Source organism: Mytilus galloprovincialis, chromosome 12 (genome assembly GCF_965363235.1).
Source record: "Mytilus galloprovincialis chromosome 12, xbMytGall1.hap1.1, whole genome shotgun sequence".
NCBI classification, from domain to species: Eukaryota; Metazoa; Mollusca; class Bivalvia; order Mytilida; family Mytilidae; genus Mytilus; species Mytilus galloprovincialis.
The window spans coordinates 30856432-30993956 of NC_134849.1; the positions used below are offsets into that span (position 1 = coordinate 30856432).

At 31.8% G+C, this 137525-nt stretch overlaps 5 protein-coding genes across 10 annotated transcripts; 2 read left to right on the forward strand and 3 right to left on the reverse strand.

Moving 5' to 3' along the window:
• Positions 1-10494: 10494 nt before the first annotated feature.
• On the forward strand, positions 10495-47911 carry LOC143055453 (sodium-dependent phosphate transporter 2-like). 6 transcript variants are annotated; one of them, XM_076228598.1, is made up of 17 exons: positions 10495-10583; positions 23555-23632; positions 26369-26567; positions 28929-29174; positions 30678-30763; positions 31326-31422; positions 33498-33617; positions 34737-34832; positions 35177-35263; positions 36161-36219; positions 37519-37576; positions 38103-38168; positions 38808-38878; positions 39639-39760; positions 40607-40792; positions 41824-43609; positions 43646-47911. In XM_076228598.1, the coding sequence occupies exons 3-16, from the start codon at positions 26375-26377 to the stop codon at positions 42059-42061; spliced, it is 1725 nt and encodes a 574-aa protein (XP_076084713.1). In that variant the 5' UTR covers positions 10495-10583; positions 23555-23632; positions 26369-26374; the 3' UTR covers positions 42062-43609; positions 43646-47911. The 6 variants fall into 6 exon arrangements, with proteins under 6 accessions (XP_076084713.1, XP_076084718.1, XP_076084716.1 ...); XM_076228603.1 differs by having other exon boundaries at positions 38808-38873; positions 39637-39760; XM_076228601.1 differs by lacking the exon at positions 10495-10583 and adding an exon at positions 17144-17177.
• Positions 47912-55197: 7286 nt separating this feature from the next.
• LOC143055293 (uncharacterized) lies at positions 55198-73180 on the reverse strand. Its single transcript, XM_076228429.1, has 11 exons — positions 73067-73180; positions 70926-71039; positions 70212-70352; positions 65572-65697; positions 60897-60975; positions 59832-59965; positions 58333-58357; positions 57452-57546; positions 57013-57081; positions 56149-56372; positions 55198-55218 (listed from the first exon to the last, which is right to left on the reverse strand). Exons 1-11 carry the CDS (start codon positions 73077-73079, stop codon positions 55198-55200), a joined length of 1041 nt encoding a protein of 346 aa, XP_076084544.1. The 5' UTR covers positions 73080-73180.
• Positions 73181-77504: 4324 nt separating this feature from the next.
• On the reverse strand, positions 77505-102349 carry LOC143055457 (uncharacterized). Its single transcript, XM_076228606.1, has 4 exons — positions 102314-102349; positions 87494-87715; positions 85233-85298; positions 77505-78163 (listed from the first exon to the last, which is right to left on the reverse strand). The coding sequence occupies exons 1-4, from the start codon at positions 102345-102347 to the stop codon at positions 77982-77984; spliced, it is 504 nt and encodes a 167-aa protein (XP_076084721.1). The 5' UTR covers positions 102348-102349; the 3' UTR covers positions 77505-77981.
• On the forward strand, positions 89755-92530 carry LOC143055455 (uncharacterized). The gene is made up of 4 exons (XM_076228604.1): positions 89755-90019; positions 91031-91264; positions 91391-91663; positions 92240-92530. The coding sequence occupies exons 1-4, from the start codon at positions 90008-90010 to the stop codon at positions 92501-92503; spliced, it is 783 nt and encodes a 260-aa protein (XP_076084719.1). The 5' UTR covers positions 89755-90007; the 3' UTR covers positions 92504-92530.
• On the reverse strand, positions 92220-96114 carry LOC143055456 (uncharacterized). Its single transcript, XM_076228605.1, has 7 exons — positions 95976-96114; positions 95317-95553; positions 94672-94748; positions 94262-94369; positions 93898-94112; positions 93277-93441; positions 92220-92868 (listed from the first exon to the last, which is right to left on the reverse strand). The coding sequence occupies exons 1-7, from the start codon at positions 96016-96018 to the stop codon at positions 92550-92552; spliced, it is 1164 nt and encodes a 387-aa protein (XP_076084720.1). The 5' UTR covers positions 96019-96114; the 3' UTR covers positions 92220-92549.
• Positions 102350-137525: the final 35176 nt, after the last annotated feature.

A 137525-nucleotide genomic window follows, 5' to 3' on the forward strand; every position in this document is an offset into this window, starting at 1 on the left:
AACATTACAAACGAAAAAACTAAAGGCCTAATTAATAAGCAAAAAATGAACGAAAGACAGATGTGTAACACATAGACAAACGACAACCACTGAATTACAGGCTCCTGACTTGTCGGTCTGACGGGATTTATATGACCTTGGACTCATTGTTATGGATCGTTAAAAATGTTAAATCTGAATACTTCTAGTGTACATGTTCTTCTGGATGCTTTAAATAATGTACATCCTATAATGTTGATACAAAATTCTATCTGCGTTTTGTATGACATTACCGTGATGAAAAATATTTAGGGTATTAGAATGCAAATAAGATAACGTTTAAAATTGAGTAAGTATTATTGTAATAGGAAAACTATCCTCTTCTCAATTTAGAAAACATTCACATCAGACATCCTTGTGATAATGAAAACAAGTTAACAAAAAAACAAGAGTGTGTCCCCAGTACACGGGTTCCCACTTGCACTATCATTTTCTATGTTCAGTGGACCGTGCAATTGGGGTAAAAACTATAATTTGACATTAAAATTAGAAAGATCATATCATAGGGAACATGTGTTTCAAGTTTCAAGTTGATTGGACTTCAAATTCATCAAAAACTAACTTTAATCTGAAGCGGGACAGACGGGCGAACGAACGGACGAACGGACGCACATACCAGAAAACATAATGCCCCTCTACCATCGTAGGGTAGGCCTAATAATCGCAACATGCAATTTCATTTGGCTGTTTGGTCATGTTAGTGACACTTGAATCAAAAAGTTAAAATGCAAAATAAAGAACGAAAGTGAAGAGAGTTGAGTATCTGATCAAGCCCGTGAAACAGGTCTGCATCATAAACGTTAAGAAACATTTGTTGAAAACCGACACACAAATGTATTCTATAGTAATGACAAGTTTGTCTATAAAAAAAATTGCTGTATTTGGCACAACTTTTTGAATTTTAGGTTCTCAATGCTCTTCAACTTTGTACTTGCTTGGCTTTATAACTATTTTTATCTGAGCGTCACTGATGGGTTTTGTGTAGACGACATGTGCGTCTGACGTATTAAGCGAGAATTATAATCCCGGTACCTTTGATAACTTTTGGGCATGTTCACACTGTACGATGTCATTAATAGGGGTGTTCTTCTTAAATCAATAGGACTCAACAAAAAAGTTATGAACAACTCATAATGATACATAGAAGAATGACTGAAATCAAGACGACATAAGATTGATATGGTCATATTTATCAATTAATTCAGCATCACTGATGAATCTTTTGTAGACGAATAGCGCGTCTGGCGTATATACAAAATTTAATCCTGGTATCTATGATGAGTTTATTTACAACCACTGTGTCGATGCCACTGCTGTTTGTGTTTTAATTCCTAGTAGTCAGTACTTTTATGCCGACATGAATTTTCATTGATATGGTCATATTTATAAATTAACTGTTTATAAAACGTTTGAATTTTTGAAATACTAAGGCTTTTCTACATCAAGAATAGATTACCTTAGCAGTATTTGGAACAACTTTTTGGAGTTTGGGTCCTCAATGCTTTTCAACTATGTACTTGTGTGGCTTTATAACTTTTTTTTATTTGCGCGTCACTGATGACTCTTGTGTAGACGAAACGCGCGTCTGGTGTGTAAAATTATAATCCTGGTAGGTACCTTTGATAACTTACAGCTACTGTTACAAAGCCAATGACAACTGATTAAAAACAGCATTTATCAAAGACTAATTAAAGTATAAATCAGTACACAACCAAAATACCATTGATTAATTGTAAATATGATATTAGCAGTCCGAGAAATAGATATATTTTAATAACAAACTGTCCAAATTACTGCATGTGCTATAAACAAAGCTAATTATCCAAACAAACTTTACAAGACAACATTGCAATATGTGTAGTACTAAATTTATCCAAAATTCAGGTCACATAAGAATTTTAAATGTTTACGTCTTTTGTGATCTTTAAAATTTTCTTTAAATGACCTTCGTGAACTTTTACAGATCTGTTTAAATGTACAGTTTGAATAGATGAGAGATGAACGACTTGATATTCAAAAGCACATGTATGAATATCTTATTACTATTCGTTTGTTTGTTATAATCGTACGATTATAGTATTTCAACAAACAAACCTTGAATTCAGGGTAAAAGTTAATCTCAAATTTACAGAAAAATGTAATCTGATTAATATTTCTTTTATAAAGTCTCCCAAACAAAGTTTGGAGACTTATTGTTTTTGCTCAGTTCTTATTATTTTTATTATTCTTCTTCTTCCGCCACTTTAAAAATGAACTTGTCCGCAGCGTTTCTCCAAAACCGCTTGTCAGATTGACTTAGAATTTCATAAAATGGTAGACTAATATGTCTAGGTGAGCCATCAATCTTTCGTTTGTGCATTGGGGTCTATTAAGGGGTATTTTGCGGGGTAGAAAGGAGGGAGGGGTTTACTATAGAACCCTATGGGATTTTATTTTCTAAAATTTTCAAATGAATATAACTTGAAAACTGTAGGTGATAGATACATGTAGTCTTAAGAATTGATTATAGGACAATAAAACAAATCACATGAAAAATGAGTCCCTGGGAGTTCATCCCCACCCCCTTCAATTTGAGAATATGCTTATATCTTGTAAACGGTCCAGATCCCCACCCCTAAACCATATATATTCTTACATGGGACGATAAAACAAATCAAATGAAATTAAAGGTAGGTCCCCGGGGGTCATCCCCAACCCGTTCAATTCGAGAATGTGCTATTATCTTGTAAACGGTCCAGATCCCCACCCCTAAACCATATATATTCTTTTAAGTGACAATAAAACATGAAATTAAATTAAAGGGAAGTCCCTAGGGGGTCACCCCACCCCCTCTTGTTTCAAAACTTGTAAACGGTCAACATCCCCACCCCTAAACCATATATATTCTTGTAGGGGACAATAAAAGAAATGAAATGAAATAAGAGGGAAGTCCCAAGGGGGTCACCCCACCCCCTCTTGTTTGAAAACTTGTAAACGGTCAACATCTCCACCCCTAAACCATACATATTCTTGTATGGGACAATAAAGCTAATCAAATAAAATTAAAGGGAAGTTCCTGGGGGTCGCCCCACCCCGTTCAATTTGAGAATGTGCTATTATCTTGTAAACGGTCCAGATCCCCACCCTTAAACCATATACATTCTTGTAGGGGACAATAAAAAAATCCAATGAATTTAGGTAAATTTCCTGGGGGTCACCACAACCCCCTCCTGTTGGAATACTTGTAAATGGTGGAGATCCCTACTTGTAAGCAATATATATTCTTGTATGGGACAAAAAATCAAATCAAATGAACATGGGACCATATGAATGGCGAGTTATGGGAGCTTTGTTTGGGAGACGTCGTAACAGCATCCTGTTACAATTACTTCTTGTTTAACAAAGTTATTATCCTACTTTTTAAAACTATACTGACACGGCAAACAGAATATAAATCCAATCAAAAACAATCAAGTGAAAAAAGTTCAACGAAAGGATAACTAAAACAAAAAAGGCGCCGAGGTTTTAGAAGTATTATACTAGTATTAAAGGAAATTACCAACTTATTGAATTAAACATTTGTGACTGGCAAAACTGTTTGCAGTCGATAATCTGTGTAAACCAAATTATTTTTAATTTCTCCATACCATGTATAATTATTTTAATCGAGGAGCAATGTATGTCACTACCTGTTTTAATTGACTGAATTGTTTGTTTGAAAAAAAATTTGCTTGCTTGTGTGTGTTTTTGCTTTAATTTTTGCTTTGATTATTTCCCGCCCCAAGTAGACAAGCTGTTTGTTGTGTGTGCGTTATATAGAAACTCTTGACTCGCTAATTACTTTAAATATTATAAATCACCTGAAAACGATTTATATTAAACCTTTTGCGATGATTTTTTTTCAAATTTATAAATTATCAGTATGTGCGTTTTCTTTTTTGCTGTACCAGATGCGCATTTTGGCAAGTACAAGGAAAGTGTCTTCAGTGATGCTCGAAGCCAAAAAACATTGAAATTCTAAAAAAATTAATTCAAACTTTAATTGATTGACTATAGGTTGCTTAACGTCCAACAGCAAATAGTGCATGCATGTTCAGGACGAGAACACATTAACAATAAATACAAAAGATTGACTATAGGTTGATTAACGTCCAGCAGAAAATAGTTCATGCATGTTCAGGACGAGAACACATTAACAATAAATACAAAAGACAGGTAATAGAGGCCGCCAGAATTAAGGTCGGGATATTTGGACTGTCACTCGAATGAGGGTAAATTAGAGTGGGACAGACATTGTGCAGGTTATCTGTTTCTCTCTACACGAGGCACAGCCACTTGTCGCAGAAAAAAATCAGACATACCTTAATAACATAACTCATTTGTCTCAGAATATTTATTTTCTAAGGTATATAGGAAATTTTTTCTGAGACAACTGCCTTTTGATACGAGACATCGGATTTACAATCATTCTTGACAAACTAACGCCCCACTTTTACAAGTGAATTACTGCCAGTCGACCAAACCAAATGAAAATGAAGCAAAATTCGGACACATAATCAGAGCTACATGTATATACATAAAAAAAAAACTAATGTTGATGGAGTTAGAGTTGCCCAACCCCTGCTTTTCTGCATAGTATTTTAGTCATGGTTCTGATTTTTTTATGTTATTTATAACTTTGCAATGCACTCTACTTATATTTTTTCGTCTTAAAACGAATTGTCACACATAATACGTTAGTCAGAAGAAAAAAAACCGTGTAATACTGATTTTAGTTGAATCGACATGTGTTTTGAAAATATCTTTCATCTGATAAGTCCATGAATAAATTTTTTATATAATCGAAAAGTAAAGGAAAAAAATAGCATGTAAAAACAATAGTTAAAAAACACACAAAAATACGAAGACCAACAGACGAACGATGCCTAAAGTATATGATGATTAGTTCAATATTGTGTAAATAAATCCAATTTTATGTTATGAAACACAACTGTACTGTAAACCTTATTGATCAAACGGAAACTTTACTTTACTTCAACTCATCCACGATTTTGACACAACTGAGTTCGACACAACGAAGTTCGACAAAACACGAAGACCAAACGATTAACGATGCCTAAAGTATGTGATGATAAGTTCAATATGATGTAAATATATCAAATTTGCGTTATAAACACAACTATATTGTAAACCTTTTTAATGTTATATTTAACATTGCCATAAAAGCGGGAGGTTTGGCATGCCACAAAACCAGGTTCAACCCACCATTTGTCCTGTACTAAGTCCTGGAAAATGGCCATTGTTATATTATAGTTCGTTTCTTTGTGTGTTACATTTCAATGTTGTGTTTCTGTTGTGTCGTAATTCTCCTCTTATTTTGATCCGTTTCCTTCAGTTTTAGTTTGTAACCCGGATTTGTTTTTTTTTTCTCAATCGATTTATGGATTTCGAACAGCGGTATACTACTTTTGCCTTTATTTTTCGATATTCGGAGTTTCTGACACTGGACCCATTTTAATATTTAACCTATAAACGACACATACATAGCAATCGTTTAAACTGTTATGTCGATCATTATTCTTGTAACGTCATTTTACCTGGTTTGTAATAACATGAGCAACACGACGGGTGCCACATGTGGAGCAGGATATGCTTACCCTTCCGGAGTCACTGATATCACCTCATGTTTGTCTTTTTCTTTTTAAGCCATGGCGTTGTGAGTTTATTTTCGATCTATGAGTTTGACTCTCCCTCTGGTATCTTTAGCCCCTCTTTTAATGAGGACATCGGGCTAAGGCAGAAGAATAGTCACAAGGTGTATTCTGCATCGGTATAAAAGATATCTTTAACGTAATTTAACAAAATGGTATATTGTTTTCAGTTTATTCATGTTCACAGTCATACATATATAATTTCGATGGTTATCTAACATTAATTTTGTTTAATGCATACCGGCCTTGCAATTGTCACGTGATTATCATTGATGCAATTTGATCTTTGCAAACGGCAACATCAAGTTATCACCTGACGTTTGTGACGTAGCAAATAAATATGTTTTCTTTTAAAGATTCTGTTCCCTTTTCTTGCTCATTTTAATTCGGTACTGATGCACGGTAAGATGGTTTTCTATTACTGTAATAACCCATCTCTTTTTTAATGTGTTTTGTAAGGATAAAGATGGTTGTTTAAATCTTATACCAGTCAAGTGTCTCAAACTGGGGCAGTAGGTTTTTCTTCAAATATCATATATTTGTTATTTCAATTGTTTTCGTTCATTTGATTATTTTCATATTTTAAAAAAACTCATCTTTTTAACAATTCTTTATTCGAGCGTCACTGATGAGTCTTATGTAGACGAAACGCGCGTCTGGCGTAAATATAAAATTCCAATCCTGGTATCTACAATGAGTTTATTTCATACTTTTTGCTTTGTATCTGTGATTATATCTTTATTTCTGCTCAGGAAAACATGGAAGTTTTAAATTAAAACAGGAGAAAAGGATGTCATATTTTGCAAATGTATATACTGCAGCCTTTTGACAAACATTTATTGCAGATTTTGTTTTCAAGGATTGGGAATTAAAAAACTTTAAATCGTTGCATGACAACAGAACACCTTAAAAGTGTGTTGCTTTAATTTTGAAACGCTTTTTTAGGATTCACATCTATACCGACGATTAATTCCAATCCTGTCTGTTTTATTATTTTCGGGTGGAATCGAGTGGTTTAATGTCAAATTTATGGTCCTGTGAATGGTTGTCAATATATGTTTCTGTCTTTCAATGCTTTGATGAACACTATCCAATTTTCAGCTCTATAGCTGGTTTTTTAATCCTTCGCTCCTCTCATAATTCACTGTTTACATAATCTTGTAATTGGAAAAATCTGTATTCAAGATTTTAGGGAACTTAACTTATTCGTCGTGTAAACGTTTCGGATTATTCAACAAATGTTTGTTTAGATGCAAGATTGTTTCATCTTCTGGATTCGAAAACGAAAATTTTTGAACGTTCAAATCTTAAGCTAACTGATCAGGATATTTCAAATGTTTATATTAAATCATTTACAATAGGCAACGTTAAGTACCACGAATTTAAAAACCCGTATAGTTTACGTTCTCTATTTTAACATTACTCAAAAGTAACCATTTGGTAGAAATCGATTGCAGACCCGGCATTCGGAATATATATTTATTAGTTGATATGATATGTAGCAGCAAAACATAGCTTCTTTTTCCTATCGTGATTTTCTTGATAGTGGGTTACTGCTATTATATTAAGAGTTCCAAATGGTAAAGTTGCAATCATATGTTCGTATACTTCACGGACGCCTTCACGAGTTTATTGTTATGGAATATCTGTTTCACAGATGACGACGGTCATCTTCTAATTGTCGTTACTACAAACTCATCTCCTTGTCCACATATCATTACCTACCAAATTACACTTATCCCTGGGTCCTGTTTACAAAAGTTTGAATTTTTCGAAAAACTAAGGATTTTCTTATCCCTAGCATAGATTACCTTAGCCGTATTTGGCACAACTTTTTGGAATTTTGGATCCTCAATGCTCTTCAACTTTGTACTTGTTTGGCTTTATAAATATTTTGATATGAGCGTCACTGATGAGTCTTATGTAGACGAAACGCGCGTCTGGCGTACTAAATTATAACCCTGGTACCTTTGATAACTATTTGTACTTACATAAGCAACACGCAGAGTGCCACATGTGGCAATGGATCTAAAATCCCTTCCGGAGCACCTTAGATCACCCCCAGTTTGCTATGTAGTGTTTTCTGTACTGCTGTTTGTCTGTTTGTCTATTTTTTAGCCATGGCGTTGTCTGCTTATTTTCGATTTATGAATTGTTCTTTACTATCCTTCGCCTCTCTATTCAAATGAATTGTTTCCTCTCATTGGTGCTCTTAACGTCAACTATTGAAAATCCTTCAAAACATTGTTGAAAAGAGTTGAACACAAACAACATAACACCATAACGTGCATCTAGGTAGTTGTTTAAGAATTGAACAAAATTACTTTACTCAACTGAAACAGAAGTATATTTTCTGGAGGACACTTTTAGAATTCAAAACATTTGTGAGCAATTTATATGTTTTCTAATTTTTACATTTAAGCACTACAGTACACGTCTCGTATGAGTAATGTTACAAGCATTATGAAACAAGAAGAATTTTCTTAAATGTACGTGGGTTTTCAGTGCTCTTCAACATTATATTTGTTTGACGTTTTACTATATATATCTGAGCGTCAATGATGAGTTTTATGTAGACGAAATGCGCTTCTGGTGTATCAAATTATAAGCCTGGTACCTTTGATAACTAATTAGACACTAACTCAGTTTTACTTCAAACTCCAAAGCAAAAACTTGTACAAGTTGTATTAATAACGCTATGTTATATCAAAATACGTTAAGCATTTGCTTGATAAATATCACGTCATTTAAAATTATATGCATGCATTGCGTGTGCATCCAAAGCTATAACGTGATTTATTGGAAAATCGTTAACAGTGTTAGTTTTATTTAATTTGTTGTTTTGTTGGGGTTTTTTTTATATTTTGCCTGCTATCTAAATCCTCTCATTAATTAGTTTCAAAAAAGATTATCCTGCATTTAAAACGTTGAAGATCATGGTTTAAAAAAGTATAAATGTCGAGTGTTCTACTTAGAACATATATATGTACGTTTTAGAACACCATCCACCTTTCTGCATAGTGCGTACTTAGAGGTACAAGTAGTTTACCAATGTTAACATATAATAAAATCATTTAAAAGCCATGATAAACTTCAGGTGTATACAATAAATTAAGGGTATTGTAAAAAAAAACATGACCAGTTCAAGGCTATTCCTATATTTTGTGTCATTAGAAAACTTCAAAACTCAAGTTTCGACTTTTTTTCTATAATCATGAGTCATATACTCTTAATAAGCAGCACAGCCAATTTGACTAAAGATGCACATACTACTTCCCTTGCTGAGCACCTGATATCACCTCTGTTTTGGTCAAAGAGTTCATACCTTTTTATGTTTCAATATATAAAATGTTTCTCTCATAATAAGTTGAATAAAACTTGATAAGCGTGGTATCTTAGATGAGTTTTTTTATTTATCCTCTGTACATATATGTGTGTCGGTTTTAATACTTTGTTTATTCGGACATGTATTAGAATTAGACTTTGTATTGAATTAACGATTGAAAATTTGGTAGTTCGTAATGGTACCCCCCCCCCCCCCTCCCCCAGTCCCTCTCGCTCTTAACTTAATTGTTTGGGAAAAATTGATTGACCAATATGGATATATGTAAAATCGATTTCAGATAAACAAAACTTGCAGCGAGATCTTTCTCAATTTGACTGGGTTCGTGTTGATCATTCCTTACTTTTTCAAGTACCAGTAGTGTTTGTCAATTGTTCCTTATCGCTTTGTCCTTTTTTGCTATTGCATTTTCTGTTAGTCTTCGACTTATTCTCTGATTGTAACCTTTTGAATTGTATCACCCTATTTATGTGCAACCCAACTATTACCAAAAACATATTAGAATGGACAATTGATTAACTCTATATTTGTTAAGTGAATGGCATTTGTGAAAGCGTCTACCATCGTTAAAAAATATCCAATATATAGCAATACAAGTCAAGCTCGCGATAGAATGACCAAATTGGATATGTTCGTCAAATTACAATATCTACATCAGAAAACACTCTTACCAGGAATATGACAGCTGTCAAATCTATTCGTTTGAGCTTTTAATTTTATTTGATTAGGGACTCTCCGTTTGATTTTTCCTCGAGGTTCCGTGTTTTAGTTATTTTACTTTTCACCAACTTAAAAGATTTTTCAAAATGTGTCCATAGTTTCATGTCATATGAACATTGACTTAAAAACACCTAGTACATGTTTAAAAAGTACATTGTTGGTACATCAAGTACAACTCTATTGCGAGTTGATTTACAATATGTTGATATCTAACTATTTGTAGAATTACATTTGATTACAGAAACCGGGTTTAAAGTCCAGTGTTGCATAGATAAGGCAAAAAATCTTAATGTCAAAAGCTATTTATTTTACTTATATTTATATCTGTTTTGTATTTGCATTGCACGTGAACAATAGGCTTCGATCATAAAATATTTACCACTATAACTTATAATTTAAGATAGACGCCAAAACTCAGTAAAAAATAGTTCAAAGTGGTAGTTCAACTATCATAGATTATAAGGAGTACTGGAACAATACACCAAGTTAAGGGTATCATAAATAAGCTAAATCTAAAATAATGAAATATAAATTTGATCAGTTCTAGGTATATGTAAACCTTAATACAACGCCTTCAAATTAAACAATTATCAATGTTGGGTATATGTTTATTTATGGCATACATACTACTTTTTGTATCTTTATTTCAATAAGCTATAAATCTATCGTTTGGTATATTTGTTTTTGAACATAAAATTGCAGTTAGATGCACAATTTGAAACCATATGCTGACCGATAAACAACTGAGAAGCAGAACACAAACGTATACTGGCAGATGATCAGCTCTGAAGGTACGATAATTTCTTCTATTTTCAATACGCATCCACATCATATCACTTGTATAAGGCATTCGTCTCAACTCGGCCGATTCTGTACCCTCATCTGGATAGAAAGAGAGTAGCGGATTCTACCGAGGATTGCCGAATGTTGTATAAGGATAACATTTTTCATTCTGGGGCCGGTAACAAGAAGCATTCCTATGTCTTACGAACGTCTAAGGGCGTCTTAAGGTTTAAGAATGTGACAATACCCAACCTCAGACCTTTCTTAGAATGATTGGCAGCCCTTAATGTTTTGAAAAAGTGCATGATTTAAGAACGATTCTTACGTCTACCTTAAAGCATTCTTTCTAATTCCGGTAACACAAAATCATTCTTAAATTTTTGTCAGTTATTAAGTGTTCTTGAAACAAACTTAGCAACTTAGGGGTGTACCAAGAACAATTCGCTTGATATTTTTTGTAAGAGTGGTCCCGACTACTCTTAGCTGTACATTTACTTGTTAATAATAGAACAAGTTGCTTAAAAAAGTTAATACGTGAATCTTAGGACTTTTTTGTTTTTTATCTAATTATCAATTCATCTGAATTGGAAATTATATATCAATGTTTTCTTGGCCATGTATATGGAGGATGGTAGTTTCTCTTTATTGTAAATCATTACAATTTTGGCTTGTTGAGAGAAGTGTTAAATATAAAGCAAGGAGAAATTTGTGACCTTTTTCAATTTTAAACCAAGTGTTCCAAATGGTGAAGTTTAAATCATCACTTCTTAAATTTTATGGAAGCCATCATGAGTTGGTTAACCAATATGGAATATCCGTTATACAGATGATACTGGATATGTTCATTATGTCGTAACTATAGTCCTGTTCCTTTTTCACGAATGTGACCTAACTACTTAGATTATTTATCGGCTTCGTAATATAATGAGCAACACGATGAAGCTGGATTTGCTTACCCTTCCGGATCATCTAAAATCATCCCCAGTTTTAAGTGGGTTTCGTGTTGTTGTTGTTTACCATTTTTTTTTTACATTTTTGCCTTTTGTGTCTTTTTTGTTCACGCATCGTTATTAATATAATTGCATTTGTTAAGACTGTCATACAAGTGAGAGGTGCAGCACTTTAACCAGGTTCAATCCATCCTTTTTTTACACTTTGAAAATGCCTGTAACAAGTCAGGAATATGACAAGTTTCGTCAATTCGTTTGGTGTGTTTAATCATTTGATTTTGCCATTTGCAATTGGTTAAGGACTTTCCGTTTTGAATTTTCCTCGAAGTTCAGTATTTTTGTGATTTTATGTTTTGTAAGAAGGCTTTTAAAATGTGAAAAAAAAACATATTGTTTAAAGTGGAAAAATATAGGAAGATGGGGTATGAGTACTAATGAGACAACTCTCCATTCAAATTACAATTCATAAAAGTAAACCATTCTAGTAGTGATTTGACCGAATTGAAAGAAGGATAGAAACATAAGCCTAGTACGTCATTAATACACGATTCAAATCCTACCATTGGCCTGGAGAATAATAGGGCCCTCAAAAAAAAAGCACTGATGGATTGTCCCGAGACAAGCATATTTATTTTAGAATAATAATGTTCTATAAGCAGTTAAAATAAGATAATGTTTGAAGCGGTGCAAATTTTTTAATTCAATTTGACTTTTATCAAAAAAGGGCCGGAAAATAATGGTGGTCTGAGGCCAGAATTGTTTTCCTTAGATTAAATAGGTAGTTGATTGTTATGCGTATTTTATCGTTCATTATAACGTTTTTATGATTCATTGGAGGTAATTCTAATTTCTATGCGAGGAACCAAAAATGGAGACGCCGGAAAGTTATCAAGAACTCGTAACTTGATAACTATTACGTGTACGATGCAACTTAAAGGGGGAAAAAGACCGATCTTCGAACAACCTGAGGGAGCTTTGATTCACACTCTTTGAGTGATCTTCGAATTATCGTATCTTCCCCTTAATTCAATACTTACGACCTCTCTTAATAAAATTCCTTGTTACCGGTCCCAGGTCCTTATTCTGCCTTGAAACATATTCTCAGTTAAAGAGAGCTTTTTCTATATGAACTACCTCATTAAATAGTTGGTACGCAATAAATATACCGATATCTGCGCACATAACAAGTGTATCCTGTAAAAAAGCCCTGACAAACTATATGGCGTAAGGTGTAGTGAGTACTATTAAAATGCAACAAAGACTCATTACCACCAACTTAGTTTTTCAACTTTTCATTTAATACGATAATAATCGCTGCTTCGTTTTTTCGACAAACCTGACGACTTCAAACACTCTTCCATTTTAACATTATAAATATTAATGACTAAACGTGTATATTCTATATATAAGGCATATATTAAAAGTCCATGTTTCTTTATATCCGTCGATTATAGTACCCCTCAAATACACTAAAAACAACACAAACACTAAAAACACGGAAAGAAAAATTTCTAAACGGTCGTATTTGTAAAGAATGTGAATTCTGTTTTGGTTGTGGCCTGTTTTCTATTTCTTGCATAATCCCCCCCCCCCCCGGTCATAAATAGATATTTCTCTTATCACACTACACAGAGTGTGATACGAAAAAAAGCTGTTACGGAGATCTGTGTTAATTTGATTGGCCTATACAGCATCATAAGACTATATTACAGCATTTCATTGCATATTCCTTACGTCATCGATGACTTTCATAGATAACGACGAATTACAATTCGTCCTTGGCAACGGAAATATGTGATTTCACCATAAACATACAAAACACTCACACTATTCGCCTGACAATCGTCTTTTTTTTGGTCAAATTTTCAAACATTCTGAAAGTCTTAATTTTTCTGTTAAAGTTTGCCACATGAAAAAAAAATATGAAGTCATACTGGAATGAGCAGAAGACCAGATCAACGATTCGTGATTCGTGGATTTTTTTATCCAACACAATGATAGTGTTGACCATAACAGAAATATGTTTAGCAACTTGTGAGAATGGAATATCGCTTGATATCAACTCTCGTTATTTAGTTTGAATAATAGCAATAAACTAGCGTTAATATCAAGAGATATCCCATTCTCAAATCGTTATGAAACCTATAATTATCATCCATGTTTATCGAAATTTATATAGTAAGTGACGAATCCGCTGCCACTTTTCAGAAATTTCAGACTATTTTTCCGACGTTTAATTGAAATACAATGATGTGTTGATTTTTCAGCATCCTTGTATTTATAGTTGCATCGAAATTTCGAAAATAATTTTAGCTGCATTCCCGCATTTGTATTGCAAGCTTAGAAAGTGGCCATTGTTACATTATAGTTCGTTTCGGTGTGTGTTACGTTTCAGTATTGTGTATCTGTAGTGTCGTAGTTCTATTATATTTGATACGTTGCCCTCAGTTTTAGTTTGTAACCCGGATTTGTATTTTCTCTATCGATTTATGAATTTTGAACAGCGGTATACTACTGTTGCCTTTATTTAGGATTCTCTCCCCTGGTCAACTATTAACCGAAGTACAAATCATTTATTTATACCACAGCCCATTCGATAACAAGTAGTCAATATTTTGTCCAGTGTAAACACAATTAAAGTACAATACTTTCGAGGGAAATGTATTTCCACAAATCCTTTATGTCACGATTTATTCTATAATCTATGAACCTTGACCATGTTGAGACACAAATTCAAGATACAAACAGGCAAATAAATTTCAACATTCTCAAATCTTACAAGTCATGATTTTACAAGGTCGTTGTGCCAAATGGGTGTGCTGTGTTTATAAACAGTGTTACGATAGTTACTGGATAATTCTGTCTTTTATCAGCACTTAATAATTCGTTTATCATAATTTATCAAATAGTTAACCATACATTTAAGGATCTCTGTGTTTTATACAATAATAACTTCATATAAAAACCGTAAGATGGTATTTAGAGCAATTCCTCTTGTGCTTAGTAGGAAAGGCATTTTCTTTTACAAGTTCATTGCCAAGTTAATAATGTAGGTGACCGATTTCTTATCGATGTTAATATTGTAAATATTAAACAAGTGTGCCATTTCCAGTCCTACACATTATTATGTATGAACGACGGTTCCATTCATTACCGCTGTTTAGTATTTTTCAGGAAGGCCTAGTTGAAAATGATAAGTCTTAAAAACTCTTGAAAATTTAAAAAAAACAAATCAGGAATTAAAGATACTAGTTATCAGAATACAGGAACACTAGACTACAAAAACAAACAAACTATCAATAGTCCACGAATCACGTCATACAAAACTATAGATAAGGCAACACAAAATCAGTCCATGGAACATCGTTAACTTCGAAACTCCGTATGCGGTACCACAGGTACAATGTCTCTATCAAAATCCAGAATATCGTCATGTATTTACACTTATCTGTGCAGATTGCGCAGGAATAATAATAATATCTAAACTATTAATAGTTTTATATATATATATATATACGTGTAACAGTGACTTGATTTTGTTCGATATATTTTGTAGTTATTTATCAGCAACACTCGATGTATCAGAGAAACATGATTAAGATATTTCCACAAAGAAAAGCAACTCATGCAAAGATTTACGTGTTGTTCTTCCTATATACACACTCGTTGGACACATTCAAGACTTCTATCGAATTAAAGAAAAACGTAATGTCATTCAATAGCTCTGTCTTTGGAATGAACAAACATGCGTAATGTAATGCTGCCTAATCGGGTTATTTTCGCGGGGGTGTAAATTCTCAGTCATTTTCGTGGATAGAACAAAATCGCTAAAATAAATTCCGCCAATTTAAAAGTGTTCATGCAAATATATTGATATCCGCCAAAATAATTACCGCCAAAATATTTCGTTTTGCTTAGTCTATAAAAATCGCGATAGTTTGCACCTGCGACAATAACCCGCTATACGGTATCCAGTATAACTACTGTAATGCAACCAGTGATGGCATTGGTTTTTGTTTAAAGTTATGTTTTCCAACTGGTAGAATACGTTTTTATAGTTTATAACAAGATGATTCTGTTAAAGGAAATTAAATTTCCGTTTCTCGGTTTGTGTTTCTACCTCTGAACATTTAGAGAATTTTTGGAAAATGATAACTTCAGAATTTTTAATCGATCATGTTCTCGTTTGTTTATTGAAACTTTCACACTCCACCTCTCAGGGAAAGCCTGGGATATATTAATTGTAGCATTTGTGAGACCTTTTGACCTTGTTTCCGGGATGTCTCCTCGGCCACTGTTTTGATTTAAGTTTAACTTTCCATGACCCTCAAGTTTCTAATGTCATTGTTGGGCTTTATGTGTTATCCAAAACATTTTCGAAGTAGTCCCTAGTCTTCAACAGGAAATAGGCATTTGGTCCACAGATATTTCAAACCTGTTAACTTGATTACAAAGACGCTCTCACCAAATCGGTCTTATATGTATATTCTACATTTTAACTTTTTTTATTCGAACTTCATTTTCGAGTTCTTTATAAGTGCAAAGCTAGTCTTGCGTACACAATTACCAGCCTGATATCTTAAATGATGTGTCGCGTTTTTAGTCTTCTGTACCTTAGGGCATGGTGAACCTTTTAATCATGTATAAGGAATTCGAATTTCAGACCTGTATCAAATCATGCGACGTTTGATGTGTTAAGTTTGCTAAGGGATTGTCTTTTTTGAATTTTCCTTTTAAGTTCTATATTTTTGTTATTTTATTTTTTCCCGTACCGATTGTCGGTGATAGGTTGCAATAAGTTGTGAATACACATTGAATTAATAATGTTCGATGCTCATAAATGAAATATGATTTTTGTAAAAAATAATGTATATGTTACCAGTTCTCATAAAATTGTGAAAAATAAACTCATCATAGACAACAGGATTTTTTGTATTTAGCCAGACGCGCGTTTCGTCTACAAAAGACTTTATCAGTGACGCGCGAATAAAAAAAATTAAAAAGGTCAAATAAAGTACTAAGTCAGTGGCGGATCCAGGGGGGGGGGGTGTCCGGGGGTGCGCACCCCCCCTTTATTTTTGCCGATCAATGCATTTGTATCGGGACATATGTTTTGCACCCCCCTTTGCCCTGGGTGCCCTGGGTTAGCACCCCCCTTTTCGAAAATTCCTGCATCCGCCCCTGTAAGTTGAAGAGCATTGAGGACCAAAGTTCCTAAAAGTTTTGCCAAATACAGCCAAGGTAATCTATTCCTGAGGTAAAAAAAAGCCTTAGTATTATAAAAATTAAAAAATTTTGTAAACAGTTAATTTGTAAATATGACCATATCAATGATAACTTATGTCAGTACAAAATTAAGTGCTGACCACTGGGCTGGGGAAAAAACTTAATACTTACATTTTATAGGAAATCTTTTGACCTAATTTATTGAACCTTTTAAAAGCAAACATCAAGCTATTTTCATCAATAGACGTACCCAAAGTTTGTTTAATCAAATTCAGAAGACAACCACCACATGCATACATTTTATTTTCATTGGTACGTTATATTTCTACACTCATGTTCACTACTACCTACATATGTTGCATAAACAAATGTCATTCATAATCTGGTTTTATGTAATGAACTTCAAAGGTAGATCATAAACCTCAGGTAAGATATTTATATTATATCATCATTACCTAAAGTATATATGATCATGGAGCAACGTAGAGCGAAGGGAGGAGAGAAAAATATGTAACTTTTACTATCTTTTTAAATTTTGATCTGATAATTTTTCTTTTTCTTATTGATTATGATAAATAAAACCATCTATGGCGGGACATTCATGAATAGTTTATAGCAAAGAGAAAAGCGGGTTTTTCCTATTTATATTATATACTCATTACTTTCTGGAGCTTTACCATACAGCTATGTATAGCGAAGGGAGAATGGAGAAACATAAAAAAAATCTATTTAAAAAAAAAAAAAGATCAGAGATTTTCTGGATTTTTTTTTTATTGATTGTGATAAATCAAACATTAATGAAGGGACATTCATAAATAGTTTATACATGTACTGTCGAAATGCGCATCTGGTGCAAGAAATTGGTACCAATAATTTTATTATAGCAAAGAGAAAAGCGGGTTTTTCCATTATATTATATCCTCATTACTTGCAAGAGCTTTACCATACAGCTATGTATAGCGAAGGGAGAAGGGAAAAACATAAAAAAAAAATCTATTTAAAAAAAAAAGATCAGATATTTTTTGAATTTTTTTTATTGATTGTGATAATTCAAACATTAATGAAGGGACATTTAATAAATATTTTCATGGAATTAGAAACGCAAATTTTGTAAAAGTTAAATTATAATAGGAACGAAAAAAATAATTTAGATTTTCACACAGCACAAATTTATCAAGTTCGCAAGAAACACAGAAGATTTCCTAATTTCCGTGGCACGAAGTGTATCGGGAATTAATTGTCTTCTCACGTAGTAGTTCGAAGGCGTATGAATTTTTTGGGCGGGAAAAATTATTGTGTTAAATGATAGGTGTATATATGGTCATTTCTAGTTCTGCCTTACTTGAGTGAACATCAAAATTTTTTAACATGTACGTTAAGAAACGTTTTTTAAATATTAAGTATATAAGTATGTTCAAATTAGCATTAAAGTTAAAACTCTTTTTTTTTCTATATACACAAGCAGCAAGCTAGTCGACAATTATACGTTTGTGTTTTAGTTGTTTATTGGTAGAAGTGTTGCTATGTTAGGAACATAAAGTATAAAGAAGACATAAAGTAGTAATGTATCGTCTGCATACCAGTTGTGGTCTTATATCATATCTACTGGAGTGTGTTCAAATCATTTTTTTTTTCGGTTTGTTATGCCTATTTGCAGCTAAAGTTACATTCTTTATTATTAGCCGATAAATCATGAAATAGTTCAAAAAAGGATCACTGAAAAAGAAACATGACAAATTGTTTCTATCGTATATTCTTATGAATGGAAAAACAACTATCGTATTGCTAAATTTTTACAGGAATTTTCCCCAAAAAAGTATTAATTATACCTGATTCCAATCATGAAAGGGGTAGCATAATTGCCTGTCACGGTTTGAATAAAACCGATCAATTTAATTAATTGTCTTTATTTTGCGCTAAAAAAATACTATTTTCGATTACAATGGAGGACGTTTGCCATTTACACCCTCACCTGAATTAAACAATGGAATTGTATATTTTTCTAGTTTGTTGTGTTATGCTTTTAAGGGTATAGTGAGAAAAAAAAAACACATTTAATATACATTTTGTCCTTTACTTTCAAACATGTAAAACCAACCTGAAAAGGTGAATCTTCGTATCTCAGATTGACAGCAAGCGAATGCGTATAACACACATTACCGTGTCTTCCGTAAAACTAGCATAAATTTGTACATACTTAACATTTTTTTGGTTTAAATATTTTAGATGATATTAAGATAGTTTAGTTAAGATTAATTTTCATAAATTTGAGGTTATTTTTTCCGATAGCATTTAACATATGCTTATGATGCTAATGTTGAAGTACTGATGTTCCCAGAGTGAAAATGACAAATTTTAATCGAGTTAGGACATTCCAATGATAAAAGTTCAAATGTCACCATTTAAACATACTTTTTTAACATTTTCAAATGATTTTCATATGACCTGTTTGTATCTAACCTCATGAATCGGCATCGATACCTTGCAATAAAAGTCCAAATTCTTCATTTCCCGCAAAATATTTCCGAGAATAGATTTATATCCGGTTAACAAAGAAATATGGCTATTTATTGACTCTTTGTTTTTCGTTCACTTTTCTTGAAAGATTTGATTGTGGTCTAAGAAAAAAAAAAAAAAAAAAAAAAAAAAAAAAGAGATCCGTGGTGTAGTGGTTAGTGCATCGACTGCTATCACAAACGGCTTCCTGGTTCGATTCCCGTTCGGGATGAAAATTTCAGGCTCTCCTTTGACACCATTTGCAAGTATGGTCTTGAGGAAACGATGATAGTCCGTCGGAAGGGGACAATAAATGGCTGACCCCTGTTAAGAGAGAGCCATATCTCTTGCACGTTAAAGACATCCTAATAAAGGCTTGTAGATTTCGAAAAAGAGCAGGTTATAATGCCGCTACAAGGCAGCACTCGCACCCGCAAAGTGGAAAGGGATTTATATAACTTGCAAAACTTGTTTCTCAATCCACTATACATAATTGTGTTAAACTAACTAACTGAGATATAAAAAAAAACAAACAAAAAAAACCAGCTGTATGTGTTTATGTTTAACCTCCTACACCAAACCCAAGAGGACGGAAAACAATAAAAACAAAAATTTATATATAAATCTGACGAAGCCTCTCATTGGAATTCACTGATGCACATCGTTGCTTTCTCCGAGTTTTTAACTTAATTATATGCAAAGCGGAACGCCCGTCGATAGAATACTTGTTTCCTAGACATTTTAAAGGATTTTCATGTTTTGAAACTTTCCTTATTTTTTATCTAAATTTATTAATCAATATAAAAGTTGATGTTGTTATTTATTTATCAGTTCAAGTATGTTTTATTCACCTCTAGGTATTACATGTTATGCACTTATAAACTGAGTGTTTTGTGCCCTTGAGATAGTGAGATACTGCGTTGAATGTTTGAAAGGATGCATGGAAAATTTGAGTGCTTTTGTTTATCTTGAATAATTATGTAGGCTGTACATAGTAAGCTCTTAAGATATTTCTTATACGTAAAATCTGTCATATTTTATTAACCTGGAAATTCCGAAAAATGAAAGAAGACGATTTATTTGATACATGTGCACAATTAAGAGCACAGTGTGATATATGATAGTATATACTTAAACATTGACATTTCCGAGAATAGATCTATATCGTTTTCAATGACACATATATGTATATTTATTGACAAAGATATGTGTGGGTTTTTTTTGTCGTCTACTTTCTCTGACAAGATTTGACTGTGGTCTTAGATATTTAAAAAAAAACAAAAAAAAACCAGAAAAAAAACAAAACAAACCACAAAATCAACACTATAATTTTTATATTTATGAAATACCGTCCACATGTTGTCAATAAATATCACGAGAACCATAAGAATAACGGTATCACATTGTTACTTTATCACATGATATAAAGCAGTATCGATACAGTTATATTGTACTCCTTCGACAAACTCAGTTCGGTCCCTAATTTCCCTTCATATATGAGTATATATAGTGTTGATTGATTGATTGTTGGTTGCTTAACGTCCAGTGGCAAATATTTCATGCATATTCAGGACGACGTATATATAGTGTGGAGGGCAAGTTTCAGAGGCGGATTTAGGGGGGGGGGGCAGGGAGCCCGGGCCCCCCTTTTTGGGAAAAAAATTTGTTGCTTATATAGGGAATCACTGAAGCGTGACTGGAGCGGGCCCCCTCTTAGGTCAGTCAGTGGGCCCCCACTTATGAAAATTTCTGGATCCGCCACTGAGTTTCTCAGTCTCGATCGTAGTTCGAGACTGAGAGACGAGCAAAGACTAAACCGCACAAAAGTCTTATAGTTAAGAAGTAGTTAGTCATCATTATCTAGATGTTTCAGCATTTCCAATATGTTTTGGTCGAAAAGTGTGGGGACAGTTTACCCCCCCCCCCCCCTTTTTCAAGTTTCCTCCCACAAACTAAGTATATATGCAGCTTTTAAACTTTTTTGTATTAGGTTTTCAATTTGTGTCTGTCAATGTACAATATATATCAGATTAGACCTCAGGATAAGACAAGATAAGATATTATAAGAATAGATGAGATGAGATACGATAAGATATTTGATTGGTTTAAAATCCTCAATTTATAGACAATAGACATTGGCTATATGTACATGCAATTATAAAACATATAAGTGAAACATACATCTGATCACATTTATCAACATTGAATAAAAGTTTATATACTTGTATATCCCACCATTATCAACAGGAAATATATATGAAGTCTAGTTTGCATGCACATATACCGTGCAATGGAGATAAAATTAACTTCTTATAAATGCGCCGTCGAAAGTATTTTTTTTAAGCTTAACCCACGCATGCGCTGTGTCGGAAATTAAATCATGGCTTTTAGATGACAACTAATTAGTTCTGGTAAGCATGTTTTGTTTTCTTTCAATAATAATTGCATGACATAAACATTTTGTTTTAAAGCACAATGTGGAGCGTTTTCTCCTTTGTTCCGTAAACCCGATATTCTCCTAATCCCCGAAAACTCTTTTATAAAAAGAAGAAAGATTCACACGTGGAATCAAACATTTATTATGTAACAGTAGCGGAAAAATAGATTACAGAATATTTTTGATAACACATAATTTAATTGAATATAGGAATCCCTTTTAAGGATTGATATCTGTCATAAGAATTGATCATTAAGTCGAAAAATAGTAATGTATCATTATTTGTCATATAAACTTATCGATTTCATTTGGTAAATTTTAATATAATTCTGTGTATTGACTTGTTTTTAGGCGAAGCCGATTAATTTTAATCGAATTTAAATCATTGTTTGTTAATATTTATTATCGCGAAGTAGATGATTGACAGAATTGATGGACAGCTTACAAGGTCAAATAAGTAAATATCAACACACGTGTGGATCACAAGTGAAGATTTACTCGGGGTTCTCGGGATTTATCGAGCTATTTGAATGAAAATCCTGCAACTGCTGGTTCTTCCCTAAATAATGCAAATATGTTCGGTACCAGTTACATAAACACGACACGAACTTCCCCGCTAAAAAATAGCGGTACTTTCAACTGACCAGGAAAGGGACAAAGGTCGCAGTAATTTTACGTATGTACGTAAACAAAAACAATGAAAGCGTGAATTTAAGATGCAGTCATGTAACTGGGTAGTGCATAAAAGCCATCTTTTAAGATTTTTTAGCGAATTTGAAAGAAAATCCGTTGGAAAATTAAAGTCTAAAGAAAAGAAAAAACAGATTAAAACGGAAACTATAATTTTCTTGGTTAAAATATATTGGACACAACGCATAATATAATCTTTTAGGAGAAACTGCTACTGAAATAACAGAATGAGATACAACTTCAAGTTTGAATGGAAAATGTTTAAATGAAATCATAAAAAGAGGGGGATAGGAGGGTGGGTCATCCTGATTATAACAAAAAAAATATTTTTTTCCTGGATCCCAAAAAATTAGTTCTTGAGTCCAAGTAAGTATAAACTTATCAGAATTCCCTTATAAATAAGGACAATATTAAATTGAACATGTTGAACTTGAAATGTAACGTAACAGTACCTAGATTGCACCCAGTACCCAAATTGCACCTATTTAGCAAAAATAGCAGCGGGAATCTTACAAGATTTTCTAGAGACTAAACAATTTTTATATTTATGATTTGATACTATGCACGTCTTTCAACATAGGTAAAAAATATTTAGATTTTAAAGCAAAATGTACCATAACGTCGCCATGCGATGTCATCAAAACGTCATCTTTTTAAAATTAGCAAATACATTATGTTTCAAGTATTAATTTCAATAATGAAGAGTAAGCATGGACAAACATCCAATTGTTCAAAATATTTGAAAAAAAATAAACAAAAGCTTTGATACTCGACTTTTGACGATGCAAATTTAAGCATGGATGCAATTTGGGTACTCCTCATTTCAGAATCATTGATGGTTTGGAGGTTTGTTCAGACCAATTTTTCTATAATTCCATATGGATTGAAAATCTAATTGGTGTACCTATATAATAAAGAAGGATAGGGCTACAAAATAAAAACTAAATGGAAATTGTTGTCTTGATCATGAAAAAAACGTAGTTAAAAAAACTGTCAAAATAGGTGCAATTTGGGTACTGTCACGTTAAAAAGGTTATTTTTAGTTAAAACAAGTAACAATTTCATTCGGACAATTAAGTTTTGGTATGTATTTGTCCTACTGGACAGGTTGAAAAAAAAGTTATTGTAGAGGCCTGACATAGTTGTCATACAAATTGAACATTGTGAATATCTTTTACAGGAATTTTCCCAGACACAGCTGATATTTGTGAATCAGAGAAGAAGGAATAACAACTGGATAGATCGAAAACATAGATAGGTAAATATAATGTTTAATAAATGGTAATGACCAACTGTGTATTCAGAATTTCTGTCCGTAGTTATTTCAATATTGTTGCTCTAAAATGTTATGATATATATAAAATTAAAATCCAGAATGTAAACATTTTTCACCTCATTGAGTCGAATGAGTTCTGATTCTGACTCCTCCTTTTGGAATTACCTCAGAATTTGGTGTTTTTGAACCATAATGTTTTTACATGTACATGTAGTTGTATGTATAGTACTACCTGTGACATACTCTGATAAATGTTGGCCATAAAAATTATGTCCACCATGATGACCCTACATGTCCATCATAATACCTAATGTTGCTTTATAATACACAAGGTATTAATCAAAACCTAGTACATGTATATAAAATTTTGAAATAAAAAAGGTCTCCAAATATGATAAACATGCTGTTATAATTAGCAGGGTGTGAAATTAGGAGGGCCCACTTACCAATGGCTTCTAAAAAGATAGTGGTGGGTTCCAACAGTTTCAACTTTTCTTGTATAGAACTATATACATGATATATATTGGCTACAATATTTAAGCTGTGGGCTGCCATTGCCAAAATCTTACTTCAATCCCTGTTTATAATAATTTTACCAAAAATATTGTTTTCATACACTGAGCATACATATTAAAACATAATGTAAAAACAACTATTCTAATAAAAGATATTTGTGTATTAAATATCTAATGGAAAAAAATATAAAAAAGTTGTAAACCAAGTTTCCAATCACTGTAACATGTCTTTGATTATAATATCCATTTCTTAAATTACATGTTCAATCTAAGTTAATCTATTGATGTTATTTATAATTAAATTCCAGTTGGCACTAAAAAAAATACACTTCTAATCTTTATGTAGAAATAAATCTACTACTGAAATTTTGGGGATTTATGATAATATCAAACTGCAACTGCAGGTTACAAAAAGTATTAAGTAACTTTGAAATTGTAATTTTATTGATTGCACATGGGTAAAAAGATAGACTTGTAGCAATTTATTTATTCATGGATTGATTAAATTATATATCAATGTAATTAAAGTACTTAATGGGAACAGATGTAAAAAATAGCAAACATTGATTAAACAATCATCAACTTTTCAGATGAATAGTTCAAGGAAAATATATTTTGATAGTATACATACAGCTTTGTTTCTGAAACACTAATAATTGCATATTGTAAAGTGATTATATAATCTACATTATTCTGTACGGAGGAACCTGTTTAACCTTGACTTTTTACTGGCACTTCCATGAAATGTACCTTATTTTGTTTATAAATCTTATGTATTGATTGTATGGGTGTATAGATAAAAATGATGATTTGGCTTGATTGCCAATGACGCAACTATTATCCAAGAATGAGGTAAACTAAAAATCTAAAGATTAGAGTTCATCATAACGACTGAATTGTGGAAGACAATCAATTTTAGTCAAAACATTTTTTGTGTAACTCATTCCAGAGTTCACAAAACAACTATTTGCTTGGACAAATGACATGGATGTAAGCAACTTTACATGTAGGTCACTGTCCACTATCAATAATAGTTATCAAAGGTATCAGGATTATAATTTAGTATGCCAGACGTGCATTTCGTCTACATAAGACTCATCAGTGATGCTCATATCAAAATATTTATAAAGCCAAACAAGTACAAAGTTGAGCATTGAGGATCCAAAATTCCAAAAAGTTGTGCCAAATACGGCTAAGGTAATAATCTATGCCTGGGATACAAACCATACCATACATGTACAGTCAAACCAGCTGCTTGATAGACCACCTATATTATTCATTAACCTGTGAAATAAGATCATTAATTTTTGGTCCCTCTGTAGTGCATTTCATAAAGATTGAACCTGTATTAAAAAATCACCTGTCTTATGAGACCACTTTTGACCCTCCTTTTGGGTTGTCTCTTTAAACAGGTGTCATTGTATTTTCATCTTTAAACATGTTCTTAAAAGGCATGACAAAAAGTGAAATTATTTAAACCTTATAGATTAATGGTATAACATAGGAAACAAGAATGTGTCCCCAGTACACGGATGCCCCACTGGCACTATCATTTTCTATGTTCAGTGGACCGTGAAATTGAGGTCAGAACTCTAATTTGACATTAAAATTAGAAAGATCATATAATAAGGAACATATATACTAAGTTTCAAGTTGATTGGACTTCAACTTCATCAAAAACTACCTCGACCAAAAACTTTAACCTGAAGCGGGACGGATGGACGAACGAACGAACGAACGGAGCCACAGACCAGAAAACATAATGCCCCTCTACTATCGTAGGTGGGGCATAAAAAACAATCACTTAAAGAAATGGTAAGGTTATGCATATCAGTCTTCACGGTAAACTTTTGAATCCCAAAGCTTGAATTCAATTTTACAAAAATGTTGGCTTGAAGAGAAGAATTTGACCAGCCTGGGTCATAGGACTTGTAGTTAGGCATGAAGACTGCATGATATATATATATATATATATATATATATATATATATATATATATATATATATATATATATATATATATATATATATATATATATATATATATATATATACACACATGTGTTTGTGTTTAGACTGGCCAAGATGGTCAGTATCGCAGAAAGTATATTATATGTTTATATTTATTTTTTTGACAGGAAATTATAAAGATGGTCAGTATTCAGTCTGATGTTTTATATGTGTTTATATTTACTCTTAACAGGACAAGATGGTCAGTATTCCCGAAGATGTATTATGGATGGTCATCGTAGGCTTTATTATAGCCTTTATCCTCAGTTTTGCTATTGGTGCTAACGATGTAGCAAACTCATTTGGTACTTCCGTAGGAGCCAAAGTTCTTACCTTACGACAGGCCTGTATTCTTGGTACAATATTTGAGATATTGGGTGCTATTTTAATAGGTTGGTATTATTTCTTACAGCATTTCCTGGTTTTGTAAAAATTAGACCCTGCATTGTAATAATTATGTAACAATGTGTAAAATTATTATTTATTTTATAAATTTTTCATGTTTTAGGGCTTTTCCATAAACATATATGTAAAATAGCAAATTATGCATTAATTTTGAATATTTCAAATAGACAAGAAGAACATTTTTCTACTTATACATATTTTTTTTGCTGATTATACATGCAAGTTAGAGTTCTAATTCATTGACTGAGTTTCCATTTAGTCCTTGACATTTTAAAGTTTATTTTTTACATAGTAGTTTATAGAAAGGCATATTGACATGCTATTTATGTTTAACAAAGTAACAAAGGTGTATTTTTATTTTATTAAATTGAAACTATCAAGGTTATGTAGTATTTAAGCCATATATAGATTATATGAGAACTCTTGCGGTCAGTTACAATGCATATACATTTAGTTTGTAGTTATCTAAAACCAATTAAATTACTATACATTGTTTTTAAATAACTATGATAAATATAAGAAGATGTGGTATGATTCATACCTGCCAACTTTCACGATTTAGGCGTGTACTACACGATTTTGACCCTTTGTCACGATTGCACGATCGTGTTCGTGAAAAACCCTCTAAAACACGATTTTGTGAAAATCTACACGAAAATATGATTGTTCCCGATTTTGAACTGTGTCCAAGAGTAGAAAATCGTGTTCAGCCAATCAAATTCTATGTTTCTCATGATCAAATTAATCAGCCAATCAAAAACGTTTTCTCTCAAGAATATTCTAACATGCTAGATTTTGAACTTGTGTGTTGTATTCCAATGTTTGAGAATTGTAAAATCGTGAACATGGCAAATGATTTTTCACCTGCAAGGAGGTTCTTACACAATATAAGAATAAAAGCATGGCTGATTGACAAACTTTAATGATTCAGTACTACCATAAAGATAATAAATAGTAGTTTATTCACTAATTTATAGACATTACACTTGCTGTAACATACGTTATTTATGTTTTCAATTAAATTACCAACATCATTTTAAGTACAATGTACTATTCTTTTTTTTCAAGTGGACAAAACAAAAACCCCTACATGAGGAATCTCTTAAATGAGGGACTGCCCTTAGTCAAGGGATTATTTTACTCTTGTAAAAAAATAAAATAGAAATATGTAGATTTTTTTAACTTAAAATGGGAAATTCAGACATTATATTTAGAACAATTTTTCTAAATGTAGCCAGGGTCCAATTATTTTGAATAAAAAAGAAGATATAAGTCCTAAAACATCAAAATTCTTGGACATGTGTTGATCATATAATACCAGATAGATCATAAGATGTACATGTACAGTTCGTTGGGAAAAGTTCCTCAAATAATATGAATATGTGCTCATTTGTACTTAAAAAGTTGTTTTTATTGTCCTTACATTGAGGAGTTACCCCTAGATTTGTTCCCAACCTGATAAAGGTCCTTCTTTGTGCATAATTTTAAATTGGAAAAGTCAACAATTATTTAATATCCTTACACATGAAAATAATTACTGGTCTTACAGCTACATGATTATCTTTTCTACTGATATAATAACTAGAATCATGCAAATAAACTTAAGAAAAAAGCTTGTAAGCTCATATAAAAAATATGACACTTTTTTAAGGCCACAAAACAGCACGCGCAAAAAAGTTGTCGCAAAGATTTGTAACCTTTGAATTGTTGTCGCGCACTAAAACCCCCATGGGCAATTTCAAAAGTTGGCAGGTATGATGATTGCCAATGAGACAACTCTCCATCCAAGTCATAATTTATAAAAATAAAACCTTATAGGTCAAAGTAAGATCTTCAACACAGAGCCTTGGCTCGCACTGAACAGAACAACTTGTAAGCTATAAAGGGCCACAAAAATTACTAGCTATAGTGTAAAACCATTCAAATGGGAAACTCAGTGAGTTTAAACATATTAATTGTACCAAACCTTCACACTTATCTGAAACAATAGTGTTATGTTAAGATGTTACTTCCAGTAAACTTGTGCAGGGGTTCAAATTAGTGTGGGTGTAAGGACTGGGACCTGTTTTCTTGGAGAGGACTTTTCATTCTTAAATTACAAAAGCCAAGGAACGACCATTTACACTAATACTTGATACACGACCTTGATTTCATATGGATGACCCTTCTTTTCAAATTTTAAATGATCTTTTTTAAATAGAAAAAAACATGATTTCAAAGATTCAAATAAAGGACAACTTAGTATTGTCCTTCAACTATGAGCAAATCCAATACTAATAGTCATGATAGTCAGCTATATAAGGCAGCAGCCTGACAAAATATTTTTAATTTATTATCTACATTTACAGGTTATCGGGTGTCTGATACAATAAGAAAGGGCATTATAGACGTGACATTGTACAAAAACGGAAGTGAGGATGTTCTTATGGCTGGAAACGTGGCTGCACTGACAGGCTCCTGTGTTTGGCTTGTTGTGGCAACAGTCCTGTCACTTCCTGTTTCTACGACACACAGCATTGTGGGTGCTACTGTTGGATTTTCTCTAGTTGTACATGGCACCAAGGGAGTCAACTGGATCAAGATGGCATCTATATGTATGTATGAGACAGAATATGTCATTTCTGTCATCCTTGTCATTCTTATTGAAACAGCTTTTGAATTATCTTACAAAACATTTCACCATAAAACACAACAACAGTGAAGACAGTCTTCACCAAAAACTTTTTCAACTACTAGTCCGAAGACCAATATTCTGACATTTTTCTTATTGGTCCAAACAAAGTTTTGCAATAACTTGCTAGTCCGAATGAAATTTTACTAGTCTCGGGCATCGTGCAGACTGTGAAGACTGAAATGTTTCCACCGCATTGCAATAGCTTTATTGGTTGACATGTTTCTCCAGTGAAATTAATGTTACAATTGTGGTTGTTATCTCATAAAAAAACTAATACTTTAAAAACAAAACAACTAAATCATGAACATTTCTACAACTTAAGAAGGGATATAGTTACGATACTGTTGTCAGGTCATTAAAGATTGCATATTTTGGCTTTAATATTGACTCACTTAATATGAGGTCTTTGCATCGGGACTATACACATTTATTTTGAAAAAACAGTTGTTGGCATGACACTGGTTATGTTCTCATATATTTTATGATAGTATCATACTAAACTCCTAACGGGAGGGATTGTGCCTGATATTCATATGATGAAGACATAATCATTCAATCAGTTTAATTGCATGAGGTCTGGAGCTGGCTTGTCAGTTAACTGCTAGTTGTCTGTTGTTATTTATGTATTATTGTCATTTTATTTATTTTCTTTTGTTACATTTTCTGACATCAGACTTGACTTCTCTTGAACTGAATTTTTTTGTGTGTATTGTTATGCGTTTACTTTTCTACATTGGCTAGAGGTATAGGGGAGAGTCAAGATCTCATAAATATGTTTAACCCCGCCACAATTTTGCGCCTGTCCCAAGTCAGGAGCCTTTGGCCTTTGTTTGTCTTGTTTGATGTTTAATTTTAGTTTCTTGTGTATTTAGTTTAGTATGACATCCATTATCACTGTATTAGTATACATATTTTTTAAGGGGCCAGCTGAAGGACGCCTACGGATGCAGGAGTTTCTCGCTATATTGAAGACACATTGGTGGCCTTCAGCTGTTGTCTGCCACATTCCCCATTTCCTTTCTCAATTTTATTTAAGTCAATTATTATTTGTTGTGGAAAGAGCCCTTGCATTTTTTTTCTGTAGGGGAAATATCAGAGATATTAAATGACTAACAAATCAATCTAAATTCAGTAATGTTGACATTAATTTCACTTTTTAATTATGCTGTTTATAGCTAGATATAAGAAGATGTGGTATGAGTGCCAATGAGACAACTCTCCCTGCAAGTCACAATTTATTATTTTAAAGTAAACCATTATAGGTCATAGTATGGTCTTTAACATGGAGCCTTGGCTCACACCAAACAGCAAGCTATAAAGGGCCCTTTTATGTCTTATAAATTTTGTCCTGTGTAAATAAGCATCTTTTATGTATATCACATCTTCTTATATCTATATTTGAACATTTTGATTTTGTTTTCAGTTGGATCATGGTTTATCTCCCCTTTATTATCTGGAATCGTGTCAGCGCTGACATTTCTTTTAGTTCATCACTTGGTCTTGAAAAAGGTAAGCAACATTCACAAACTATTATAATTAAGGCTAGGGTGCAAACTAGACACACTCTTTAATTTGCTCTTTACAAATTAATTTCAATTTTATGGAAGTCTGGTGAAGATTTTAAATTGTTTTTTACATGTCAAATCTCAAATCATGATGCACGTCAAGTTGTTGATTGACACAAAGAGGGTATAGGGACCAATAATTAATGTTATCTTAGAACAATAATATACTTTAGGGGGCCTTGGTGGCCAAGTGGCATATGTAGTTCTACTACTGTAATCAGTAACCAGTCAAAACTTTGGTTGTGAAATCGAACCCCACTCCTGTCGGTGCACTCAACCCCAATCTTAATTGACTACGATTGTCAGTTTTCCTATTGAAAGTTGATATTTTTCTACAGGCAATCTAGCTTTCTCTGCCTATAAATTCTGAGCGCCTAGAAATAGCTCACAAGTGATATAAGTGGCGTTTAAATACCAAAAATCGATCAATCTAATTTTCTGTAGACCAAACTTAAAATTTGTTTTTCAGTTCATATATTCATTGGTATTTTGTTTATATTTTTCAGCCCAAGCCATTAGAACCAGGCCTAAAATTACTGCCGATATTCTATGCCTTTACAGCTGCCATCAACTTATTTTCTGTGTTTTATAAAGGTTCTCATTGTAAGTTTTTTTTATTTTGCTTACTGTTAATATTCTTGTAAAAAATCCTTTTTTAAAAATCAGCTTGCAGATGTTTTTAACCTTAATAATGTTATTGTAATCATTTCTTAAAACATGAAACAAGCAGAAAAAGCAATTCCATATAAACATAACTCGTACCTTGTTAGACACGAAACAACTGACTTGTGGCCTACAGATATATGTTCATTGAAGGAGTATGGGGAATATATCAAAGAGACAGCAACAAAAAGTCAAAAACAACCAAAATACATACAACAATTTTTGCTTTACACTTTCTTGCAAGAGTAAATAATGGCCCTGTTAATGCATAAGTATAGTGGCATATAGACTTGAGAAACTTTGATTCACTGTTTTAGAATCTAATGAATTCTGGGTAATATTTCCGAAAGTGTACACCAAAATTGGTTTCCAATGTGATAAACAATTGAAATTCAACCAATGATGTAACATTATTTCCATTTTGGTGTATGAACAATGAGATTACCCATAGTCCATCAGATTCTGAAAAGGTGAATTGTCATGTCAATTCTGGTGCTCCTGATCTTGTTCCTCCAGACATAACGAAGAAAATTGTTACAAACACCTGTTACAAATACAACTGTGCAAGTGCAATATATGAAAAAACCACAATGCACTGCAATCACTGGTTCCTTGTTTATCTGCTTCCAAACCAGAAAATTTAACCAGTCAGGGGACTTACTGAAATACATGATTTTTAAATCACTTATTTGACTATCAAATTCGAAGTTTTGTCACAAATTGTGATTTTGTAGTTTTACCAAAATTTTAAACACATAGGTTTAAAAAATATCTTTTCATTAGTAAAATTGAAAAAAAAAATGAATTTTTTGCTTCTTTTAAGTATCAAGGTTTATGCCTTTGATGCTATCATTTAGCTGCAAATTCTATTTTAGTTGAAAAAATGCTACAATAATGGCTTTACATAATGAACTGATACTTTCTTAACAGATTTTTCCCAGCAGTGGGAGTATTTTTCTCGTAAAGTTCAAGGTTTCATCTTTCAGATTATGTAATAAAATTCTACTGTTCGCGATAAAAATTTCACTGTTCGGGGTGTTGAAATTAGTGGGGGTTATTAAAATAATGATACTTAAAGAAGTGATATTTGGGAAGAAAATTGAGGTATGATACTTAAACAAGTGATTTTCATGTCATTATCCTAGATTCAGTACAAGGTCATCACCTGAAATGACCTGGTCATCCTAGACAACACAGATGTTGGTTCTGATAAGTTTAGAAACATAATTTGTCCCTGGATCATTAGTATTCTATATTTAAAGCTACAGTAAAATCAAATCACTTCTTCTAGTGATTATTTTGTACTACTTTAATAGGTGAATATTAAAGAAAGACAACTCTTACTTTCAACCTTTATGGAAATAATGTTACTTGAATCAGTGATTTAGAAAATCACTCATTTAAGTAAGTCCCCTGACTGTTAACAGCAACAAGAAGCCTATAGCATTTTGGTAAATTCAAATGAAGAACTTCTTACTAGTATATGAAACAAGTTATTTGTTCATGTCTTTTGGTTGACTTTTGTCTTTCTTTCCTTGTGTCAACAAAGTATTATCACATATTATAAGCAAGTTTAAACGTGGGTGTTCATTTCCTTATACACTTCATACTCTTATTTGAGAACTTGTAAATGGTCGAGATCCCCACCACTGAACCTTATATATTCTTGTATGGGACCAAAAAAAAAAACGAATTCAAATGGAATAAAGGGCGATTTCTTTGGGATCACCCCCCTTTTTGAGAAGTTGTAAAGGGTCGAATTCCCCAGCCTTTTATATCACTGTTTGTCATTTTAAAAAAGTATGAATGACATACAGGGTAATCCCTAGGCATCACTCGTGCATTTCACTTTACTAGACCAAACCAATTAGTATTGAACTTTGCCCAATGTCAGGCAATCTTGGTAATGACAAATTATGGGTGCTTTGTTTGGGAGATTTCTTGGTTCATTTGATTGTGTTATTGCCATTTAAAGTAAAGAATTACATGAACTTACAGTGATTATTTTATTTCAGTGTTGCATTTTGACAAGATACCTTTATATGGAGTACTCATTTTAACATTCGGATCAGCATTATTAGTAGCTCTGCTAGTCAAATTTGTTTTTACGCCTTGGTACAGAAAAAGAATTCTAGGTAAGTTTAGAGATTTTACTGTAAATTCAGAAATTTATTATTGTGATTTTGTCATTGTAGACCAAATTGCAATTTTAATTTTTGCGATATATTGAGAATAATTCTGTTGAACTCATATAAAGATTTTCAAAATGTGTGTTTAAATTATTGCGATTATAACCCTGTCTCATTTTCACAATAATTAAAGCATCATAATAATTTCTGAATTAACAGTATTTATTTTTGATTTTTCTCTGACAGGCATTAGCATAATTGTGAAAAGATCATTTGCGCTCCAACAAAAACATAAGTTACGTAGCTATTTGACATAATTGTTGCTTCATTCTTAAGCACATGATTTGTTTTTGTTTAATTACAGCAAAATTATAGCAAATATATATGTGATAGTATTGACCTTTAATCTTGAAAAAAGCATCTCAATCTTGAAAGAATTATTCCTGTGGCAGGACTTCAACAAATTTATGTCACACACTTTTTGATTCGAGCGTCACTGATGAGTCTTATGTAGAAGAAACACAAATAAAAAATTTCAATCCTGGTTTCTATGATGAGTTTATTTCTTTCTATTCTGTTGACCATGTTGACCAACAAAAATGATATATTACATTTTCATGATTTTGGTCCCATATGTATTTACTTTTGCTCCTCATGTTATTCATATTTATTATATACGTAGTAGTAAATACAGATACATTGTATGTGTAATACAATCATTGGCAAACTTGCTGTATCAGCCACCCGTGATGATATCGATATCAGCACGGTTGCAAATGCTTTATCACACCTTTAATCTGTATGACGTCACGTCATCGATTGCAGTCACTGTTGCAAAGGCTATTCTATATGACGTCATGTCAAACCTATAATCTGTATGACGTCATTTCAAACCTTCTTTTCTATATGACGTAATGTCACATAAAAAATATCTACTTGATTTATATGTATATAATAAAGTGTATATGATATGGCTTTTTCAAAATCACACACCGTATCAACCCTCAACCAATATTATCCCTCGAGCAGAGCTCTTTGGATTATATTGGTGTCTCGGGTTGATACGGATGCGATATTGAAAAAGCCATATGATATTCTCTATATATTTATACTTTTGTCTTTCAGCTGAAGTTGCAAAAGTTAAAGACAAAGAATCATTAAGTTCTATATCTGTAGACAATGAATTTGGGAAAAGTCGTGACGTTCTTGTACAAAGCTCTGGTAAGTTTTTAGATATTTTGATGAATAAAACTAAAATTGTATGTACAATTCACAATGTCATCTTAAGTTGGACATAAGATATAAACACTCGAAATACTGGAAAACACAACACACTACTGTAACATCAACACTGACATCCAGCCACGCCCCTCTTTTAAACATTTGGGAAAAAAATAGCAACTTGATAAATCTACATCATTTGGTTTATTTTAAAAGGCCTTTAAGCACCAACCATCAATAAATCATTGCATACTCTTGAATAAAAAAATGGTAAAAGCGAACACCATTTACTTCAGTTGTCAAATCTGACTACAAATTTTACAGAAATGACTTTTTTTCTTCAGTTCATATGGCACATAGTAGTGTTAAAGAATATGATGTGGATCAAAGTGGAACCAAATATCCACTGAAAGATGATAAAGAAACTGATGGTAGGTAAAATTAAAAAGATAAAATCATCAAGTCTTCATTTTATGTTAAATTTATTTTAATTTGTGAAAGGCAACCCTGATGAGAATGTTAAAAGGCACTTTTTCCATATCAAACATTTACTTAATGTTAAAGGTTTTTTTCATTAAGTAAGAAATTGTTTGTTTCTTAGATTAGATGATGAAATAAAAAAAAAAATCATAAATAAAAAAAAAAAAAACATACAATGGAAATAATTTGAATAGACATTAATGACTTTCTTCAATTTTAAAAATTCCAAGTTCAAATTATTATTTGATTTTACTAAATGATTAATTTCAGATATTTGTATGACAAGTAAAAAGGGCTACAATACTTGTGAGGACTTGGATATATTTTCTGCAGCTATACAAATCAAAATTTAAATAAAGCTTTTCTTTAAGTTCCAACTGCAAATAATTGCATTTTCTAAAACCCTGTACATGGTATAGTAAAGTTACTACCTAAATGCACCATATCACAAATCAAAAAATAAGCCTAAACCTCTACAACCTCACGTTCACCTATCCCACTTATTTATTATATTTGTATATTTGTCATTTCGCTTTCTGTTTCAACAAAATAATTTGGCTTACTTTGATAATTTCTTATGTTTTATGACACAAAAAATGTTTTAGACTACCAATAACCTACCTCAAGATAAACATAAAGGACTTCATTAAGGTCATTGTAACACTTCGACAAAAAAGAATTATTTTTTTCCCCGTTATTTCCATTGTGTTTTCACCAACTTTATATTTAAACAAACTTTGAAGTTGAAGTCCAATTTAAAATATTTAAAAACATATTCATATATTTATTCATCATTTAGTAATCTGCTTTTAAAAAGAGATTAAAACATAAAACTTGTTTATTTTCAGTTTTATATACTGAAGTTGAGGAGACAGGTACTCCATTTAATGCAAGCACACCATTGAAGGTAAGGCCACACTTCAAAATATTTTGGTTTGCCCAAAGCCTACCCAATGGCAGAGACAGAGGATAGGGTTCTTTTCCTTTTTTTCGGCAAAGAGAAATTGAAGTATCAGATGTTTTTTAGTCTTAATACCTATCTGATTGAGGAAAAAAATCACATCAGGACATTAAAAGATTTTGAGTAGGCAGATATATTTTGGGTAGGTCAAGTTCGGCAAACAAATATTCTTTTTTTTTATGGTCTAAATTGAAAATATTCATTAAGTTTAGGGTTAATATTCATTTTGGTTTGAACAGATATTATTTTTTAAATGCTTTGTAACTTTTATGTTAAACAAAAAAAATATTCCAGGCTTTCAATTGTAAATTAAGCAATTTTTGTTACTTCATTGCTTCAAAGAGAAATGAGGGTATGATTTGTGGAACCTATATAAAAAAAGATGTGGTATGATTGTCAATGAGAAAACTATCAGCCAAAGCCCAAATGGTGTGGATGTAAGTAAGTATAGACAACCATACAGCCTTTATCAATGAGGCCCAATAAAAATATATGTGTGGTTTCAGTAACCCGACCGACCCTAGAATTTTTTTTTCATTTCTGAAAAATAAATTTCGAACGATCTAATTTTGAGGATTGTGAATTAAAATAATATAAAATTCATAGATTTCTGTCATTTGAATCTCCATAAGAAGTATCTGTTATTGGTAAAATGCAAGAATTCATCACAATTTGTTGTCAAAATGCAACAAAATTAATGAAAAACGTAAATGACTGTCTTTATTTTGCAACCAAACACTTTTAAAATGTCCGACTTCCGGTATTGACATGTGTAATACTGGAAACAATTTCGGTAAACACACGATTTTTTTTCCGGATTTTGGCAATCCTAAATAAAATTTAGAAAAAAAATTAATAAAATTTGCCGACCTACCGACCCTATTTTTCAAAAGTATGTAACTGGAACCACATATATATTTTTATTTGGCCTGAGAAAAACACATACCATATATATGGCTATAAAAGGCGCTGACATGAAAAATAGGAAACGATTAAATTGACAAAACTAAAACAATAATTTATAAAAAAAAACAATTAATGAAGCACGTAGGACATATATGAACACAACACAATATCATGAATATATATAGCAACAGATAGTGTAGTACCATGAAAGTGCATGTTATATAACAATAATATTTGTTTTCTTAATATTAAGATTTGATCTAGATTCAACATTTAATCGGTAATTTTTTAAAGCCTCTTTTTTCAATCATTTCTTAATTGAGAATATATTTTTTACAGAGTTCTGCAAATGGTATTGAAGACAAAACTCCAGAAAAAAATACATTAACTACCTCATGTAAGTACAATACATAAAAAGGCTTCTACTATTATTATCTATTGAAGGTGGTACCCAACACCTTCACTATAATTAATTTGGCTTGTTTAATTTTCATAAAATTTTTACAAAGTATTTACTTTTGACAAAAATATAAAAATTTCAAAAAATTTGAACCAACCGTTTTATCAGAAGAATTACACTGGTTATATAGCAGTTTGACAAATCCTAATTTTGATCATTCAGATACTTAATATTCCCATAACAACGCAACGTAATTAAAACGTTTAGCTGTTTTTACAGAGTTATCTCCCTGTAGTGTTAGGTACCACCTTAATTTTTCCATAGTTTTCTGATAAATGTGATAGACTTTATTTCTTTTTTGTAATTGTTGGCTGTTTATATTTACATGTAGTCTAGATCTGCGTTTATAGTCCGCATAATCTTTTTTATGAACTCTGTAGACAGAGGAAATAGTTAGCTAGACACAGGATGCTGTTGAGACATTACAATTTTGTTAATTAAATATTTGTCTTTTTGTTTTCAGTTTCAACTCCCTTAGCCAATGATAATTCAGATTTACCTCTATTGGACAAATATGATGAAAGCAAAGGTAGGTGTCAAACAATGCTTACATGTGTAATAGAATATCTATGGGGGGGGGGGGGGGGGTACACCCACTCTAGGTGAATGGCTATAAAACAAGTACTTTGTCATCTGTGTGCTGATACTTTTCTATTTGTAAAATGTACAAAAAAATAATTTCATCACACATTAACCTATTACTACTGAACATATTTATTCTTTCACGGTTACTTTGCATGTACAGCTTGACTGTAGTTAAATAACAAAATACCAAACTCCAATGAAAATTGAGGATGGAAAGTCGCACGTCTAATGGCAAAATTAAAGGCTTGACACATTTAACAAATGGAAACAACTGTCATATTCCTGACTTGGTACAGACATTACCTGACGAGATAACAATGTGTGAACAAAACAAACCAGAAATGACTTGTTTATATGCAAGCACTATCTCTATTCACGTCTGTCATACATCTACATTCTTTTACATATAATTTTGAGTTGTGAGCTGAGATATATGAATACGCCGTCAACTGCCACTTCTTTATTTGTTACTGTCCCTCTTAATATATACACAAACCTATAAGTCTAATAAGTCAAACATGTATCTTTAATTTATCAGTATTTATTTTTATATTGGATTTAACTGTAATCTTTTTTTTGACAGTTTTTACCAAAAATAATGACAGTAAAAACACTTCATCATCATCAGCATCCTCATCAACAGAAGATGAAGAGGTAATTTTATATCATTGATATATGAGCCATTCTTATTATTTCCAAATTAGGGGCATTATGTTTTTTGATATGTGCATACATTAGTTATCAGCCTGTGCTGCTTCAGGATAAAATTTTGGTCAAGGTAGTTTTTGATGAAGTTAAAGTCCAATTCACTTAAAACATTTAATCTTAGATTACATGTTCCCCATGATATTGTCTTTCTAATTTTAAAGCCAAAATAGAGTTTGACCCCAATTTTACAGTCCACTTGTATTGTTTACGTCCCTCTTCATGCCAATCCTACAGAACAGAAGGATGTTATATTTGATCAGCAGCTTGATAGTGATAAGTTGTAAAGTATGTGCTTTTAGGATCTTTCAGACACTTAATTCCTGTGTCTAAATTTTTATAATTGAGAGGGAGGTATGCTTAGTGCAAAAATGCATTTATTCTTGGTTATGCATCAAATGACACAAACGCAATGTCTAATAATCAATATCAAATTTGCAGAATATAGGTTCAAATCTTTTAATTTTTCTTGTACTTTCTTTTGACTTTTGAACATCCATAATTTATTTTAAGCTGAAAGGCCTGCAATTTCAAGTACACAGCTGTAGTTGTTTTGTGTTTTCTTAATACATTTTATTTTATAATATCTCATAATTTAATTTTTTCTTTAATGCAATGTCTTAACTCTAATGAAAAGTAGACATTTTCTACTCTACCAAAATGATGAATATTTTATATTGATAGTAAACAAAATATTTATAATTTCCAGACAAAACGTATGATTGCAAGAGAAAATGTAAAAGATAAGCCAGAATGTGTGGCCTTGTTCAGTTTTCTACAGATTCTCACTGCCACGTTTGGATCATTTGCTCATGGTGGAAATGATGTCAGGTAAGTCTTCAGTTTTCTACAGATTTTCACTGCCACGTTTGGATCATTTGCTCACGGTGGTAATGATGTTGGGTAAGTCTTCAGTTTTCTACAGATTCTCACTGCCACGTTTGGATCATTTGCTCATGGTGGTAATGATGTCAGGTAAGTCTTTGGTTTTCTACAGATTCTCACTGCCACGTTTGGATCATTTGCTCAGGGTGGTAATGATGTCGGGTAAGTCTTCAGTTTTCTACAGATTCTCACTGCCACGTTTGGATCATTTACTCATGGTGGTAATGATGTCGGGTAAGTCTTCTGTTTTCTACAGATTCTCACTGCCACGTTTGGATCATTTGCTCAGGGTCGAAATGATGTCAGGTAAGTCTTCATGATTTAGCAGTGTCAGATAAATATTCATGGAACCTCCAGAATAGACCCTTCAAAGTCACAATTGTGTAATTTGAAAAATGTTTAATGGAGAATAAATGAAATGGTTTGGATATAAGGCTAAATATATAAAAATAATTTGAAGTAGATGTGGTATTGATTGCCAATCAGACATGTATCTCCACCAGAGACCAAATGACATAGAATGTTAGCAACTATATGCCAACATAGTAACTGCCTTCAATAATGATCAGCAAAACCCATATTAGATGCATATGGCAGGCTATAGATGGCCCCAAAACAACAAATGTAAAACAATTAAAACAAGAAAACAAACAGCCCAATTTATATTCTAAACAATAAACAAAAAACTATGATATTCAGTAACAAACGACAACCACTGAAATACAGAAGTCATTATACATCATCATCAACTATGATTTGTAAAATTTCATTGACCTTGTAAACCATTTACAGTAACTCCATTGGTCCTCTGGTTGCTGTCTGGCTGATAGGAACAGAAGGAAGTGCACTACAGAAGGCCCAAACTCCAATCTGGATCCTTTTTTATGGAGGATTTGGTATAGCCATTGGTTTGTGGATATATGGCAGAAGAGTTATCAAGACAATGGGAACAGATCTTGCCAAAATTACACCATCATCGTGAGTTTCTTCTTAACTGCTATTTTTTTTCTCCATACTTTTAGTAACACTTCTGTTTTCGCTTAGCACAACACCCTGCTCTCTTTATTACCAAAATCTTGTGTTAGATGTAAAGATATATAACCTTATAATCAAAACGAACCTGTGAGGGCTTGAGAAAAAAATCATGAATGATTTTCTCAGGAACTACATAACAAGGATTTCTGAAATTTGGTTTCAGGGTTTATATAAATCTGCTTTATCGTGTGGTGCAAGTGCAGAATCATCATTCAGCAACTTCCTGTTTAAAAAAACAGTTACATCATATTACACATGACATCCAAGTTGAACATTTTTGTCACCTTTTTCTCAGGAACTTTTTTACAAGGATTTCTGAAATTTGGTTTCATGCTTCATATCAGTTAGCTATATCATGTGATGCATTTTCAGATTCATCACTCAACAACTTCCTGTTCCCCGTCCAATATTTGGGCGGGGATATCATCAGTGAGCATGTTTTGTATGCCAGACAAATGATTTGTCTTCAAAAGACTCACTAGTTACATTTGAAATAAAAAAGATAATGAAAAGATACAATAAAGTATACAGTGTTTATAACAGTATAAGTTTTATTGCAAGAGCTCTAAAATCAACTAGAACATGAAACATATTATATATATTTAGATAGCAAATTTGAATGTAAAATAAAATTTTACCACTTTATAATAATTACTGTAAATTCAGAAACTATTGCCATGTTTTTATAATTGTGAAAAATGCAATAGGGTTGCATTCCAATATTTTTTTCCTGCATTTTGAAACTTTTTATATGAATTAAAGAAATTTTTCTCAATGACATCAAAATTAAAACCGCATTTTAGTCTAAAATAACAAAATCACAATTAAAAATTCACACAATAATTTCTGAATTTACAGTACAACAGTTCAGCATGTTCAGGTTCTTTGCATTGGTGCACAGGGGAGGTAATTATTAACAAAATTTATGAATTTTTTACTTCATGTATTTTATATATCAATTTCTTCCATTTCAGTGGATTTTGTATTGAGATTGGTTCAGCTCTAACAGTACTTATTGCTTCTAACATTGGCATTCCTATCAGTTCAACTCATTGTAAAGTTGGATCTGTGGTAGCCGTTGGCAGAGTTCGGTCCAGAGAAAATGTGGACTGGAAATTATTCCGAAACATAGCATTGGCATGGATTGTGACTGTTCCTGTATCTGGCGGTATAAGTGCATTGACAATGTTTATTTTCTCTTTAGTCATGTAAGATCTGTGATGACTGTACGATAGAGAAGCAAAAATGTTGATAAAGTATGCATCAAAAACCACATTGCTTGATATCATTGGTAGAAAACTTGATTTTATATGTTCTAATCATTTTCCGTCAAAGATGTCTTTCATCTAAAATTCTGTTAGCATAATATTTGCTGTGAGTGCATGGAGTAAATGTGAAATTGTAGTGTGTTGTGAAGAATGGAAGCTAAACTTATGTCCATGGGTGAAAATTAAGGTGCATGAATGTTTAGATAGTGCTGCTTACCTTATTTGATGGATGAAAATATTAGTGCATACAAGTGAAGATAGTGCTGCTAACTTGTTTTTGATTATTGAAGATTTCATTGCGTGCATATTAAAATAGTGCTTTTAAGTTGAACTTAAAAAGTTTTATGAATAAGAAGGCTTATACAGTTGTTATTCTGTAACTTTCTTGAATAATTTCACATTAAGAACCGAATTATGTTTCAAAATGAATACACACCTATTTTTCTATTGGGTCTTATGCATTGTCCTTGCAATAATAATGATATGGACAATTTTCATTTATATTTTGTTTTATAAAATTTCATTGAGATTAAGTGAATCCAGGTCTCTTGATAGTACATATGTAGTTTGAACAGTTAAGGATTTTTCAGAATTTGATTTTAGTGTGTAAGGGGGATATGTATTCAATATTTCTAAATGAAATTTAATTTTCATTTATTTTTTGATTTAGAAAATTTCATTGAGATTATTTGAATCCAGGTCTTCCTGGAAAGTACTTATATAGTTTGAACGGTTAAGGATTTTAAGAATTTAGTGTGTGGGGGTTGGGTTGGATTCAATATTTTTAAATGAAATTTTGAAGATCTCTAAAATAAAGTATATTGTTGGGTAAACTGAACATAATATGTTGAAATAAAATAACTTGACAAAGGAGACGTCAGTGAAATATTCAGGCTAATCATGCAATTTGATAGTCGATTAAAACAGGGAATATGAAATTATATACCTTGTTGGCCAAAACAAAAAATCAGAAAGATTATTAACTGATTAACTGTAATGATAGAATTCTAGCTTCACTGGATATAGACTCATTGCCACTATAAAAGAAACCAAAAACATAGACTTTTCATTTGAAGTCAAATGTATATTTTATTTTTGTATGTATTAATATATCATTTATTAACAATTCTAATATATGTAAAGTTATATTTTGTATTAACTACATGTAACTTATATTAATGATCTGTAATTTTGAACTGTGATTTCTATATAAATCCAACTTATCTTATGTAAGTCAGCACTGCAGTTACTTCCCTTAGGACAATCCTAGAAACATGTATTTGAGGTTTGGACATCACATCATATTTTTCTGTGGGTTATAGGGATGTGAGCATTATGCATATATAGTTTTGTTACAAATAAAAATAATAAAAAAATGTGGGTTTTAAATAAAAGTGTTGTCGTCCAACCCCCTACATTTTTCCTGGATTAATCCTTAGTAGTAAGAAAGCAAAAAAGTTATGCTGTACACATTGTTGAAAGTATGGTAGAGGTTCCAGTAAATATGAATGTTGAAAGTATGGTAGAGGTTCCAGTAAATATGAATGAAAAGGAAATATTCTCCCTTTTGAATAAAGATTTATGATTCTGGTCATAGAAAAAAGTTTTTACTTTGTTGAGATACTTTTTCAAAATTTAATTAACTAAATGTCAAATGAAATCAAGGAGTACCAACTCTCAATAGTTCCAGTATGAAAGTAGTGCTGATTAATGCAAGGAATGAGTGCTGTTCTTAATTTAATAAAATATTTTTGTATTTTAAGCTTTGTTTTTCGGGTAATTGTTTTAAAAGTGCTCTTTTACAGCATTTTAGTTGTTGACGGTATCTATTGTTCATGATGTAAACTGTTAGATTGATAAGTAAGCATTATAATACTATTTACAGGATACGTACAAACTTGTGAGTGTTGAACTAGTTCAACATCTTTGTGAATCACAATATTTCAAAATTATCGAGATGTATAAAAAAAAAATCACTGAATTCATTTTTCGTGTTCACAATGAGAAATTTTAAACTTGTATCATAAAAGGATAATATTCAAATGTTTTATCGAGCAGATTTATTTTTATAATCAGTTCCAAAAATCAGGCAATGAATATGAAAAAGCTAACATTTTTTTTCAAGTAAAACCATTAAAATAATGGGACTTGGGGAAAATATAAAAAAATAAAATAAAAAAAGACCAAAAAAAAAAAACCAATAAAAAAACATTAAAAAAAAAATTAAAAAATTAAAATAAAAGAAAGAAATACAAAATGAATGAAATAAATGTTCTTTTTCATATAAATTACATATTTTATTGCTGCACTGATATCCATTGTAAAATCTTAGATTATTCGGTGTTATAGAAAAGGGTTAAAAAGAGTAGATAAAGACCTACTGACAATAACATTTTTTTTATTGATCAAAAATAGATTTTCAATAATCATAATTGTATTATCAGTACAATATTTGGCCATTATTTATTTTCCATGAAGACCCCAAAAAATATATGTGTTGAGTTTTCTTGGCCAAAGAGGTGTATTCTTGGAGGGTTTTTTGTAGTTTATCTTGTATGAAATAAATAAATAAGCCAGTTAGTTGGCTGCAATTGTAACTTAAAATGCAATAATTTCAAGTGTAAATGTATAGATTGATTTGATAATATTCAGTTTATCAGATTTGGCAGGTTTCATTGCAAACATTACAAGTCAACAACTGTACATAGTACATAAATGGCTTTGTAAGGTTTAATTTGAAAGAAAACATCACATTTAATACTATATACAGAGAAAAGCTTTGAATATAAATGAAATGCAGTTGACTTGTGATATTATCCAGGAGTTGTAGTTTTCTTTTTAGGAAATGACGACCAATTTTTTCTTATAAAAGCTATCTGTACTTTATTCTTGATAATGACAATTTTATCATTTCTGTAAGATAGGAGCAACAATCTTCACCTAAAATTGCTATAAAATGTCTTTTGCAAAGATTTTGATGTAAGTAAAAATTCTGCTATATCTTCCTTTTCATTTAGTGTTGCTTTTTTTTCGAGGGGGGGGGGGTAATTTCATGGGTCAAATATTGGTTTTTATCATACTTTCTCTATTGATGAAAAGAAAAAATCATGAAAAAATATCCCCTATGAAAATTATTCAAATGAATAAAACCAGAGGATTATGAAAAATCTGACAATAATCCCAAACATGACAAGGGAACATCCTTGACCATCAGGAAGTATAAAAGACCTGGACCACTCCTAGGTAATATTCCTATCATTACTTTACTTTGACATGGCTTGTTGGAGAGATGAAAACTTGCAGATCTGTCAGAGATTTCTATGTCTTGTACTTTTTTGTGCTATATTCTTCATTTTCTGCCAACCACAGTACATAATAATTCAAGAATCTCAAATAATTTCTCATTTCCATTGTATATATTACATGTTAAATTATCACCTCATAACCTCTCATCTCAGGTCCACTTCATTTGCCTTTTCAGAATTTATTGCATTCTGGGTAATATTTTCTAAAATGTACCCCAAAACGTTGTGATTGGTTCAAAATGTTCTAAACAATGGACATAACCTTTTTTTTTCATTTTGGTGTACAAACAATGAAATTACCCATAGTCCTTTAGATTCTGAAAAGGCGAATATCCAGCCATTGTCAAATTTGAATATATTGCTGGGCAACTTTTTTTATTCTTTTTACTAAATAATCACCAAAGATAGTAAAAAGAATAAACAAAAGAAAATTGTGCTTTGAAAAAAAATATTGAACATATAATGTTATATTTTGTACAGGGGAAAATTTACAATAATATCAAACATGCAGTAACTTATAAGTTAAAAGCTGAATGTATTGAAATAAAATGTTTTAAAAACACAATAAAACGGTATTAAGATTCTGTTGTCATTGTCATTAGTGCTTTTCTATCCTTTCATGTAAATGTGGATTTGAAGTTTATTTAGTTTGTGAAGCTAGTCAGTTGCTTGAACAAAGAATATTGAGATAGTGACACCATTTCAGTTGATGGTAATTTTTTTCACATTGAAATGACTTTCTTAGTGTACATTACATGCAGGTTTGTCTAATCCAGAAAAATCTTGGCTGTTGCATCTTGATTTATGCTAGTAAAACATGAAAGTCGACGGTAACATTATAAAAAAAAGAAAGGTTTTTGAATATTCATTATTTACAGCAAAAGGTATTAAGTGTGTAGGTCAAGTTAATATCAAACTGGCCTTTGGAGTAGTCTAGTCCTACAGACCGATAGATCAGTTATCTGTTTGACTAGTCTACTCTTCAAGGAGGGAAGTATACCTATGCTAATAATAACTTCATGGTTCAGCTAGCAAGCAAGCTTGTCAAAGATATTTACTCTACCCACACACTGGATGAATTTTGCTTTAAAGAAAATTCTTTCATAAGAATTTTTTTATTACAACCTAATATTCATTATTTAAAAATTAAAAATTATTCTTTCATAAGTATTGTTTTATTACAATCTTATACCAGATGGCTTTCAAAAAGTATTTGTATATATTTGTTATATATTGATTTTTGTATGATTGAATGAATGAATGCCATGTAAATATGTATTTTAACATATACTTGTGTGTAGTGATTTTAAATATATATGTCAAAACTGATCAACGAAAACTGCCAATATTTTTTTTAAGTCGATTGTGTATTACATAAACAGGAACTGTCTTCTATACAAAGTAATAAGTGACTTTTTTATTTTCTAACAGCAGTATTGAATATTTGCAGTCATTTAAGTTTTTCTTCTAAAATAGTAAAAAAACATATAATTGTATGAATACTTATGGAATTCCCAAGTTTAAATGATAATAAAATAAATCTACTATAAGGCATTTAAACAGCTAGTCTTTTGAAGAACCTAGGGGTTAAAGCATTAACTGATCATCAGGAATTATAAGGATTGAAAAGAAAATTTAGTATTATTTTTTCATTTAAAAAAATATTTAATCAAATCTGCAAAGACCACTAAAAATGTTTAGTTTTGTTTTACGGGACGTGCTTGTAGTAAGGGTCTTTTTCAGGAGCTTTTTTAAGAATGTTTTAAGAATTTCTGTTTCATCAAAGCTCGAAAAAGGAATTTCGTTTTCTCCATTTGCTGTGTGCTGGCATACAAATTTTAAATTCTGGCATCTATGATGGGTTTATTTTCAAACGACAGGATTCTGTATAGAGATTGTTTGAACCATGAAGTTATATTTCTTTACTAAAATTCAATTCAGTTATTGAATAAGGGCCGTTAATTTAATCAACAAAAGTAAACATTTAAAGTAAAAAAAACTATCCTCCTATTACAAAATCTGCTGTCCAACTTAAAAATATGTCGGGAGTTCATAAAGTGATGATTTTTTTTATTAGAATTGCTTAAATAAAAGTAAAAACAAGTTAATTACGGAAACTTCAAGAGAGTTGACGTACTCGCATTATACTATGCTCCTGAGGAGAATTGGAACTATATAAATCTTTAACTGTAATGAAAGATATTGATTAATACATGTTATTTTTTTTATAAAAATATACTCGGAACATCTGTAAATTGTAACATTAAGATATGAACTATTGATTTTAAGATTAAATTGAAATTTTAGAAAAATCAGACATTGTTAATTTGTTTTGTTTTGATTTGTTGTTTTTTGTTATTTTTTTGCATATCAGTGTAATTCCAACCATGCTAGTTTTAATCCATTTTGTTAAATGAACATTGTGTTTATAGTAACTATTGCCAACAACAATAAATTATACTATTTCTAATAAAACTAATAGACCGGTTGTATTTATGTTTGTTTTACTTTAGTATTTGATAAAAGCAACACAAAGTGCGCTGCATGTTCAGAAATATCTTCTTACTTTCTATAGCACCTTTAATTATCCAAATTCTTTGGTGGGTTTGTGTAGCTCTGTTTTTATGCCCCACCTACGATAGTAGAGGGGCATTATGTTTTCTGGTCTGTGGGTCTGTTCGTTCGTCGGTCTGATGGTCCGTCCGTTCGTCCCGCTTCAGGTTAAAGTTTTTGGTCTAGGTAGTTTTTGATGAAGTTGAAGTCCAATCAACTTGAAACTTAGTACGCATGTTCCTTATGATATGATCTTTCTAATTTTAATGCCAAATTAAAGTTTTTACTCCAATTTCACGGTCCACTGAACATAGAAAATGATAGTGTGATTGGGGCATCCGTTTACTTGGGACACTTTCTTGTTTGTTATCTGTGTTGTGTTTTTTTGTCTGTTGATCTTGTTCTTTTTTGCCATGGTGTTATCAGTTTATTTTCGAGGTATAGGTTTGATTATCACTTTTGTATCTTTCGCCTCTCTTTTATATGATACAAGTATCTACTTTCCAGCATTATGGATTTTATTTCATCGAGTAATGAAAGTATGCCTGTGCACTTCTGACACAACCTATTCTACATGTTTCATCTTTTGTTCTTGAAACCTTGTAAGATGACATATTTCTTGTTCATGTTTGGCCTGTCAAAACCTTGCTACATGCGTTATTGGTATAGATTATTTCAGGAAATAGGAAAACCTGAGCCTAGATTAGGGGGAGGTGTGGGAACCACCATGCATGTTAGATTTCAGCACATTCCGTATGTGCCGATTCTGAGTCAGGAGGATGTTATTCAGCAGTTGACGTTTTGTGAATTGGAAATTTTCCAAAGAAATGTGTCATTAAAATCGTAAATACCGAACAAGTTTCTATATATAGAAATAAGATGTGGTTTGAATACAATGAGACAACTCTCCACCTTATATCTCATCGTTAGAAGTAAGCAACATTTGGTCACTAGACGACCTTCAACAATGAGCTTCCTACCATGTAGCAAGATAAACAGGGCATCGATTTGACAAATGTACAACCAGGCGATGATCTAAACAATGGAAATCCATCCAAAGACGTAACGTTATTTTGGTGTTCGAACAATGAGATTATCCATAGTCTGTAAAAGGCGAATTGGTTGACTGAAACGCCTCAACACACTAACCACATTAGCGGTCGTTAATCTTTGAATAACAATTGAATTCTCTTGGCATGGTATGACGCACAAGATCTCCACACCTTTTGTTTGTTGCCCTGATATTTGCTCTTCAAAACTGATTTATGAGAGTTGAACATGGTAAACTTCTGTAGCCTAAATTTGACTATAATTGCGAAATGGTATTCGCTTATAAAACTTAAGTCCTAAGAAAATATGGTGAAAACTACATGTAGGATATAGGTACATATTTATATGAAGATAGGAATAAAATTCCTTTCAAGAAAATCTATCTGATGAGAAGCATGTAATTAAAGATAAAGTAACAACAAATATCATATGAAAATATGTAAAATTTAATAAGCTAATTCAGTTTGAAACATTAAAAAGAATAAAAACAACCTATAAAAATTGAATTACAAATCATAATGCTCGTATAATCCTGATTATATATAATATATGTAACTCAACTCCAAACACCTAGAGTTAAAGATATAATCCCAAAATACCGAACTTAAAGAAATTCAGAATGGAAAGTTCTATAAAATAGCAAATACAAAAGCTCAAATACATCAAAGTGATTAAAATAATTCGTATACTTGACTTAGTACAAACATTTCCGACTGTAGGAAACTGGTTACTATTGTAATATAATCTTAATTACACAAATAACTATTTCAACAAAGAAAAACTTTAAACTATTGCGTCCGAAACTCTGAATTCATAAAAAAGAAAAGAAATGCAAACTATTGAGTCAAAAACTCTGAACTTATAAAAAAAATATTAAAAGAATGTAAAAACATAAAAACCTTAGATGTATTTTTTAAATCTATATCTATTGTTATATTGATTTTCTAAAGAAAAAGCGACAGTTGTTGACTGTCTAGTAGTTGACAAACGTAATGAAAATACCTTACTGACAAAAACTGAAGTAATGGGATTAACGATTAAATATTCATAATCAATTATGTGTATTACTAGTATGCATTTCCATGAAAGTTTGCACGTTTTAACTGTTGAAAAACCGGATGACGTCTTTTGTAGCAAGAATCTTAAAATCTGGTTTGATCATTACCCGGTTGTAATACTGCATTCTAGTTCATCCGGGGAGAAAAAATAGGCCAAAACGTTGAAAAATAACTCAGTTCAAAGGAGGTATAAAATATTGATGACAACACGACGTTTAATAACTACATGCGTCCGAAGCGTTTTCTGGATTTACCTTCATTAGGAACGCTCAAAGCCAACCATTTGAAATCCGATGTATGTATAAGTACCGAAATTATTATTGAGTATGAGTTTTATAGAATTATGATGAGAAGATTTTAAGTTAGAAGTGAGAAAACGACAATATGGCGGACGGATAGTCGCACGACCAAGGGTAACACTTAATGCCCATTTACGCACGACTGGTCAAAACACAACTTCAAAAATATAGTTTTTCCCAAAATAAAAATGAAATAAAATGTTTAACAACATGCAGCAATGTCATGGTTAAAAATGTGTATGTCTCTAATTTATGTCGAATCTTATGTACTTGTCATTAAAGCTCTTTATAGGGCCCTTTAATTGGAAATAAAAATTCTATTCTATTCTATTCTATGTAGTGAAAGTGCTTAAAAGATTTCATTTAATTTTATTCATTGGTATAAAAATAAGTTATCTATCGCTTAATAAGAAATAAATTCGTTATCTTGCTGCAATCAGGGGTGTACTGAATTTTATACCAGTATAAAATTATGTACACCTTTGATTACACCAACATAACTAATATCGTTCATCTTTAAGTACAATCGTACTGTATATCATACTGAATAGCAATATGTTACCATATACGTGGAATTACAAACAACCAAGGTTTACCGTCGTAAACGCAACATTGCTGAAACAATGATAAGAATTATATATTACGTAGGTATCTGATAATATAAGGCATTTGTTTTGTCTATCTAAAACTGATTTTAAATCTTTGTGATTTGTAATGTTACAATCATGTCAGTTTTAAATTGACATATTCAGAAATAAATTTGCCCGTGTCAATATTATTTGCTCCGCTTACATTTTAGTACTATGGCTTTCATTGACGTCTTTTTATAATTTGTCCTTCTGCGATCTTGTTCGTTATTTCATCTAAGCATTTTCTCTAACTAAGCAAAATGCATATTGATCTGTTTGGATAATATTGATTGGACGGAAGAGTCCAACTTCATACACCAATAGTTGTATGAGGAGATGCTGTTCGGTTGGTATGTTTTTTCAATGGTTCATACTTCCATTATGGTACGGCATAGACAATGAGGTTTCTCCGTTCGGTAAAAATCTCCCTGAGTCGTCATTTACCGGATTTTCTGTGAGAAGTTTAGGTAAATCTGCAACTGTAAATTAAAAGTGAAAAAGACATACAAATATTGTTACAATATTTGGTATTGTTTTATTAATATATATTCAAATATAAAATCATTTTGAAATTGAACTGTTCACTGCAGTGAATGAGTCATTACTATGTTACTAAGAGTAAAGCATAATCATAAGTGGATTGAATAAACTCGCCTGTTTTTATTTATAGCCATTAGTGTTAGTCAGCTGTGGATTCCTATAATTTGAATTGTCTTCTTTTTAAATCAATATAATTCTACAATAATATTAAAATTCTTATTTCTTCAAGAGTTAACGCTAAAATTCTTCGGTCCCCTTTAAAGAGCTACAAGCTATTCTTATATAACCATGACGATTATATAATAATTTGATTCGTATATACGAATTTCGTTTTTACGTCAACGAAAGAAAAGCAATACTGATACCAACTCAAACTTTACTGTAAATACAATGATTAACATTAACGGTATCAATTTTTCTGCACCAGATGCGCATTTCGACAATACATGTCTCTTCAGTGATGCTCGTGGCCAAAATATGTAAAATCCAAAGCTTATATAAAAGATGAAGAGCTATAATCCAAAAGTTTAAAAAAGTATAGCGAAATCCGTGAAAATAAACGACAAATTGCGGAGTGCTTCACATCTAAGTATTATGAATGAAAATGACAGTTGAAACTCAAACTAGGATCGATGGCAAAAGGGAGGGTTTATGTTTTCAAAGTAATAGCTTCCCATTTCTCATAAATGACTGATCATTTGTCCTATTTCTGGTGAATACCTATTTGTTTTGAAACGCCAAGTAAGTGCAGGTTACAATTATACGGACTCAATTTACTGAATGGGCTACTAAAAACATCTCCTGGAGACTTATGATAAAGAACGAATGAAATCTGGTTCTACATTCTCCATTAAGAGTTTAACAGTTATGCGTTTCTTTGTCTCAACACATCAGAGACATGTTTTTATGGTTATGATCAATTTGGTAAATTTGCGTAAACTGTCTATTCTCTACTGGGACATTGTTTAAAATCAAGATTGGCATGATGAGTGATAGATGGATTTAAGGAGACGTGAACCTGTCATTGTACCAGTTTGCATTTCTTTGATTTGTAAACTTTGCAGTTTTGAATTCCATAAACCACTGCTACATATTCTTTGATAAATGACTCTCTTAATATGTTCGTACATGTCTTATCACTAAATGGTACGATTTAAAATCAACAAATATGTTTGCAGAACAGAAAAGATAAACAGATGTTGCAACGTTCGTACAAATTAATACCTCAGATGTTACCTAAATAGTAAACAGTTATTGTCGCAATAGTGGAACTTATAGCATTTGCCCTCCTTCGCTAATGTTTACTTACCATGAACTTGAGCTTCTACCCTGGCAGTTGGTCTTTGTTCAATGAGGGTCATGTCAGGTTGTTCATCTGAAATACGAATCACTTATGATAACCGATAGTTGTATTTTTAGCTCACCTGGCCAAAGGGCCAAGTGAGCTTTTCTCATCACTTGGCGTCCGTCGTCCGTCGTCGTCCGTCGTCGTCCGTCGTCCGTCGTCTGTAAATTTTTAACCAAATTTAATCAAACATGGCCAAAATCATTATTAGGGTATCTAGTTTAGAAATTGTGTCCGGTGACCCGGCCAACCAACCAAGATGGCCACCATGGCTAAAAATAGCACATATGGGTAAAATGCAGTTTTTAGCTTATAACTCAAAAACCAAAGCATTTAGAGCAAAACTGACATGGGGGTAAAATTGTTTATCAGGTCAAGATCTATCTGCACTGAAATTTTCAGATGAATCGGACAACCCGTTTTCAGGTTGCTGCCCCTGAATTGGTAATTTTAAGGAAATTTTGTTGTTTTTGGTTATTATCATGAATATTATTATAGATAGATATAAACTGTAAACAGCAAAAATGTTCAACAAAGTAAGATTTACAAATAAGTCCACCTGACCGAAATGGTCAGTTGACCCCTCTAGGAGTTATTGCCCTTTATAGTAAATTTTTAACCATTTTCCGTAAATCTTAGTTATCTTTTACAAAAATCTTCTCCTCTGAAACTACTGGGCCAAATTGAACCAAACTTGGCCACAATCATCATTGTGGTATTTCGTTTAAAAATTGTGTCCGCTGACCCGGCCAACCAACCAAGATGGCCACCATGGCAAAAAATAGAACATAGGGGTAAAATCAGTTTTTGGCTTATAACTCAAAAACCAAAGCATTTATGGCAAATCTGACATGTGCTTAAATTGTTTATCATTGTTGGGTTGCTGTCCCTGAATTGGTAATATTAAGGAAATTTCGCTGTTTTTGTTTATTATCTTGAATATTATTATAGATAGAGATAAACTATAAACAGTAATAATGTACAGCAAAGTAAAACCTAAATAAGTCATCATGACCAAAAAGGTCAGATGACCCCTTAAGGAGATCTTGCCCTTTATAGTCAATTTTTAACAATTTAAAATTTGTAAATTTTCACTAACATTATCTACTGTAACTACTGGGTCAAGTTCATTATAGAGATAATTGCAAGCAACAAGAATGTTCAGTAAAGTAAGATCTACAAACATATCACCATCACAAAAACACAATTTTATTATGAATCCATCTGTGTCCTTTGTTAAGTATTCACATAGACCAAGGTGAGCGACAGGCTCTTTAGAGCCTCTAGTTAATGTTTGCTACTGTATTTGATTGCAGATTTTTTGTGCAAATGCACTATGTAGGACATATTTTTATTTCTTCCATATACAACATGGTGTTATGTTTTTGCACACATTCTTTATGTCCTAGCTAAACGTGTTGTGTGTTGTTACTTACCATGAAATTGAGCTTCTACACTGGCAGTTGATCTTTGTTCAATGAGGGTCATGTCAGGTTGTTCATCTGAAATAGGAATCACTTATGATAACCGATAGTTGTAATTGTAGCTCACCTGGCCCACAGGGCCAAGTGAGCTTTTCTCATCACTTGGCGTCCGTCGTCCGTCGTCGTCCGGCGTCCGTCGTCTGTAAACTTTTAACCAAATTTAACCAAACATGGCCAAAATCATTATTGGGGTATCTAGTTTAGAAATTGTGTCCGGTGACCCGAGCAACCAACCAAGATGGCCACCATGGCTAAAAATAGAACATAGGGGTAAAATGCAGTTTTTAGCTTATAACTCAAAAACCAAAGCATTAAGAGCAAAACTGACATAGGGGTAAAAATGTTTATCAGGTCAAGATCTATCTGCCCTGAAATTTTCAGATGAATCGGACAACCCGTTTTTAGGTTGCTGCTCCTGAATTGGTAATTTTAAGGAAATTTTGTTGTTTTTGGTTATTATCATGAATATTATTATAGATAGCGATAAACTGTAAACAGCAAAAATGTTCAACAAAGTAAGATTTACAAATAAGTCCACCTGACCGAAATGGTCAGTTGATCCCTCTAGGAGTTATTGCCCTTTATAGTAAATTTTTAACCATTTCCGTAAATCTTAGTTATCTTTTACAAAAATCTTCTCCTCTGAAACTACTGGGCCAAATTGAACCAAACTTGGCCACAATCATCATTGTGGTATCTCGTTTAAAAATTGTGTCCGCTGACCCGGCCAACCAACCAAGATGGCCACCATGCATGGCTAAAAATAGTACATAGGGGTAAAATCAGTTTTTGGCTAATAACTCAAAAACCAAAGCATTTATGGCAAATCTGACATGTGCTTAAATGGTTTATCATTGTTGGGTTGCTGTCCCTGAATTGGTAATATTAAGGAAATTTCGCTGTTTTTGTTTATTATCTTGAATATTATTATAGATAGAGATAAACTATAAACAGTAATAATGTACAGCAAAGTAAAACCTAAATAAGTCATCATGACCAAAAAAGGTGAGATGACCCCTTAAGGAGTTCTTGCTCTTTATAGTCAATTTTTAACAATTTAAAATTTGTAAATTTTCACTTACATTATCTACTGTAACTACTGGGTCAAGTTCATTATAGAGATAATTGCAAGCAACAAGAATGTTCAGTAAAGTAAGATCTACAAACATATCACCATCACAAAAACACAATTTTGTTATGAATCCTTCTGTGTCCTTTGTAATGTATTCACATAGACCAAGGTGAGCGACAGGTTCTTTAGAGCCTCTAGTTAATGTTTGCTACTGCATTTGATTGCAGATTATTTGTGCAAATGCACTATGTAGGACATATTTTTATTTCTTACATATACAACATGGTGTTATATTTTTGCACACATTCTTTATGTGCTAGCTAAACGTGTTGTGTGTTGTTACAATCTTTTGAGTATTATGTTTGATTTAGAACAATTTTTTGAATTAAATTAAATATTTTTTTGAACCTGTAAGTAAGGTCTCTTTTCCTTTAGCGTTGATATTGAATCTATAGCCGAGTTTGCTTTAGACAACTTCCTGTAGAAAGATAAGTCCTAAAATAAATATTGTTCAGTTAATCTGAATTTGAACATTATAAATTAAGTTACACATTACACACTGATATAATAACTTGGAATGCTGCAAAGAAAAAGAGTGTGTTTGATTGTGTAATATCAAGTAAAATGTATTCAGTGCATAAAACAGGAGATGCAGTATACATAAGTAATCGTGTGAATCGACATTAAATTCCTAACAATATCAACAATCGACTCGCCTTGAGGTTTTTGCGCAGACAATATGTTGAATCCAGTTTCTGGTGACCCTCCTGCAGCTATTGACAAGAGATTGTCATCATTACTGTCATCTAGTTCCTTCACAAATGTTTCATCGTCGTCAACAGGGTCAGCCATTGCTTTTTGATCACGTTCAGTATTGCCACCATCAAAATGAGTAGTTGCGATTTCGATGGTTCCTGAAACTTAAAAAGCATCTAAATGAATAAAACTGTTTTAAGTTGGATAGACAGAGTATACTATTATTCATAATGATATATATTTTTTCTATGTACTATCTTTTTAAAAGTCTGGGTGAGTGTATCCATTTTTTTACTAGTTATGTTTAGATTTGTACAGTAAAAACTGTTTTACTTTTATAGCGTCCAAAACCAAGTAGTAGGGAAACTCTATTGATCAGTCACTTTCAGAATCAAATTTAAACTTGAGGGATGAACATATTCTGGTTATCATATATAAAATTTATTTAATTCGTAGTGATGTTCTAATTAAAAAAAAAGGACCCTGTATTGAAATCTTTTATTTAAACTTATTTCTTGTAGAGAATGCACAATTTCTTTGAAAATAATAAAGTTGTTTACGACATATTTTGAATATATATAGGAAAATATTAAAATGTTTTCTAAATTCAATATTAAAAAAATAATCATATATTCTGATAAATGTCTGTAAAAAGATATAAAGCGACCTACGATAGAATAAACAATTCACAAATCCATGATGGCTGTCCCAAAAGAATTTCTTTCGATGTGATTCATAGTTAAGAAGTATGGTTACCTTCACTTTAACAGTTAGGTCCAATTTCCAACGATTCCTTATACTTACGCGATTCATCTTTTGTATCGTTCTTATTCAATGGCGTAGATTCTACTCTTTCCGTTTCGTCAATGTTTTCTGAGGGAAAATGAATAAAATGATTTAAATTTTCCGGACGTATGTTTTATTAATTAAATGCATATATTATAGAACGCAATGCATCGATAGAAGAGTTTGGTTTAACTTTCCGTGTTATTGCTGAAGTTTGATATATCGAATACATGATTTCAATTTTCGTGTTGAGTTTTATGCTTTTAATTAGTTAAGAGGGAGAATACCATTATGTCATTTTATCTTGGTAAGAGACATGAAAGATTAGTAGTAGGAATCACCTTGTTCAAGTTTTTTAATGAACTATGCATCATAATGACAAAGACATTACACAACAAGAATCGATAATAATTGTATTCTAAATAACGACCCTAGAACTTGATCTGGGATGCCATACCTGATTGTTGTGTTCTCTGTATGTTCTTGTAACAGAAGATCATGTAGATTACAACACTGACAATTATCACCGGCAGAATACAACCAATCGTAATACTGAAATTATACATTTATGCATATAATGCAGTGAATCACGTTTTGACTTTTTTTTTTTTTCATTTTTTCAGTACAATTGTCGAGATAATATTTTTACAGTTGTATATATGATTCATTTCTAAATTTGTAAGAAATTAAATCCACTATCTGCAATCTACTATTAAGGATCAACCTATATCATCGGGTGTGTCTATAGCCATTTGACTTTTAATTTTAAGTTGTATGAAGTCTCAACTAATGAAGAAGGTGTAAAATTCTCTCATTTATTCCGTGTATATGCTAACGAGACAACCATTCACTAAATCATAACACATTAGTTCCTTCCTTTCTTTCTGAAATAAATAAGGGATGTGTCAAGAGGAAACAGATGTTGCCCTCGCTTGCATATAATATATTAAAGAGACATAGCTCAAAACTGTACAAGTGACGCTACCAACATGTGTACTTGATCTGAGTTTTGTGGTAATTAGAGTTTTATGATATTTTGTTGAGGCAAACAGGAGTTAGAGAACGGAAATTAAAAACTCACAAATTTTTCCATTTGTAAAGGGCATAACCCTAGAACGGCCAGAGTTTCTCCATCAAAATTCAAACGTGAGCTGCCCCAACAATTTTTCATTCTCTTAGAATGCAGTCATTTGAGTAAACAAAACACCTGTCTAATTATGGAAATATGTTCATTTGTTACTAGATTATTTTAGATCAATGACCTGATTTTAAAATATATTTGATTGACTGATAATTATACTAGTGATCAGAGGCAGAGTAGTATAATAAAGTACATACCCAATAATATCTGAAATATCAAGCCCTGTAATGTAATAACAGACAGAATATTTATGAATTATTAAATATTATTTTCAATAACATATATAGTTCCCCTATCTATCATCGAATACTTTTTAAAGAATATATTTCAAATTTTATGTAGCCATTAAGGTCATATGCATTTCTTGTTATATATACAATTTCCGTACATGTTTGTTGAACATATAAGATTCATTTGTACGAATTCGGAACAAGACTATGTGAGAGTATTGCATTTCTCTTGCATATTAGAATTCACGTTTAAACTTGTTTCGTTTGTTTGTGATAGTGTGAGTTTTTTGTTAAGACGACTGATAACAATGATATGAATACCGAACCAATTAAATATGGTAATTTAAATTATTCGGAGTCTGTGCAAACCTAAATTGTATTTCACTCCTGAATGTTCCCTGCGAAGAAGCTTAGCAGAAATATAAAATGTTTAACCTTTAGTTTGAACTTAGTTCGATCGGGTGCGACTTTTAATAAAACTGTTTTCTATGAGACCACCGATCCTCGCTTCTTTTAGATTAATACATAAACTTCTTATCTAAAGGAAAAGTCGGTCTTCACAGTACATAGAACTGAAAATTTATTATAAAATTATGTAAGACAAATGAGTTTTTCGATCTTGATGTATGAAAATTTTTATGTTTTGCACATAACAGGCTTCATGTGCCTGTCCCAAGTCAGGAGCCTGTATTTCAGTGGTTTTCGTTTGTTTATGTGTTACATATTTGTTTTTCGTTCATTGTTTTAAAATAAATAAGGCCGTTAGTTTTCTCGTTTGAATTGTTTTACATTGTTATTTCGGGACCTTTTATAGCTGACTATACGGTTTGGGCTTTGCCCATTATTGAAGGCCGCACGGTGACCATAAGTTTTTAATTTCTGTGTCATTTTGGTTTCTTGTGGAGAGTTGACTTATTGGTAATCATACGACATCTTCTTTTTTATATTCATACCAGATAAGAGGTTTTACATAGACTCGTGAATTCAATGTTTACCGGAAAGATCATTACAGCCTTGATACTAGTCTGGTTCTCCATCAAGTTAGTTCGAAGAAATTTTCTTTGGTATGCACATATTATATTTATTTGTAGGTTTAGAAATTATTCAGCAGACACAAATTCCCTTAGCCAGACTCGTTTCGACATGTATTTCAGACTCTTTTATAAGGTATAATCGTTGCTGGACATATGATGTTTGCTGATTGAAAAGTACATATGTAATCAAATTACTTTGCTGAAAAATGTAGAACTATTATTGCTTTTAGTAATAGCTTTTACATGTTGGCCTAAATTGAACAATCATTATTGGTTCACTTAAGATTCATGATGTTTAAGAACAAAATAAATGTACCACGCAATTTACCAAGTTACCTTAAAAAACTAAATATAACAAACATAAATGATATAAGTCAGATATAGTTTGATCAGTAGTAGATACTACAAATACTTTGTTTAAAAATATCTTACCATTGCTACTACCAGGATTTCTAGATGTGGTAATAGAGTATCCAGTTGTTTCCCGCTGTATAACTGTTGTTACTTCAATACAAGTCCGATCCGACTTAGTGTTGCCGTTATCGACATTTTGCCCGGAATTGCAACTATTAGAATAAGTTATATAACGTCAGTCACAATGCTTAATACACTTATGTTAAAATTAATCTTTTAAATATAATATAGAATGAAGCCGATAGTCAAACATGTACCACATACAACAACAACAAAATATACAGGTTGCCAAGTGGTCTAGTTCTGTTTTTTTTTTAATATCTAAACAAGATAAATCCATTTTTAAAATAATTATTTTGTATATAAAAACTATATTTTAGGTGTATTGTCTTCTTTTCTGTTTTTGCTTTTTTTAAGATATAAATTGTAAGATTTACTTGTGCTTTACATTAGAAAAAGATATCACATGATATCGGAAGGGGTTGTATACGATTAAAGAGTGGACTACGTTATATATCTCTGGTTATATATAATGTTTTTTTTTGTGTAATGATAACTTAACTGTGGTGGGACAAACGTATACATTGTACCTGCTAATGGGTATTCCAAAAACATGTGTTCAGTGCAGGAATATCATTTACTGCTGCTAGTCAACTACCAGAGAACATAGATACTACTTTTGCGTCATATTGACAAAATTTAAATAATAAAGATTTATATTTGATTACTAGTTCGTAGGATTTTTCTTATGTTCATTTACAATGCTATTCATTCCGATACTTTACTTTAGTCTACTATTTCAGACGCCTTGACTACACAGTAGGGAATTGTACGTTCGATAACATATTTTGGTCTTTCGACCAATATGCAAAAGATGGGCAAAAGATACCAACAGGATATTCAAACGCATAGATCATTAAAAGTAAGTTCGGTATATTTTTCTTTGTTTTCTTTACAAACTTTATTCATGCCCCTGTGTAACTGATGATAGTTTTATTTTTTTCAAAAACATGTTGCGTGCGCACGTTATCTATATTATTCGTTGATTTTACCTGTTTGTCAACTTTTGAAAACTGTACTCACGTGATATTTGTTTTTTGCTTGCATAGATCTTTGCTATATTCATCTTTATAATAGTTTTCTTTGCAGTGTTCACAGAATCCTTAAAAAACAAATGATTACAATGCATCATACATATTTCAAACAAATGTATATCCAACACGCCATCTAGATTCAACTTAAGGAATGACAGTACTGTAGTTGAAGAGTTGCCACCGTCAACTGGCGATTTGACGGTCGCAAATGCAGATTTGCTGGCGAGGCATAGCGGAGACAGTAAAACGGAAATTTGCGACCGTCAAATAAAAAAAAAAAAACGGTGGCAACTCCTCAACTGCAATACTGTTGTTCCCATTCTAATGTATTACAAAAAGAAATAATACGTTAAAGATTGAAAAAATGTATAAATTTGAAAGAAAATAAAATTCTGCGAAAGTTAATACTGATATTTGCGCAAAGACGTCATGGCTAAACGTGACATCATACAAATGAAAACTTACATTACTTTTTTTATTTAAAATTGGATAAAATCACATCAAAACGGCGTTGTTAGGTAGGTGTTGTTTAAATTTCGATTCTATTGTAGCAATCGAACATTTGTTGATTCATAAATTCAAAAAGACGGCTCCATCCTTAGTTACGACTGGTCAACTGTGGATTTAACGGTAAATTTTAGCCAATGAAAAAAAAAAATGTTACATAAACTTTGCATTTGAATTAAATTTTGATTGAAAACTGCTACAAATGATCGCTCTACGTTTACTAAAATTTGCTAACTTTATACGCAGAAAATAATTCCGAAAAATTGATATAATTGTATATTTAAAAGGGAAAAAATCAGGTAATGATTTCATGTAGACAACTACCATTGATATGTTAACTTAACTGATTACAAAATTTGAATTTTAGGAATTCTAAGACTTTCCTACCTCAGGAATAGATTACAATAGCTGTATTTGGCAAAACCATAGGAATGATTGGTCCTAAACGCTCTTCAACTTGGTATTGTATTTGGCGTGGTTTTTTTTTTTATAGATTCGAGCGTCACTGATGAGTCCTTTGTAGACGAAACAAGCGTCTGGCGCAAATACTAAATTTTCATCTTGGTAGCTATGATGAGTTTATTTGTGATACTTTACACATGATAAATAATTTTTTGAAGGCACATAATGAGAGCTATCTTCCACTGTTTTTTTTTAAAGTTTAATTTTATCGTTCAAATCGATAATCTGCAGTTACTTCCATTCAAAATGTTTATTTTCTGTATATTTTCCCTTAATTTAAAAAAAATACCTAATAAAACAGTTGAGATCCTAATTCAGTTGTTTGATAGTTGAAACCCCATAGAACAATCTATAAAAAATAAAGCCTATAACCTTAGTAAACGTCATAAATTTTGATAATTGAAATCACCTTATCTAATCCAGATAAAAAATATGTTTAGTGTTGTGCAGAAGACACAAAATGCATTTAATAATAGACACGTTACGAAAATGTATATACTCGACGCTGAGGTTGACAAATTAGACTCTAGGCGCGGGTATTTTATCAAAACACAAAAGTGATTTAAAGATTTAAATTACCTGTGTATCTATTAATTCTGGTATTTAAACTATAAAGTAATGGTTTCTTATAACAAACGTCCCTTCGAAATCTTTATAGACAATTTCATTATAACTTTTCCTTGGTTAACAAATATTTCATAACATTTCGTCCGTGAAGAATACCAAATAACTAATAATGACATTCTTCCTTTTTTATTTTAAAACACTCATAGGAAGCGAGGGTATAGCAGAAAAGATATAAAACCCATAAGAAAAGCTGAGAGAAAAAGAGAAATGAGAGAAAAAAAGCTCTCGCCAACCCTAAAATTAAAAAAAAAATTCAAATTCAATAGTGACGGATATTTAATCATAGTTTCCCTACGCTTAAAAAAGTTGGCTATACTGTTTCACCTCTGTCAATCCGTCCGTCAGTCCATCCACCCGCCAGTCCGTCAGTCATTCCGTCCGGCGTCCGTCCCATGAATATGTTTCGTTGCATCAGTTTCTCATGCAGAAACTACATTACAAGGATTTCTGATATTTGGTTTCAGGGTTTTTATGAGTCGTTTAGAGCATTTTACCGGGATGCGTGTTCAGATTCATCACTCAATAATTTCATGTTCAAGTATTTTGATGGGGTATCATTAGTGAGCAGTACCTCGAAGTTTCACATGTTTAAGGTGTGTTTATCCGTGGTCAGAAATTTAGGACGTGTTGTACTCAATGCAGAATCGAGTTATCATACAATATTATGAAATTCAGTTTGCGGGCTGGTAGACGTTTAGGCAAGAAGGAGAAGTGGTTCCCATTTTGAGTAATACATGCCCGAAACGTAAGCAGTAACTGACAGCAATATTCTTGTCATTTTCAGACAAGAAAAAGAGCCTCAGACACAATTTTACCGCAAGTACAGGCATCACATACCTACGCAGGTTTTTGTGGACAATTGGAATCATATCAGGTGCACCCACAGTTGTCTCCCAGGACCACAGGATAATGAACTACAGTTAAATTGAGAAAAAAATGCATTAAAATTTACCAGGCGTGACATTACTCATTAGATTTCCTCGGGATTTTGTCATTTTAGGTTAAATAAAAATAACGCATGTCGCTCTCTGTACGTTTCCTCTAATGGCGCCATTACTTAAAGCTACGTGTAGAACAATATTGAGGCTACTTTAACACATTATAGTAGTCTCAAAACAAGATCAGAAAGAATATAATGTACAAAACTTGCAATTATCGTTCGGATATCAGATATAAGTAAGTAAATTATTTATTATAGTGACATGTGTAAATTATGTACAGATTATAAACATATAATATACATGATAAATATAGAATAACCATACATTGTCTCGAAATATCAATGTTATTTGTACAAGGCTTAGAAACAGGTAGAAAGCGAGGCTGTGCCGAGCATTTCTACCTGTTTCGAACCGAGTACAAATAACCAATTGATATTTCGAGACAATGTATGGTTATTCTTTATATACTGCAACTCTTATAAGTGTTCTAAATGAAGTATTTAGGGTAAAAACCATCATTTTTTAATTTGAAGGGGACGACGTAAAATTTCCGCGAACCTGTATGTTTTATTGACGTCATAAATAAAACTCTACGGAAACGCATTGTCAACGTCACAAACAAGGTGATATACGGTCAGTGACTGTATATCACATATGAATATACAGTCAATGCAATTTGACTGCTCAAATAGGACAGCTGCAGTATATATAGTAATACACCCGGCCCAATTGACCTATAAGTCACCGCAAATAAAGTAAAACAATTATTAAACAATTATATCACGTTCTAATCTTTTGTTGACGTAAGTAAATTTCAAAAATATATAGACATAAAAATATTATTAAACAAAAATTTAAGCTTTAAATATGTAAAAAAATTAAGTGTTGTATAACAACTGACGTCTTATATGAAATGCACGAACTATATATTTTGCTAATTTTCTTATGTGGAAAGACATTAAAAAGTTCAATTTGTCAGCATGAATCAAATCTGTGAAATTTTTCTCAATTAAAAGTTTACAAAAAAAGTTAACTCGACATTCAATATACAATGGACAATCAAACATAAAATGGAATATGGATATATGTGAAATAAACTCATCATAAATACAAGGATTGAAATTTTATATTTACGCCAGATACGCGTTTCGTCTACAAAAGACTCATCAGTGACGCTCGAATCAAACAATGTTAAAAAGGCCGAATCGATCAAGTACGAAGTTGAAGAGCATTCAGGACCAAAAATTCCTAAAAGTTAGAAAACATGCTGTAAGCGCTTAAAAACTTTCTAAGCGGAAACATATGGAGACATCCAAAAATACAAGATATGTCCATAGTTCAAGGTAGCTTCACTAACACTGTTTGTTGACCGTGAAATAGGGTTGAAAACTAATAAAGCATTAACATTAAAAAGATTTCATCAAAAGGAACAAGGTTGATCGGACTTCATCAAAAACAACCTTGACCAAAACCTTAAACCTGAATGGGGACAGAATGACGAACGGACACATAAACCAAAAACATAATGCCCCTCTACTATCGTAGTTGTAGGCATAACAAACAACCAGGCTGATGAACATTTGTGGGTTTTGCAAAGATTGACTGAATGTTGTATGTGTTTTGTCCAGTGACAAATATTTCATACATTCATTTGTACATTGTCAGGACGGGGTTCAGTAGTGGAGTGACAGATTTATATCGTAATTAATTCAGTAAAAAATCAAACTGGCTAATTTATTCATTTTGTTCAAATCATGAAGTTAAACAAACCAAACAAACATCGTCCACATCTCCCACAAACATGAATACCTTTCCAATCCTATAACCACAAGCAACGATATCAGAAAACGGTTACTCTAAAAAATTTTAACTATTAATGAACCAAGAATTGTGTTGGATACCCGCTTTACATCAATCAAATTGAATTTAACCTGTTTTAATCGATAATTAGTGTTTTGACACAGTCCCCACATTTAAAGTCTAATTCGTCAACCTCAGCAGCGAGTACATTCCTTTTTGTAACATGTCTATTGCAAAATCTATACCAACTGCAAACCTTTTTGTTTCATTGAACTCAACAGTGTTGAAAAATAAAAACAACACTTTATGAATGTCATGCTAAGTTACCTTGTTCGCTGAGTTCGATACCAGGTTTATCACACTCTGTATCAGTTGGTTCACAATAATCTAATTTTCTTATGTATCCTTCCGCTCGGTTACAGACACATTTACCAGACTCATCCCGTACCTCTTCTACAATGAATCAAATATTTATTATAATTTGCCGCGGACAAAGAAAATTTCCTAATCAATTTTTCTATGAACGCTTGTTCAAGCGAAAGAACTATTTTCATTCTCTTTCAAGATAATTATATTAAATAAAAAATGAATGGACATTTTATAATGTTTGTATACCCTTCTGGTCGGAAAAAACACATATTAGTGGGAGATATTATGGACATAATTGTGCAAATCGTGATACAAGCATGAAATTTGGTATAAAGGTTGAATAAATGATATTTATAAAAAATCCGCTGCTGGCCAGAAAAAAAAATCAATTTGTCAAGATGTCCACCACACATTTTGGAAATGGCGTCATTAAAAAATTGGCAATAATTCGTTAATACTTTGAAAGGTGTGTTATATATCAAAATCCAATGTAAGAATTGATAAAAAGTAAATGACAGTTCCTAAATTACGACTAGACAATACATCAATGAAGCTAAAGGTGACTTCCGGTTTCAAAATGCCGGTAAAAAAGTAAAAAAATTCAAATTTTATACTTTCAAGCAACTTCACAAGGAATGTAAATCCTTGATAGATGTGTTATAGGTATAATCCAATGTAAGTTATGATAAAACGTTAAAAACAGTTCCTAAGTACGACAAAACAACTTATAAATAAAGAAAAATAGTGATTTCCGGTTCCAAAATTGAGGCAAATACGTAAAAAATATTTTTAAAAATTCCATCAAGTTAACAAGTGATAACACTCTTTCCTAAGTTTAAATGCCAAGTTTGGTTTGACAGACAGGTTGCTCATCTTATAATTATCTGACAGTTGCCTAAACAACCCGTACAAGGAAGGCCAGAACGGTAGCATTTACAGTTACCAACACAGCAGAATTTTGCCTCCACATTTCAAAAGTTCCTGACACGAGGATGCAACGCCAGTCACAGAAGTCCATTTCGGTTTCCAACTGTCGTTGATTCTTCATTTCATCAAACCCCAGTGTTCATGACTTGGTACATGAACCTGTAGAATACATGAATCAGGCTGAGCCCAAACAACTCCTCCTTGATTTACTTCTCTTTTAATGTGCTCTTGAAAAGAACCTTTTGCAGACGGAATTGCATCACAATGCCTCTGTTTACTGGCAAACAATTCACATCGTGCCTCGTTCATACTTAATGCAGCAAAAACGTCCTTTACATCTGAACACACCTTCCATTGTTAGCCAATCTGACCTCTTCCCTTCCCTACGACAATTCTACAAAGTGTCACATCCACTGAATGCATGGACGAAAGGAAGAGCAGCTACACAAGGACCAAACGCATTTGATATGTCCCGTACAGGAAGCCACTAAAAGTCTTTATTCCTTCCATAACCTATCCACAATGTGTCCTACCTAGTTTTGCGATTGCAGTTATTCTTGATACTATTACATCTGTCTCAGTACTAACTAAAATTACATTTTACAACACTTTTCATACTCATGCCGAACATGGACAAACATTCGTGTATCTGCTTTTTGATGATTACAAGGGGTAGATAGGAAGTATCCTTATTGAAATTGCAACGAATATTTTCACCATGAGAAACATACACATTTTAATAATCTCTTAAGAAGCAATTTTGTCAGCAAGAAACTTGAACAATTTCGTTTCCTTGTCATCTTCACAGAGAAAACTACTTCCAAACCCTTGGCGTTCTACCAGAACCAAAACGTTTCCATCTGACACAAAAACTTTGCCTTTGTCTTGTCACACCCTTTAAATTATTCATTAAGTCATGTTAGTAATCATCGAATACAATGTTTACTCTAGAATACTTATCAATGCACGATTTTATGTAAGGCAGTATGACATCATTTGCATAGTCATCAAATATTTTTGCCCAACTTTGTGACCTAGAATTAACCATTGCTGCCCAACCAACGATAAATGCGTCCGAATTTGGATCAGAAAATCGCAGAATGTTTCAAGCAAACCCATTTGCAGCAATTTAATACCACTATTTCAAGAAACATTCTGAGATAAAGACGGAGGAGAAATTTGTTTTTAATGGATAAAGAAATATTTCAAGTAAAACTGTCTACTGTGACAAGAAATGAAAAGTCTAGAAAAGATATTGCAATCACTTTTAAGGTTCTCTAGCTTTGTCTTTGACAAAGACGTTTCAAGTTTCATTTCGCGGCCAAAATAAGAAGTTGTTATTTTAAATTTGGTTATAAAAACAGGTTCTCTTTCATTTGCATTTGTTTTAAAAGATCTTCGTATTGTTTAGACCAAAATTTTTCCTATTTATTTACACATCTTACATGTTCAACAATTTCCTAAATGGAGTATTTTTTTAAAAATCTGACGACTCTTCTAGAAATGAATTTGCAAACTAGTTCATCACTTTACAAAGTCTTTAAAGCTGTTTAAAGAGATCGTTTTGTGTTTTCGCAGAGTCTTCATTAGGTCGTCCATCTGTAATCGAATGACTCAAACCACAAGATCTTTCAAATTCATCTTCTAGTATACTGACCCCTGGTCCAGCTACCATCCATTTGTCTAAATTGGATCTCCGGTTAATCCTATGGCACCAACATCGCCCTTCACAATAATTGCATTATTCTGTTTTTGTGCCTGATCAATTGTTTTATTAGAAAGAAATTTGCTGGTCGTACATACAGTGAAATTATCATTTTCAAATTCCATTGCTACCTGTGGGTGATGTTCGGGAAGTGAAGTCATATCTTGGTGATGGTCGGTAACGATCGAGCATAATTTACACGGTCAAGACTTAAAACAATATGCTATCATGTTTTATATGGACTGTTTGTAAAGTACGAACACTCACTCATTAAATGAGCATAATAAAAAATCAGAAGACTCAGTTCTTAATTGATAATTGAACGTCAGGAATGAAACTGTGGTCGAGATGACTCTATGCACCAGTCTTTTAAATCATTGAACATCACAGAGTCATGACATAATTATACATTTTCAGTTTAGCTATCATAATCCGAAATAAGCAGTTCAAACAAAATACATGCAGTTGTCTGATGCGCCTGTCTAATCCTAGGTACATTTGAACATACATACAAAGAATCTGCCGTTCTTGTAATGCAATATTGGCTTCATTAAGACAACATTTCCATCCCCTATCACGCAAAATATCACATAGAGTTTTATAACAAGTCATTTCAAGGTGCAATCTACCAAACATGACGATAAACTTATTGTTTCTGTAAAAATCAGGCCATTCCCATTGAATTTGCTTTGGCAATTCCAAAAGTGGCTGATCTGCAGTTACAATTGATGTTACTTCGGGATTCACCAAATTTTCGCCTTATCCATCGAATACCTGATATATGCTTGGTTGGGCATACAAATCGGACTTAATGTCTATGAATAGTTTGCACATGCGCAAAAGTGTTAAACACATGTGTATCATAACCTTGAAAAATGTTATTAAACCAATTCATAATATTATTAGAAATCCAAAAACATTAAATATATGGTAATTAGTTCAAATTTTTTTGAAAGAATCTTGTAACATTTTCGCGCATGCGCAAATACTTGATATGTCAAATATTCATTTTTAATAAATTTTTGATGTAAGGAAGGTAGCCGCCAAACCTGATAATTGTTTTTTTTACTAAAAGAAGTTCAAAAAAAGTTTTCCAGAAAGATCTTTTTTTTTTCAAACTGAAGAAAACAGCCATTTTAAAAAATGGCCGTGGCCATCTTGAAAAAAATATTTTTTTAATGGCCAGCAGTTATGATGCTTTGTGGTAATTTTCATGCTTGTATCATCATTTGCATAATTCCCTCGATTTTGCTTGCTAATATCTTCCACTATATTAAGCGTTTCTCATTTGGGTCAAATTTATATGAAAGCATGCGGACTTAGAGAAGTGAAACAATGAAAATAACCATTTGAATTTATTGGTCTTCTAATGGTCTATATCGCTCTGCTCACCTCTAAAATAAAATTGCATATCACGACCTTGTGTCGTCAAATGCGTACACCCGGCCTTAACAACTTTGACCGGGACATATCAGCGACGTCATTACGATTGAACCGACGTTGATAATTTTGACCCAAACTGATAAAATCTTCTTCTGGGATACTATTAATACAAAGAATATACATCCAGATTGTTATAAACAAATAATTTCTTAATAGGCGATTATGATACCCTTTTTCGAGATACAGAAATTAGATTTTTTTAACGATACATCGCTCGAATTAGAAAAAAAAATTTGGACCGTATTTTTTTATCCAAAAATATAAGTTCCTGTGGCTTTTCTTACCATAATTTGGACTTATCACCCATGCCTATCCCATTTGCATTTAAAAACACGCGTCTCATCCAAGTGTTGAAAATACATCTAGGTTCCGTAGAGCTAATTTATATTGCCTTTGGTAAAGTGCAGAATGCACGGAGTCTCTAATAATGAAAAAAAACGGGCGCACAATAGCAAATAACAGTGTAAAAGGTAGATTGGGGAGATTTCGTGATATAGTTGTGATAACTTTATAATCTACGTACCTTGCAGGCAACTTGGAATTTCAACACATGGAGAACTTTCAAAGCCGCTGGTTGAATATACACCACGAACATATTCGCCATTTGTGCATTGTTCACAAACATCAGTTCCATTGGGGGTTTGACATGGCACAAAACCTTCGTCTAAAATAGGTTACTTATATTAAACTAAGAATGCCACTATATCGTTTTTGTGTTTTTTTAAAGATAGGTAATTTGTGTTGTTCATTTTCATCCATTTTTAATTGAAAAGCTAAAGTGTAATATTCGTTTTTTTTAATACGGATTATTTATAATGTGGAATAAAACACACTTATTAATCTAGCTATAAACACTTAAGACATCATTATAAAGTTTTTGGTGGGGTTCGTGTTGATTATTCTATGTTGTTTCGTGTGCAGGGTTGATTTTAAGTGTACCGATGGTATTTTCCGTTTGATCTGTATGAGCTTTTGGTTTTGCCATTTGATCAGAACATTCCGTCTTTAGTTTTCTCGGAGAACGATATTCTTAATTTTAATTTTTCCTTGAAACCTTGTTTTGGCTGGGTTGAAAAAAAGAAAGACATATCGTTCTCACAGAAAAATGAATCCATACACATATACTAGTATCATATATTAACAATACCCAATCGCAATGTGGTCATGCTAAAAGTATGGTTCACGTGCATAACATATAAATATATGTGACTAGGGTGTTGCAACTAAGATAAGCTACCTTCGCACAGTACAGTCCAGCAACAAAATCCTTTTCGTAGTTTTTGGCCTGATAAACAAGGCGACACTACCTGAGTAAGTAAACGTGTAGTGACAAAAAATAAAAGACCAATATCTGCAAGAAAGAATAATTACATCTAATGTCTAAAGAACAAAACGTATGTTTTTTTTTAATATTTTATATATATAGTCAAGAATACGTATGCTAAACTTTTCCTTCTTTTGAGCAGATTTAAGGGAACCTACACTTATATCAGATAAAGGTACGCTTCCTATATAGTCTTAATTATAGCTTTTCTAGAGAAGGATCGATTGGAACAATGTAAATCACTGTTAATTATATCCACGTGTTGTGTGAGATTATAAATCGTAATCAAAAGCATGCACGGAAGTATTTTCATTCCAGAATTTAGGCAGATCTTTTTTAATTCCTACTTATATCAAGAAGTGATTGGATAATAAATACAGTATATACTGATCATACTTTCTCAAACTGAGGGATGACGAAGGTGTAGAAAAGTTTGAAATAATTTTACATACAGGTGAAAATAAACTTTGGAGAATGCTTTTGAATTTTGTATTTACTGCCCGATAAAATACCATAAGAACTAGTAGCCTTAGTTTTATAGAGATAAAATAAAAGTAAGTGGTCACCGTATATATTAAATAGTTATCAAAGGTACCAGGATTATAATTTAGTACGCAAGACGCGCGTTTCGTCTACATAAGACTCATCAGTGACGCTCATATCAAAATAGTTATAAAGCCAAACAGGTACAAAGTTGAAGAGCATTGAGGATCCAAAATTCCAAAAAGTTGTGCCAAATACGGCTAAAGTAATCTATTCCTGGGATAAGAAAATACTTAGTTTAAAAACTTTTCAAACATGATAATAAAAGGATTACAATCATCTGTATGTAGAATTTGGACAGTGTTAGAAAGTGGCGAAATTTCTAAAAATGCTACCGGCCAGCAAATACTACCGATACACCTTAAAGCTGTAACAGAACAATGAGATATAAGCAATGAAATGCATATATATATCACAAATGCACAATGGAGAAATTTAAACACGAAGAATATCAGATATTAGAGTGTTCCCTGCACTTAAACATTTTGAAAATGGTATGACTAAATGATTCAACCTAAATTTTACAGTAGATTCATTGAATCGCTCGTTGAATCGCAAACTTACAATTTTGCTTGATAGAATTACATAACCAGTATTTGTTAATAATATTAGATCTGTAGATATGCGAGACAAACATTTTGTTTTGTCCTTGCAGGGAGTCGACTCATGCTACTGGGATATCGTGACACAAATCGCCTTGCACTTTGCCCGGGTGCTAAACTAGTCGACCACCTAGGCACGAGAACAAACAGGCTATAGGATGCCGGATGTTATTAGTTACCGTTCCTTTCCAGTTTTTCTCGATCATTGTAAGAAGTACATGTTACAATGTATGTAAGGCACGAAATTATAGATTAGCTGAATTATCTATCGTAGAGGATCTTACAAATTAATGTATGATGGCAAACACGGAAATTATTATATTAGAAGTACGTCTGAATCAGTAACAAATCTACGACAGATTTTATCAAGTGGCGGTGATACAAGGCTGAAAATACATATATATTAACTTATATAGCAATTCAAAATTTGTTTATAAATATTGATAAGCTCCCTCTCACGCGTTAGTAGATGATTGGTATTTTTTATTATATAGTTCTCTAAACATTGTAAACTTAGTCGCTCTGCATAAGACCTTTTGTAATAAAATATTCGAATTTGTATTCTTAATATAAACACGACGTCATTTTTATTAGTACGCGAAACAAAATCCACTCCCACGCAAACATCAAGAGGTAAAAATAGTACTGAATCATCATCCAATAGGAAATCAAGATAAAAACCCTTCAAATTATTTATCCTTATTAATTGTGAACACGTCTTGTGACCAGTACACATTTTATTAAAATATTTGTAAAGACAACACACATGTGTGAAAACAGAGCAAGTGTTTACCATGTTTACATATAACTATAACATGTATAAGCATTAGTCATGTTAGTTATATATATATAATTTATAAAATTGTGTAATTGACCCTCTAGTATATGTAAAATATTTATCAAACTTACCCTTTCCAAGCATTATTTAAAGAATGGTGTTTCTCAATTTGTTCTCTGTCTCCATCTTTTATTTCATAGATCTATATTTAATCGCTCACTCAGTCTGATAAAAAATCGAATTTAAAAATAGTTTCAGTTTTTCCAGCTTTTTAGTCTATTTTTATTCAATTTTTATCATATGAAATTTATGTCAATCAACCTGCATGTATGTTTGGAAATCTAATAAAGGAAATGCTATGAAATATTTCTGTTTTCAAATATATGACAGTAATTCTACAAAATTGGTTAGAATCCCAACAGACAAAGCTTGATTTTCAAAATAGACTCCTTTGATAAAAATAAACAATGGAAAATACTATCATTGAAAATTTGTTTTCTATTTATAGATAATCAATATAATATTAATGTTACTTTTTCCACTCTTTATTGTGACTTAACTGTAACATGTGTAAGTGTTGCTCTCCACCTCTTTCAGTTTATTCAAAACTCTTACCAAATTGAAATTTCTTTTGTCATGTTTGTCATGTGTGTCATACCAATCTCTTTAATTTCAACCAACTTGTGTATGATATAAAACATACTTTAAATATAATATGAGACTGTAATACTACTTTATTGCTATTTAGAAAAGAGGGCCCTCATGGGGTTTTTGATTATGTGATTACTTGGCCGTTTTTTTAATGATTATTTGATTATTAAGCCAAATATTTCATGATTATTTGATTACCTAGGACTGTATTTTTAGTATTAGATTATTTGATTACTAAAGATAAGCAAATATTTAATGATTATGTGATTATATTGGCAAAAAAATGGTGATTATGTGATTACTAGGACCCCCCCATGAGGGGCCTCAGAAAACGTAGCTACAAATATTTATGCATGTCATTATTGTAAAGAGTGGGATATAGTAATTTTTTAATGGCTTTAATCATGATAAAAATATCAAAATATAAAGGTTTTTTTAAATAATATTTCTTCTTCAATGATTTTTCTATACATGCCACAGTGTTTTCCATAAATGGATACTTAACATCTTGGTGAATTATACTCAACACTTAAATTTGTTCTCTTGAGGTTTTAACGGGAGGTAATATCATAATTTAAAAATGCAGTATTTAAGATTATCACCTATGTAAACTTATAATCAACATATCAAAATTACAGGAATATTTTATTGAATATTCTATGCTTTAATTCAAACTATTATCTTATTATTTTGAACTTATCAGACATTTTTTAAAGAAAATTAGTATAAGATATAAAAATAAGGAAATGCAGTTTGATTGGCAATGCTACAACTATCCACTAAAGTACAAATTAAGAAGATGTAAGCATTTATAGGCAACTGTACAGCCTTTAATAAAGAGAAAAAAATTATACCGTAGTTTGATTTTAGACATTTTATTGCATTTCAAAAATTACTTCATCTCGCATTTCTATACCTCTATACAATAGCAAAATATAAAAACATTTTAACCACAATATCCTAAACAGAAATGAACCGGATTTATGTGATATAATTCACTTGTGTGGTTTATTTTTTTTTCAACTTTCAAGTTACAACTTTGAATGCTCTCCAACTCCGTACTCTATTTGGCCTTTTGAATATTTTTTTATTCGAGCGTCACTGATGAGTCTTTAGTAGACGAAACGCGCGTCTAGCGTAAATATAAAATGTTAATCCTGGTACCTATGATGAGTTTATTACAATTTCAAACCCGCTAAACATTTTGGTTTGATTAAAAATTGAAACATTTCATTGTATTTTGTTTTAGTACAAACATTCAACAAATGTTAGGGCATATGACATTAGTTTACTGTACATATGAGTTCCAATGTCGCTTTTGTATCTTTCGTCTTATTTGTTTTCAGATAGAATTTCAAGTGCATTCAGTGTTAGTTTTTTTTTTAGTCAGGAAGTGGTATACGCATGACAAACTCAAAACGTGATGTGACAATAAAGGTCTTGTCTTTGTACAGATTTTAACATTCTTTAATAGTTATCCCACGAGGACGCGGTGTGTCAGTGTCAGATTACCCTGATAGCCAGAGGCCAGATGGTGATCTAACACTGACACACCAAAGTTCGAATTGAATAACTATTTTACATCCCAGCTGTTTTAAATTAGACGAAAAAACATTTACAATTCATAAAATGTCGTTTAGAACGCCCCACAACCATTATAATAAATTATACTTTATATATTACTATATAATGTATACCTTGAATGAGCCGCGAACCGATGAGTAGATATTAAAAAATGTCAACTTGTCCCACTGGCCAATCGGCTCACACTAGATCGTCACTTTATAAAAAAAAACGGGCCCACTCTTGTTTACCGACACGCTCTATTTAACAAAAAAAAAAGTGTAAAATCAAATTGAACAATCAGTCTGACAACTTACTTACTAAAGAAAAGGGTTTAAACCTCATCGAATAAAGGTCTACAAACTCGCCCCACTTATAAAAATATCTCGCTTCCTTTAAGTATTTTTAATTACTGATAGTTGTTATCCAGTAGTCCTGGTGTGTGGTATGTGTCGTGGGTTGATATGCTAAAGGTCTTGAGTTCGAATCCCAGTATAGACTCTGGCTTTTTTCTACGTAAATTTTGATAGATAGTCTTTCCCTTATTAATTATAAGTTTTATAGTGGATTTGACATTCCCACCAAAATGTTACAGAACAAAGGAAGACATGCTAAACAAAGAAACTCAAACTGGGATGATCTGGTAGGGGGCATCCGGCTAAGAACACCCCTGTTATAACAAAGGAGCTGGGATGTAATTACTTGATGATTGCAACACTTAAAACGGTATTCGCGAACTTTTCCTGAATACCTGTGACGACCTTATAAGTGTTTTGAGGTTCGAGCTGCTTGTGTTTGGACTTTTGCTTGTTTTATAGCCGTTTTCCGACTAGTCAGACTAGTTTTCGTAAATTTCCCTCCTATAGGGCTATTATAGCTGTTTATACGGTTCAGGCTTTTCTCATTGTAGAAGGGAGCATGTTGGCACTTTCCTGCAGTCCGTACGCTTGTCAGTATGTTCGTCCAACATCGGTTTGTTTCTCTAACGTTAGTTTAACCAAACCAATTACTAGTATTAAACATCTGTCAGTGTGTATAACCTCAAAAAACAGATAAAGTGCGAAATCTAGCTGAAAAACTGATAACACCAGATTTGTTTCTTCTGAAATGTACCTGTTACTTTATTCAACGGCATTTTGTCAAAGGTTAAAGTTATTCTTGTGATACTGTTCTAAACAGTTTATTTTTAATATAATATTTCTATTGTGTAATTGATAAGAATTATTCGTTCAGTGTTTATCTACTTGTTGAGTTTATATGAGTTTTTGGCCCAGTTGAGCAAACCAATTTGTATTATATAGGGTGTCTTTTTATGTTGTAATTTTTCACTCTTGTTTCAGGTTAAAGTGAAGGTTGCCGCCTGTTAAAACGATTGTATCCGCAGTCAATCATTGTCGTTTGTTGGTGTGATTCATAAATGTTTCCCGTTTCTCGTTTTTTTCTATAGATCAGGCGTTTGGTTTTCCTTTTGAATTGTTCATGTTGTTTTACACTAGTCAATTTTTGACCTTTTGTAGCTTGCCGTTCAGTGTGAGTCAAAGCTCTGTGTTGAAGGTCGAATTGTTTACTTTTACACATTGGGACTTGAACGGAAAGTTGTATCAATGGCACTCATATCATATATACTTATTTACAAACACACAGAGTGCTTTAATCTATCTAAAGGTATCGGCTGTAGAGTTCTAGATCAAGGATTGGCATATTTTAATTAAATTTGTATGTTTGATTTTATTATTTAGTATTAAATCTATACTGTAGATTTTAGTTTAAATCTTTGACCAAATATATCACTTATACGGTAGTAGCATGATTGAAATTGATAGATATGTTTTCAATGAATATTAGTTTTAGAGAGGTTTTTGCGCTATAAAACCAGGTTTAATCCACCATTTTCTACATTTGAAAATGCTTGTACCAAGTCACGAATATGCCAGTTCTTGTCCATTCGTTTATGATGTGTTTTGTCATTTGAATTTGCCATGTGATTAGGGACTTTCCGACTTTCCGATTTGATTTTCCGATTTTGATTTGAGTTCAGTAATGTTGTGATTTCACTTTTTAAAAGTATATATACCAAGTTTAAAGTTCCAACAGTGGCACACTGAGCATAGGCTATTTTGACTTATATTGGTAATTTGGTTATACACTTGTTTACACTTGGGAAGACTGGGTGAAAGGTGTTCAAATAAAATCGACCTCATGGAAACTGATTTAGGAAGCACAATGAATTTAACTTGGATGGGTGAAGTTTAATGCAATAATAAGTAATCAAAAGGTTTTCATGTTCAACTGAGAAGTTTAATAAGTTAACAGATTTTTTAAAACATAAAAAAAACCAAGAGTATGAAATAGTTGTTAAAATTCAAAATGTTTAAAGTATATAAACGTAAAAACAAATTGATTTGATTTTCATTAATAATATTGTATAATCCTGATTATAAAGTAAATTATTCAAGCAATTAACCTGCAAACTCTAATATACAACTGGTGTTTTAAAATTTGAGCATCATGGCATGAACTGCTTATATGTAAAATGTCGATTTTTACAGAATGAATAAAAAAACAAAAACAAAAACCAAATCAACAAAAAGAGAAAATGAAAAACATGTAATAAAAACAAATACACTCTTTGACTAAAATGACAATTTAAAATGAAAAAAATTCTTAAATCAACAGCTAAAACATAAAATATACGAAGCGTCCAGTAAAATATAACACTTTTATGATTTAGAGTTCTTAGTTGAATTCAATTTGCCATGATTTGCACATTAAGCATTTGTTTGTCCTTTTGTCTAACACTTCTTCCTAGGACAAAAATCTGTTTAAATTTTTTTAATCTGATGAGAAAGTCTCACTCTTTTTAACAACCGTTTTATCAACCATCGGATTATTCGCATCAGCATTTCCTTTTTGATATTGCATAGGCATCGAGTTTCCTCCGTTCGGTAAAAACCTTCCTGAATCATCATTTGCTGGATTTTCTGATAGCATTGGCGGCATAGCTGATATGTTAACTACAAAAAACAGCGGCTTGAAAACACAAATAGTCATGAAGCAATCACTGGTCATATAGTCAACCACATGTCATTACTAATAAGGCCTTTTTATACAAATTTTGATTAAAGATTTTTAAATAACAAACAATTCTTAAAGTTGAATGAATATAATGAAACACGATTTGGTGCAAAATCTACAAGGTTTAGATTAATACGAAAGGCTCATCTACAATTCAGAATTCAGCATTCAGAATTCGGCATTCAGAATTCAGAATTCGAAATTCAGAATTGGGAAATCATTTTTATCAAATGTTATAACATACATATTGTAATAATTGATATATGTTTTAGTTGTTATATGAAAATTGTAGGCCTGTCTTTAAGTTAACTACTTTACCTTATATAAATCGTTTATATCTATTTTGTTGTCCATAATATAATCTATAGTTGGGGTTGCTTTTCGTCATATCTTTGTGCTTTTGCAGTTTTGGAATCTACCCCTGTTAGTCTCTGGTTAAAAATGTTCCCCTCATCACCGTCCTAACATACAACCCTACGTTGTTTTTCAATCCTAGTTTCATAGTCTATTAACTCCCTCAAAATATGTCCATTACACGATAATACAAATACTACCTATCCCCACCCCCGAATGTATCATGTTCGAAAAAAAGAAGAAGCAAACAACCGTTTAACGCCATATTAATCAGTTCTTCTTCACTATACGTGCGAACCCAGGTGGATATCTTCACTGTAAAACGAAAAAGATGCGAATCAGATAAAGATATTTTTTACAGTACTGATCTTAGATCAAGCATCACTTTATCTGACTCGTATCTAAAACTATCCATCTGTATTTTGTTACAGATTTCATACTCCCCAAGTAATTAACCCTTTTCAAAAGTCAACACATTGATGTTGACTCGAGTTCATCCGACAAAATTTCCAGCAATTGTTTCTAAGACTAAGGTAGCTCTTAAGTCATAATCAAAGGTAATAAAAAGTATTTGTAAAGATGACAAGAGGTGTTAATTACAATTGGATCTACTGAACATATGAAAAGAAGAGATGACAAAACAAAACATGAGGCTTTTGTGTCGCTCACCTTGGTCTATGTGCTGCAGTACATATTAAACAAAGGACACTCAAGAACTATATAGGCAAGAATATAAAGAATAAAACTGCCAAATGTCTTAAAATTAGATCTGGATGATTAAGTATCAGAGATATAAGCGTAACTGTTTTTTACCCCCTTTTCTATTGTTAGCCATGGCGGCCATCTGGGTTGATGGGCGAGGTTTTCAGATACATTTTGCTAAACAACATTCCCTGAGGATGGTTCAGACTAAGTTTGGTTTAATTTGGCCCTGAAGTTTCTGAGGATAAGAAGTTTGTAAAAGATTACAAAAGTGTACAAAAAATTGCAAAAAAATGACTTTAAATGGCAATAATCCTTATGGGGTCAATTACTAAGACTGTATATCTCCAAGGAACTGAGACAAATATCCAGCAAATATCCAACATGAGGCGAATAATGGGAATAAAAACGGACAAATACAAATAATATGGAGAATGGAGTTAGTCATTTTAGAGAAACTTAACCCATAAAGTTATGGCAGATGCATTTTCGGTAAAATGAGCTGTCGGAATAATGAGCTGCCGGAGTAATGGGTTGTCGGAAAAATTAGATGTCGGAATAATAGTTGTAGGACTAACGCGACGTCACCTTGCCGGCTCCTATCAGGCAAAATATAATGCAAGGTTGCACGGATGTTTAAAGTTAAAAAATCGTTTTTAAGTTATATTGTCCGAAGTGTGGACGACGGACGGATGGACAACGGTTAAATAACAATACCGTATTAGGTTTTTTTTTAAACGCACATATACAAATATTTGATCCTTTAAAATCTAATTTCTTCAATTTCTTCAGCTATTTCAATTTCAACTATTGAAATCTATCATCGTTTTTGTGGAATCTAAATTTTACATTTTGGAAGATATTTTTAAGAAATTCTGATACATGTATAAAATACCTATTTGGTATTGATACTCATATGGTCCAGCTGGTAAATGTCCTATCGTTCGTGTATGACCCAGCTTTAATTAATATACAGACCGACTATGACAACATACAACTGTGTAAAGTCGGAAGTAAATAAAACAATTTGAATGCATTCTCAAGAGGCATTGCGACATGTGAAGTAATAAAATTTCCCCCAAAGGCTGCAGACCTTAATTTCACAATAACAACTGTGTAAAGTGTTAAGCCAATTATAAGAGGCATTTTCAAAATACAGCGCGACATGTGCGAAATATATTCCCCTTTTAAATATTTTTATTAAAAGAAGTCCGAACCTCTTGTAAATAAATACCTAAATAAAAATGTCATAAAAAATTGACCACACCTTAAGACTATATATAATAACAAAGAATTGTGTAAAGTTTAAAGCCAATCAGATATGGCATTTTAAAGATATGTGAAAAATACCTTCCCTTTTTTTAACTATTAAAAAAAATCCCATAGTTCTTGAACGAACAATCATAATTTTACCAAAACGTATACAAATCGTTTGACCATGCCCTGATCACTGTACTGGATAACGGATGAGTAAAGGATAGCATCTCAATTTGTTACTTTAAACAATTTGTTTGTGTCCGTTCATATCCGTTAAACTCCGTTACTCATCTGGTGTACCCCTTAAGTATATGTTGAAGGCCGGTGGAGTCCGTCCTGTCAGGTGGACAATTTGGTGCATGTTCAAAGCAAAATGATTTATTACTAAACTTTTTCTATATGTCTCTTTTTTTTATTCAGTTAAATACAGTCAAGTCAAAATTCAAGATACGTGATGTGGAAAATGAAAATTATCATCGCATGTGTTACTGTATGTCAATCAACTGTTACAAATAAACATTTCCCGCGCGTACCTCCCTACACACTCTTCATTAACTGCAGTATCACAAATTAAAGTACTAGAACAAATAATAATGGTTATATTTAAAAAAAGATATTAACTATTTATTATCAATTATGAGTTCCAAAAAAAAAAAGACTTCTCTATATACAAGTCTGAGCAATAAATTAAATGTATAATTTGTTTTTATTTTTCCTTTTCTACAGACAATGATTGATATATATAGCATGATATGTTCAAATACTGTAATATCTATAATATGTGTTCTGTATTTTTTTTTGTGAGGGTCTCAAGGTAGATTAATGAATGCTAATTGAGTCACATTCTTTAAATACTGTAATTATTATTATTATAAGAGCTAACTTTCAACTACGACCGACTTCAAATTAAATACATGATAAAGATAAAGATAAGGAATACATAGGTTATTTACTCTTCAGATTATAGTGAACCTTGAGAATTTGCTTTAAGATAAACATACATAATGAATTTAATAGTTCTATAATTGATAGTCTATGATGATCGGTCATTGCTTTCCGTTTGTGTAGTGAGTGTCAATTAAAACGCAACAACAAATGGAACATTATTTTGTCTAGAGATTGAAACAATTTATCTCCCATAAAATATATCGGTAGCTATGTAAATAACAGGACTTTATAACATATATGTGTTCAGGGAAGAATATATTATACCATGGAAGAAATATTTAAACATCCATGATTATACTAAACAAACTAGATGGTCTCGTTGTTAGCATGTTTGTCTTAGTACAGAATGTCGTAAGTTCGAACCTTTGTCCGCTAGATCAATCAAAAGACTTTGAAATTGGTATCCGGCACAACATATCGGACAAACACAAAGCAGAGTTTATTCATCATTTATTCACATGTTCACATCAGGTATATGCATATAGTTTATTTGCTTCTGTACGTTAAGCAGAATTCATTCAATCACTCGTTAAACTATTATGATCGATCCAAATGAATTAAGAAACATGTGCAATACCCCAGGTTATTATTTGTTTTGTTGCTTTTATAATAGTAGATAATGGAGTAACTGTAATAACAGTTTCAAACTTGTTGTGTTGCGTTTTTGTATGTACTCAGTATTGTGTAAATTTGCTTTCACCACATAAAAAATCGCGGGGAATTGAAATCGCCTTTCTCAGCAAGATATGTTAACGTTCTTATCGCGTCAGTAGAAAGGGGATTGCAAATAAATATAGGATATAATATATCTCTGAACTTTTTTCACAATCAAACATCTTTCCGAGAAAAGGTTTCACGGAACTAGTAAATTCCCTTCAGAAACATGCGTTTATACAAGGGCAAATTACAAAAAAGAGATTGTAGTTAGACTCCTAACTATGTAACATAGTGTTGAGAAAGAGCAAGCTCAAAGCTAGAAAAGTGCTAGAATCTGCGTCACCTGTTTGTCGCCTTGCTTTTTCTCCTTAAATAATCCCTTCCAAATTATAGATATAAACTATATGGAGGTCCGTATCTACATGTCAAAATACGGATAATTGAGAATACTTTTTTTTTTAAAGTTTTGCCAGAGATATTATCTTTCGATCATGAAAAAGCTTTTACTACCTAAGTTTTATGTAATTCTATATTTAATTTTAACGCTAATCGGATTTTCGCTTTTTGTTTGAAATAAGATATTTTCGGGGTTTGATGAACATGCATGTTTTTAGATATAGATTATGCCATGGACAAATAAATAGAATTTCTTTATATAAGAAGGGGTAGATGATATAAAGACAGGTATTAAATTTTCATATCACAATGAAAACAAATAGTAATTATTACAATAATAACTAAGTTTATAACATTATAAAACAAATATTTCCGAATTATGAATTCTGAATTATAGGTGAGCCTTCTCGGCTTTCGTAGATTAAAGATTATTGCAAGGCAAATAATCAAGTCATATTTTGCTCTCAACAAAGTCATAAATATATGTAAAACTATCCTGCGTTTTTGGTCAATTAGAAAATAAGAAATATAAAGATAACTTCTTTTTTTTCTATTTGGACTAGTGAGCTTATACCCTTGGTGGGGTCTTATTTTCTTTTCTAAAATAATTCTACTTGAAAAATGCATTAATGAATTTAATATGCTGCTATTAATTTGAAAATTATTTTAGTGATTGTTAGTGTTTCTTTTCAAAAGCACTACATAATTTAACAAATTGATACATCAAATTATTGTTCTCTACGGTCCGTCTAAAATATAAACAGCTGTCAATTGTTTTTTCTGAAGTATTTTCTCTAAATGAAAGAGTGTATACTCCATTTTAGCGTATATAATTTGTTTACATACTTTCTGAAACTTTCCTAGAAAAAAATGTTTAAATTTACAATTTCTGTCAATGAATCAATGAACTTGAATTAGTCTGTGGATATTTTTTGCAAATGTAAGAGTTAATTTTATAACAGCATAACCATACTTAAAACGTTTGCTAGAGTATCATTAGTAATAATACACATATGATATCATGAGTATTGTTTTTCTATGGTAGATACGGTCATAATACAATAATTAAAGCATAATAACCTTCAAGTACCTTTTATAGCTTGGTGTTTAGTGTGAGTCAAGGTTCCGTGATGGCTTTATAAATATTTTGATATGAGCGTCACTGATGAGTCTTATGTAGACGAAACGAGCGTATGGCGTACTAAATTATAATCCTGGTACCTTTGATAACTATTGTTACATGATAAATTTTGTGTTTATATCTATCGTAAAATATAAAAACAAAGGATACCCATGAGTAATGAGAGCATTTCGTGACAACACGATGTGTCTTTTAATTTTTTGTTTTAAAAATGTATTAAATAATTTTGAAAACCTATCAATAAATTCAATATACCACTCTGCATATACATTTAGTATTTTTAAAAAGAGCAATAACAATTTCACCAGATAAAGATCCTAATGAATATTGATTATTCAAAGAAATCCAATTATAAAAATAGTTAGTGCCGTAACATTTACATTTAATAGGGTAAACAATATGATAACGTATCTTTATTTTGTGACCCCAAGAATCATGAAAGTTTCGATGGTTTTTTTTTCAATTATTATTGTTGCAACAAAGTTGGACGACAAAGGGTATATAATGAACATGTACCAACACTGTAATTTGAAAGAACAAAATATTTAAAAGACTGTTACTTCATATTATCACTTTCATTAAATGAAAAGCTGATGTTTACACACAATTTAGACAGGCAATTATAAAAACTTAAAAAGATATCAGCTGTCGAATTCAATATCACATATTTCACTCAAATTCTCATACACATTTATAAATATAGAGGCTATAATGAATCTGTATATTTCCTATGCGTATGTGTGTATCTTCAACAGTAAACACTTTCTCAAATTGTAGAATAAAATTCAATTAATAGCATTAATCTTTTTTTTGATGATCTTATATCGTTTGTAATTTCTTGTTTATATTTTTTTCCACCTTCTATAGTTTTATGCCCCAAAACACAGAAAAAGGGCAAAAGTCATCATTTTGAGACAATTATCTTTATACGAAGACAGATATTGATAGCATCTGTAATGTCTTTTCTGACATATTTACAATGCTTACTTATCTTGCTTGTTTTCGAAGTGTATATCATTCTATAATAATTTTCCAGATAATCTGCAAAATTGAAAGATGATATGGTTAAAACGAGCAATAACAACTTTATAATAAGTCGTTTGACAGTTTTTATATAAATAGACCGTAGGACCTACATAATAATATCTGAAACTTCTGCACCTGTCATAAATTCTTAATCTTTGATTATTGATATAATAGCAGTTCTCAAGATTATAGACAGAACTTGAATTTTACCCCTTATGTTTTATCTTAAGCCATTTCAGCCATGTTGATTGCAAAGTCAGGTCACCAGGCACATTTCTAATCTAAATACAAAATTGGTGGTCGGGATAAACTTTGATTTATTTTGGATCAATCGTTTCAGGGAGTTAGAGATTTGTAAAAGATACGACGACATTTAAAACATATAAACAGGAAAGTTGTATCACTTCATAAAGAGCTTGTTTTACAAGTCTTTCTCCAATTGGTCAGAAATCACATGCAAATAGTCTACTAAGTTTTTTTTAAATATATCGCATCAAAGTAAGTATCATGCAAACAAAAACACTTACCATGAACATCAGCGTCTATCCATAATGTTTGGTTATCGTCGTTGGATCTGGTGTCTGTGTTTTTCTCTAAAAATGCAAAGTAAATCATTGTTACCTAGCGATAGTTTCATTACGACATGTTACCACCGCTTAAGATCACAGGGTATTTTTCTCATATGCAATACTCTAAGTGGGACATGCTTTTTTGTAGGAATGCATCCGCTTTGAGACTTTGAATTTTTGTTGTTGCTATAATCTTGGTTTTCTTAATTTATGTCAGTTGTTCAGTTGTTTTAATAAAAAAAATGTTATCATATGAGGATAATAACCATAATGCTTGAATGTTAAGTTGTTCTTTGCGTCAATGTTGACCAAATAGTGTAACTGTCTTCGACTTCCACCCGTAGGAACAACATAGCGATTTCCAAGGAAAATTCAAAACGGAAAGTACCTTATCAAACGATAAGATCAGAAGAATAGGAAACAAATGGCATTTTTAGGTCTTTCCACTTTTCCGTGGAAAGACCTATTGGTTTTCTTCTGATTATTTTTTTTTCTTTTTCTTCTGCTTAATGATTTTCCCTCGCTGTTTTTTTTTTTTGTTTTTTTTTTTGTTTCGCAAGATGTCTCTAGAAATTTGCAATATGATATCGAACAGCTTATATAATAACCGTTTCACAAATGATATCGGATATGTTCCTTACGTCGTAACTACAATCCCCTTCCCTTTCATAAATGTGACCTACCGAATTAGACTATTTACCGGATTTGTAATCACATAAGCAACACGACGGTTGCCACATGTGGAGCAGGATCTGCTTACCCTTCCGGAGCACCTGAGATCACCCCTAGTTTTTGGTGGGGTTCGTGTTGTTTATTCTTTAGTTTTCTATGTTGTGTCATGTGTACTATTGTTTTTCTGTTTGTCTTTTTCATTTTTAGCCATGGCGTTGTCAGTTTGTTTTAAATTTATGAGTTTGACTGTCCCTTTGGTATCTTTCGTCCCTCTTTTATACGCTTTTAAAACTGACCCTGCTTAACCGAATCCTTTCCCATAAAAGAGTTATCTCCCCGAACACTGTTTTTCTTGTGATCTCTAAGGCTTTGCAACCGTATAAGAAACCAACAAATTTATTTTGTCCAAATTGTTTGTTATATCCTCAGGATGTTTTGATTTATTTTGACCGAAGCCGTGTACAGATTCCATACGAGAGTGATCCCCCCCCATTTTATGTTTGATATACGTAATATGCATTTCTAACTGGTAAACCATAAGTGATAGAGACCTAGGGATTTTGGCTTATTTTCACTTATTTTCAAAAACAATTGCACGTATCGACAAATTATTTGTACTAAATTGTTAGTTGCGACATGTTGTAAATTGTTAATTTGAGTTGAAAGGGTGCCTATACAATAAATGGGAGTTTTCGCCCCTATTATATCTAGTATCATGCCTTAAGTGATATAATTTATCAACCATACATTTTAGAGACCTAGGGTCTTTTGATTTGAAGTACTTGGTCAGTTACCTAGAAATTGAGGTGAAGGTCATAGGTTTATTGGACGTTGTAGATTTTGACCTTTGCTTCAAAATTCTATACACGATTAAGCCATATTACTCTGTGCCTTAGGTTACAAACCAAATGACTTTAAAAAAAGCAAACCGGAAGTGACCTTTGTCAACAGCTCTTTTTGAACTAATTCCATTAGAAAGTATACAGAAATCATACATTTTTGGAATCAACTAAAATTACCTTTCATTTGACACTGGAAACTACATTTTAAACCGAATTCTAATATTTTCATATCAAAATAAATCGTTAGAAGTGGAAAGAACTTCAATTATTCTCAAGACAATTAGTTATTAATTTTATATATATTTATAAGGTGAAGTTTGCTATTCCCTAGTTCAAAAAGGTGGACATCCTTCCGGAAGCTAGACTATTTTTTTTACATCTGTGATCTATTAAGACAGTTGGTATTGGCAGTTGCACTGATCGATATTGTTTGTATATAATGTTGTTTGTAATTAATGAATGCAATATTGATTGTACATGTTGCTGATGTGGCTGTCAATACTTTTGACAAATCATAAAAAAATTAAGAAATTATAAACTGACATGATGCATGATTAATTGAGTCGTATTTTCTTAATGCCCAGTAAAATGAGTTTTATCTGTATTATCAAAAAAGATTAATTGTGCATTGCTTATTTTTAGAATATTCACACAATTACACAAAATACAACAGTCAATATACAATATTCTAAAAAGTTATTATACCTTGAGTTTGTTGTGCAACCAAAAGGATTTTTTTTTCAGTTGCAGCACCACCTGTTGGCAGGTCATTGTCATCATTATCATTATCTATATTCTTTACAAATGTTTCATCATCATCAACAGGCATTGGCATGGCAGCAGGGTAGCCACTACAATCTGAACTCGTATAAAGCTCTGTACCATCTCGAGATCGTAAAGTAATTATATTGACATTTTCATCATCACCTTTATGAAGATAAGAAGATGTAGTATGAGACAACTCTCCAACAGATTGGAAAGGACATATAGTTTCATAATTTTAGGTCAACAATTAACAATATAATTACGCATAATGAGCTATAAATGTAAATGAAGAAAATAATGTAAAACAATTCAAACGTGCATACTTTTTTTGTACAAAACAATGAAGAAAAACAAATATGATTAAATGAAAACGTAGTTATTGCATAGTTAATGAAATGAAAAAAAGGTATGTTTTTACGCATATTATATAAATAAGTATACCTTTAATAAGATTAAATATTTCTCTTTTACTCCTGAATTTGAAGATCGTTTATATTGGATCTTTTATAATAAAATCCTTCTATGCGTAGACAAGTTTCTTGTTCTACGATAAATACTTGACATTGTATTTAAAACATTAAAACTATTTAGTATTGAAGGTTGTCCTCCTTAAAAGTAGATTGTACTATCGAAAATTGAGTTAACACAGCGACAGGAAGCGGAGTTAGGTAAACGGTTATTTTCAACAGCAAATAAAAGTCTTTTATTAGGTCATGTCATAATCAAAAATTTCGTGTCCTGTACAAATTACCCCAAAAGAAGCTTTCAACATTGTTGTTTAGGTTTTTGCTGAACTTCAGTGATTCTTTTGTTTCGTTGTTTTCCTCTTATAGTTGATGTGTTTCCCTCATTTTTAGTTTGTAACCCGGATTTGTTTTCTCTCAATCGATTTATGACTTTCGAACAGCAGTATACTACTGTTGCCTTTTATTTTTGTTTAAAGGCGGCTGACAACGATATATTAAGTAGACTAAGGGAGAAAGCATGGGGTATATTAAAACAAACAGTAGATTAACTCATCATATACACATGGAAAAAAGTATTGCAACACCTTGATCTTTTAAAACTTGAAAAATCAGCCTCTGTTTTTGGATGAAATATAATAAAATATGTGTATAATATTATTGAAACATAGTTTATGATAACATTGGCATTGAAACGAACAAAAAATGTTTGATAAAAAATGATTTATATAACCACAATTTTAATAACAAAATGAAGTGTTATTTGTACAAAAAAATGCATTTTACAACTTTTACTGTAGTCGAACTTTGCAATGTCAGACATTTCAAAATTAATCTTCAGATGACTGTTCACATCATGGTTGATCGTTATACGCCAAAGAATTAGTACTTTATGCGCAGCCTCCATTCAAACGGATAACCGCATCTAAACGTCTTCTGATTGATTCCATAAATCGACTAATTTGTTGCTAATATAGCAACAACAATTTCTGATGAAGGGCATTGTTTATTTCATGATGTGTTTGAACTGGGGTGTCCTTTCGCGCACTTTCCGCCAAATAGTGTCCCAAATATGCTCGATATGGTTCAAATCCGGCCAAGGAAGATGAACCGAATTCCATTTGAACATTGGATCTTCCTCCACGATGCTAATTTCCAACTTTGGCGAGCTCTGCACTACATTGGATACGGAAAACTGTGTGTCTGTTCGTTAGCAAAGGTCTCCGAAATGGTCTTATCGCACGATAACCAGTAGCGATGAGTCGATCTCGAACAGTTCTTGTTAAAAGCTTCCTGGATGGCCACCACTCTCTTTTAAGGCTTGTCTTGTATGCAATGGGTTTCCTTCTGACCAACCTTCATTATGCTTGATTTTCCCTAGCAAATGGTATAGGGGGTCTTCATTATCTCGGAAGGTCTTTAACAGCGTTTATTGCCTGATTTTTATTCTCAAAACGACTTATAGTGGAATGGTGATGACCAACAATACGTTCAGTTGTTACAACGACATCCCTGCTTCTGTTATGCTGATAATATGCCATCTTGCTGCAGTTAAAAGTTGTCAAGGACCCATTACAAGGTGTCAATCACATAACTTAAAAAACTTGGTTATTTAAAGTGTTAAAAACAATGAGGATAAAAACAGCTGTTTTGCTGTTTACGGGTACAGTAGCTGCATGTGCAGATAAAAACTTATCGAGTCGATATTTATTGATTAAACTCAGGTGATACTTAAAGCAATATAAGCCGTCAAAATCGCGATTTTTTAAAATGCTATGAAAGAGATGAAATTAGAAATGATTAATGAATTAAAAGGTTTACATAAAATTTCACGTCCTAAAAACCCGTAATGTAACTGTTAAAGTTGAAAATATATTCCTCATCATTCCGTTTGACCAGTGCAAATGGCAGCTTATTAATTTCCGACACTAATTCCGAAGATTGCCGATGCTGATAAGAATGCGTGTGCTGCTGACCTGGGTCAACAAAAATGGACGAAGAGGTAAGATGTTGCATGTTAATCTTCGTAGTTATTCATTAGTGTTGCATTGCAGACGATTGTGTTTATATTTTTGAGTAAAGATAACATTGATGTATTCTTATATTTCAATTTTAACTAATTTCTGGTCTCACTTGCAAAGAAAATCACCGAAAATTGATAGAATATCCATTTGGGGGTCCAATTGGGGAATCGCCGAAAGTGTGCGTGTTTTGTTTACAAAATTATTCAAGTAAAGTTTTTTGGTACACCATTAAACTATAATATACAGGCATTTGTTTCACAAACAAACGAGGTTTTTCGGTGAATGAATAAGAAATAGAACCGACAATATTTGCTGGGATATTAAAAGTTGGTATATATCTTCGCATGAATACATCGGAAGAGTACGTAACGATGTATTTGATGCAAAGGAAGAAATAAACAAATATACGTTTTTCAATAAAACAAGGACACATATATTTTCTTTCAGTACGTATTCACAACTTTTGTGCATTATATATTTGGCCTTTAGACAACATCAATGTCCTCTATCAAAAGATCGACGTGGGAAAAAAACATCGTAGGGGTAATGGGAACCTCAAGATTTATTTTCAATCATTGATTTCTCTGTTGTAAAAAAGAACTCAGCTTTTCAATTCTAGATGCACGATATTTTTTATTAGTTATTGACTTTGAGCTAATTATAATTCTGTATATCATAAAACATTTTCTTCATGATTTTGTACATAAATCAGGCAGTTAGACTTTTGTTGCATTTGTCATTACAAGGTTTTTATAGCCAACTATGTGGTATAGATTTTACACATTGTTGAAGGCCATACGGTGACCTACATGTATGGTTGGAAATTTCTGCATGTGTTCACAAGTCTCTTGTGGAGACATGTCTCGCAAGGTTTTTACACTTTATATAGTGCTGTAGTTTATTGATAGTCTTGTGATAACAAAATATGTGTCAATCATAGAAAATTATATTTTTGAGAAATTTCTTACCGACTACTTTTCTTTCCTCAGATTTCAGATACTAGAAGCAGGTCTACCACACCTGAAGTTCATTCTTCGGATGGAGAAAGGCCCATTCGTGGGAGGGGTAATAGGAGACGGACAGCGCGGGGAAGAAATAGGGCGAGAGGTGGCAGAGGCAGAGGCAGAAGAGGCCATAATAGAGCCTTACAAGGACAGCCAGAACCACTCAACAGGGCTGAAGTCGCCGCACAGGCCAGAGCTGAAAGAGATCGTCGGATGCAGGTAAACTATCCAACATTTACATATCAAAAAACTTTAACTGTTTCATTTTTTTCTTCATTCAATAAAACATTTTACTGAAAGTGCTGTGTGATTTGCCTTGAAATGTAAAAGTACTTTATTTTTCAGGAACGAATTGATGGCCTATCTGAAGATCAAATGAAATTTGCAATAATGGCCACGTACAGGGAACAACCTAGTTTTCTGTTCAGAGTACTGGAAGCAGTAAACCAAGAGTTTACCGCAAGTGAAACTACACCAGAGCCAGATCCAGAACCTACACCAACACCTTCAGTAGGTATTCCAACTTGGTGTCGGTGCAGCAATTGCAGAGAAATGCCTAGTGAGGTTGAAAAAAGATGTTGCAACCAGATACCTCAAAACTGCCACTCTACACTACATGTAAGTACTATTCTCTGTTAACTCATCTTATATTATTCTTTATATTTTGACGTTTAACAAGAAACTTACTTGGATTCTCATTCTATTCAGTTGATTATTTATATGCCAGCGTCCTCCAATATTAAAAAGATGTGGTTTAATTGCAAATGAGACAACTATCCACAAAAGAACAAAATGACACAGACATTAACAACTTAAGGTCATCGTACGGCCTTCCACAATGAGCAAAGCCCTTACCGCATAGTATCATGTTTTCGTAATCTAGTGATTTTTCTAAACAATGAGAACAGTAAACAAATGTACATAAAAAGTTAAAAAGATTTGGTTACTTTAATTCATTTTGCCCAAAACAAAGGAAATCACCTTCGATACATAAACAAATGATCATGGTTGTTACATTGAATGCTATGGTTCAATGCTAACTTCAAACTATAATTTCAGACATTGCAAGTTTTAAAATCTTAAACCTAAAAAGTATACACAACATTGACAACTCTCCGCACCAAAGAGCTGTATTGAAAAAAAAACATGGTCTGTATACAATTTCAACTTATTCATTTATTATTTCAATTTCAGGATTTTCACAATGTTGTATTGGACCCCTTGGTTCTTGAGGTTGCAATGAGGTATAGAAATGATATGATTGCGCAGCCTCCAGACCAGGATTACAATAGATCACATAGACACACAGCATACCGCCAATATGTTCTGTGGATCCATGGATATCTTGGAGCTGGAAACAGACAAGTAATTCCGAGTTGCTGTGTTTGGGCTATCAGGAACAGATTTCCAGACCCATCTGGCCAGTATGTTGGATTTATTGGAGGACGTTTCGGTTGAGAGAGAATAAATTTTATTTCAGTTTTATTTGTATTTTTATTATTAGTTAGTTAGTTGGCCACTCATAGTCTATTGTCTGGTCAAAATCGTAGTCTATGGTCCTGTCCAGATCTTCCCTGTTAAATCTTGAAATTTTGGCAGCCATCAAATCTTGAGTAGGGGGAGGTGGAACAGGGGCAATGGTTGCTGACAATCTTCTTGGGTCAAATGGATCTAAAATCACTCTCCTGCTCATCCCGATAGCATCAGACAACCTCTTCATTATAATATGCTTCATTAATTCTGGAATGTAAATATATTGTTTTGGTGTCTTCACTTCAGTAGCAGTCCATCTACCCCCTTTCTTACTGTAGTACCTCTGAAGTCTGAAATTGAAAAAAGATATCATGTCATAAAAAACCATCAGATATAGGGTAATTGTCCAATAGACAACAACATATCAACTTAAACACAAACACTTTTAACATTGTCTTCATTTTTAAATAATTATATCAGAATATTTATAAATTAGATGTGGTATGATGGTCAATTAGATAACTTCAAACCAAAATGTTGTTAATGTAAGAAATGTTACAGTTCCGCCTTCAATGCTATATAAGCGCACACTACTAAGTAAGCCATAAATGCAGGTCTTTAGACACACATAATGGCTAGTGTCAAATACTTAAACAAACAAAACAATTGCACAACTCATATACAAAACAATGAATCACAATTATATCCACTTAATTACTTCATCCTTACTTGAAACATGTCAGCAGCTATATACTAACCTTTTAGTCCCATCCTTGTTTGTAACAACTTTTCTTTCACAGTGAGCATTGTGGTCAATAGCTGCTAGCTGATTCCTGGCATTATATGTTGATGGACCATAAGAATGGCGTTTAGAAGCATATTTCAGAATCACATTTTGAAAATTTTCTAACTCAGCTGTACTCCTATCATAACAAAAATAGTAACTATTAGATCATTGAAGGAAGTGCACCAATCTTAGCCATAATATTCAAAATCATTTTTAGCGCAATAACTGATGGAGATTTTAAATACTTTTAAATTAAATGTATATATATTTTCAAAATCAAATTAAAAATATGAACATAAATAAGGCCATGATTTTTCACAATTGAACTGATTCTTACAGATCAATAATCATGTCAGGGTCTTTCATAACGGACTATAATGTACAAGTATTTCTTGTTGTTAAAGGCTATATGGTTGCCTTTAGGTGCTTACATTCACTTCATTTAAGCTTTGGTGGATAGGTGTCTCATTGGTGATCATATCAAATCTCCTTACTTCTATATACAAGGCAAAACATTTAATAAATGACCAATAAAGGCAGAGTAGCCTAGTTTCTCTAATCACAAATCATTATTGTTCTATTATTAAAATACCTGCAATTTAGATAGTATGGTATTTTTCTTAGAAAGCGTTTGTCCATCACTATCTTTATCAACGCATCATGAGGAGGAGTTGCACCTGTCAACCATCCCTTTTCACGTTCAGATGACAGCGGTCCATGTTTACATTCATTTCCTGCTGTGTCACTATATGCTATCATCCATTGATGCTTATTTACAGTATGGTGCATGATCCCAAACCATGATCCCTTTAAGAAAAACAAGAAAAAAATAATAATATATTATATTATTATATTATACAATGTGATATTTTTTGTATTGGCATAAGATTAAGTATCAACAATGAATTTGACTGAGCTTTAAAAAAGGTTCTGAATGGCTTTTATAAAAAACTTACAATAAATTCTTGTTCAGTAGTAGATATATCTGCACAATGCCAAAAGTGGTTCACTATGTCACGAGACCATTCCAGTAGAGGTTTGTTTGCCTTCTGTTCTTGAGCTACCTGTAATTGAAAAAAAAATCTTCTGTAAAAGTAGGTGTTTATGCCAAGGCCATTTAAAAATCTGACGGCACTTTTCAATGTACACTTTAGAGGGATAAAATTGAGAATGGATGCTTATTTAGCGTTTTAATTTTTTCCCCAGAATGTGCATGAAATATCTGCCACCGGACATAAACAACATAACTCAAGCATTTTTTTCTATTTATCCTTCAAGTGTCATAAGAATAAATTTTACTTTTTTTCAAAACTTTCACACTACAAAAATAAATGAGTAGAGATTGTCTTTGGTAAATCAACCTTACCTTCACTACTTTCTTCCCAAGGTTCTTCGCCCCGTGCCAAATATCAAATGAGTGCTTGATATTACTAAATTCTTTTTCTGAAATAGATATAAACAATAATGGTAATCTCCAATGAGAAACTTAGCATACAAATAAATAAGAAACAGTGTTCCAATATCTTCCAAATTAACCTCACCACATTATGTATGTACTTGTTCCAAGTCAAGAGTCTGTAATTCAGTGGTTGTCATATGTTAATGTGTGACATATTTGTTTTTCATTTATTTTTTTATATAAATAAGGCAGTTAGTTTTTTCGTTTGAAATGTTTTACATTGTCATTTCAGGGCCTTTTAAAGCTTACTATACTGTATGAACTTTGCTCATTGTTGAAAACCTGTGGTTACCTTTAGTTGTTAATTTCTGTGTAATTTTTGGTATCTTGTGGAGAGTTGTCTCATTGGCAATCATACCACATCTTCTTTTTTATAATTATTTCTTTGTTCAAAGACAATTCTTGAAAAAGAATTTTACTTATATTTTTGCTGAATGTATCAAATGGTAAAGGTTACATAAATAAAATACTTAGTCTAATGTGTCCTACAAAATTCTATATGAAATAATCATACAGTATCTATTTTGTGGCAACATAAACATAAATACTTACTCATTAGAGATTCCACCTGTATATGGGCATCAGTGACAACCTCTACCACTTTCATATTTTTGTCCAGTAGTTGTCTTAAGCCTTTCAGAAAGCAGGCTTTCTCAAGATTTGTACTCTTCTTCTCTGTCATCCTTTTATCCATGGTAACTATAGTTAAGATCTTTTTTGTATTGTATTCCATGAATGTATATGAACAGAACTGTGCACAGTGACCAGGACTGTCCATTCTTCCATCACCTACATGTAACCAAACAAAACATTTTATTCTGGACACTTAATGTTGGTACATGGAAAAGCTTTCTTTTATTGGTACATTGTAGTTTTTATAACAATTGTAATATTATGAATGTGCAAGTGAGCTATTACATGTATATGTATCATAAAAAGTACCCTTAAACGGAGCATAGCATTGAAAAATTTTACCTAAAGTAAATAGTTGAGTTGCCCTTCACTATTATAAATTTGGTCTTTGGTCGAGAGTTGCATCACTAGCTATCATTCCACATTTTCTTTTTACATATATTTTTTTTTTATAAATATTCCATTTCAAACACAAATTAAATCTTTTAGACTTAGCTAGTTATTCCCTGATAGGCGCTCTCTTGATCTATTTTACACTGAAAATGTGTTTGAAAAAAATACTAAAGCAAACAACTCACCTAATATAACTATTTCTTTATCACGGAACTCTTGCAACACCATATCCTGGGATTGTACCCAAAAGCTATCAATTGATGGTACGAGGTACGTCCTTTGTATTTTTAAGAATGTTGAGTTGCATAGAATTGGTAATCTAATAAACTTAGGACATATAGTTTCATAATTTTAGGTCAACAATTAACAATATAATTACGCATAATGAGCTATAAATGTAAATGAAGAAAATAATGTAAAACAATTCAAACGTGCAAACTTTTTTTGTACAAAACAATGAAGAAAAACAAATATGATTAAATGAAAACGTAGTTATTGCATAGTTAATGAAATGAAAAAAAGGTATGTTTTTACGCATTTTATATAAATAAGTATACCTTTAATAAGATTAAATATTTCTCTTTTACTCCTGAATTTGAAGATCGTTTATATTGGATCTTTTATAATAAAATCCTTCTATGCGTAGACAAGTTTCTTGTTCTACGATAAATACTTGACATTGTATTTAAAACATTAAAACTATTTAGTATTGAAGGTTGTCCTCCTTAAAAGTAGATTGTACTATCGAAAATTGAGTTAACACAGCGACAGGAAGCGGAGTTAGGTAAACGGTTATTTTCAACAGCAAATAAAAGTCTTTTATTAGGTCATGTCATAATCAAAAATTTCGTGTCCTGTACAAATTACCCCAAAAGAAGCTTTCAACATTGTTGTTTAGGTTTTTGCTGAACTTCAGTGATTCTTTTGTTTCGTTGTTTTCCTCTTATAGTTGATGTGTTTCCCTCATTTTTAGTTTGTAACCCGGATTTGTTTTCTCTCAATCGATTTATGACTTTCGAACAGCAGTATACTACTGTTGCCTTTTATTTTTGTTTAAAGGCGGCTGACAACGATATATTAAGTAGACTAAGGGAGAAAGCATGGGGTATATTAAAACAAACAGTAGATTAACTCATCATATACACATGGAAAAAAGTATTGCAACACCTTGATCTTTTAAAACTTGAAAAATCAGCCTCTGTTTTTGGATGAAATATAATAAAATATGTGTATAATATTATTGAAACATAGTTTATGATAACATTGGCATTGAAACGAACAAAAAATGTTTGATAAAAAATGATTTATATAACCACAATTTTAATAACAAAATGAAGTGTTATTTGTACAAAAAAATGCATTTTACAACTTTTACTGTAGTCGAACTTTGCAATGTCAGACATTTCAAAATTAATCTTCAGATGACTGTTCACATCATGGTTGATCGTTATACGCCAAAGAATTAGTACTTTATGCGCAGCCTCCATTCAAACGGATAACCGCATCTAAACGTCTTCTGATTGATTCCATAAATCGACTAATTTGTTGCTAATATAGCAACAACAATTTCTGATGAAGGGCATTGTTTATTTCATGATGTGTTTGAACTGGGGTGTCCTTTCGCGCACTTTCCGCCAAATAGTGTCCCAAATATGCTCGATATGGTTCAAATCCGGCCAAGGAAGATGAACCGAATTCCATTTGAACATTGGATCTTCCTCCACGATGCTAATTTCCAACTTTGGCGAGCTCTGCACTACATTGGATACGGAAAACTGTGTGTCTGTTCGTTAGCAAAGGTCTCCGAAATGGTCTTATCGCACGATAACCAGTAGCGATGAGTCGATCTCGAACAGTTCTTGTTAAAAGCTTCCTGGATGGCCACCACTCTCTTTTAAGGCTTGTCTTGTATGCAATGGGTTTCCTTCTGACCAACCTTCATTATGCTTGATTTTCCCTAGCAAATGGTATAGGGGGTCTTCATTATCTCGGAAGGTCTTTAACAGCGTTTATTGCCTGATTTTTATTCTCAAAACGACTTATAGTGGAATGGTGATGACCAACAATACGTTCAGTTGTTACAACGACATCCCTGCTTCTGTTATGCTGATAATATGCCATCTTGCTGCAGTTAAAAGTTGTCAAGGACCCATTACAAGGTGTCAATCACATAACTTAAAAAACTTGGTTATTTAAAGTGTTAAAAACAATGAGGATAAAAACAGCTGTTTTGCTGTTTACGGGTACAGTAGCTGCATGTGCAGATAAAAACTTATCGAGTCGATATTTATTGATTAAACTCAGGTGATACTTAAATAATGTTTAATTACTTCTATTTTACCAAATTATATCACAAAAAAATAAAGAGTGTTTTTTTAATTTCAATTTCAATTAGGTGTTGCAATACTTTTTTCCATGTGTATAGATATCAGGATTGAAATTACTCTTTACAATTTGAAAAATTAAAGAAAGGCAGACATATTTTTCCAATTCTACATCAAATGTTGCATATACTTTTCTGATTATGTGTTGTATACCTATATGGAGTTATTTTCTTTCAGAACGACAGGTCATTCTTTCGAAGAATCAACCCGGACAATACCATGTTTCAATTAATTATGCTCCAAGGCATAAAGTAATGACCTGTGTGAGGTCATTATTTTCCTTGATAAATAATTTACTTTTTAAAGTTCAATCTATGATAGGTATAAAGAAATAATCGTCATTGCCCGCATTTTACTTTTAGTAACAACGTGAAGGTTTGTTTATTTATCACTACAATGCAGGGACATTATTATATATGTGAGTTGAATTTCAATGTAAAACTTTCATAGCACATTAAGATAAAGACAAATTTAACATATTCGTGTGTAAGATTTTACATCATAAATCATATGGAAAATCCAGATAACCTCCCTTTTCAGTATAGTATTTTTTAGCATTGTTGTTTGGGTTTTTGCTGAACTTCAGTGATTCTTTTGTTTCGTTGTTTTCCTCTTATAGTTGATGTGTTTCCCTCATTTTTAGTTTGAAAATCTTATTGATTCACACTGAATAGGATGACTGATTGTTGGTTTGCATAACGTCCTGTAGCAAATATTTCATGCATGTTAGGGACGATACACACTGAATAGCCAATCATATTAAGATATACATGTATTGATATTCGTGTTCGTGTTACATGTACATGTATCACGATTTCGTGCTCCCTTCGTGTCAGTTCTTAACTTTTTAAAAATTTAATATGTAAATCATTAATCTATCAAATGATCAACTAATAAAATATTCTCATATTCTATTGAATAACATTTACGTACCTCACAATAGGATCAAGTGTGAGGAGGGTATATAATTATAGAACATACTCACCACTTCTCGACCAATGAAAAGTCAGTTTTTCCTACTCTAATTTTCATAGTACATGGTCTTCCATGCACTTGGAAATGCTATACGTGAATGACTTTTCATTGTCAGTTAATTATGAAAGTAAACTCTTAATAACTGCACTATCGAAGTGTACAATTCCCTGAGACATTTCCCATGGGAAAAAAAAGTCTACTGATTAAAGGTGAAAGAGAAAAGATAAAAACAAAACATTATGCATTATTCAAAATTTCAAACATTTTCTAATGGTACACATATAAAGAATAAGCAAAAAACAATTGGGGTAAGGATATAGGTAAAATAGCATTTATTTAATGTAATACTTCACATTTGAGGGACTTTTTTTTCTTTCAACATGTTCAAGAAAACAATACCAGACTGCTGATATATAAAGCAAAGGATTTGTTTTTACAGAAAAACACAATATGTGTAAATTTATTTATACAGATAGTTCTATATTAATTTTATAAAAAAAAAATCAAAATTTCAAACAGGGAATTAATATAATATTGTGTTGCTTTTTAAAATAAAAAAATCTCAAGATAAATAAGTATTAAATTTTACCTGAAGCAGAAGAAACACAATTTAGCCATTTGGTTCTGACAAACTATGCTAAAGCTATTTCACTCCATCCATTACCTATGTTTTGCATTTAGTTCATAAGAAAAAGTGAACTCTTATTTAGGTTTAAATATTACTATGGGAAAGGATAATTTTGTATGGTCACTCGAAAGTGTGAATATGTTCTAAATTGGTCAGACAATACTTGGTCATGTTTTATGAAGTTTTAAGCTCTCGGCTTTGCCTTGGGCTTAACATTCAAAAAACATTACCAAGTATAGTCTAACCTATAAATATCCTGAGTATCTGTTAAAAATTATGTATTGCTATTCAAAAGAAAATCTTTCTGAATAATTCATTCGATTCAATTAAAATTGTTGAAAAAATAAATAACCACTTTTCTGCGATTACAAAAGAAAGAAAAAAACAATAACATAGCACCCAATTTTCCATAAACTAAGTTGGCACAATAAATTACTTACAAAGTGTCTTGTAATTAGTGAGTTTTATTTCACATGCTTAATGAGCCGGAGGGCATATTAAAACGTGAACGCATTAGAAAGGAACATCTATGTCAAGTTTATGCGAATACAAAAATGAATTTAGGGAAAAAAAAGGAGTAATTACTGCAGAGTGTTTGTCAAGAACATTTTTAGAAATTTATAAGTAATTAAAGCTCATATTTAGTAAAGTGAAAATCCAAAGTAAAATAACATATAGATGGAAAAAAAAATTAAATGCAAAACATATATGCTTAAATGATTAATTGCACACTTGATGAAACTGAAATGTTGAACACATTATGAAACTGAAATGATGTGCAAAAACGTATATAATAGCAATTATTGTTTATCAGAAAAATTAAATTTAATGAGGCTACATGCGTATGTTGGTTTTGGATTATGTGTTTGTGTTATAAATCAAAAGTGTCCGCTTACACTGTCTTACATTTTGGAACGCCTCTTTCTGTTAAGAATGATTACTACCACGTGCATTTTGTTCTTAAGAGTGTAAAGCACGTTATAACTTCTCACATAGCATCTGTTTAGCTTCATACAAACATTCTGTTATAACGACAAATCCCAGCAACGCCTCCCAGTAAATCTATTTTATCAATATTTTAATTACAACTTATCTGTTATATCTTATTGTAGTGAATGCATTTATTTCAACGATACTGCTGTGCCAGTTTGTTGTATTTTTCAGCTCCACGCTGTGTAACAGATGTTGGTGTCTCGATGGACTTTGTTTACTGAGAAGATATGGAGAAAAGTGTAGATTAATTGACAAAAAGACATTTTTATTCCTTTGAATTCTAATAAGACATTAGCAATGTATGATTGACTTTTAATTTGTCTGCGTTGATTAGACATTATCAGTTTATAATTGACTTTTTACTTTAGCGTAGTTCAAATAAGACTTAATTTTTGTTTATAAATTTAACTTTAAATTTAAAGATAATATTTTGGTTGTACAAAATCTGGGATGTCGCAGATCCTTTAGGGAGCTGTTCAGGGAGACAATAAACGGACTTGGAACTGTCCCCCTCTGTCACATATCTCTACCCTACCGGCTCTTTAGTGGAGGGTATCAAATAATTTCCTAGGGTTCACTCTTGTCATCAAGAGGAATCCCCTCCACTTCTGGTATCAGAAGGAAGGTGTCATCTCCGCAGTACATTTATTGATTATGTTATAAGGAAATAATCTACATAAACATGATGAAAAGATTATCAGAGTGTTTAACTAAACCATGTTAACTACTAAGTTAAATTCCTTTTGTCTTCAATATAACTTACATCTTTCATAAAAAAAAACCTAATATACATACTTCTTAAGTTAATGTTGTTGTTTGGTTTGATCTGATTACAATATTTGTACAAGAATTTTTATTGTAAGACATTGACACGCAATCAACACGGAACTTAAGGGAGTTCGCTTCTCACTTTTCAAAGTAATTAACTTTCCAAAACACTAGTTTATATAGATAGGGGATTAATAAAGGAATCCAATGAGCAAAAAACAAAATATAGGTCACTGTGCTTGTTTTTGAAATATTAGCCATTGCAATTTTGGCCGGAAAATATTCTCTCTTGACTTTTCATAGCTTTATCATTGACAAGTTGAAGTTATCAAAAAAAACTGTTAAGAAGTAATTAAAATATTATAAGACTTTTACAGATGGCTTATCATTATACATGTAAAAAATTAACAAAAAGAAAAACCGGGCAATTTTTTTCAAGGCAAGCAAATGGATAAAACCACAGGATTTCGAAAATCTGACAAAAATCTAAAACATGACAAGCCAGCTTCCTTATCTAACACAATTTAATACGTCTATCAAAAAGATTCAGCTATGTCATAGGAAAGCAATGCAGATTAATTTAAAATTATTTGTCCTATATACCTGGAATTGCATTGACGTGTTACAAGCTTTAGGTATCTTTATACCATAGTTACAAAACACATCCTAATTTTATTTATAATATTGAAACTTATTAATTTGTAGCAAATGAATAATGAACTGATAAAGATTGGTAAAAAATAAATCAGAATTGCAAGAATACGTGTATACATACTGATTGATCTTTTAGTAGAACTGTCTGTCTCCATTTTGTTACATTGATTTGTTTTACCGCGAAATGACACGTATACGGTATCTTTAATTTTAGATTTATTTTTTGCTTATACAGTATGTACAGGTTAATTTATAATTTATTTATATTTTTGCGATTTTCACTTTATTTTATTGTATCATGCATTGTAATGCATAAATTTTCAAATGCAAGTAGATCTCTGATCAGAAGTTTTGTTTTAAATTATGATCATTGACAAAGAAATTGAAAAACATGAATAACAAAAATAAAATCGCTATAAATAATTATTTGGAAATATTATTTCTATTTATAAATATCAACAATGTTCAACAGTACACTAGAACATATGTAGCTGTGCCTTCAACTTTAAAACTTGCATACACATTTAAAAGTTTTCTTGTTTTGTTTTTCTTTAGAGATTCAAATTTTGACTTATTGTTTCTTTAGTACAAACAACAAAAAGCTTATTTATATGCTGATGTTATTAACATCAATTCTCTGTAATAATAGACCAAATATGAAAAATTTTGGCCAGATTATTTTTTTTCGATTACTTTTTTTTAAGTTGAAATGGTCCAAACTAACAGTCAAATTAAAAAAAAATTAAAAAAAAATCTGTATAGTCTGGTTGCCATGGAAACAACATGACATCATATGTATATATTAGTATAGCAAGGAGAAATGGCTAACATTGTATTTTATGTCAAAAATGAGATAAAGCATAACATTTTTTGTTACTTTCATGGGTATAAGAGAAGAATTCAATCATTTAAACTGACAAATTTTTTGATTAAAAACAGTTTTTTGGTTCAAAAGGGGGTCCACCTAACACAAAAATCGGCATGATTTTTCCCGATTTTTGTCATTTTTTACATCTGATTTTACCAAAAACGCAGAAATCCTCACACAAAGGACTATAAAATATAAAATAATGGATGTTTTGTCAACAAAATGCTGCAAAAAAATTCTTGGGTAAATGTTGCAGAAAGTTGCCAAAGAGGAATACTAGTAATTGTAATTTACCCTGAAATTTCCCTTTTTTACGTTCTATTTGTGAATGAATATTTTGCATATGAATATTTTCATGATAAATAGTCCTTTCTTAAGAAAAAAACTATTTTTAGATGTATTGAGAGTAAATATATCATATAACATATTCCAGCAATTGAAAATTTCATGCTAAAACTAATTTGGATTTAATTTCGAAAAATGAGTTATTTCCCCTTTTTGAAAATCTTTGTCCGTCGTCGTTAACTTTTACAAAAATATTCTCCTCTGAAACTACTTGGCCAAACTGAACCAAACTTGGCAACAGTCATTATTGGGGTATCTAAAAAGTGTGTCCGGTAACCCGGCCAACCAACCAAGATGGCCGCCATGGCGAAAAATAGAACATAGGGGTAAAATGCAGTTTTTGGCTCATAACACAAAAACCAAAGCATTTAGAGCAAATCTCACAGGGTTAAAATTGTTTATCAGGTCAAGATCTATCTGCCCTGAAATTTTCAGATGAATCGGACAACACGTTATTGGGTTGATGCCCCTGAATTGGTAATTTTAAGGAAATTTGGCTGTTTTTGGATATTATCTTGAATATTATTATAGATAGAGATAAACTGTAAACAGCAATAATGTTCAGCAAAGTAAGATTTACAAATAAGTCAACATGACCGAAATGGTCAGTTGACCCCTTTAGGAGTTATTACCCTTTATAGTAAATTTTTAACATATTTTCGTAAATCTTAGTAATCTTTTACAAAAATCTTCTCCTCTGAAACAACTTGCCAAAATTAATCTAAACTTGGCCACAATCATCTTTGGGGTATTTAGTTTTAAAAATGTGTCCGGTGACACGGCCATCTAACTAAGATGACCGCCACGGCTAAAAATTGAACATAAAATGCAGATTTTGGCTTATAACTCAAAAACCAAAGCATTTAGAATAAATCTGACATGTGATACAATTGTTTATCAGGTCAATATTATTATAGATAGAGATAAACTGTAAACAGCAATAATGTACAGCAAAGTAAGACCTAAAACAAGTCAAAATGACCAAATGGTCAATTGACCTCCTAATGAGTTATTGTCCTTTATAGTCAATTTTTAACAATTTTCATAAAATTTGTAAATTTTTACTAACATTTTCCACTGAAACTACATGAACAGTTTACACCCCTAATATGACCCAATTTGAATTATCCGCCATTGATTTAAAATATGTTTACCCAGAGATATTTTTTCATTAATGATTAGCTAAATACTTAATCTTTAAGTGTAGTGAGTCATGTTTTGGCTATATTTCTGCAAAAAAATTATTTTAGGGACCAAATTTGGTCGAATTTGACTCTTTTTGCTTAAGATCCACAGTACCCAAAGTATTTCACCGTATATGATTTACTTTAATTAATATATCTTTATAAAGCATATTCTGTTGTTCATTTAATGGTAAACTATTAAAAGCTATCTGACATAATAAATGAGCTGTTCATAATTGACATTTGGTCATTTTGAGGTAAATTTTTCCTTGGTTGCTAAGGAAAATTATGTTCCTTAGCAACCGACAATAAGGACTGGGGTGATTAAGATTTTAATGTAATTTTTATGAATAATGCAACTAACTTTGATGTTAGAGGTAGTTTTTCTATCACATTATTTTTTTATGTGGCCAGCTGTTGGTTGATGCATACAGAGAATTGATGTTAAACGTTAAACATAGAAAAAATTACTAAAAGACTGCTTAAAAAAACTTACCTTTGATAAATCAATTATAAACGGTAACAATTGCCTTTTCCTAGATAAAGTCATTTCAAATCTATAAGAGAAACTCGACAACACAGCTAATGAGAAACGGGATAAATTTAGTAAATTCTTGGGAAAGTTTGGTTTGGAAATTTTGTTGTACCGGTAGATAACTTAATTTAAACGAAATGTGCATTTGCTGAGACCGGATATTCAATATAAATATTAATTATGTTCTTAGTATATTAAAACAAAATTGATTGTCACCGTTATATGCATGTGCAAATTCACGATTTTACAACCTATCGGTAACTGTATGTTAGAATTGCACAAAGTCGCGTTTTCTCTGATTGTAAATGACGTCTAAACGCTTAATCCTTTTGAGCTTTGATGTATACTGATTAATATTTTAATTTTAGATACACTATTGATGTACAAGTTAATTTTGGCTACTATTACTCTCAGATCTGTTAGTTTATGTTTATAGATATAGGGAGATGTGGTGTGAGTGCCTCGGTAAGTGCCATTGAGACAACTCTCCATCCAAATAAAAATTTAAATAAAAGTAAACCATTATAGGTCAATGTACGGCCTTCAACACGGAGCCTTGGCTCATACCTAACAATAAGCTATGAAGGGCCCCAAAATTACTAGTGTAAAACCATTCAAACGGGAAAACCAACGGTCTAATCTATATAAAATTTAAAAAAAAAAACGAGAAAAGAGAAACACGTGTAAATTACATACGACAACTACTGTACATCAGATTCCTGACTTAGGACAGGTGCAAACATTTGCAGCAGGATTAAACGTTTTAATGGACCTAAACCTTCTAACTAAATTTTATAGTTTGGTCCTGCGTTTTACTATTACACCACCATCCTAGTTCAGGGGTTGGTGCGAGCAAACTAGTTTGACTGTATATATCATGTATATAGAAACTGATTTCAAACAAAAAAGCTCAAAATGGTGCGAAAATTTTGATACAGTCCGGGTACACTTATCAATCCTTTGAATTAACTTATTTGTAATGTTACTTTTCCGTTGTGTAAAAAAATCTTTGAGTATTATTTATATTGCTTACAGTATTGAATTTGTTTTCAGTTAAATAAAATTATACAAAACATAACACATATGTAGCTTCATGGTACTTCAATCTATCATGACCTATATTTTTGCATTGCATAATCACATGAAAATGTTATGTATTTCTCTGACTGTATGTTTATTATCGCACCGCGGGTTAATTATCACGTTGTGATTGGTTCAACGCCATCACGTGTTGACCATCTATGAGACCGTGGGGGGTAAGTATATTTCATAAGGGGTTCATGATGACGCATTTTATTAATGTTGTTGTGTTTCATTGTTTATTTTTCAACAAAACGCAGCATACAAAGTCCAACGTGCGACATTGTTATACAGTTAACTACTGACCCCCTACGAACCTTAGAGGGTGAACCCTCTATGGATTTGTAGTGTGTCAGTAGCGAACAAAATTAATTATAATGTGGACTGATTGATATGTTAGTTTCAATTTTTGTTAGTTGTGATTTGGCTGTTAACTAGATGTCAGTAACTGTAAGTACTCTAAGATGTGTATTGTGTGTGTTTTTGTGGTTTTGGATGAAATACTATTATTTATGTCCAGCATACTTATTTATTATCTACAAACATTTGAATAAACAAAATAGATAATCGGTTGTCAGCCAATATACAGGTGTGTCAGTTAGGATGTAACAAAATCCCATAAAAAAATAACAGTACTGTATTTGAAGCTTTGCGAACCTCCAATGGTACATGTAAATAAACTGTCGCAAATCATGTTTATCGGTCGACACATACCTGATCATTTCGCTATGTGTATCCCTCATAATATGATTAAAAATAATAAAATATAAAATTACATTGTCAAATATAAAACAACAACATTGGGGACTGACACTGAGTCGTTTGTTGAATAAATCATCTAACTATTCATATGCCTGTTCAGAGTCAAGATGCTCGTAAATAATGATCTATATTTTGCCCTTTAAGGATGGATGTTTTATTAACGCATATCCCGATCTCTAAAATGCATTTATCGAAACACATTGTAAAATATAGTCTCTACAAATATTAATATTGACTTGTGGCTTCATCGGTAAGCCATTACTGTGTTTTGAAAGCCTACCAGTATATTTTTTCTATATAAAGATGTTTTTCTCATGACAAATCATAAACGACTACCGAAATCGCATCAGAAATACTTTTGTCATTCTAGATAAAAATTGTAATAAGTCATTATAAATAAAAACAGTTCGCAACGGTTAACTATAGAATGATTGCTATCCAATGAACAGCAATTACGATCATACCGTATTATGTTAAACAATTATGTTCATATCAGGTAATATAAAGCAATAAAAGCTCATATTGATTAAGTGTAAAGACGTCATTAACCGTAGAAAGCGAAAACACGACCTTGTGCAAACCTTATATACAGTTACCGACGGATTGTAAGATCGTGAATGTGCACATGTATATAACAATGCTATTGAGTTTGGTTTTAATTTACTAGGAACATAGTTGATATCTATATTGAATTTCCGATTTCAGAAAAACGAATATTTTAGAAAACAAATCAGTTTTCTACAGGTACAACAAAATTCCCAAACTGAACCTTGTCTAGAATTTAATAAATTCGTCCCGATTTGTCGTTAGCTGTGTTGTCGAGTTTCCCGTGTAAAACACTGCATTTTACGTCCATATCATATAATATAAAACCTCTGATAAATATTTAGAAAAAGTGAGATATTCCCCTATTTATAGATAGCAGATGTAATACCTAAACTGTAACATATTAGAAGATGAAAAACTAATTTTTTGTTGTAAATTAATTTGGGAACGGAGACAAAATTGTTTTGATAATTTGAAATTAAACTGAAGAGCATTGAGGACCAAACACTCCTAGAGGTTTTGCCAAATGCCTCTAATTGAAAATAGGATAACGTTTTATTAAAGAGACATATATGTAAAAAGAGAATTCATGATTCATCGGTCATTAACCATGTTAACTGAGAAACCACTCCCCAACGGTCATTAACATGTTACATTCCGTTAACGACCGGTTGATTGGTCCATTTTTTGTTTGTTTGTTAAAGAGCGATGACATTTATTACCGAAGAATAAAAAAAGTCATGTGGAGGACGCTTTTTATCAAATAAGAGAAGGTAATTCTTAACGGATGTGAAATACCATGTTTAAGATATCGGTTTCACAAGTTTAAACGCTACTCGATAAATACTGAACAAAAGCATTTTATATTTGCATTTATCTTTCTTAACACACAGTTTATTAAATTATCTCTTTAAAAAGTACGATTGTTGTTCAAATATCAGTATCGCCGGTTCGTGTATACTTTTGCGCCCATTTGTTTTTCGTTTTGGGTTATTAACCATAATAAACGAAAAACTAAAGTGTTTTATTTCTTTGTTTTTGATTCTCAAAAACCAAAATGAAAATCAAAAGACTTTTTTGTGTATTATATTTTATTATTTATCGTGTTATATTAAGAGATCTTGTGTTTTGTGATCGGTCATGCCGTGTATAATACAATAGCGTTCATACCGTGTGTATTCAGACGCTAAATAATCATGTTTTATCTTCTTAAAGCTCAATCACTTCTGAAGACCTTTGATATTATCGATATTAAGAAAAAGTAAATTAGATTATTGTGATCAAAATAAAATGTGATGAATTCTGTTTTATAAAGTGTAATGAATAGACAAAAAATATATTCAAGTCATGGTTTTTGTGATGATTGTTTATGCTATTGGAAGTTTTTAGAATTTTTTTTTTATTAACATTGCTACACTAAATACCTTTGTTACCGGGAACGGAAAACAACAATGTGTAATACAAATTTAAACTGTCATACTATATATTTTAAGTTGATTTTAATTTAAGGACAAAAATAAAGTTTTAAAAAATACATAACAAGTGTGTCAAATAAATACAAAAATATAGTGAAATTGTACGATCATGATAAAATGAGTTCTAATTCCTTATTACATGTATGAAGTATCAATAATTAGAACCTTATCCCTAATACAAATAAGCATTGTCTACAAAGAAATTGTCTAATGGATGTGTACGGATTGATAGTTTAGTCTTAGATGCCTGATTTTTTATTAGTTATTAGTGGCTTTGAACTAGCTGTCAGATAACTGCGAGTACTCACAGATCTGTTTATTGCGTCTTTTTGTGTCGGGATGTATAAGTACCCGGCCACGTTCACTTGTATTTTTGTCCATCTGATTAGTTTAGCCTTTTTCAACAGATTTTTATAGTTTGTTCTTATGTTGTACTGTTATACCACTGTCCCAGGTTAGGGGGAGGGTTGGGATCCCGCTAACATGTTTAACCCCGCCACATTATTTATGCATATGCCTGTCCCAAGTGAGAAGCCTGTAATTCTGTGGTTGTCGTTTGTTTATGTGTTACATATTTTATTTTTCGTTCATTTTTTTTTATATATATAAGGTCTTTAGTTTTCTCGTTTAACTTGTTTTACATTGTCTTATCGGGGCCTTTTATAGGTGACTATGCGGTATGGGTTTTGTTCATTGTTGAAGGTCGTACGGTGACCTACAGTTGTTAATTCTGTGTCATTTTTGTCTTTTGTGGAAAGTTTTCTCATTGGCAACCATACCACATCTTCTTTTTTATATTTCAATAATTATGTCCGCATTGAAAGAAGGTCTTCGTTAATACTTATGATTTATAATATAGTTATGTTTACAAAACTACGAAACGTATTTCAAGGAGTTCAGCTTTATTTAGACGTGACAGAGAACGGAAGACCAAAATAAAACATTGTTAAAGTGTTTGTTTTCATTTAATACATTGTATTTGAAGAATGATAAAATATATCAGTTATATAGCTTTTGATAGGGACAATAAAACGTACATAACTTAGTGCTAAAGATATTATGTTTATCCTTCTTGATATAATTTTATTCAATGAAGTTTATAAAGTATAACTTAAGTACCGGTCTTTGTAAGAATCATGCAGGTTCCTGTTGATAGGCGATTCATGACCCATCTTCAAATGTCTTTATATTTTGTTTATGAGGAGGGTATGGTATGAAAATAAGTTTCATGTATTAATTTTTTTTCTTTCTAACCTTGGTTGCCATGGAAACCATCCTTACAAAATGTGGCCTAAATACGTTCATAAGTAGCCTTTGAAAATTGAAATATAAGGGGTTTTAAAGTCCCATAGAAATAAAGTTAATCAATACAAAAAATATGTATATTTACAGTATTGACAAACAAAACCCCTAACTATACAAAAACGTTAAAATTTTGAATTTACTAAATAGTTTGTTTCCATAGCAACCATTTAAAAATGTGTTAAAATTCGAAAATGAAAAATTTCAAAAAATCTTTAATTTTAAATCTGTTTATCTCCCAAGACCAACAATACCATGAAATGTCATTGACAAATTTTGAAAGACCACATTCTATATATTGATAAAATAAAAAGAAAGTCGTGTGTTTTTTTTTTCTTTAAAAAAATAATTTTAGTCAAAAATTGTCAATTTTCACCAAAATTCATATTACCAAACAGATGAATACTGAAACATTTTGAACTGAAAAAGCTAAAACATTCCATTTATACGTGCATTTCTGACACAAATTTGGTAATTATAAATGAGAATATATGATTGATAGAGATATTTTGGTAGAGAAGGAATTTTTTTCTCTCTGTGCATGGTGCCACCCCCCCTTTTTTCAAAATTCAAAAAAATATTAAAAATTTAAAAGATGGAATTCAATTGTGAACATTTTGAGCATTAAAACATGAAATTTCTTAAAAGGGTGAGCGCAATAATAGAAACCCCCTACACCATTTTTTTACGACCCCAGAAAAATTTTGGGATCGTATAATGGTATGATGTCGTCGTCTGCGTCGTCTACGTCGTCTGCGTCGTCGTCGCCCGAAGACACATTGGTTTTCGGATAATAACTTTAGTTTAAGTGAATAGATCTTCATGAAACTTTTTCAGAAGGTTCAATACCACAAAAGGAAGGTTGGGATTGATTTTGGGGATGATGGTCCCAACCGATTAGGAATAAGAGACCCAAAGTGGCCCAAAACAAGCATTTTTTTAGTTTCAGGATAATAACTTGTGTAGAAGTATTTCAATTGCTCTGAAATCATATCGCAATGTTTAAAACCACAAATAGAAGGTTTGGATTCATTTTAGGGGTAATGGGGCCAAAGTTTAGGAATTAAGGGCCAAAAAGGGGTCAATACAAGCATTTTTCTAGTTTCAAGACAATAACTTATGTGTAATTGTATGGATCTCTCTGAAATTGTACTACAATGTTCAATACTGCAATGGAAAACATGGGATTGAGTTTAAGGGTTATTGCTCCAAGGGGGTTTAAAAAATTGGGGGGGGGGGGGGATTTTTTGTTTACGATTTTTGAAGGGCTTCCTTTTTTTCAAAATTTTTCAAATTTCGAATTTTGAAAAGTTTCAAGAAGAAATCTTCAAATTTGCCCTAACTGTTCAGGGTTCAACCACTGGGGTCGTATAAAGCTGCGCCCTGCGGAGCACCTGGTTATATATTAAGATCTTTTTTTAGATATGGGGAATGTGTCAAAGAGACAACAACCAAAGCAATCAACAGAAAATAGCCGAAAGGCTGAAAACTGAATGAAGGATAGCCGCGTCCCTAATTACACTTGTTTTGTGCAAATTGAAATTTAAAATCTTTAAGTGCTATTTCATGCTCTTTAAAATTGACTCTGTCCTAGTTTCATAAATTTTTCATCAATGATTATTTGTGTCTTTCAATATATATCAATGAGTGGCTTAAAAATTCCATTTAAATGTTCTTTGTATCTGTCGTTTTTTCTTCAAAAGCAAAAAAATGCATTTTACCCCTATGTTCCATTTTAGCCATAGTGGCTAAGTTTCTTGAAGTACAAGGAAATAAAATACAAAGTTTATACAAGATACTCCCAAGTTGGGCCAAAATCGATTTAGCATATTCAGAAGAAGACTTTTTTTAAAGTAAGCAAACTAGATGAACAAATTGTGAAAAAATTCTTTAAAGGGCTATAACTCCACAGGATTCAATTGACAATTTTGGTCATATAAACTTATTTGTAGATCTTACTTTGCTGAAAGTTGTGCTGTTTACAGTTTATTTTTGTCATTAATAATATTCAAGATAATAACCAAAAACTGCAAAATTTCCGTACAATTAACAATTTAGTGGCCGCAACCCAACAATGGGTTGTTAGATTTATCTGAAAATTTGCTCTCAAGGCTTTAGTGTTTGAGATATAAGCTACACACTGCATGTTACCCCTATGTTCTATTTTTACCCATGGTTGGCAATGTTTTTTTACAAAATTGAAAATAAAACACAAACTTTATTCTAGATATCCTAAGGATCATTCAGTTTAAGTTTTACTGGAATTGGTTCAGTAGTTTCAGTGGAAATGTTTCAAATATTTAACACCGAACAGACGACGACGGACGCCAAGTGCTGGCAAATTTCACAGTTCCTTTGAAACGGTGAGCTAAAAAAAAAAACTACGTCCGTCCTATTAGAAATAAACTGAAAATAAAAAATTAAAAACTTGTACCATCGAGAGCGCTAACGAGGCCACTTTCCATAAATTTTAATATTTTTAAGGGTCATAACTCTTTAAAAAAAGTCCATTGTCCATCATTATAGAACTTAATTTCGAATTTTTTATTTAAAAAAATACTATTTTTGATATAATACAAATAAAAAAATATTTTTTTTTTTTTTGTCTTAAAACAGTGGTTTGATAAGAAAATAACACTCTGTAAAGATTAGACCAATGGACAGTTTTAAGCTTGGTACAGTGTATCCAATTTCATTATCTATGGAAAATACATTGCCTTGTATCGTTTCTATTGTGGACTAGTATACTATTGCGCAGAGTCAGATTATGTACACATAATGGCTGTTACTATTTACCTCCAATGTAAATCGACATGTACATCAAAACCTTTATGCAAACACTTATTTGTCACTATGTCAATTTAACTGGGTTAAAATTGAAATTGAAGAAGAACTACAGAACCTTTCTTTCTATTCTAATATATAATAAATTAATCTAACTTATGTAAAAGATTTGAAATACATGCGGAATGTGTCCATTGGACACAGATGATGCTCCCGCTTGCATATCATAAAAGTTATAAACGGACATAACTGAAGAACAGTAAAAGTGACACTTACCAATTGTGTACTAACTTTTATTGTGATAAGTATTGTGTAAAAGTTTCATAACATTTTGTTGAGGCAAACTAAAGAAAGAAATACAAAACAAAAAATTCAGCAACTTTTTTCCTCTATAAAGAGGCATTGCATAGAACAGTGAAAGTGACACCACCAAAATTCAAAGTTGATCTGTATATGGTGGTTTTAAGCATTGTGTATAATTTTAATAACATCTGGTAAAGACAAACTAAAGTTAGAGAACATAAACGGAAAATTCAGCAATTTTTCTATCTGTAAAGGGGCATAACTCTTGGACGGTTTAAGTGACACCACCAAAATTCAAACTAAGTCTGTGTTTTATGGTAATAAGCAATGTGATTAAGTTTCATAACATTTGGTTGAGGCAAACTAAAGATAGAGAACAGAAACCAACTTTGGGACGTACTGGAGGACGGACAAGGGTAAACCTTAATGCCCCCTCCGCCACTGCGGGGGCATAAAAATGTGTAAATATAACAATTGATTAAATTAGGCAAAATTCAATGAATGGTCACTGCACATGGTTGTCATAAAGGTTTGAGAATCAAAACAGTATATAATAGTTAGGACCAGCAAATTGTCCTCAAGGCCACAAGGAAAATATGTTTTAAGAACCATAAAAAAAAATCGATTATTCTGCCGTATACAAATAATAATCAGTTAGGTTTTTAAAAATAATAATAATAGACAAGCTGTCCTTTTCCACCATATACAATAGAAACATTGACAAATTCTTGCACAATTTAATGTAGATCGTTGGTATATTTTTCCTCAGATAGAACATGTAGAATTTGTGTGCCCCCACCGTAGCAAAGGGGGCATTAAGTTGTACCCTTGTCCGTAAGTACGTCCGTTCCAGAGTTATACCATTATATAAATGGAAAAAAGTGCTGACTTTTTTGTTTCCGTTCTCTAACTTAAGTTCATGAAGTTTGCCACAACCAAATGTTTTGAAACTTATACACAATGCTTATTTCCATAAAATTCAGAACAGTTAGAATGTTATTGGTTTAACATGTACTGTCAATAAGTTATGCCCCTTATAAATTGGAAAAAATGCTGAATTTTCCGTTTCCGTTCTCTCTTTTTCGTCTGTCTGACATAGTTCATCTTACACTGACCTCATTTTCTTAGAACATTGATAATGTTAAGTTAATATGATACTTGTATTAAAATCTTTACATAACACTTACAGAGTTTCAAAAGTAATTCAATGATAAATAAAACCAACCAGACATTTCAGGGTGAACCTTCTTGCTTAACAGATCTTAGTCTAGGTTTAAAGTTTTTAAAGCATTAATCTGTTTCAAAAACCAACAATGAGTTACATTAAATTGTTTTTTTATAGCCATTTTGAAAGACAAAGTATCCTGAGCTATTTTTTTTAAAATGTTCATTAAGATTTGTTTTTCTAGATAATCATGGTATGCTCATTGTTGAAGGATATACGGTGACCTGTGGTTGTTTATTTCTATGTCTTTGCTCTCTGGTGGAGAGTTAATTGTCTCATTGACAATTACAACACATCGTCTTATTTTTATACATAGACTTACTAGTAATTAAGTTTTGGATTCAACATTATTCTTTTTCACTGACAGCATCAGTCTTAGATACTACAACGAGTTATGCGTATTACCAATTTTTTTTTAAACTTCTGAGAAATCTTACATATAAGTTTGAAGGGAGGGGGTACATATGATGCCCTCAACTTTAGAAGTTGTGTTATGCTTAAATTCTTAAAATACTTAGTTCACAAGTAAACTAAATGAGATACCACGTTTTTTTTCAACAAATTTTATAATTTTGAAAAAAAAAAAAATCGAAAAAAGGGGGGTGGACCATACCCAGAGTGATGATTTTTCATTTTGTACAAGTCTATCTTCATTTACTATATATTTTTGTTTAAAATTAACAAATGCGTTTCAGAATTGCACATATAAATGGAATATTTTAGCTTTTTAAGTTACTAAATGTTTGATTATTCATCTGATTGTTAATCTGAATTTTGGTGAAAATTGACAATTTTTGACTAAATGTTTTTTTTTTAAAGAAAAAAAAAAAACGCACGACTTTCTTTTTATTTTATGAATATATAGAATGTGGTCTTTCAAAATTTGTCAATGACATTTCATGGTATTGTTGGTCTTGGGAGATAAACAGATTTAAAATTTAGGAGTTTTTGAAATTTTTCATTTTCGAATTTTAACACATTTTTAAATGGTTGCTATGGAAACAAACTATTTAGTAAATTCACAATTTTAATGTTGTTGTATAGTTTGGGGTTTTGTTTGTCAATACTGTAAATATACATATTGTTTGTATTGATTAACAATATTTCTATGGGACTTTAAATTCCGTTATTTTATATTTTCAAAAAGGGTCTTTTTTCACATATTCAAGCAAAATGTTGATTTGATGGTTACCATGGCAACGGGCATAATACAGGGAAAATAAAGACAGAATTTTACTCATCTACCAAAGTTCTTATGATATAGGGCCAAAAAAAAATACTTCTGTGACATGTCATGAATCACCTTCTGCATGATTTTTACAAAGACAGGTACTTAAAGAAAACAACAAAACAAGATTTGTAAAGTAATAGGACTGTACAGACATCACTTACTATTTTGCATTTGCATGATACGTAATGAAGGAATAATCAAAATGAACATATAAGTGTATATTATGAAGGACCTTATCAATGTAGGTCTGTTTGATTAGAAGTTGTAAAACAAGTTGTTGAAAAAAAATTATTGCTGGAAGAGTTTACTCAAAGGTTCTTGTGGTGTTGTTTTATGCTCGTAAAAATATGTTCAATCTATTTCTTAATTGTTTCAAATGCAAAATTGTGTATTTGAGTTTTGATCTTGATTGAAAGGCGATATCAAGCTTTATTACCAGTATTGAAAACAAACACCAATATGCAGTTCGAATTTATCATACAGATTATCTTCACATGTGGTATTTTGACGGCCTATCGTGGTGATCAATTCTTCAATACTTAGTATCAAGATCCTGCATCAATTTGTCTATACAGAAACCAAATGCCAACAATAACAACTTTTTTAGCTTTAAATTGTTTTATGAATTTATTTCAATCGTTCATTTCTTGTTTCCAATTTTTCTTCTGTTAAATCATTTCAGCTTTCTTTGTTTGTGTTGTTTTGAAAGGGAAGTGACTCCGTTATGCCAACATTAACAACTTGTTAGCTTTAATTTTGTTTAATGAACTTATCAATTTTTCATCATCAATTTCTTCGTCTGTTGAATCCTTTTTTCTTCAACACCGCGTTGTTTTTATAAAGGGTTGTGGCATCTTTTTCTGTTTAAAGTTCAAGGTAGTTGAAAACTTCAATCATCATTGTAATCTCATATACATGTGTATTGATTATGATGTAAATGATCGATTTTAGAGATAAAGGTATTGTAATCAACGCCTTGTATACGTCCAGAGGAAGTTTAACTGTCGCAATTGTCTTAACCGTCTTGTCTTGAACATTCCACCATGTGTATCCCTCATAATATGATTAAAATTGTATTTAACATATTATACAATTATATTGCCAAACCAAAAAGATACAATGAGGACCGACTGAGTAGTTTATGTAATAAATTTTCAACCTATTTGTATGCCTGTTCAAGGTCAATACGATCGTTAATTATGATCTTTATTTCCCCCTGACTGATGGATGAATGTTTTATTAACTCATATCCAAATCTCATTAAATGCATTTATTGAAACACATTTCAAGACATACTCACTATATATAAAAAGAGGTGGTATGAGTACATCCAAGTCACAATTTATAAAAGTAAATTATATTATATCAAAGTACTGTACATATCTACATGTATTTGCACTGACTTGTGACTTCATAGGTAAGTCATTGTTGTGTTTTAAAAATCAAACAGTACATTTATTATATATAAAGATACATTTATCATGACAAACCAAATACGACTACAGAGATCGCATTAGAAATACTGTAATCATTCTAAATTATACTAAATCATTATAATTAAGAACAATCTACTTTGAATAATCATACAATGATTGCCATCATATGAACAACAATTACGATCATACCGTGTTGTGTATAACAATTATTGTTCATACAGTTTATTTTCTCTTTCGTTTCATTCCTCCGAAAATAAAACTTTTCTAAACTAGGTTTTAGTAAAAAAAACCAAACACAGTATAAGGTTGTGCGTTCGCTACACAATTGCCTTTAACATAGAAAAAAGAATATGTGGTATGCTTGTCAATGAGACAACTCTCAACAAGAGACCAAAAACGACACAAGAATTAACAACTATAGGTCACCGTACGGTCTTCACCAATGAGCATAGTCAGGTATAAAAAGCTCCGAAATGACTATGTAAAACAATTCATACGAGAAAATTGACGATGTCATCTATGTACAAAAAATTTACGAAAAACATATATGTGACACATCAACAAACGACAATTACTTAATTACAGGCTCCTGAATTTGGGACAGGCACATAAATACAGAATATGGCGGGGTAAAACATGCAGAACATGTTTAACATATTATACAAATGTATATGTTCAATCAGCCATTCATAAATGTGGCGTGTTTGTAACGAACGTCTTATTGGTCAGACACGCCTTAAATTTTCTATATATTCAGACAGCCGAAATCGTCCGTTCAGAGTGGAAATAAATGGGTATTCATTTACCCTATTTCACTTAAATATTGAAAAGATATAAGAAGATGTGGTATGAATGCAAATGAGACAACTCTCCATCTAAGTAACAATTTAAAGTAAACTATTATAGGTCACGGTACGGCCTTCATCACGGAACCTTGGTTCACACCGAACATCAAGCTATAAAGGGTCCCAAACGACTAGTTTAAAATCATTCGCAAGGGAAACCCAACGGTCTAATCAATATCAAAAGTCTGTTATGTAAAACATATAGGACCACAAAGAATTTTGAGTAATCCACCGCAAATTACGTTCATGTTATATATAACTGTGTTAATAAGTGACCATAATTTGAATTTAGAAAAAGAAAGCACTACTCTATTCCTTTTCCTAGAGAGCAGATATAATGCCAAAATGTAACATATTTGAAGAAAAAAAATATTGTATTATGGTTTTGAATTAATCCGAGAACTGAGAAACAATTGTTTTTACATTTTGAAATAAAAATTTTGTGTAAAAGATTTGTCTGGTTAAGATAGATGATTTTTTGATGGTTTGTGAGTCGTTAAAAGTTCATTGACTAAGTAAATATTACCATTATTATTAAAACTTCACACAAAAAGGGCTTTCAAATCTTTTAATTCCAATATCAAATTATCATTTAACTTTTACTTTTACTAAATACATGAAGTACAAACTTCAAACTGGTTTTTTTTCTGGCTGTTAACATCTCTGGAACATTCAAAATAACCCTGTATGTGTGCCTTTGGTCAGTTCATGGGTAACAAATAAAAAAGAATCAATCGATAGATATGCAGATAAAACTTTAAGTAACTATTTTTTAAACGGACTTTACTCCGACTTTAACTAAAATTGTAAAAGTAATGGATTTTTTTCTCTGGTTATCTATTAAACGAATAAGTTAATGTATAACAAACATATGTATCTCTAAATTTTAAACCTGTCAAGAATTCGAAAAAAACATTAATTATATACTGAAAGATTTATACATTTTGCCAATAAGACAACTATCCACAAGAGTTTAAAAATGACACACAAATTAACAACTATAGGTCAACGTACGGCCTTCAACTATGAGCAGAGTCCATAACGCATAGTCAGTTATTAATAGCCCCAAAATTACAAGGTAAAGCAATTCAAACGAGGAAACTAATGGCCTTATTTAGTTTAATTTGATTTCGGGACACTATCTCATGGATATCATAGGTTGAGTAAGTATTTTTTTCTAATCAAGCTGACAGTAAACGTCGTTTTTAATAATTGCATCAAGAAAGTATTAAAATATTTGAATTGTTTTACATTGTCATGTCGGGGCCTCTTATAGCTGACTATGCGGTATGGGCTTTGCTTATTGTTGAAATCCGTACGGTGACCTATAGTTGTTATTTTCTGTGTCATTTTGGTCTCTTGTTGACAATTGTCTCATTGGCAATCATACCACATCTTGTTTTATATATAGAAGCCTTGGGTTGTCTAAATTAAATCCTTTGATTCTCTTATCATTTCCCTTCAGGTTATCTAAAGATGATAAAATTAAATCAAGAAATGATTAATATTTGCCTTTATAATAAAACAATATTTTAAGATTATTAAGCAGACTTTCCTCAATCTGCTAGTGTTCTAACATTTTTGATTTTTCAACCCTGTATACCATTATTCCCTATTTGAAATTAAAAAGAAATAATCTACAATGATTTTCAATATCAAAATGGTAGCATATGCTAATATAGATTCGTAACTTTTGAATATCACACGACATATTTTGTAAATAGTGAATAATAAGTAAAACATGCTACACAGAGGAACAAGTGAACAGTATGCTGAAATTTCTAATTGAAAAAATATTGTTGAATTTAAAACGCTGATTTAGGATCATGTTGTACTTAACTCTAGAATTTGTTTCTCAACTTATGATTTGATCCAACTAGCATTATATTTTGTGTACAGTAGGATATGATATCGCTCAATATCCTAAATAAAAAAGCCGGAATTTTTAGAACAGGCGGGTATTGAATAACCACCATATGAACCTCCTCTTAGTGATGAGACATGTCTGTTCATTTGTTTTAAATGTTGTTATTAAGGGCAATGACTTATTCAATCCCGTCAGTTTTACGTTGTCTAAATATAAAGATAAGATGATTTGGTATTTTTGACAATGAGACAACTCTCCATACATGATACAAGAACACAGAAATTAACAACTTTAGGTCATCATCCGGGCATCAATAATGTGTAAACCAATACCAAATAATCTGAATAGTTCGATTTAACGAGTGAACTAGTGATTGTTGTCGAGGTCATGCTCTTGCCTTTAATAGGAAAAGACTGTTTTCCCCGTTTGAAAGGTTTTACACTATTCATTTTTTTTATCCCTTTATAACTTGCTGTTCTGTGTGAGCCAACGCCTCGTATTGAAGACCGTACTTTGACTTGTACTGGTTTACTTTTATAAACTGTGACTTGGATAGAGAGTTGTCTCATTGTCACTTTTACCTCATCTTATTATATCTATATAAGCAGTTGGTTGAGTTTGACCGCCCGATATAAATGGTAGGAGATCTGTAAACAATTATTGCTTTTTCAGTAGATTCTAATTATTAAACAATAAAGAATTGCCAATGGACGAACGCAAGCAAAACTAAAATAAATTTCAAATAAGGAAAAAGATTGGGATGCTTTATAGAATAGATAGAATTTATCACAAATCAGGTCAGTGTTCGTAGACAAGGATACACAATCTTTATAAGTATACAATTACTATTACTACATTGTGGTGTCACTTCATATCTAACATATCAGATGCATACACTACTTGTTTCGTTCACACATCGCGTAATCCAAGTCAATTATATCTGTATCGTTTACACATAATGTTATTCCAGTCAATTATATCTATATCGTTCACACATCGGGTAATCGGAACAATTGTATCTGTATCGTTCACACATCGTGTAGTCGAAGTCAATTATAGCTATATCGTTCACATATAGTGTAATCAAAGTCAGTTATGTCTATATCGTGCACACATAGTGTAATTCAAACCAGTTATATCTATATCGTTCACAAAATGTGTAATCTGAACAATTATATCTGTATCGTTTACTCATCGTATAATCGAAGTCAATTATATATATATATTGTTTACACATCGGGCAATCGGAACAATTATATCTGTATTGTTTACACATCGTGTAATCGAAGTCAATTATATATACATTGTTTACACATCGGGTAATCGGAACAAGTGTATCTGTATCGTTCTCACATCATTTAATCAAAATCAATTATTTTGTTATTGTTCACACATAGTGTTATCAAAGTCAATGATATCTATATCGTTCACACATAGTGTTATTCAAGTCAATTATATCTATATCATTCACACATCGGGTAATCGGAAAAAATATATTTATTTTGTTTACACATAGTGTTAATATCGAAGTCAGTTATATCTATATCGTTCGCACATTGTGTTATTCCAGTCAATTATATATGTATCGTTCACACATTGTGTTATCGAAGTCAGTTATATCTATATCGTTCACACATTGCGTAATCGGAACAATTATATCTGTATCATTCACACATAGTGTTATCGAACTCAATTATATATATATTGTTTACACATTGGGTAATCGGAACTATAATATCTGTATCATTCACACATAGTGTAATCGAAGTCAGTTATATCTGTATCGTCCACACATAGTGTAATCGAAGTCAGTTATATCTATATCGTGCACACATAGTGTTATTTAAGTCAATTATATCTGTATCGTTCACACATAGTGTTATTTAAGTCAATTATATCTGTATCGTGCACACATAGTGTTATTCATGTCAATTATATCTGTATCGTTCACACAGTGTAATTCAAATCAATTATATATGTATCGTTCACACATAGTGTTATTCAAGTCAATTATATTTGTATCGTTTACTCAGTGTAATTCAAGTCAATTATATCTATATCGTTAACACATCGGGTAATCGGAACAATTGAATCTGTATCGTTCACATATCGTGTAATCGAAATCAATTATATCTAAATCATTCACACATCGATTCATCGGAATAATTATATCTGTGTCATTCTCACATCGTGTAATCGAAGTCAATTATATCTATATCGTTCACACATCGGGTAATCGGAACAGTTATATCTGTATCATTCATACATCGTGTAACTGAAATCAATTATATCTGTATCGCGTTCACATTGAGTGGTTGAACAGAATTACTGTTCCGGCAGATCATCTTTCTTATTTGTTTCCGGAAATCTTCTAGACAAAAGATGTATATAATAGGGTCGAGGAGCGGGTTTAGCATAACCATCATATTACATACTCTAAGCCAGAACATGTTAGTTTTGGTAAATCCCACAGTTAGCAAAGCAAAGACCATTAAAGAACGAGGCATATTTGCTAACAGAGACACCGAAATGACGACTGTTAGTGTTAACAAAATTTTGTGCTTCTTTTTGGTGACATAACTGTTTGACAATTCTGCCTGGAATTGATTCTTCTTCAGAATTCTAGCTAAAATAATTGCATAAACAATGACAATACCAATACACATAATTGCAATTAGTCCACTGGCAAGTGTTAAGCTAACAATATCAGTTGATTGGTTACACTGTGATATATGGTTTGTTATAGTCGAAACCTCTATTACAAACTGCATTACTGATATTAAATGGAAAGCCACAAATCCTGACACAACCCCTCTGTTTGAAGTTACTTTCTGGATGTAAATTTTCTTTGTAATACAAGTTGCATTAAGACGTTCCATACAAATCAGAAAGCATTGATAAAGTGCGAACATATATGTTCCTCCTGTCAATTTCATCACAAGCATACATACAACATTGAATTCGCTGGAATTGTCGTCTAAATCTATCAAGATTGAGGATAATATAGCTTCAAAAAGAAACACAGTGTCGCTTACACTAAGGTATAAAACCAATCTTTTAAATCTCGAATTCTTTAATTTTGTTGATTTTGCTAAAACAACAAGAGAAAAAATGTTAAGCAATAATGCTAGAACGCAGATTATTATAACTTTGACCATTTCTCGCTTTATCTATATTCCTGTTGCGTAGAAAGAATATAAGTAGTAATGAAAAATTATATTTGAAGAAATACTAGATAAATGATATATAATCCATAAATTAGAATGAAGCAATGATAACATCTAACTACGTGTGGAATTACTAATACGCCAATACAAGCTTGACATGATTGTTACTGACTATCGGCAGGGAATCATTGTTTTGTTTTAATTAGATGTCTATTGTGAGCTTTAACTGGGTGTGAAAAGGCTGGAAAAATAAAGGCAACAGTAGTCTACCGCTGTTCGAAAGTCATAAATCGATTGAGAGTAAACAAATCCGGGTTACAAACTAACACTGAGGTTAACACATCAACTATAAGAGGAAAACAAAGGCTACTAGGAGTACGGTAGTTGACATTTTTTACACAAATACTAAACATAACATTTGTTGTTGTTGAACTAAGTCTAGTAAATATCGTCATACTATTACCAATGTTATTTCAACTGATCGGGCGGAGCCTACGTTTTAATTTGCATAAACAACTGAAACACAGAAGTGCAACAAAGAATCAAACAATTTCCCAATCATATTCATTGACATACAAACTAAAATTATCAAATATGCTTTTGGCATTGCTTTACAGAAGGAATATTTAACTAAAATATTTGACACACTCACGTTTATTATTAATTACATTACAGTTATGTTACTCAAAAATCAGTTAGTTTGATTGGCTTATATTTATCGCGCGTCATTCAAAAATTAACTGACATGTTACATTTTCGATGACTAGTGCTTTCCAATGAAAAAAGAGTCTGAGGTATTAATAAAAGAAAAACTTGATACAGAACATTTCATGAAGTTATGAACGCTTCTTTTAGAGTTTTGTCGGGATTTAATAGGGTTGATCGTGCACACTTTTTTTTTTGGAATGTAGCGCTTCTTATTTTACTCTCCCATAAAATTACAAAAAGATGCATTCATATTTTGCATGAGAGTCGAAAGATACCAAAAAAATATTTAAACTTAAAAAAAAGGGAAATGAGTCATTAATAACCTCACTGCTTCACAAACACAGCTGGTGATCTTTAAGTCATATGAAACTACAAATTGAAAAAAAAATTATGCATATGTTATTTTATAATTAAAAGGCTAGTTTTTATTATAAACCTTTTGAACATCTAATAAAGAACATTTTATGATTTGTCCATATTTTGAAGAAAATTATTTTTGGTTTTTTTTTTTTTTGCTTTCAGCAAACAATTCGCCGACAGGTTTTCCGTATGCAAAGAGAACTCCCGTGACCTTTCGCGTGACAATCCGGTAATCGCATGACGCATGGATCTATCATTGAAATAAACTATTATCTTATTGTACATGAGATACACGTGCTCAATATCCATACTTCTTTGTTGAGTATTTGCTATAAGGTGGCAATCGGTAAACTATGGCTTCAAATTCGACAATTAATTGGCTGCCATGTATTCTAATCATAAATGACAGAGAGAAAAAGAAAAATCACGATCAAGATATGGATGCGTTGAAATTATAAAGTCGTGCACTGAAGACTAAGTTTATGATATAAAGATATAGGAAGATGTAGTACGAGTGCCAATGAGACAACTCTCCATCCAAATAACAATTTATAAAAGTAAACCATCATAGGTCAATGTACGGCCTTCAACATGGAGCCTTGACCCGCACCGAACAACATGCATTGAATGCATTGGTTCAAAAATTGATAAACGTTATTTTTCACTGGTCACTCGTTTCATATGACTTTAACCCTTTACCGTTCCTGTGACCCAAATTCGGGTCATAAGCACTCTTTTGCGTAAAATTTGGATTCAAACCTTAAGTTCTTTGCCATTTGACTATCAACAGATTTCACCAAGGGCTTAAATAAAACCTGCCAGTTTTAGCTACACGTTATAATGCCAGTTGAGTATTTTGGGGTTGATCTTTGTTGTTAATTAAGCAAGTAAGCTATCATTATTTTCTTAAAAAATCAGCTAAAATTTAATTGAAAAAACTTTAGAATGGTGTAAATCTTGAATTATAAAAATATTGTGTTTGGTTTCTATAAACCGCAAAAATCGGTTCATTTTGGATTTTTTTCCTTTCAGATTTGTGTTGAGCTTTATAAAATGAAGGTTCATTAAGTTTTTTTCTTATTAGTTTCTACGAAAAACGCATACAAACAGTGAACATTGTCAACATGTCAGTAATTTTCAGCAACTATTTCTTAGAATTTCTGCCCATACCAGTAAAAACGTGCATATTGTGGTTTCAGAGGCCAAATATTATAAATAAAATGTATTTCTTACTACTTGTCTTACTTGTTTTTGAAATTAAATCATAAGTACCCCCCCCCCCCCCTTTTCCCCTATTTTCCCCTGGTTTACACACCATTCCACATTGTGTTTTCTTTTAAAAATTTAAAAAAAGAAATGCAGTTTTTACGTCTTTCTGAATATCTTATTATAATCTATTATTTGTATGTGAATGGTTAACTTAAAAATAAATATTATAAACAACTTCGAAAATCAGTATGAATTTAATCAATTTTAACCGTCTGGTTCCGTAGCTGAGGAGATACATCTAAGGCTAGTAAGTAGCGATCCGGGTTCGCATACCGCAATGGTGAATTTACGATTAAAAAAAACGTCGTTTATAAAATAATAGAGACATACATGTTAAGATAATCTATTACAAATCGGTAACTAAGGGATGCTGAAGCTGCAAGACTTTTGTTTTTCTGTCTTTTAAATGATTGTAGGGATTAAAGTGTGGATGCACTTCAGTTGCATAGTTTAGCTACGTTTTTTACCCAGAAAGCTCGAAAATAGCAATTTTGACCCAAATCACCCACATAGCATGTTTGGCTATAAAATTGCTGTTTCGCACATAAATAGACCATGGATGGTTCTTTGTCGTTGAGATGTTATTCCTAACATTGTATTTGAATGCTCTGTTGATACTATTTTGATAAATAAACTTCAAAAAGGACATTTTGTATCGAAATTTTACAATTTTCAGAATTGTTTTGGTTGTTGGCACGTGACATTGGACTGATTATCACGTGATCAAACATGATAAAAAAAATAACAAACCTGTCCTTTATATTACTGAAAAACTATTTTCTATAAAAATTCTTAGTTGATAAGTCTACTAACAGTAATAAGAAAGTTATGAATGATTGAAATTTGATCGTTCCTCTGTGGCAAAAATAGTGCAATTTTTGCCGAATGGTAAAGAGTTAAATACTCTCGAAAGGTAAACATATCCTGCTCCAATTGTGGTACAGATCGTGTAGTCTATGAAGGAACAACCTTGATGTTATATTGTCTAGTTTGATTATTTCACGTTTGAAAAAAAAGAAGGGATTGAGGTTTACGAAAATACGATCATGTTTGAAACCGACATACAATAAAGTTACACCAGCTAGTCGTCCATACTTTTGAAGGGACAACTTTAACTTTACATCTTGAAACCTTTAAATTTAAAAATGTCAAGGAAATTATGATAGAACATGTAAACTTACTAAACTCTGGAATATCGTATCAAAAGGGAAATTTAATTCCAATATTAACGGATTTGTAAAAACATGAACGACACGACGGGTGCCATAAGTGGAGCAGGATCTGCTTACCGTTCCGGGGTACCTAAGATCACCCACAGTTTTTGGTGGGGTTCATTGTGTACAGTCTTTAATTTTCTATGTTGTTTCTTATGTACTATTATTTGTCTGTTTGTAGTTTTAATTTTTGGCCATGGCGTTGTCAGTTTATTTTCGATTTATAAGTTTGACTGTTCCTCTGGTATATTTCGCCCCTCTTTTAAGCTACTATTTTTTAAATACCTTCTCCGACTTTTAAAGTTGTACAAAAAAAGATCTTGTATCTAGTTATCTATTTACGGATCAAATTTTACAAGCTTCAAACGCAATTATCTCAATAAATATTTAAAAAAAAACCATCATGTATTTTCATGTATCTTTTTAACACACAGTTTATCAAATTATCTCTTTAAAATGTTGTTACGTATTGATTAGTATCATCACAGATATTGTTTTATTATTGATTTTTTTACTTTTCACATAAAAAGAGAGATTTTATTTTTGAATTGGTCACCACCACTGCATACTGTGTTATACACAGCAAGTTCGTCCATGCCGTGTATAGTGTAATTACGTTCATACCGTGTGTTCAAGCTCTTAATCATCATCTGTTTTGTCTTCTTAAAGTTCAATCACTTTTAAAGACCTTTGATATTGTTGATTTTAATAAACAAGTAAATTAGATTATTGTGATCGAAATGAAATGTGTTGATTTCATTTCTATAAATAACTATGTCAAGCCATGATTCTTGTGAGATGTTGTTCTATGATTGTATATGTTTTGAGAAGAAAAAAAAAACATTTATTCAAGATATTTCTTGTTCTGAATGTAAATTTATATATTTGAAATTTGATCTTACTTTAAATACTTAATCTAGCATTGCCTACAAAAGAACGCTTTCCTACCATGGAAATGAAAACACTAAAGTGTAGAACAAATTCAAAGTGTCACCTTATATATATTTATATAAAAAAAAGAAGATGTGGTATGTCTGCCAGTAAAACTACTCTCCACAAGAGACCCAAATGATACAGAAATTAACAACTATAGGCCTTCAACTAGTACATACCGCATAGTCAGCTATAAATTACCTCTAAATGACAATGTAAAATAATTCAAACGAGAAAACTAATGGCCTAAACCCCACCACATTATTTAAGTATGTGCCTGTCTCAAGTCCGGAGCCTGTAATTCAGTGGTTGTCGTTTGTTTATGTGTTACATATTTGTTTTTCGTTCATTTTTTGATATAAATAAGGCCGTTAGTTTTCTCGTTTGAATTGTTTTACATTGTCTTATCGGGCCTTTTATAGCTGACTATGCGGTATAGGCTTTGCTCGTTGTTTACGGCCGTACAGTTACCTATAGTTGTTAATGTCTATGTCATTTTGGTCTTTTGTAGATAGTTGTCTCATTGGCATTCATACCACATCTTTCTTTTTTATATTTACTTAGTTCATTTTGATTTCGGGACACCATCTCACAGATATGATAGGATGAGGAAGTATTTTTCTTCAAATCAAGCTTACAGAAAACGTCGTTTTTCATAATTAAATCAACAAAGTAATAAAATATAGGGATAGAAGCCTTGGATAGCCTTAATTAAATTATTTGATCCTCTTATTTTTTCCCTCCAGGATATTTAAAGATGATATTTAAACAAGAAATGTAAATATTGACCTTTTAATAAAAAAATATTTTCAGATTTTCAAGCAGACTTTCCTAAATCCTCTAGTGTTTTAAAACTTTTGATTTTTCAACCCTGTATACCACTTTTCCAAATTGAAAAGAAATAATTTACAATGATTTCCAATATTAAAATGGAAGCATACGCTATGAATTCGGTACTTTTTGATATCATACGGAATATTTTGTTAATAGTGAACAAAAATTCAAACATGCTACAAGGAACAAGTGATCAGTATGCTGGAATTTCTACTTGAAAAAAAAAAAAAATGTTGAATTTAAAACGCTGATTGAGGATCATGCCGTGCTTAACTTTAGAATTTGTATCTCAACTTATGAGCTGATCCAACTAGCATTGTATTTTTTGTACAATAGGATATGATATTATGATATTTACTTTATATTTACACTGAATAACGCGCGTAGCGGGTTATTTAACAGTGTGCATCACATTTTTTATGTTTTTTCTTCATAGACAGAAAAAATATTACAGTCATTTCTTAAAATTTATTTCTAAATTCCATTTTAAACCGTAGAAAAACATGAAAAAACGTTGATGACGTCACGGTCACATGACTAAATTATGTCTATGGGCTCATAACAAAATAACGTCAGCCAATCAGCGTTCCATCCAAAATTAAATTATTGCTCTATGTCCTAAATATGATTAAAATCGGAGTTTTTAGAACATGTGGCTATTGAATTACGATAAAATGAACCACCTCTTAGTGATGAGACATGTCTGTTCATTTGTTTTAAATGTCTAATTGTTATTAGGGACAATGACTTATCAAATCCCGTCAGTTTTGCTTTGTCTAAATATAAAGATAAGATGATTTGGTATTTTTGACAATGAGAAAACTCTCCATACATGGTACAAGCACACAGAAATTAACAACTTCAGTTTATCAACCGGCCATCAATAATGTGTACACCAATACCAAATAATCTGAATAGCTTGATTTTACAAGTGAACTAGTGATTTTTGTCGAAGTCTTGTTCTTGCCTTCAATTGGAAAAGACTGATTGAGTTTGACCACCCAGTATGAATGGTAGGAAATCTGTAAAATATTATTCATTTTTTAGTAGATTCTGAATATTAAACAATAAAGTATTGCCAATGGACAAAATCAAGCAAAACTAAAATAAATTTCAAATAAGGAAAAAGATTGGGGATGCTTTATAGAAAAATACCATAACATGAAACCACAGAGAGTAATCAAAGATAGAATTTGAATTCAAGCCACAAATCAAGTCCGTGTTCGTTGACAAGGTTACACAATCTTTATTAGTAAAAAGTATACAATTACTATTACCACATTGTGGTGTCATTTCATATAACAAGAACATATCCAACATCAGATACATACACTACTTGTTTCATTCAGACATCGAGTAATCCAAGACAATTATATTTATATCATTCACACATTGTGTAATCGAAGTCAGTTCTATCTGTATCGTTTACACATTGGGTAAACGGAACAATTATTTTTGTATCGTTCACACATCGTGTAATCAAAGTCAATTATACCTATATCGTTCACACATAGTGTAATCAGTCATTTATATCTATATCGTGCACACATAGTGCAATTCAAGTCAATTATATCTATATCGTTCACATGTCGTGTAATCGGAACAATTATATCTGTATCGTTCACACATCGTGTAATCAAAGTCAATTATATCTATATCGTTCACACATCGGGTAATCGGAATAATTATATTGGTATCGTTCACACATCGTGTACCTGAAGTCAATTATATCTGTATCGAGTTCACATTGAGTGGTTGAACAGAATTTTTGTTCCGGCAGATCATTTTTCTAATTTGTTTCCGGAAATCTTCTAGACAAAATATGTATATAACAGGATCGAGGAGCGAGTTTAGCATAACCATCATATTACATACCCTAAGCCAGAACATGTTAGTTTTGTTAAATCCCACAATTAACAAATCAAAGACCATTAAAGCACGAGGCATATTTGCTAACAGAGACACCGAAATGACGACTGTTAGTGTTAATAAAACTTTGTGCTTCTTTCTGACGACATTACTGTTTGACAATTCTGCCTGGCGTTGATTCTTCTTTAGAGTTCTAGCTAAAATAATTGCATACACAATGACAATACCTATACACATAATTGCAATTAGTCCACTGGCAAGTGTTAAGCTAACAATATCAGTTGATTGGTTACACTGTGATATATTGTTTGTTATAGTCGAAACCTCTATTACAAACTGCATTACTGATATTAAATGGAAAGCCACAAATCCTGACACAACCCCTCTGTTTGAAGTTAGTTTCTGGATGTAAATTTTCTTTGTAATAAAAGTTGCATTAAGACGTTCCATACAAATCAGAAAGCATTGATAAAGTGCGAACATATATGTTCCTCCTGTCAATTTTATCACAAGCATACATACAACATTGAATTCGCTGGAATTGTCGTCTAAATCTATCAAGATTGAGGTTAATATAGCTTCAAAAAGAAACACAGTGTCGCTTACACTCAGGTATAAAACCAATCTTTTAAATCTCGAATTCTTTAATTTTGTTGATTTTGCTAAAACAACAAGAGAAAAAATGTTAAGCAATAATGCTAGAACGCAGATTATTATAACTTTGACCATTTCTCGCTTTATCTATATTCCTGTTGCGTAGAAAGAATATAAGTAGTAATGAAAAATTCTATTTGAAGAAATACTAGATAAATGATATATAATCCTAAAATTAGAATGAAGCAATGATAACATCCAACTACGTGTGGAATTACTAATACGCCAATACAAGCTTGACATGATTGTTACTGACTATCGGCAGGGAATGATTGTTTTGTTTTAATTAGGTGTCTATTGTGAGCTTTAACTGGGTGTGAAAAGGCTGGAAAAATAAAGGCAACAGTAGTCTACCGCTGTTCGAAAGTTATAAATCGATTGAGAGTAAACAAATCCAGGTTACAAACTAACACTGAGGTTAACACATCAACTATAAGAGGAAAACAAAGGCTACTAGGAGTACGGTAGTTGACATTTTTTACAAAAATACTAAACATAACATTTGTTGTTGTTGAACTAGTAAATATCGTCATACTATTACCAATGTTATTTCAACTGATCGGGCGGAGCCTACGTTTTAATTTGCATAAACAACTGAAACACAGAAGTGCAACAAAGAATCAAACAATTTCCCAATCATATTCATTGACATACAAACTAAAATTATCAAATATGCTTTTGGCATTGCTTTACAGAAGGAATATTTAACTAAAATATTTGACACACTCACGTTTATTATTAATAACATTACAGTTATGTTGCTCAAAAATCAGTTAGTTTGATTGGCTTATAATTATCGCGCGTCATTCAAAAATTAACTGAAATGTTACATTTTCGATTACTAGTGCTTCCCAATAACAAAAGAGTCAGAGGTAAATAAAAGAAAAACTTGATACAGAACATTTCATGAAGTTATGAACGCTTCTTTTAGAGTTTTGTCGGGATTTAATAGGGTTGATCGTGCACACTTTTTTTTTTAATGTAGCGCTTCTTATTTTACTCTCCCATAAAATTACAAAAAGATGCATTCATATTTTGCATGAGAGTCGAAAGATACCAAAAAAATATTTAAACTTAAAAAAAGGGAAATGAGTCATTAATAACCTCACTGCTTCACAAACACAGCTGGTGATCTTAAAGTCATATGAAACTTCAAATTGAAAAAAAATTATGCATATGTTATTTTATAATTAAAAGGCTAGTTTTTATTATAAACCATTTGTACATTTTATGATTTGTCCATATTTTGAAGAAAATTATTTTTGTTTTTTTTTTTTGCTTTCAGCAAACAATTCGCCGACAGGTTTTCGTATGCAAAGAGAACTCCCGTGACCTTTCGCGTAACAATCCGGTAATCGCATGACGCATGGATCTATCATTGAAATAAACTATTATCTTATTGTACATGAGATACACGTGTTCAATATCCATACTTCTTTGTTGAGTATTTGCTATAAGGTGACAATCGGTAAACTATGGCTTCAAATTCGACAATTAATTGGCTGCCATGTTTTCTATTCATAAATGACAGAGAGAAAAAGAAAAATCACGATCAAGATATGGATGCGTTAAAATTATAAAGTCGTGCACTGAAGACTAAGTTTATGATATAAAGATATAGGAAGATGTAGTACGAGTGCCAATGAGACAACTCTCCATCCAAATAACAATTTATAAAAGTAAACCATTATAGGTCAATGTACGGCCTTCAACACGGATCCTTTAAAATTATAAAGTCGTGCACTGAAGACTAAGTTTATGATATAAAGATATAGGAAGATGTAGAACGAGAGCCAATGAGACAACTCTCCATCCAAATAACAATTTATAAAAGTAAACCATTATAGGTCAATGTACGGCCTTCAACACGGGTCATAAGCACTTTTTTGCGTAAAATTTGGATTCAAACCTTAAGTTCTTTGCCATTTGACTATCAACAGATTTCACCAAGGGCTTAAATAAAACCTACCAGTTTTAGCTACACGTTATAATGCCAGTTGAGTATTTTGGGGTTGATCTTTGTTGTTAATTAAGCAAGTAAGCTATCATCATTTAAAAAAAAAATCACCTAAAATTTAATAGAAAAAACTTTAGAATGGTGTAAATCTTGAATTATAAAAATATTGTGTTTGGTTTCTATAAACCGCAAAAATCGGTTCATTTTGGATTTTTTTCCTTTCAGTTTTGTGTTGAGCTTTATAAATTGAAGGTTCATTTAGTTTTTTTCTTATTAGTTTCTACGAAAAACGCATACAAACAGTGAACATTGTCAACATGTCAGTAATTTTCAGCAACTATTTCTTAGAATTTCTGCCCATACCAGTAAAAACGTGCATATTGTGGTTTCAGAGGCCAAATATTATAAATAAAATGTATTTCTTACTACTTGTGTTACTTGTTTTTGAAATTAAATCATAAGTACCCCCCCCCCCCCTTTCCCCTATTTTCCCCTGGTTTACACACCATTCCACATTGTGTGTTCTTTTAAAAATGTAAAAAAAGAAATGCAGTTTTTACGTCTTTCTGAGTATCTTATTATAATCTATTATTTGTATGTGAATGGTTAACTTAAAAATAAATATTATAAACAACTTCGAAAATCAGTATGAATTTAATCAATTTTAACCGTCTGGTTCCGTAGCTGAGGAGATACAACTAAGGCTAGTAAGCAAGCGATCCGGGTTCGCATCCCGCAAGGGTGAATTTACGGTTAAAAAAAAACGTCGTTTATAAAATAATAGAGACATACATGTTAAGATAATCTATTACAAATCGGTAACTAAGGGATGCTGAAGCTGCAAGACTTTTGTTTTTCTGTCTTTTAAATGATTGTAGGGATTAAAGTGTGGATGCACTTCAGTTGCATAGTTTAGCTACGTTTTTTACCCAGAAAGCTCGAAAATAGCAATTTTGACCCAAATCACCCACATAGCATGTTTGGCTATAAAATTGCTGTTTCGCACATAAATAAACCATAGATGGTTCTTTGTCGTTGAGATGTTATTCCTAACATTGTATTTGAATGCTCTGTTGATACTATTTTGATAAATAAACTTCAAAAAGGACATTTTGTATCGAAATTTTACAATTTTCAGAATTGTTTTGGTTGTTGGCACGTGACATTGGACTGATTATCACGTGATCAAACATGATAAAAAAAATTACAAACCTGTCTTGTGAGCTTTTTATTGTGGCATAAGTAAAATCACAATAATACTGAACTTAGAAGAAAATCAATTCGGAAAGTCCATAATCACATGGCAAAATCAAATAACAAAACGCATCAAAAACGAAAGGACAAGAACTGTCATATTCCTGACTTGTTACAGGCATTTTCAAATGTAGAAAATGGTGGATTAAACCTGGTTTTATAGCGCAAACCCTCTCACTGTGATGACAGTCTCATCAAATTCCGTTATATTTACATTGAACTAAACAGACACAATAAACAACAGAATTTGATTACGGACTTTCCGTTTGAAATATTTACAAATTGATTTACCAGACGGCAGAGAACCATCGATACAACATCTGATACAAACATTTAATAACAATGTTGATATCTTGATGGTAGTTTGGCTCTCAGTAATGACGACTTCTGTATGTTCCCTAAACCGATTCATCCTGCTGAACTTACTTCCATTTTAAAGAGAATTTGGTGTATTATTGAAAGGATTATCACACCAGGGTTTTCAATATTAGTAAATGTTAAAATATTTACTAAATGTTTATCATCGGTAAAAGGACATCATTCGTAAATATATTTCAACTTGTAGACATCTTATAATTTCAGGAATGTCACATCTCATCTTTCATGTCTTTAATGGCCATATTTTATACAATCATAAAAATGTAGTCATTCACCTCAAAAGCTAACCAAACCTTTGAACAGACTTACTAAGAAAGGATATAGTAAGAATACTGTTAGTGAGTCATTAAAGATGGCATTTTTTAAAATTAGAATTGTTTAACTCATAGGGTCTTTGCATCGGAAAATAAACACATCTTTTTCGAAAAACAGTTGTTGGCATGATATGGGTTGTGTTTTCGTATATCGTATGATGGTATAAGACTAAACCCATCATATGATGAAGACCTAATCTTTTAAATAGTTAAAATGAGGTCTGGAGTTGGCTAGTCAGTAACTTCTATCAGTCCTTCTTAATTAATGTAATCATTGTAATTTTACTCAGTTTCTTCTGATACCTAACATCATACTCGGACATCGTACTTCTTTTACACTGAGTTTTACTGTTTGTAAAGGGTGGTAAAGGGTTATTTTCGTGCAACCTGTTTTGCCATTTTTATTTCACGTGCAGCCGTGAAAAAGGTTCGTTATTCACCGTGTTTCGTGAAATCGGTAAAAAGATCAACGTGCAAGAAATTTTTAATTGTTCGTTCATCGTGAAATTGCAATTTTATTCCGCGTTCTTCCGTGCAGATACCCCCCTTTACGCCCCTCTTTGTATTGATGTGTAATTGTTTATTCTACATTGACTAGAGGTATAAGGAGGGATTAGAGATCTCATAAAACATGTTTAACATTTTTGTGACTGATCAGTTTGATCAACTTTAGTAAAAATGGCAAGTAATACCAAAGGGGTATTTAAACTCAAAAGTCGAATAAAAGTACTAATGTCATGGCAAAAATGAAAAACGACTAAAGGACAAACATCAATGCACAACATAGAAAACGAAACATTTAGCAATCCGAACCCTTACAAAAAACAGGGGTGATCGCATGTGCTTTGTGGTGTAAAGAAGATCTAGATGCAAAAGTAATGTCGACAATCGGAATTTTTTCGTCGTCTTCTGTGAGACAAATATTCCACAATGGTCAACCAACTCGTGATGCCGTGGTAAACATTTCGATTGAATGAGTTAAACTTTAACACCTGGAAATATAAAAAAAAAAGATGTTGTATTATTGCCAATGAGACAACTGTCCATAAGAGACCAAAATGACACAGACAATAACAACTATAGGTCACCGTACGGCCTTCAACAATGAGCAAAGCCCATACCGCATAGTCAGATAAAAAGTCCCCGATAAAACAATGTAAAACAATTCAAACGAGAGAACTAACGGCCTTATTTATATATCAAAAATGAACGAAAAACAAATATGTAACACATAAACAAACGACAACCACTGAATTACAGGCTCCTGACTTGGGACAGGTACATACTTAATTTAAGCTTGGTTTCATAGTTGCAATGTCACCAGTAACCCTTAACATACCATATAAGGAAATGCAATTTTGTTAATATCAACTTAGAAATTTTAACTCAATGTACAGGAGCTGTGTGAAATTTGCTAAAAAGAAATGAAAAGTTCACTATTGGGAAATAAAAACATCCTATTTGGTGTAAGAAGTTTATCATGAAGTTAATAAGGCCTTCGAAAATAGTGGAATAAATTACTTTTGGAGTGCCAAGAACTCGTTGGAAGTACTTGATAAATTGCATGCTTATATTGGTGATTTTGAATCTGTTCAAAGTTTTGATTTTTCTACCCTGTATACCACATTGCCTCACATTCTCATTAAGAAAAAATTCACACACCTAATTAAATGGGCATTCAAAAAATCAGAATGTGAATATATATGTTCAAACTCTTTTAGGTCATTTTTTAGTAGCAATAAACAAAAAAACTATGTTAATTGGACATGCTTTGATACTATATATATATGCCCTTGAATTTTTACTAGATAACATTTTTGTTCTCTTTGGGGATTCCGTATATCGTCAGATTATCGGAATTCCAATGGGGACTAACTGTGCACCACTTATTGCGGACCTGTTTTTGTATTTTTATGAGTTACAATTTATGACAAAAATAAGCAAAGACCCATCGAAACAACATCTGATTAACAAATTTAATAATACTTTTAGATATTTGGATGATATTTTGGCTCTCAATAAAGACGACTTCAGTATGTATATTAATGAAATTTATCCTGTTGAACTTACTTTAAATAAAGCTAATACTAACAATGACCACTGCCCTTTTCTCGATCTTAATATCTATATCACTAATGGAAAGCTGAATACTAAAATTTATGATAAAAGGGATGATTTTTCATTTCCTATCGTTAATTATCCGTTTTTAGATGGTGACGTTCCCTTGTCACCATCTTACGGTGTTTATATATCTCAACTTGTACGATTCGCTCGTGTATGTAACAATGTTTTAGATTTTAACGAGAGAAATTTATGTATTACTGAAAAATTATTACACCAGGGTTTTCGATATCACAAACTAGTCAAAACATTTACTAAATTTTATCATCGGTATAAAGACATCATTCGTAAATATAGCTCAACATGCAGACTTCTAATACGTTCAGGTATTTCACATCCAATTTTTTATGGAAATATTCTTTATAAAGCACAAAGGTGTCAGTATTCACCTCAGAAACTTACAAAACCTTTGAAAAGACTTATTAAGAAGGGATATAATTACGATACTGTTGTCAAGTCATTAAAGATTGCATATTTTGGCGTTAATATTGAGTCACTGATAAGGTCTTTGCA

Excerpts from the sequence above, each read along its gene's own strand:
- LOC143055453 (XM_076228598.1), top strand. The coding sequence starts at position 26,375 with ATGGTCAGTATTCCCGAAGATGTATTATGGATGGTCATCGTAGGCTTT. Across the intron at positions 33,618-34,736 it reads GTACAGAAAAAGAATTCTAG|CTGAAGTTGCAAAAGTTAAA; the intron begins GTAAGTTTAGAG and ends TTTGTCTTTCAG. Across the intron at positions 40,793-41,823 it reads GCCAAAATTACACCATCATC|TGGATTTTGTATTGAGATTG; the intron begins GTGAGTTTCTTC and ends CTTCCATTTCAG.
- LOC143055456 (XM_076228605.1), bottom strand. The coding sequence starts at position 96,018 with ATGGTGTTGCAAGAGTTCCGTGATAAAGAAATAGTTATATTAG. Across the intron at positions 95,554-95,975 it reads TAAAGAAATAGTTATATTAG|GTGATGGAAGAATGGACAGT; the intron begins GTGAGTTGTTTG and ends GGTTACATGTAG. Across the intron at positions 94,113-94,261 it reads CTACTGAACAAGAATTTATT|GGATCATGGTTTGGGATCAT; the intron begins GTAAGTTTTTTA and ends TTTTTCTTAAAG.
- LOC143055455 (XM_076228604.1), top strand. Across the intron at positions 91,265-91,390 it reads AAAGAGATCGTCGGATGCAG|GAACGAATTGATGGCCTATC; the intron begins GTAAACTATCCA and ends TTTATTTTTCAG. Across the intron at positions 91,664-92,239 it reads ACTGCCACTCTACACTACAT|GATTTTCACAATGTTGTATT; the intron begins GTAAGTACTATT and ends TTTCAATTTCAG.
- LOC143055457 (XM_076228606.1), bottom strand. The coding sequence starts at position 102,347 with ATGGAGACAGACAGTTCTACTAAAAGATCAATCA. Across the intron at positions 87,716-102,313 it reads TTCTACTAAAAGATCAATCA|GTGATGATGAAAATGTCAAT; the intron begins GTATGTATACAC and ends ATCTTCATAAAG. Across the intron at positions 85,299-87,493 it reads GGTTGCACAACAAACTCAAG|AGAAAAACACAGACACCAGA; the intron begins GTATAATAACTT and ends TTGCATTTTTAG.
- LOC143055293 (XM_076228429.1), bottom strand. Across the intron at positions 70,353-70,925 it reads CTGGACTGTACTGTGCGAAG|ACGAAGGTTTTGTGCCATGT; the intron begins GTAGCTTATCTT and ends AACCTATTTTAG. Across the intron at positions 57,547-58,332 it reads GATATTTCAGATATTATTGG|TATTACGATTGGTTGTATTC; the intron begins GTATGTACTTTA and ends GTATAATTTCAG.